General features: G+C 40.1%; 24 protein-coding genes and 1 long non-coding RNA gene across 32 annotated transcripts in view; 3 read left to right on the forward strand and 22 right to left on the reverse strand.

Annotated features, from left to right (window-relative positions):
* Positions 1-7,690: 7,690 nt before the first annotated feature.
* On the reverse strand, positions 7,691-9,439 carry LOC138203815 (uncharacterized). Its single transcript, XM_069158807.1, has 6 exons — positions 9,394-9,439; positions 8,880-9,224; positions 8,683-8,724; positions 8,337-8,447; positions 8,174-8,208; positions 7,691-7,837 (listed from the first exon to the last, which is right to left on the reverse strand). Exons 1-6 carry the CDS (start codon positions 9,437-9,439, stop codon positions 7,715-7,717), a joined length of 702 nt encoding a protein of 233 aa, XP_069014908.1. The 3' UTR covers positions 7,691-7,714.
* Positions 9,440-10,726: 1,287 nt separating this feature from the next.
* Positions 10,727-18,406, reverse strand: LOC138204056 (uncharacterized). Of its 2 annotated transcripts, none has more exons than XM_069159168.1 (7): positions 14,582-14,953; positions 13,087-13,225; positions 12,574-12,918; positions 12,377-12,418; positions 12,153-12,263; positions 12,014-12,048; positions 10,727-11,308 (listed from the first exon to the last, which is right to left on the reverse strand). In XM_069159168.1, the coding sequence occupies exons 2-7, from the start codon at positions 13,130-13,132 to the stop codon at positions 11,186-11,188; spliced, it is 702 nt and encodes a 233-aa protein (XP_069015269.1). In that variant the 5' UTR covers positions 13,133-13,225; positions 14,582-14,953; the 3' UTR covers positions 10,727-11,185. The 2 variants fall into 2 exon arrangements, 1 of the variants encoding a protein (XP_069015269.1); XR_011178768.1 differs by lacking the exons at positions 10,727-11,308; positions 12,014-12,048; positions 12,153-12,263; positions 12,377-12,418; positions 12,574-12,918 and adding exons at positions 15,792-15,826; positions 15,928-16,038; positions 16,302-16,646; positions 16,815-16,953; positions 18,222-18,406 and having other exon boundaries at positions 13,138-13,225; positions 14,582-15,087.
* On the reverse strand, positions 18,405-24,285 carry LOC138204057 (uncharacterized). The gene is made up of 6 exons (XM_069159169.1): positions 24,240-24,285; positions 23,727-24,071; positions 23,530-23,571; positions 23,307-23,417; positions 23,169-23,203; positions 18,405-18,727 (listed from the first exon to the last, which is right to left on the reverse strand). Exons 1-6 carry the CDS (start codon positions 24,283-24,285, stop codon positions 18,605-18,607), a joined length of 702 nt encoding a protein of 233 aa, XP_069015270.1. The 3' UTR covers positions 18,405-18,604.
* Positions 24,286-26,116: 1,831 nt separating this feature from the next.
* LOC138203816 (T-cell surface glycoprotein CD8 beta chain-like) lies at positions 26,117-28,070 on the reverse strand. The gene is made up of 6 exons (XM_069158808.1): positions 28,025-28,070; positions 27,512-27,856; positions 27,315-27,356; positions 27,091-27,201; positions 26,953-26,987; positions 26,117-26,239 (listed from the first exon to the last, which is right to left on the reverse strand). Exons 1-6 carry the CDS (start codon positions 28,068-28,070, stop codon positions 26,117-26,119), a joined length of 702 nt encoding a protein of 233 aa, XP_069014909.1.
* Positions 28,071-28,110: 40 nt separating this feature from the next.
* Positions 28,111-33,263, reverse strand: LOC138204059 (uncharacterized). Of its 2 annotated transcripts, none has more exons than XM_069159170.1 (8): positions 33,176-33,263; positions 31,745-31,838; positions 31,233-31,577; positions 31,036-31,077; positions 30,812-30,922; positions 30,677-30,711; positions 29,459-29,966; positions 28,111-28,163 (listed from the first exon to the last, which is right to left on the reverse strand). In XM_069159170.1, the coding sequence occupies exons 2-7, from the start codon at positions 31,800-31,802 to the stop codon at positions 29,742-29,744; spliced, it is 816 nt and encodes a 271-aa protein (XP_069015271.1). In that variant the 5' UTR covers positions 31,803-31,838; positions 33,176-33,263; the 3' UTR covers positions 28,111-28,163; positions 29,459-29,741. The 2 variants fall into 2 exon arrangements, with proteins under 2 accessions (XP_069015271.1, XP_069015272.1); XM_069159171.1 differs by having other exon boundaries at positions 31,745-31,884; positions 33,176-33,207.
* A 298-nt stretch (positions 33,264-33,561) lies between these two features.
* LOC138204060 (uncharacterized) lies at positions 33,562-40,802 on the reverse strand. 4 transcript variants are annotated; one of them, XM_069159174.1, is made up of 9 exons: positions 40,604-40,802; positions 39,179-39,272; positions 38,665-39,009; positions 38,468-38,509; positions 38,244-38,354; positions 38,107-38,141; positions 36,892-37,401; positions 35,462-35,555; positions 35,209-35,293 (listed from the first exon to the last, which is right to left on the reverse strand). In XM_069159174.1, the coding sequence occupies exons 2-7, from the start codon at positions 39,234-39,236 to the stop codon at positions 37,279-37,281; spliced, it is 714 nt and encodes a 237-aa protein (XP_069015275.1). In that variant the 5' UTR covers positions 39,237-39,272; positions 40,604-40,802; the 3' UTR covers positions 35,209-35,293; positions 35,462-35,555; positions 36,892-37,278. The 4 variants fall into 4 exon arrangements, with proteins under 4 accessions (XP_069015273.1, XP_069015275.1, XP_069015274.1 ...); XM_069159173.1 differs by having other exon boundaries at positions 39,179-39,317; XM_069159175.1 differs by lacking the exon at positions 38,468-38,509 and having other exon boundaries at positions 39,179-39,317.
* Positions 40,803-40,895: 93 nt separating this feature from the next.
* Positions 40,896-43,020, reverse strand: LOC138204062 (uncharacterized). The gene is made up of 6 exons (XM_069159176.1): positions 42,890-43,020; positions 42,377-42,721; positions 42,180-42,221; positions 41,956-42,066; positions 41,818-41,852; positions 40,896-41,113 (listed from the first exon to the last, which is right to left on the reverse strand). The coding sequence occupies exons 1-6, from the start codon at positions 42,945-42,947 to the stop codon at positions 40,991-40,993; spliced, it is 714 nt and encodes a 237-aa protein (XP_069015277.1). The 5' UTR covers positions 42,948-43,020; the 3' UTR covers positions 40,896-40,990.
* A 1,728-nt stretch (positions 43,021-44,748) lies between these two features.
* LOC138204063 (uncharacterized) lies at positions 44,749-48,495 on the reverse strand. The gene is made up of 7 exons (XM_069159177.1): positions 48,110-48,495; positions 46,680-46,773; positions 46,166-46,510; positions 45,969-46,010; positions 45,745-45,855; positions 45,608-45,642; positions 44,749-44,898 (listed from the first exon to the last, which is right to left on the reverse strand). Exons 2-7 carry the CDS (start codon positions 46,735-46,737, stop codon positions 44,776-44,778), a joined length of 714 nt encoding a protein of 237 aa, XP_069015278.1. The 5' UTR covers positions 46,738-46,773; positions 48,110-48,495; the 3' UTR covers positions 44,749-44,775.
* A 38-nt stretch (positions 48,496-48,533) lies between these two features.
* Positions 48,534-49,550, reverse strand: LOC138204065 (uncharacterized). Its single transcript, XR_011178770.1, has 3 exons — positions 49,471-49,550; positions 49,333-49,367; positions 48,534-48,619 (listed from the first exon to the last, which is right to left on the reverse strand). It is a non-coding gene; the product is annotated as an uncharacterized lncRNA (long non-coding RNA).
* A 2,539-nt stretch (positions 49,551-52,089) lies between these two features.
* LOC138204064 (uncharacterized) lies at positions 52,090-54,308 on the reverse strand. Its single transcript, XM_069159178.1, has 6 exons — positions 54,258-54,308; positions 53,741-54,085; positions 53,544-53,585; positions 53,320-53,430; positions 53,183-53,217; positions 52,090-52,347 (listed from the first exon to the last, which is right to left on the reverse strand). Exons 1-6 carry the CDS (start codon positions 54,301-54,303, stop codon positions 52,225-52,227), a joined length of 702 nt encoding a protein of 233 aa, XP_069015279.1. The 5' UTR covers positions 54,304-54,308; the 3' UTR covers positions 52,090-52,224.
* Positions 54,309-55,989: 1,681 nt separating this feature from the next.
* On the reverse strand, positions 55,990-58,161 carry LOC138204163 (uncharacterized). Its single transcript, XM_069159312.1, has 6 exons — positions 58,111-58,161; positions 57,594-57,938; positions 57,397-57,438; positions 57,173-57,283; positions 57,036-57,070; positions 55,990-56,200 (listed from the first exon to the last, which is right to left on the reverse strand). The coding sequence occupies exons 1-6, from the start codon at positions 58,154-58,156 to the stop codon at positions 56,078-56,080; spliced, it is 702 nt and encodes a 233-aa protein (XP_069015413.1). The 5' UTR covers positions 58,157-58,161; the 3' UTR covers positions 55,990-56,077.
* A 1,681-nt stretch (positions 58,162-59,842) lies between these two features.
* LOC138204164 (uncharacterized) lies at positions 59,843-61,886 on the reverse strand. Its single transcript, XM_069159313.1, has 6 exons — positions 61,841-61,886; positions 61,323-61,667; positions 61,126-61,167; positions 60,904-61,014; positions 60,767-60,801; positions 59,843-60,053 (listed from the first exon to the last, which is right to left on the reverse strand). Exons 1-6 carry the CDS (start codon positions 61,884-61,886, stop codon positions 59,931-59,933), a joined length of 702 nt encoding a protein of 233 aa, XP_069015414.1. The 3' UTR covers positions 59,843-59,930.
* Positions 61,887-63,114: 1,228 nt separating this feature from the next.
* Positions 63,115-64,770, forward strand: LOC138203818 (uncharacterized). The gene is made up of 3 exons (XM_069158809.1): positions 63,115-63,145; positions 63,228-63,593; positions 64,322-64,770. The coding sequence occupies exons 1-3, from the start codon at positions 63,115-63,117 to the stop codon at positions 64,768-64,770; spliced, it is 846 nt and encodes a 281-aa protein (XP_069014910.1).
* A 5,502-nt stretch (positions 64,771-70,272) lies between these two features.
* Positions 70,273-71,831, reverse strand: LOC138204166 (uncharacterized). Its single transcript, XM_069159315.1, has 5 exons — positions 71,777-71,831; positions 70,948-71,646; positions 70,725-70,850; positions 70,606-70,649; positions 70,273-70,518 (listed from the first exon to the last, which is right to left on the reverse strand). The coding sequence occupies exons 1-5, from the start codon at positions 71,829-71,831 to the stop codon at positions 70,429-70,431; spliced, it is 1,014 nt and encodes a 337-aa protein (XP_069015416.1). The 3' UTR covers positions 70,273-70,428.
* An 851-nt stretch (positions 71,832-72,682) lies between these two features.
* Positions 72,683-74,611, reverse strand: LOC138204165 (uncharacterized). Its single transcript, XM_069159314.1, has 5 exons — positions 74,557-74,611; positions 73,767-74,459; positions 73,533-73,658; positions 73,408-73,451; positions 72,683-73,310 (listed from the first exon to the last, which is right to left on the reverse strand). Exons 1-5 carry the CDS (start codon positions 74,609-74,611, stop codon positions 73,191-73,193), a joined length of 1,038 nt encoding a protein of 345 aa, XP_069015415.1. The 3' UTR covers positions 72,683-73,190.
* Positions 74,612-78,794: 4,183 nt separating this feature from the next.
* On the reverse strand, positions 78,795-82,388 carry LOC138203819 (uncharacterized). The gene is made up of 5 exons (XM_069158810.1): positions 82,238-82,388; positions 79,773-80,456; positions 79,568-79,690; positions 79,443-79,477; positions 78,795-79,320 (listed from the first exon to the last, which is right to left on the reverse strand). Exons 1-5 carry the CDS (start codon positions 82,386-82,388, stop codon positions 79,198-79,200), a joined length of 1,116 nt encoding a protein of 371 aa, XP_069014911.1. The 3' UTR covers positions 78,795-79,197.
* A 1,501-nt stretch (positions 82,389-83,889) lies between these two features.
* LOC138204167 (uncharacterized) lies at positions 83,890-85,378 on the reverse strand. The gene is made up of 5 exons (XM_069159316.1): positions 85,324-85,378; positions 84,500-85,195; positions 84,276-84,410; positions 84,150-84,193; positions 83,890-84,009 (listed from the first exon to the last, which is right to left on the reverse strand). The coding sequence occupies exons 1-5, from the start codon at positions 85,376-85,378 to the stop codon at positions 83,890-83,892; spliced, it is 1,050 nt and encodes a 349-aa protein (XP_069015417.1).
* A 2,770-nt stretch (positions 85,379-88,148) lies between these two features.
* On the reverse strand, positions 88,149-90,133 carry LOC138204168 (uncharacterized). The gene is made up of 5 exons (XM_069159317.1): positions 90,079-90,133; positions 89,255-89,947; positions 89,005-89,133; positions 88,880-88,923; positions 88,149-88,774 (listed from the first exon to the last, which is right to left on the reverse strand). The coding sequence occupies exons 1-5, from the start codon at positions 90,131-90,133 to the stop codon at positions 88,655-88,657; spliced, it is 1,041 nt and encodes a 346-aa protein (XP_069015418.1). The 3' UTR covers positions 88,149-88,654.
* A 2,989-nt stretch (positions 90,134-93,122) lies between these two features.
* LOC138204170 (uncharacterized) lies at positions 93,123-96,842 on the reverse strand. Of its 3 annotated transcripts, none has more exons than XM_069159319.1 (4): positions 96,173-96,842; positions 95,943-95,973; positions 95,465-95,508; positions 93,123-94,262 (listed from the first exon to the last, which is right to left on the reverse strand). In XM_069159319.1, the coding sequence occupies exons 1-4, from the start codon at positions 96,756-96,758 to the stop codon at positions 94,171-94,173; spliced, it is 753 nt and encodes a 250-aa protein (XP_069015420.1). In that variant the 5' UTR covers positions 96,759-96,842; the 3' UTR covers positions 93,123-94,170. The 3 variants fall into 3 exon arrangements, with proteins under 3 accessions (XP_069015420.1, XP_069015419.1, XP_069015421.1); XM_069159318.1 differs by having other exon boundaries at positions 95,943-96,068; XM_069159320.1 differs by lacking the exon at positions 95,943-95,973.
* A 1,775-nt stretch (positions 96,843-98,617) lies between these two features.
* LOC138204171 (uncharacterized) lies at positions 98,618-101,083 on the reverse strand. The gene is made up of 5 exons (XM_069159322.1): positions 101,029-101,083; positions 100,225-100,920; positions 99,990-100,115; positions 99,416-99,459; positions 98,618-98,822 (listed from the first exon to the last, which is right to left on the reverse strand). The coding sequence occupies exons 1-5, from the start codon at positions 101,081-101,083 to the stop codon at positions 98,703-98,705; spliced, it is 1,041 nt and encodes a 346-aa protein (XP_069015423.1). The 3' UTR covers positions 98,618-98,702.
* Positions 101,084-102,516: 1,433 nt separating this feature from the next.
* On the reverse strand, positions 102,517-104,329 carry LOC138204172 (uncharacterized). Its single transcript, XM_069159323.1, has 5 exons — positions 104,287-104,329; positions 103,222-103,920; positions 102,960-103,076; positions 102,829-102,872; positions 102,517-102,710 (listed from the first exon to the last, which is right to left on the reverse strand). Exons 1-5 carry the CDS (start codon positions 104,327-104,329, stop codon positions 102,585-102,587), a joined length of 1,029 nt encoding a protein of 342 aa, XP_069015424.1. The 3' UTR covers positions 102,517-102,584.
* Positions 104,330-110,210: 5,881 nt separating this feature from the next.
* Positions 110,211-111,891, reverse strand: LOC138203820 (uncharacterized). Its single transcript, XM_069158811.1, has 6 exons — positions 111,849-111,891; positions 111,370-111,693; positions 110,936-111,262; positions 110,718-110,837; positions 110,478-110,509; positions 110,211-110,392 (listed from the first exon to the last, which is right to left on the reverse strand). The coding sequence occupies exons 1-6, from the start codon at positions 111,889-111,891 to the stop codon at positions 110,270-110,272; spliced, it is 969 nt and encodes a 322-aa protein (XP_069014912.1). The 3' UTR covers positions 110,211-110,269.
* Positions 111,892-113,917: 2,026 nt separating this feature from the next.
* On the forward strand, positions 113,918-115,090 carry LOC138203821 (prostaglandin D2 receptor 2-like). Its single transcript, XM_069158812.1, has 2 exons — positions 113,918-114,920; positions 114,984-115,090. The coding sequence occupies exons 1-2, from the start codon at positions 113,918-113,920 to the stop codon at positions 115,088-115,090; spliced, it is 1,110 nt and encodes a 369-aa protein (XP_069014913.1).
* Positions 115,091-129,264: 14,174 nt separating this feature from the next.
* On the forward strand, positions 129,265-130,946 carry LOC138203822 (prostaglandin D2 receptor 2-like). Its single transcript, XM_069158813.1, has 2 exons — positions 129,265-129,310; positions 129,718-130,946. The coding sequence occupies exon 2, from the start codon at positions 129,789-129,791 to the stop codon at positions 130,944-130,946; it is 1,158 nt and encodes a 385-aa protein (XP_069014914.1). The 5' UTR covers positions 129,265-129,310; positions 129,718-129,788.
* A 987-nt stretch (positions 130,947-131,933) lies between these two features.
* LOC138204173 (probable G-protein coupled receptor 132) overlaps positions 131,934-133,750 on the reverse strand; it is a 2,295-nt gene continuing 478 nt past the window's right edge. The window contains exons 2-3 of the mRNA XM_069159324.1: positions 133,213-133,750; positions 131,934-132,767 (exon numbers count right to left, since the gene is read on the reverse strand). The exon at positions 133,213-133,750 is cut by the window's right edge and continues 315 nt beyond it. Coding sequence (XP_069015425.1) covers positions 132,380-132,767; positions 133,213-133,750 — 926 coding nt within the window. The 3' untranslated portion in view covers positions 131,934-132,379. The remainder of the gene's footprint in view (positions 132,768-133,212) is intronic.

Raw genomic sequence — 133,750 nt, forward strand, 5'->3', positions numbered from 1 at the left:
AACATTAAACTGCAGTTGTGGTTGTCAGGATGAACTAAATCTGAAATGAAGGAGAAACTAGATGGAGAGGTTGAATAGTCGAACAATAATTGAATTGTTCCCAGCGAATATCGAACAGTATTTTAGCTTGAAATGCCCATCGGTTGTTCAGACCACACTGTGTTGTCAATTCCTATCAAACAAGGGATGTGCACCTCACCCTCTCCTCCACTGCTGCAGACCTCCATCATCGCAAGACACTCCGGACAGTCACCGGTGGCCTTATTCGCTCGTCCCACAACAGAAAACAAACGGCAGAGAGAACGAGTTGAGTTGTTTTAAAGTGACATGAAGGTTGACGTTGGGCGAGTTTGCAGTGCAGATGATGGCGATTGATCGTATAATTCAATACCAGTACGTACTGAGGGAGCTGATGGCTAAAACTGCTGACAAGGTCAAGTTTACCATTGGATGTACAGTGAAGGAAATAATTATTTAATCCCTCGCTGATTTTGTAAGTTTGCCCACTGACAAAGAAATGAACGGTCTGTAATTGTAATGGTAGGTTTATTTTAACAGAGACAGAATATTAAAAACAAATCCAGAAAATCACATCATATAAAAGTTATAAATTGATTTGCATTTGATTGTGTGAAATAAGTATTTGATCCCCTCGCAAAACATGACTTGGTACTTGATGGAGAAACCGTTGTTGGCAAGCACAGAGGTCAGCCGTTTCTGGTAGTTGGTCACCAGGTTTGCGCACATCTCAGGAGAGATTTTGTTCCACTCCTCTTTGCACATTCTCTCCAAATCCTTCAGGTTTCCAGGCTGTCGCTTGACAACTCGAAGCTTCAGCTCCCTCCACAGATTTTCTATGGGATTATGGTCCGGAGACTGGCTAGGCCACTCCATGACCTTAATGTGCTTCTTCTTGAACCACTCCTTTGTTGCCTTGGCCGTATGTTTTGGGTCATTGTCGTACTGGAAGAACCATCCACGACCCATTTTCAGTGTCCTTTGGTTTCATCTGACCACATCACCTTCTCCCTAGCCTTCTCTGAGTCATTCAGGTGTTCATTGGCAAACTTCAGATGGGCCTGTATATGTTCCTTCTTGAGCAGGGGGACCTTGCTGGCGCTGCAGGATTTTAATCCATTATGGTGTAGTGTGTTACCAATGGTTTTCATGGTGACAGGGGTCCCAGCTTTCTTGAGATCATTAACAAGTTCCTCCCATGTAGTTCTGGGCTGATCCCTCACCTTTCTCATGATCATCGATACCCCACAAGGCGAGATCTTGCGTGGAGCCTCAGACCGAAGGCGATTGATGGTAATTTTGTGTTTCTTCCATTTCCGAACAAATAGTTCAATAACGGTTGTCTCCTTCTCACCGAGCTGCTTGCCGATGATCTTGGAGCCCATTCCAGCCTTGTGCAGGTCTACAATCTTGTCCCTGACGTCCTTAGAAAGCTCTTTGGTCTTGACCATGGTGCAGAGGTTGGAATGTGACAGGTGTCTTCATACAGGTAACGAGTTGAGATTCGGAGTACTTTCTTAAAGCGGGAGGACTAATCTAGCAGGTCTGTGGGAACCAGAATTCTGGCTGGGTGGTAGGGGATCAAATACTTATTTCACACAATCAAATGCAAATAAATGTATAACTTTTATATGGTGATTTTCTGGATTTTTTTTTAATATTCTGTCTCTGTTAAAATAAACCTACCATTACAATTATAGACCGTTCATTTCTTTGTCAGTGGGCAAACTTACAAAATCGGCAAGGGATCAAATAAGGTTTTCCTTCACTGTATATGGGAACAGCACCTGTTCTTCTTCTGTGATGTTATGTGTTAACGATGGGCAGTTAAGTTTAGTTTTTCTTTGGCAACACGAGGGACTTTGCGGTGAGTGGTTGTGATGCAGAGACCAGAAGGTCAGACTTCCTTTGGTTGACACCTCAGACATGTTGCAGATAGAAATATCTCCGATACACACAGAAGTGTTTGTTCCCCACACATGGCACGTATAGTTCAAATGTATGTGCATCTATATCTAGTAACAGACACTTTAATAATCAGTTTTAAAGTATATTGTGCTTTTGATCCATGTGTTTACACATATATACATCACATCACAGTTATATCCAGTTTCCACAGTGAAGGACTAAACTTTGAGTTAACGGGTCTCATGGTTTTCATCTTGTTTGGGTTCAGAACACCTGCTGTCTCTTCCTGTTAAAACGGTGTAACGCTATAAACGATCTGGACATTCATCAGTGTTCTTACCAGCTCCCCCTCCATGAAACAATAATCTGTGTTTGTGTTGCTACGTTATAACATGACTGAGAGAAAAGAAATGCTGTGCAAAAAACCCAACTTGACAGAGAATTAATAAGTGGTCTTTATTGCAAAGGTTTATTTCTTGTTACCAAAAAAGCCATACAGCGCCTCGGAGTATATCCACATGATACAGCATCAGCTCCAGTTGTCTCCAGACTCTATCTGGTAGCAGCATAAATAACATTTGCTGCCTTCTCTTAGCTCTTGGTTGAAATTGAACAGCAGCGTAGTTCAGGTCATCAGAGCCACGATTTTGTGAAAATAACATTTACAGTCTTAATATGGTAAATAATACACGCTATTAACAAGGGCTTATTACAAATCCCTATAAAATTATTAGTTTTTTACTGTTAAAATGTTTTTGCTCTCACTAATAGACAAACTGCATCTTTCCTTTTACTAGTTGTTCCACATATACACCATACAAATATATTTATAAATATCCATAAAATGAATAAATGTTGAAGTTGGATTCACCTTGTTTTGCTCTGCATTGTGTTCTCCTCTAAGAGCTGAGGGACAGAAACAATACATCCGCTCAGTTGATTGTCGTCTTCGGTGAAACAGTTTTGCTTTTTTAAAATTTGTATTAAGAATATTGACACAACTTCAAGAGAATGCTTAAAACAAAAACACTCGCACTGTGGCTCCTTTAAAGTACCTGTCTGAAGTTTCCTGTTTTGGACAATCAGACCAATGATGACCATTACAAGTAAAACGGTCAGAACTCCCAAGGTCACACTCGTCCATTTTGTTATTCTGCCAGACTTTTCTGCAAGACAAATCATTAAGTTAGCTTCTGTTTTTACTTTACAGACTTGAGACATGGCTGAATTTTGATCTACTGCACAATGAAAAATTTAAAAAAAAATCTTACCAGTACATTTGCTGTCTATTTCACCATGAATCTCGTCTCTGCCTTTTTACAAAAATAAAAATCATGTTAGCCTGGATTTTATTTTGGCTACATGATTTGAAAATAAAATTAAGTAATGGGAACCAAAAGAGGAAATCATCTTACCTCTAACTTTTACACAGATCGCACTGAAACGTAGGCGTCCACTTATGTAAAATCCACAGAAATACAGCCCAGAGTCAGATGAATCCATTCGGTTGCCTTTGAGAAACAAAGTAGAGATGTTGGAGGTCATTTCAAATAATCTGTTTTTAATTCCCTCACAGTATTCAGGCTTGCTGGTAGATGTGAACATCACTGAGATGCAGCTGGGTTCGGTCTTGTCGACCAGTCTGAACCAAAATGCCACAGAATAATTGTAAAGGTTGGAGCATGTCAGAGTGACTCCATCACCCGGCTGAACCTCCACAGTCCGAAGCTCAGAACCTGAGACTGAGATCCAGCCTGAAACAAACAGCAGAGACAAGAAGAGAGTAACTTTAAAGCAACATGAAGTTAAATAATACCTCGTCATCAAACTTGGCAAGTAATAAACAAATCTATTTCATTTATGATGGGTTAAACAGAGTAATTAAGAGTCAGTACTTAGAGGCTGCAGAGACTCAAAGCTGTTGTCAGGGTGAAGTTCCACATTGCGCTGAGGACTGAAGCTCTGCAGTGTCTGTAATTGATGTGAGCCACAAGAAGGGTGTTCTCAATGTCAGGAGGTGGAGTGTTTGTGTTGCTGAACCTGTTGCTCAGACTTGGCCACGCGTGTGCTTTCAGAAAAATAGGAACTGTTTAGGTTCTTTGAAGTGAAGCACCTGCATCAACACTTAGACAGTATTATTACATAAATGATATTCAAACCGAAGTATATACAATGAACAAAAAATATAAAATAGGTTTATTCTCAACACTGAACAGGTGAATAGTCCAGAGGTTTGTGCGTGAGGACGGAGGGAAGTCCAGGATGGCTGTAAGTCAACAACAGTCACTACCGACCCGGGATCCTACCGGGCCTCAGGTCCCTGAGACCTGTGCAGGCTGGTGAGAGTGTCCTCGTAATTCTCACCGGGGCTGAGGCAGAATAGAAGGAAAAACAGACGGGGATCCCGACACATTTTGATGTCAGTGAAGTTCTCGCTTCACCATTTCATCCTATCAGACATTCGTGTGAGATTTGTCATAATTTGTGAATGAATTCAAGTTACACCTACAAACTTTTTTTTTTTTTTTTTAAGTACCAGTGACCTTTGACCTTAGAATTCTAATCTGTTCATCCTTGAGTCCAAGTGAATGTTTGTGCTGAACTAGAAGAAATTCCCTCGAGGCGTTCTAGAGATATTGCGTTCACAATAATGAGATGGAGAAGAAGTCACAGTGACCTTGACCTCTGACCTTTGATCACCAAAATCTATTCAGTTCATCATTAAGTCAAAGTGAAAGATTGTGCCAAGTTTGAAGAAATTCTTCAGAGTGCGTTCACGAGAATGGGATGGACGGACAAACCAGAAACATGATACAACCAGCTACGGCCGTCGCTGGTGTAAAGGTAGAAAAAGTTTTGTGTTGAGAACAAAGTTATAATAACAACCATGAATGATGTAATTAAGATATGAAAAAGATGTGTGACTGGACTTCTTTGAGATGTGCAAACAAGCTTGTTTGGAAGCAGGCCCGGGTAGTTGATCATCAAATTTAGATAAAAGGAAAAAAGTGTTTCTAATTTTCTACAGTAAGACTGCGAGAGGTGAGGTGGTAGGAGGAGTCGTTAATTTGCTGCATGTCGGAGCGTTAATGTATCCTGTTTTTTTAGTTTTTTTAGTAGCATCGTTCTTGAACTCGAAAACTGCGAGGCCTTTGATGTGTGTGGTTACGGTTGGAAACCAGTCTTCCTGTGGTTGAGACTTTACTGTTGCTATTTGCTGCCTGCTGGTTAGTTTCTTGTTAGTTTCTATACTTGTTTTTACCAAAACATCGACACAAATATATCCACAAGTTGTATTTATTTTTCTTTAAAAAGAAAATGTATGACCAAAATAAGGCTGGTGTTTACTTCTGTTTAGATGTACTCATTTCTGACACACTGACATCTCTTCCTGTCAAGGGATGTGTACCTCTCTCAGAACTTCACTGTCAGTTTAGACAGTTTTGGATCAGTGTCCAAACGGTAAGTGAAGAAAAAAATAACATCATTAACTTACGTACAAGTACATTATTCCAAGACCCAGATTCTTCTGGTGACAAGAACATCTTGACAAAACATCTAAAATCACATTTGATCCAGGACTGGCAGGAAAAATATTATGTAGGGGAACATAACAACACAGTATCATGCAAACTAAAGAAAAAAGGTTTTTGCCATCTATAAAATACACCACCTGTTACCTGCTACTCAGCAGCGCCGTGCTTAATGCTGCCATTTGTGGCCTGAAGCTATATTTCAGTAATAGTGATTCAAATGCTTTTCTTAACATCACATTCAGACAGAAACTACTTGTGGTCATTGCATTTTGCCTGCTAAAAACTTAGTCTGGACTTTGTAACATGCTTGCTTGGAATTTGATAACGCATGTGGTGTGACGGTCTTGATCTGGACAGCATTTTAAGTTGCTTCATTTGCAGCATGAATACGATTGGAGTCTCCTCTTTCTTGTTTTTTGGATAGAAAATCCGGATTTTGCAGAGCCAGGAAATTTTCACATAAATAACCCTAACACAAACAATACAATGATGAATGAACAAATACTGACTTGCAGTGACGGAAGTAACTCGCACGTCATTATACACCACATCTTAGAAGTGGATTCACCTTCAGTGCATTTTTTTTTTTTTTTAAATGGTCATGGTATCGACAAGTTTAAAGAGAATGTACAATAGAAACATGTACAAGATAAAATGAAGCCCTGAAGCCGTATCTGTGTGAAGCCTCGTTTTGCTGCAGAGAACTGAAGCAGTTTTTATTGTAAAGCTCATCATTGTCCATTTGACATCTCTGAGATCCAGTGAAGAGGTTTTAAAAAAGAGGAACCGGTGTTGTCTTTGTGAATTGCATGTTATTCTGTGGTCAGAGAGTGACTAAGTAAACACTGTTCTTTAGACAACACAAAGATCAACAGCAACATGACAGTTTGGGCCTGAGGTGTCTTTTAACTTGCCTGTTTGGTATCGTGCATGCTGCAAATGTAGGATAGATATGAAAACACGTGACATTTAGTCACATAATGTGATGGTTTGAGGTGAGGTGGTTTTATCGCTGTTAGGATTCTAACTAATCTAACACTGTCGTATTTTTAAAAGATGGGAGGGAAGCTTTGGTGTGAGAATAATACAGCGTTTGTTGCATGTGGTTTTGTATTGCAGAGAGCTGAAGGCTAGTTTGTGGCTTCCGTTTTGACTGATAAATATAGTGCTGTCATCGCAGTGGAAAATAACAGGGGGAGAGGGCACATGTCTTCCTGCTTGTGCGCATGTGCATGCATACGCTACTTCTTTGAAATTTTTTATATACAGTCTTTGTGTTAGGATACTATAAGACACGATAAAAAAAAAGGTCACAAAATGCAATCAAATCGATAAAAATAGTTATTTCAAAACATGAATATATGTTTGATCGTAAATTCCAATAGAAAAGTAGATTAAACCACACTGTCCTGTTCCTGTCAACAACTTTGACAGTTATCAGTGTCCTTGGTAGCTCTTCCTCCAGCAAACCTCAAACATGTTTTTCGCCTCTTTTAGATGACGACAAGACCAACAAAGTAAAGATGGACTGAGAGCAGGAGAGAAAGATAACGGAGAATCAAAACTAAACTGCTTTAACCAGTTCCTATTGATCTCTTATGCTTCTTTAAACAATAATGTATGCACTTTCTGCTGCCTGCACCTGTTCACAAATAGAAAAAGAAGGCTGTATGTGTCTTAGAGTGAAAATGGTGAAATAAATAGTAACCTTATGCGGGATCTGTAACTTTTGTAGTATATGTAGGTAAGTCGTTTGATGTTTGTGGCCGGGGCTGCAGTCTTCCTGTAACGGAGAGTTTATTTTCAACTCATGCAGACAATGTTTGTCCTCACAGAGTGCTGCATTATACCACTGCTATTTATTTGTCTTAATTATGTTTCCAACAAATTTGCACAGATTCAAAGGCTGATTATTATTTAGTTAAAAAGCAAGTTGGTTAGTTTTTGCTGCTTGTTAGTTTGCTTTGAAGCTCGACAGACTGCAGAGGCCATGTGCTCAGACCACACTGTGCTGTCTCTTCCTGTGCAGCGATGCGCGTCTCATCCTCCCTTCCCCTGGCAGACCATCTCACTCTCCCTTTGACTAAGTTTGACAATCAGAAGTTTTCTTTGTGGCTCCTCCCTATCAAACATCAAATATGCCCTTGTTCCTTTCAGATGAAGATCGAAGGCAGACAAATTGAGATAGACAGACACAATAAATGACAACTTCGTGGATATAGGAACTTTATAAGACACACAGAAAAGCAAGTCTATCTGCTGGCAGCATAAATAACGTGAGTGTCCACCTCTCTGTCTCGTGCAGACCTTCTGCTTCTTATTTTCTTTGGGTGGAGCATCGGTGCCGCAGATTTCAGGTCATCACAGCCCAAACTCTGTAAATAAAGTATTTCGAATCACCATGAATCTACCTAGCACAGAGTCTGTTCTTGCTCTTGCTCTGTCCACGACTGTCACATACTAGGTGGGAGGCAGTCATGGGCTTTCAAAAAGCCCAGAAAAGAGCTGCAGAGCTGTACGCCTGGTCAACCTCCTTAATATCTGTTTGCACAGCAGCTTTCCCGGGTCAAACTTGACCCATGACTGTCTCCTATTCAACACGGTCACAAATGGGGCTATATTGGCCCGTTGCGGCAAAACCTTTTAGTTAATTCTGCTGAAACACAGCAGTTAAGATCATAGTTTGTGAATGTGAAAAAAAGAGAATTCACCTCGTTTCCTTGTGGACGCAGTTCTTCCTTCGCAGCTAAATGACAAGCCAAAAAGTCTGATTAGTTAAGTATCACTGAACAAATATTTTTCTGTGGATTTTTCCTGAAAAAAAATGTAATTTACTAACATTTTATTGTACACAAGGATGAATGACAGCTGTACCTGTGTGAAGTTTGCCGATTTTAACAACCAAACCGATGGCGGTCATCATGAAGAAAAAAGTCAGACTGCCCAAAGTCACAGTCATGAGGTTTATAGTTCCATCAGGCTTTTCTGAAAGAGCCGTGTACATTGTTAATATTCCAAGTTGGAGTTATTGTTAATTGTCAAACGTTCACAGTCAATTAAATCTCATCCAATTCGATAGTGCCATAAAAAATAGGAAAAAAAAATGTTTTATCAATATTAAAGAGAGCTAATATGTTTTTATCTCTTTTGCGTTGGCAATGTCCATGTGTGACTTTATGTAAATTCCACAGAAATACAGTCAGATAAAAACTAATCTTACCTTCAGTCTCAGAATCCAGTTCATAATTGGATTCATCATTACCTGTAAAGAAACCTGGTCAGTATCTGATCTAATGCTGTTGATTTCCTGTTTGTCTTGAAGCTGTTTTTAAACTGCTGTGATATTAAATTTGAGATATAGTGTATATTGTAGATAAAAACTAAACTAAAAGTATTAAGGCGTGACCACGTTCTTACCTGGAATTCTTAACTCTGTTGCGTTGGCAATGACTGTATGTGACTTTATGTAAAATCCACAGAAATACAGCCCGTAGTCCGATAAGTCCACCCGCTTGATTTTAAGGAAGACAGTGGTGACATTGGTACTCATTTCAAATTTTCCATTTTGAAATCCATCACAGTACGAAGCTGGACCGTTGGAACCGAACATAGAGGAGATACAGCTGACTTTAGTTCTGTTGACCACTCTGAACCAGTCAGTCGGAGTATCTAGACTGGAACCGTTGGGGCACATCAGCGTGACTTCCTCACCAGGCTGGACCTCCACAGTCTGAGTCTCAGAGACTGAGACTGAGATCCAGCCTGAAACAAACCACAGAGACAACATCAGATTTATCCCTGAGCGTGCAGTTTAACAGTTACTCTAACAGGACAACTTCATCAGTTAATTCTCTTTAATCTTTTTTTTTAGCAGTTTTAAATTGTGATGGGTTGCTCGTGGTGCTGAGAATAACAGAGTTGTGGTACTTACTGAGGCTGCTGAGAAACAAAGATGCCATCAAAATGAAGCTCCTCATCGTGTGTTTCACCGTACCACTGCAGGGATAGTTTGTGCCTCTCAGCTCCTATAAAGGCATTTAGAGGGGCGGGGTGTTGTGTTTCATCTTCACCTGCCAATGCAAGGAAATGCGACGTCTTTGCATACATTTTAGCTCCAGTAAATATTCAGTAACATTAATGTTACTTAAGTTTATTACTTGGAGACTCAACATTTTATGTTTCCATGTTACTTCTTTGTCAGATGTAATTTGAAACCATGTTTGGCACAAACAATTACAGAAGCACGAACAACACCTCTACATTCCCTGCAGTTTTATACAAGTATCCTCATCTTGTCCCTTTTATTGATTTCCATACGAGTCCACTGAGCAATAACACTGAGTCTTTCAGGATGTCGCAAGATGTTGAGTCTTGACATGCGTTTCCATCCACCTGGGTTCATGTACATTTTTGGGTATAACTAAATATGAGTGGAAACATCGTAAATTTGTGACAAGTTCCTTTCAGTTTTGGGAGAAATGGAAGAATTGCCGGACAAAATATGACCAAGTGCAGCGTAAAAATCACAAACTATACCGAGCATTGAAAAGATGTGAACAAATAACATCTTTTTTGTTTTCCCCATTGTTTGAGGATTGGTTGGTTGGTCCACCACTTTATTCCAGACCAAGATGTCTTTACAGCTGTTGAACTGATTGCCATGATTTTTTTTTTCTTTTTTTCTTTCCAACATTCATGATCAACAGGGGATGGAGCCTACTGACTTTGGTCACCCTGTGACTTGTCCTCTACACCAACATGCAGATGACTCTTGTAGTTCTGAGAAATCTCCGCAGCTATCGTGAAACACTGCAGTGATGTTGGTACTTAGCTGCAGCACTGCAGTGCCTCAGCACAAAGTCACTAAGTCACTAAGCAACAGTTTGTTCTCTTGATTACATGAATACCAGTTGTTTATTCCAGTTTACTTCCTGGTTATTGAGTGAAACTACTTCAGTAACATCTGTCAATGTTCAGGACCTGACAGCTGAGAATGGAACCTGAGATTATGGCTGAGTACGTTCAAAATGGAGAGCTGTGGTCTCTGGCAGAAATTATATTGATGTATTGTTAAGTAGTTTGTGTAAAATGATTGAGTGGAGTGATTTAACAGTGTCAAATAAGATAGACATTGTTTAGAGGAATATTTTTGTTCTTTGTGGTGGAGACTTTTTTTTTGACTCACGACATTTGTCACCTCAGGGAACTAGTTTGTTCAATTGTTATTTTCTTTTATTTACAAATGTGTAATTACAGCAGCCAGTGTGATTTAATCATAATCATGTTCCTTTGATACTTTCCTAAACAGCTTTGACTTTAGATGCCTCATGGTTTTTACCTCTGTTGCTCTCAGACCACATTGTGCTGTCTCTTCCTGTCAGAGAATCATGTGTATCTCACTCCTCCCACAGCAGACCATTTCACTCTCCTCATGAGAGAGTCTGACAGTCATCAGTGCCCTCTCTGACTCCTCCTCCATCACACTTCAAGCGTGGTCTTGTTTCCTCTTAAAGGGTGAGCAAATAAGAGACACTTTGACAGCAGTAGAGACAAAAAAAACTAAAGATGTTCAGAAAGAGTGAAAATGGGGACACAAACACAGCCTGAACACACAAACATGATTCAAATGTTATTATTTGTCAATGACACACAAATACATCAGCAGGTGGATATGATAAATCATCAGTTCCCCTCTGAGCTGCAGTTCCTGGTTCTTCCTGAGTCTATCTGGTGGCAGCATACACAACATGGGGCTCCAGCTCTCTCTCTGATGCAAGCCTGCGGCTTCTCTTTGGCTTTGCCTGGAAACTTAGAGCTGCGTAGTTCAGCTCATCTGGACTCATATTCTGAAAACCAGAACATTTACAGTCACTTATTGGAAAACGAGTTGAATATGATAAAAAATCTTATCAATTGTCCAATATTTGGGTTGCACCAAAAAAGAATCACGGAAACAATATTTTTTTGAAAAATAATCACACATCAGTTCATTCTAATTTAAATGATGAAACCAGATCTGCACAAATTGAATGAGTTCAACTACGAGCTGAATATTTAAATACGACAAAGATTTACGGGGGTCAAATTGCATTTTAAAATTATGACTTTGCTACTATTTGGTGTTTGCAGCCGTACTTCAGAGACTACATGCAGCTAGTTGTTAGTTATAACGACACAGCAGAAAGATATTTTTATTTCTTGATAGAATAACTGTGATGGAACATTCAACGTGGTTCAGAGGTGAAAAACACAACCAGTCTGGGGAAGAAGGCTACGACTCAGTTTGCTTAAATTAAAACTATCGGAACCACTAATACTGCAAAAAATATTGTGAAAAACGTTTTTCAAAAGTCAGCAACTGTTAGTTCAAAATTTAAAGATAACGGTTTCAATAGAGTTTAAAAAATGTTAGAGGATGAAAGCTTATGACTGCGTACTTGGCTGAACTTTTTTGATGCCACATGCAGCGGTTATTCACAAACTAATCACATGTTTAAATGCAACTTTTATACCTGAAAACGAAATGTAGACAAGTAAAAAAAAGTGTTTACCTTGCCCGTCTCTGGCTGTGGCTCTTCAATGTCGGCTAAATGTCAAGTACAAAAGTTTCATTACTTAATTATTACAGAACAAAAAAATTGTGCTTTGGATTTGTCCATCAGCTAACAAGAGGATGTGCAACAACTGTACCTGTCTGAAGTTTCCTGATTTTTACAGCCAGAACAATGACGACTAAAGTGAGGGAAACAGTCAGACCTCCCAGGATCATGATCAGTAGGTCTGTCATTCCTTTAGGCTTTTCTACAAAAAACAAGAGACATTTTAATCTTGTTGCTTTTGATATGGTTATTATTCAAATTACTAAAGCAATGTGCTCAGATAAAAAATATTTAGAGGGAAAAAAAGAACCTTACCTTCAGTCTCAGAGTCCAGTTCATAATTGGATTCATCATTACCTGTAAAGAAACCTGGTCAGTATCTTATCTAATGCTGTTGATTTCCTGTTTGTCTTGAGGCTGGTTTTAAGCTGCCGTGATAATAAATTTGAGATATATTGTATATTGTAGATAAAAATTAAACTAAAAGTATTAAGGCGTGACCACGTTCTTACCTGGAATTCTTAACTCTGTTGCGTTGGCAATGATTGTACGTGATACTATGTAAAATCCACAGAAATACAGCCCGTTGTCCGATAAGTCCACCCGCTTGATATTAAGGAAGACAGTGGTGACATTGGAACTCATTTCAAATTTTCCATTTTGAAATCCATCACAGTACGAAGCTGGACCGTTGAAACCGTACATAGAGGAGATACAGCTGACTTTAGTTCTGTTGACCACTCTGAACCAATCAGTCAGAGTTGCAATACTGGAACCATTGGAGCACATCAGCGTGACTTCCTCACCAGGCTGGACCTCCACAGTCTGAGTCTCAGAGACTGAGACTGAGATCCAGCCTGAAACAAACCACACAGATAATATCAGATTTATCCCTGAGCGTGCAGTTTAAAAGTTACTCTAATAGGACAACTTCGGTAGTTAATTCTCTTTAAACATTTTTTTAGAAGTTTTAAATTGTGATGGGTTGCTCGTGGTGCTGAGAATAACAGAGTTGTGGTACTTACTGAGGCTGCTGAGAAACAAAGATGCCATCAAAATGAAGCTCCTCATCGTGTGTTTCACCGTATCACTGCAGGGATAGTTTGTGCCTCTCAGCTCCTATAAAGGCATTTAGAGGGGCGGGGTGTTGTGTTTCATCTTCACCTGCCAATGCAAGGAAATGCGACGTCTTTGCATACATTTTATCTCCAGTAAATATTCTGTAACATTAATGTTACTTAAGTTTATTGCTTGGAGACTCAACATTTTATATTTCCATGTTACTTCTTTGTCAGATGTAATTTGAAACCAAGTTTGTCAAACACAATTGCAGAAAAAAAATTTCCCCTCGGGGATTAATAAAGTATATACCTACCTACCTACCTAGACGCACAAAGAACAACACCTCTACATTCCCTGCAGTTTTATACAAGTATCCTCATCTTGTCCCTTTTATTTATTTCCATGAGTCCACTGATCAATAACACTGAGACTTTCAGGATGTCGCAAGATGTTGAGTCTTTACATGCGTTTCCATCCACCTGGGTTCATGTACATTTTTGGGTATAACTAAATATGAGTGGAAACATCATAAATTTGTGACAAGTTCCTTTCAGTTTTGGGAGAAATGGAAGAATTGCCAGACAAAATATGACCAAGTGCAGCGTAAAAATCACGATCTATACCGAGCATTGAAAAGATGTGAACAAATAACATCTTTTTTGTTTTCCCCATTGTTTGAGGATTGGTTGGTTGGTCCACCACTTTATTCCAGACCAAAATGTCTTTACAACTTTTTAACTGATTGCCATGATTGATTTTTTTTTCTTTTTTTTTCTTTCCAACATTCATGATCCACAGGAGATGGAGCCTCCTGACTTTGGTCACCCTGTGACTTGTCCTCTACACCGACATGCAGATGACTCTTGTAGTTCTGAGAAATCTCCGCATCTATCGTAAAACACTGCAGTGATGTTGGTACTCAGCTGCAGCACTGCAGTGCCTCAGCACAAAGTCACAAAGCCACTAGCAGCGCTGTGCTCTCCGTCTTGTTTAACGTCTTGCAGTTTGTTCTCTTGATTATATGAATACCAGTTGTTTATTCCAGTTTACTTCCTGGTTATTGAGTGAAACTACTTCAGTAACATCTGTCAATGTTCGGGACCTGACAGCTGAGAATGGAACCTGAGATTATGGCTGAGTACGTTCAAAATGGAGAGCTGTGGTCTCTGGCTGAAATGATATTGATGTATTGTTAAATAGTTTGTGTAAAGTTATTGAGTGGAGTGATTGAATAGTGTCAGATAAGATAGACATTGTTCAGAGGAGTATTTTTGTACTCTGTGGTGGAGACTTTTTTTGACTCACTACATTTGTCACCTCAGAGAACTAGTTTGTTCAATTGTTATTTTCTTTTATTTACAAATGTGTAATTACAGCAGCCAGTGTGATTTAATCATAATCATGATCCTTTGATACTTTCCTAAACAGTTTTGACTTTAGATGCCTCATGGTTTTTACCTCTGTTGCTCTCAGACCACATTGTGCTGTCTCTTCCTGTCAGAGAATCATGTGTATCTCACTCCTCCCACAGCAGACCATTTCACTCTCCTCATGAGAGAGTCTGATCGTCATCAGTGCCCTCTCTGACTCCTCCTCCATCACACTTCAAGCACGGTCTTGTTTCCTCTCAAAGGGCGAGCAAATAAGAGACTTTGACAGCAGTAGAGACAAAAAAAACTAAAGATTTTCAGAAAGAGCAAAAATAGGTACACAAACACAGCCTGAACACACAAACATGATTCAAATGTTATTATTTGTCAATGACACACAAATACATCAGCAGGTGGATATGATAAATCATCAGTTCCCCTCTGAGCTGCAGTTCCTGGTTTTTCCTGAGTCTATCTGGTCGCAGCATACACAACATGCGGCTCCAGCTCTCTCTCTGATGCACGCCTGTGGCTTCTCTTTGGCTTTGCCTGGAAACTTAGAGCTGCGTAGTTCAGCTCATCTGGACTCATATTCTGAAAATCAGAACATTTACAGTCACTTTTTGTAAAACGAGTTGAATTTGCTAAAAATCATTTAAATTGTCCAATATTTGGGTTGCGCCAAAAAAGAATCATGCAAACAAGATTTTTTTTGAAATATTATCACACATCAGTTCATTCTAATTTAAATGATGAAACCAGATCTGCACTAATTGAATGAGTTCAACTACAAGCTGAATATTTAGATACGACAAAGATTTACGGGGACCACATTGAATTGTGAAATGATGACTTTACTACTATTTGGTGTTTGCAGCCGTACTTCAGAGACTATATGCAGCTAGTTGTTAGTTATAATGACACAGCAGAAAGACATTTTTATTTCTTGACAGAATAACTGATCGAATATTCAACGTGGTTCAGAGGTGAAAAACACAACCAGTCTGGGGAAGAAGGCTACGACTCAGTTTGCTTAAATTAAAACTAGCGGAACCACTAATACTGCAAAAGATTTTGTGGAAAACATTTTTCAAAAGTCAGCAACTGTTAGTTCAAAGTTTAAAGATAACGGTTTCAATAGAGTTTAAAAAATGTTAGAGGATGAAAGCTTATGACTGCGTACTTGGCTGAACTTTTTTAATGACACATGCAGCGGTTATTCACAAACTAATCACATGTTTAAATACAACTTTTATACCTGAACACGAAATGTAGACAAGTAAAAAAAAAGTGTTTACCTTGCCCATCTCTGGCTGTTGCTCTTCAAATTCGGCTAAATGTCAAGTACAAAAGTTTCATTACTTAATTATTACCTAAAAAAACTATGCTTTGGATTTATCCATCAGCTAACAAGAGGATGTGCAACAACTGTACCTGTCTGAAGTTTACAGATTTTTACAGCCAGAACAATGACGACTAAAGCGAGGGAAACAGTCAGACCTCCCAGTATCATGCTCAGTAGGTCGGTCATTCCTTTAGGCTTTTCTACAAAAAACAAGAGACATTTTAACCTTGTTGCTTTTGATATGGTTATTGTTAAAATTACTCAAGCAATGTGCTCAGAATCCACTTCAACATTGGATTCATCATTACATGTAAAGAAAACTGATCAGTATCTTATCTAATGCTGTTGATTTCCTGTTTGCCTTGAGGCTGTTTTTAAGCTGCTGTGATATTAAATTTGAGATATGGTGTATATTGTAGATAAAAACTAAACTAAAAGTATTAAGACGTGACCACGTTCTTACCTGGAATTCTTAATTCTGTTGCGTTGGCAATAACTGTTTGTGACTTTATGCAAAATCCACAGAAATACAGCCCGTAGTCCGATAAGTCCACCCGCTTGATTTTAAGGAAGACAGTGGTGACATTGGAACTCATTTCAAATTTTCCATTTTGAAATCCATCACAGTACGAAGCTGGACTGTTGAAACCGTACATAGAGGAGATACAGCTGACTTTAGTTCTGTTGACCTCTCTGAACCAGTCAGTCGGAGTATCTAGACTGGAACCGTTGGAGCACATCAGCGTGACTTCCTCACCAGGCTGGACCTCCACAGTCTGAGTCTCAGCGCCTGAGACTGAGATCCAGCCTGAAACAAACCACACAGATAATATCAGATTTATCCCTGAGCGTGCAGTTTAACAGTTACTCTAACAGGACAACTTCATCAGTTAATTCTCTTTCATCATTTTTTTAGCAGTTTTAAATTGTGATGGGTTGCTCATGGTGCTGAGAATAACAGAGTTGTGCTACTTACTGAGTCTGCTGAGAAACAAAGATGCCATCAAAATGAAGCTCCTCATCGTGTGTTTCATCGTACCACTGCAGGGATAGTTTGTGCCTCTCAGCTACTATAAAGGCATTTAGAGGGGCGGGGTGTTGTGTTTCATCTTCACCTGCGAATGCAGTTTGCAAATTGCATACATTTTAGATCCAGTAAATATTCAGTAACATTAATGTTACTTAAGTTTATTACTTGAAGACTCAACATTTTATGTTTCCATGTTACTTCTTTGTCAGATGTAATTTGAAACCAAGTGTGTCACAAACAATTGCAGAAACACGAAGAACACCAACTCTACATTCCCTACAGTTTTATACAAGTATCCTCATTTTGTCCCTTTTATTTATTTCCATGAGTCCACTGAGCAATAACTGAGACTTTCAGGATGTCGCAAGATGTTGAGTCTTGACATGCGTTTCCATCCACCTGGGTTCATGTACATTTTTGGGTATAACTAAATATGAGTGGAAACATCATGAATTTGTGACAAGTTCCTTTCAGTTTTGGGAGAAATGGAAGAATTGCCAGACAAAATATGACCAAGTGCAGCGTAAAAATCACGATCTATACCGAGCATTGAAAAGATGTGAACATATAACATCTTTTTTGTTTTCCCCATTGTTTGAGGATTGGTTGGTTGGTCCACCACTTTATTCCAGACCAAGATGTCTTTACAGCTTTTGAACTGATTGCGATGTTTGATTTTTTTTTTCTTTTTTTTTTTCTTTCCAACATTCATGATCCACAGGGGATGGAGCCTCCTGACTTTGGTCACCCTGTGACTTGTCCTCTACACCAACATGCAGATGACTCTTGTAGTTCTCAGAAATCTCCGCAGCTATCGTAAAACACTGCAGTGATGTTGGTACTCAGCTGCAGCACTGCAGTGTCTCAGCACAAAGTCACTAAGTCACTAAGCAACAGTTTGTTCTCTTGATTACATGAATACCAGTTGTTTATTCCAGTTTACTTCCTGGTTATTGAGTGAAACTACTTCAGTAACATCTGTCAATGTTCGGGACCTGACAGCTGAGAATGGAACCTGAGATTATGGCTGAGTACGTTCAAAATGGAGAGCTGTGGTCTCTGGCAGAAATGATATTGATGTATTGTTAAGTAGTTTGTGTAAAATGATTGAGTGGAGTGATTTAACAGTGTCAAATAAGATAGACATTGTTTAGAGGAATATTTTTGTTCTTTGTGGTGGAGACTTTTTTTTTGACTCACTACATTTGTCACCTCAGGGAACTAGTTTGTTCAATTGTTATTTTCTTTTATTTACAAATGTGTAATTACAGCAGCCAGTGTCATTTAATCATAATCATATTCCTTTGATACTTTCCTAAACAGCTTTGACTTTAGATGCCTCATGGTTTTTACCTCTGTTGCTCTCAGACCACATTGTGCTGTCTCTTCCTGTCAGAGAATCATGTGTATCTCACTCCTCCCACAGCAGACCATTTCACTCTCCTCATGAGAGAGTCTGACAGTCATCAGTGCCCTCTCTGACTCCTCCTCCATCACACTTCAAGCGTGGTCTTGTTTCCTCTTAAAGGGTGAGCAAATAAGAGACACTTTGACAGCAGTAGAGACAAAAAACTAAAGATGTTCAGAAAGAGTGAAAATGGGGACACAAACACAGCCTGAACACACAAACATGATTCAAATGTTATTATTTGTCAATGACACACAAATACATCAGTAGGTGGATATGATAAATCATCAGTTCCCCTCTGAGCTGCAGTTCCTGGTTCTTCCTGAGACTATCTGGTGGCAGCATACACAACATGGGGCTCCAGCTCTCTCTCTGATGCACGCCTGCGGCTTCTCTTTGGCTTTGCCTGGAAACTTAGAGCTGCGTAGTTCAGCTCATCTGGACTCATATTCTGAAAATCAGAACATTTACAGTCACTTATTGTAAAACGAGTTGAATTTGATAAAAAATCTTATCAATTGTCCAATATTTGGTTTGCACCCAAAAAGAATCACGCAAACAAGATTTTTTTGAAATATAATCATACTTCAGTTCATTCTAATTTAAGTGATGAAACCAGATCTGCACAAATTGAATGAGTTCAACTACAAGCTGAATATTTAAATACGACAACCATTTACGGGGGTCACATTGCATTTTGAAATTATGACTTTGCTACTATTTGGTGTTTGCAGCCGTACTTCCGAGACTACATGCAGCTAGTTGTTAGTTATAACGACACAGCAGAAAGACATTTTTATTTCTTGATAGAATAACTCTGATGGAACATTCAACGTGGTTCAGAGGTGAAAAACACAACCAGTCTGGGGAAGAAGGCTACGACTCAGTTTGCTTAAATTAAAACTAGCGGAACCACTAATACTGCAAAAAATATTGTGAAAAACATTTTTCAAAAGTCAGCAACTGTTAGTTCAAAATTTAAAGATAACGGTTTCAATAGAGTTTAAAAAATGTTAGAGGATGAAAGCTTATGACAGCGTACTTGGCTGAAGTTTTCTGATGCCACATGCAGCGGTTATTCACAAACTAATCACGTGTTTAAATACAACTTTTATATCTGAACACGAAATGTATACAAGTAAAAAAAACAAGTGTTTACCTTGCCCGTCTCTGGCTGTGGCTCTTCAATGTCGGCTAAATGTCACGTACAAAAGTTTCATTACTTAATTATTACAGAACAAAAAATTGTGCTTTGAATTTGTCCATCAGCTAACAAGAGGATGTGCAACAACTGTACCTGTCTGAAGTTTCCTGATTTTTACAGCCAGAACAATGACGACTAAAGTGAGGGAAACAGTCAGACCTCCCAGGATCATGATCAGTAGGTCTGTCATTCTTTTAGGCTTTTCTACAAAAAACAAGAGACATTTTAATCTTGTTGCTTTTGATATGGTTATTATTACAATTACTAAAGTAATGTGCTCAGTTAAAAAATATTTAGAGGGAAAAAAAGAACCTTACCTTCAGTCTCAGAGTCCAGTTCATAATTGGATTCATCATTACCTGTAAAGAAACCTGGTCAGTATCTTATCTAATGCTGTTGATTTCCTGTTTGTCTTGAGGCTGTTTTTAAGCTGCTGTGATAATAAATTTGAGATATAGTGTCTCTTGTAGATAAAAACTAAACTAAAAGTATTAAGGCGTGACCACGTTCTTACCTGGAATTCTTAACTCTGTTGCGTTGGCAATGACTGTTTGTAACTTTATGTAAAATCCACAGAAATACAGCCCGTAGTCCGATAAGTCCACCCGCTTGATTTTAAGGAAGACAGTGGTGACATTGGTACTCATTTCAAATGTTCCATTTTGAAATCCATCACAGTACGAAGCTGGACTGTTGAAACCGTACATAGAGGAGATACAGCTGACTTTAGTTCTGTTGACCACTCTGAACCATTCAGTCTGAATTGCATAATGGGAACCCTTAGAGCACATCAGCGTGACTTGCTCACCAGGCTGGACCTCCACAGTCTGAGTCTCAGAGACTGACACTGAGATCCAGCCTGAAATACAGCAGAGACAACATCAGATTTATCCCTGAGCGTGCAGTTTAACAGTTACTCTAACAGGACAACTTCACCAGTTAATTCTCTTTAATCATTTTTTTTTAGCAGTTTTAAATTATGATGGGTTGCTCGTGGTGCTGAGAATAACAGAGTTGTGGTACTTACTGAGGCTGCTGAGAAACAAAGATGCCATCAAAATGAAGCTCCTCATCGTGTGTTTCATCGTACCACTGCAGGGATAGTTTGTGCCTCTCAGCTCCTATAAAGGCATTTAGAGGGGAGGGGTGTTGTGTTTCATCTTCACCTGCCAATGCAATTTGCAAATTTCATACATTTTAGCTCCAGTAAATATTCAGTAACATTAATGTTACTTAAGTTTATTACTTGGAGACTCAACATTTTATGTTTCCAAGTTACTTCTTTGTCAGATGTAATTTGAAACCAAGTGTGTCACAAACAATTGCAGAAGCACGAAGAAAACCACCTCAACATTCTCTGCAGTTTTATACAAATATCCTGATTTTGTCCCTTTTATTTATTTCGATATGAGTCCACTGAGCAATAACACTGAGTCTTTCAGGATGTCGCAAGATGTTGAGTCTTGACATGCGTTTCCATCCACCTGGGTTCATGTACATTTTTGGGTATAACTAAATATGAGTGGAAACATCATAAATTTGTGACAAGTTCCTTTCAGTTTTGGGAGAAATGGAAGAATTGCCGGACAAAATATGACCAAGTGCAGCGTAAAAATCACAAACTATACCGAGCATTGAAAAGATGTGAACAAATAACATCTTTTTTGTTTTCCCCATTGTTTGAGGATTGGTTGGTTGGTCCACCACTTTATTCCAGACCAAGATGTCTTTACAGCTGTTGAACTGATTGCCATGATTTATTTTTTTCTCTTTTTTTTCTATCCAACATTCATGATCCACAGGAGATGGAGCCTCCTGACTTTGGTCACCCTGTGACTTGTCCTCTACACCAACATGCAGATGACTCTTGTAGTTCTGAGAAATCTCCACAACTATCGTAAAACACTGCAGTGATGTTGGTACTCAGCTGCAGCAATGCAGTGTCTCAGCACAAAGTCACAAAGTCATTAAGCAACTAGCAGCGCTGTGCTCTCCATCTTGTTTAACATCTTGCAGTTTGTTCTCTTGATTATATGAATACCAGTTGTTTATTCCAGTTTACTTCCTGGTGATCGAGTGAAACTACTTCAGTAACATCTGTCAATGTTCGGGACCTGACAGCTGAGAATGGAACCTGAGATTATGGCTGAGTACGTTCAAAATGGAGAGCTGTGGTCTCTGGCAGAAATTATATTGATGTATTGTTAAGTAGGTTGTGTAAAATGATTGAGTGGAGTGATTTAACAGTGTCAAATAAGATAGACATTGTTTAGAGGAATATTTTTGTTCTTTGTGGTGGAGACTTTTTTTTTTGACTCACTACATTTGTCACCTCAGGGAACTAGTTTGTTCAATTGTTATTTTCTTTTATTTACAAATGTGTAATTACAGCAGCCAGTGTGATTTAATCATAATCATATTCCTTTGATACTTTCCTAAACAGCTTTGACTTTAGATGCCTCATGGTTTTTACCTCTGTTGCTCTCTGACCACATTGTGCTGTCTCTTCCTGTCAGAGAATCATGTGCATCTCACTCCTCCCACAGCAGACCATTTCACTCTCCTCATGAGAGAGTCTGACAGTCATCATTGCCCTCTCTGACTCCTCCTCCATCACACTTCAAGCGTGGTCTTGTTTCCTCTTAAAGGGCGAGCAAATAAGAGACACTTTGACAACAGTAGAGACAAAAAAAAACTAAAGAAGTTCAGAAAGAGTGAAAATGGGGACACAAACACAGCTTGAACCCATGAACATCATTCAAATGTTATTATTTGTCAATGACACACACAAATACATCAACAGGTGGATATGATAAATCATCAGTTCCTCTCTGAGCTGCAGTTCCTGGTTCTTCCTGAGTCTATCTGGTGGCAGCACACACAACATGGGTCTCCAGTTCTCTCTCTGATGCACGCCTGCAGCTTCTCTTTGGCTTTGCCTGGAAACTTAGAGCTGAGTAGTTCAGCTCATCTGGACTCTTATTCTGAAAATCAGAACATTTACAGTCACTTATTGTAAAACGAGTTGAATTTGCTAAAAATCTTATCAATTGTCCAATATTTGGGTTGCACGAAAAAAGAATCATGCAAGCAAGATTTTTTTGAAATATAATCACACATCAGTTCATTCTAATTTAAATGATGAAACCAGATCTGCACAAATTGAATGAGTTCAACTACAAGCTCAATATTTAAATACGACAAACATTTACGGGGGTCACATTGCATTTTGAAATTATGACTTTGCTACTATTTGGTGTTTGCAGCCGTTCTTCCGAGACTATGTGCAGCTTGTTGTTAGGTATAACGACACAGCAGAAAGATATTTTTATTTCTTGATAGAATAACTGTGATGGAACATTCAACGTGGTTCAGAGGTGAAAAACACAACCAGTCTGGGGAAGAAGGCTACGACTCAGTTTCCTTAAATTAAAACTAGCGGAACCACTAATACTGCAAAAAATATTGTGAAAAACATTTTTCAAAAGTAAGCAACTGTTAGTTCAAAGTTTAAAGATAACGGTTTCAATAGAGTTTAAAAAATGTCAGAGGATGAAAGCTTATGACTGCGTACTAGGCTGAACTTTTTTGATGCCACATGCAGCGCTTATTCACAAACTAATCACATGTTTAAATACAACTTTTATACCTGAACACGAAATGTAGACAAGTAAAAAAAAGTGTTTACCTTTCCCGTCTCTGGCTGTGGCTCTTCAATGTCGGCTAAATGTCAAGTACAAAAGTTTCATTACTTAATTATTACAGAACAAAAAATTGTGCTTTGGATTTGTCCATCAGCTAACAAGAGGATGTGCAACAACTGTACCTGTCTGAAGTTTCCTGATTTTTACAGCCAGAACAATGACGACTAAAGTGAGGGAAACAGTCAGACCTCCCAGGATCATGCTCAGTAGGTCGGTCATTCCTTTTGGCTTTTCTACAAAAAACAAGAGACATTTCAATCTTGTTGCTTTTGACATGGTTGTTATTAAAATTACTAAAGCAATGTGCTCAGATAAAAAATATTTAGAGGAGAACAAGAACCTTACCTTCAGTCTCAGAATCCAGTTCATAATTGGATTCATCATTATCTGTAAAGAAACCTGGTCAGTATCTTATCTAATGCTGTTGATTTCCTGTTTGTCTTGAGGCTGGTTATAAGCTGCCGTGATAATAAATTTGAGATATATTGTATATCGTAGATAAAAATTAAACTAAAAGTATTAAGGCGTGACCACGTTCTTACCTGGAATTCTTAACTCTGTTGCGTTGGCAATGATTGTACGTGATGTTATGTAAAATCCACAGAAATACAACCCGTTGTCCGATAAGTCCACCCGCTTGATATTAAGGAAGACAGTGGTGACATTGGAACTCATTTCAAATTTTCCATTTTGAAATCCATCACAGTACGAAGCTGGACCGTTGAAGCCGTACATAGAGGAGATACAGCTGACTTTAGTTCTGTTGACCACTCTGAACCAGTCAGTCGGAGTATCTAGACTGGAACCGTTGGAGCACATCAGCGTGACTTCCTCACCAGGCTGGACCTCCACAGTCTGAGTCTCAGAGACTGAGACTGAGATCCAGCCTGAAACAAACCACAGAGATAACATCAGATTTATCCCTGAGCGTGCAGTTTAAAAGTTTCTCTAATAGGACAACTTCGATCGTTAATTCTCTTTAAACAGTTTTTTAGCAGTTTTAAATTGTGATGGGTTGCTCGTGGTGCTGAGAATAACAGAGTTGTGGTACTTACTGAGGCTGCTGAGAAACAAAGATGCCATCAAAATGAAGCTCCTCATCGTGTGTTTCATCGTACCACTGCAGGGATAGTTTGTGCCTCTCAGCTCCTATAAAGGCATTTAGAGGGGCAGGGTGTTGTGTTTCATCTTCACCTGCCAATGCAAGGAAATGCGACGTCTTTGCATACATTTTATCTCCAGTAAACATTCAGTAACATTAATGTTACTTAAGTTTATTGCTTGGAGACTCAACATTTTATATTTCCATGTTACTTCTTTGTCAGATGTAATTTGAAACCAAGTTTGTCAAACACAATTGCAGAAAAAAATTTCCCCTCGGGGATTAATAAAGTATATACCTACCTACCTACCTACCTAGAAGCACGAAGAACAACACCTCTACATTCCCTGCAGTTTCATACAAGTATCCTCATCTTGTCCCTTTTATTGATTTCCATACAAGTCCACTGAGCAATAACACTGAGACTTTCAGGATGTTGCAAGATGTTGAGTCTTGACATGCGTTTCCATCCACCTGGGTTCATGTACATTTTTGGGTATAACTAAATATGAGTGGAAACATCATAAATTTGTGACAAGTTCCTTTCAGTTTTGGGAGAAATGGAAGAATTGCCAGACAAAATATGACCAAGTGCAGCGTAAAAATCACGATCTATACCGAGCATTGAAAAGATGTGAACATATAACATCTTTTTTGTTTTCCCCATTGTTTGAGGATTGGTTGGTTGGTCCACCACTTTATTCCAGACCAAAATGTCTTTACAACTTTTGAACTGATTGCCATTATTGATTTTTTTTTTCTTTTTTTTTCTTTCCAACATTCATGATCCACAGGGGATGGAGCCTCCTGACTTTGGTCACCCTGTGACTTGTCCTCTACACCGACATGCAGATGACTCTTGTAGTTCTGAGAAATCTCCACAGCTATCGTAAAACACTGCAGTGATGTTGGTACTCAGCTGCAGCACTGCAGTGTCTCAGCACAAAGCCACGAGCAGCGCTGTGCTCTCCGTCTTGTTTAACATCTTGGAGTTTGTTCTCTTGATTACATGAATACCAGTTGTTTATTCCAGTTTACTTCCTGGTGATCGAGTGAAACTACTTCAGTAACATCTGTCAATGTTCAGGACCTGACAGCTGAGAATGGAACCTGAGATTATGGCTGAGTACGTTCAAAATGGAGAGCTGTGGTCTCTGGCAGAAATGATATTGATGTATTGTTAAGTAGTTTGTGTAAAGTTATTGAATGGAGTGATTTAACAGTGTCAGATAAGATAGACATTGTTTAAAGGAGTATTTTTGTACACTTTGGTGGAGACATTTTTTGACTGACTACATTTGTCATCTCAGGGAACTAGTTTGTTCAATTGTTATTTTCTTTTATTTACAAATGTGTAATTACAGCAGCACGTGTGATTTAATCATAATCATGGTCCTTTGATACTTTCCTAAACAGTTTTGACTTTAGATGCCTCATGGTTTTTACCTCTGTTGCTCTCAGACCACATTGTGCTGTCTCTTCCTGTCAGAGAATCATGTGTATCTCAATCCTCCCACAGCAGACCATTTCACTCTCCTCATGAGAGAGTCTGACAGTCATCAGTGCCCTCTCTGACTCCTCCTCCATCACACTTCAAGCGTGGTCTTGTTTCCTCTCAAAGTGCGAGCAAATAAGAGACTTTGACAGCAGTAGAGACAAACAAACTAAAGATGTTCAGAAAGAGTGAAAATGGGTACACAAACACAGCCTGAACACACAAACATGATTCAAATGTTATTATTTGTCAATGACACACACAAATACATCAGCAGGTGGATATGATAAATCATCAGTTCCCCTCTGAGCTGCAGTTCCTGGTTCTTCCTGAGACTATCTGGTCGCAGCATACACAACATGTGTCTCCAGCTCTCTCTCTGATGCACGCCTGCGGTTTCTCTTTGGCTTTGCCTGGAAACTTAGAGTTGAGTGGTTCAGCTCATCTGGACTCATATTCTGAAAATCAGAACATTTACAGTCACTTATTGTAAAACTTCAGTTTAGTTCAGCATGCTAAAAATCTTATACATTTTCCAATATTTGGGTTGCACCAAAAAATAATCATGCAAACTAGATTTTTTTTTGAAATATAATCATACTTCAGTTCATTCTAATTGAAATGTTGAAACCAGATCTGCACAAATTGAATGAGTTCAATTACAAACTGAATATTTAGATACTACAAAGATTTTCGGGGGTCACGTTGACTTGTGAAATTATGACTTTGCTACCATTTGGTGTTTGCAGCCGTACTTCAGAGACTATATGCAGCTAGTTGTTAGTTATAACGACACAGCAGAAAGACATTTTTATTTCTTGATAGAATAACTCTGATGGAACATTCAACGTGGTTCAGAGGTGAAAAACACAACCAGTCTGGGGAAGAAGGCTACGACTCAGTTTGCTTAAATTAAAACTAGCGGAACCACTAATACTGCAAAAAATATTATGGAAAGCATTTTTCAAAAGTCAGCAACAGTTAGTTCAAAGTTTAAAGATAACGGTTTCAATACAGTTTAAAAAATGTTAGAGGATGAAAGCTTATGACTGCGTACTTGGCTGAACTTTTTTGATGCCACATGCAGCGCTTATTCACAAAGTAATCACATGTTTTAATACAACTTTTATATCTGAACACGAAATGTAGACAAGTAAAAACAAGTGTTTACCTTTCCCGTCTCTGGCTGTGGCTCTTCAATGTCAGCTAAATGTCAAGTACAAAAGTTTCATTACTTAATTATTACAGAACAAAAAATTGTGCTTTGGATTTGTCCATCAGCTAACAAGAGGATGTGCAACAACTGTACCTGTCTGAAGTTTCCTGATTTTTACAGCCAGAACAGTGACGACTAAAGTGAGGGAAACAGTCAGACCTCCCAGGATCATGCTCAGTCGGTCGGTCAATCCTTTTGGCTTTTCTACAAAAAACAAGAGACATTTTAATCTTGTTGCTTTTGACATGGTTATTATTACAATTACTAAAGTAACATGCTCAGTTAAAACATATTTAGAGGGAAAAAAAGAACCTTACCTTCAGTCTCAGAGTCCAGTTCATAATTGTATTCATCATTATCTGTAAAGAAACATGGTCAGTATCTTATCTAATGCTGTTGATTTCCTGTTTGTCTTGAGGCTGTTTTTAAGCTGCTGTCATAATAAATTTGAGATATAGTATATATTGTAGATAAAATCTAAACTAAAAGTATTAAGGCATGACCACGTTCTTACCTGGAATTCTTAATTCTGTTGCGTTGGCAATGACTGTATGTGACTTTACGTAAAATCCACAGAAATACAGCCCGTAGTCCGATAAGTCCACCCGCTTGATTTTAAGGAAGACAGTGGTGACATTGGAACTCATTTCAAATTTTCCATTTTGAAATCCATCACAGTACGAAGCTGGACCGTTGAAATCGTACATAGAGGAGATACAGCTGACTTTAGTTCTGTTGACCACTCTGAACCAGTCAGTCTGAGTTGTAGTACTGGAACCGTTGGGGCACATCAGCGTGACTTGCTCACCAGGCTGGACCTCCACAGTCTGAGTCTCAGAGACTGACACTGAGATCCAGCCTGAAATACAGCAGAGACAACATCAGATTTATCCCTGAGCGTGCAGTTTAACAGTTACTCTAATAGGACAACTTCACCAGTTAATTCTCTATAATCATTTTTTGTTAGCAGTTTTAAATTGTGATGGGTTGCTCGTGGTGCTGAGAATAACAGAGTTGTGGTACTTACTGAGGCTGCTGAGAAACAAAGATGCCATCAAAATGAAGCTCCTCATCGTGTGTTTCATCGTACCACTGCACGGATAGTTTGTGCCTCTCAGCTCCTATAAAGGCATTTAGAGGGGCGGGGTGTTGTGTTTCATCTTCACCTGCCAATGCAAGGAAATGCGACGTCTTTGCATACATTTTAGCTCCAGTAAATATTCAGTAACATTAATGTTACTTAAGTTTATTGCTTAGAGACTCAACATTTTATGTTTCCATGTTACCTCTTTGTCAGTTGTAATTTGAAACCAAGTTTGTCAAACACAATTGGAGTACCCCGAAGAACACCACCTCACAGTCCCTGCAGTTTTATACAAATATCCTCATCTTGTCACTTTTATTTATTTCCATGAGTCCACTGAGCAATAACACTGATTATTTCAGGATGTCGCAAGATGTTGAGTCTTGACATGCGTTTTCATCCACCTGGGTTCAGGTACATTTTTGGGTATAACTAAATATGAGTGGAAACATCATAAATTTGTGACAAGTTCCTTTCAGTTTTGGGAGAAATGGAAGAATTGCAGGACAAAATATGACCAAGTGCAGTGTAAAAATCACAAACTATACCGAGCATTGAAAAGATGTGAACAAATAACATCTTTTTTGTTTCCCCCATTGTTTGAGTATTGGTTGGTTGGTCCACCACTTTATTCCAAACCAAGATGTCTTTACAGCTGTTGAACTGATTGCCATGATTGATTTTTTTTCTCTTTTTTTTCTTTCCAACATTCATGATCCACAGGGGATGGAGCCTCCTGACTTTGGTCACCCTGTGACTTGTCCTCTACGCCAACATGCAGATGACTCTTGTAGTTCTGAGAAATCTCCACATCTATCGTAAAACACTGCAGTGATGTTGGTACTCAGCTGCAGCACTGCAGTGTCTCAGCACAAAGCCACGAGCAGCGCTGTGCTCTCCGTCTTCTTCAACATCTTGCATTTTGTTCTCTTGATTATATGAATACCAGTTGTTTATTCCAGTTTACTTCCTGGTTATTGAGTGAAACTACTTCAGTAACATCTGTTAATGTTCAGGACCTGACAGCTGAGAATGGAACCTGAGATTATGGCTGAGTACGTTCAAAATGGAGAGCTGTGGACTCTGGCAGAAATGATATTGATGTATTGTTAAATAGTTTGTGTAAAGTTATTGAATGGAGTGATTTAATAGTGTCAGATAAGATAGACATTGTTTAGAGGAATATTTTTGTTCTTTCTGGTGGAGACTTTTTTTTTGACTCACTACATTTGTCACCTCAGGGAACTAGTTTGTTCAATTGTTATTTTCTTTTATTTACAAATGTGTAATTACAGCAGCCAGTGTGATTTAATCATAATCATGTTCCTTTGATACTTTCCTAAAAAGTTTTGACTTTAGATGCCTCATGGTTTTTACCTCTGTTGCTCTCAGACCACATTGTGCTGTCTCTTCCTGTCAGAGAATCATGTGTATCTCACTCCTCCCACAGCAGACCATTTCACCCTCCTCATGAGAGAGTCTGACAGTCATCAGTGCCCTCTCTGACTCCTCCTCCATCACACTTCAAGCGTGGTCTTGTTTCCTCTTAAAGGGTGAGCAAATAAGAGACTTTGACAACAGTAGAGAAAAAAAAAAACTAAAGAAGTTCAGAAAGAGTGAAAATGGGGACACAAACACAGCCTGAACACACAAACATGATTCAAATGTTATTATTTGTCAATGACACACACAAATACATCAACAGGTGGATATGATAAATCATCAGTTCCCCTCTGAGCTGCAGTTCCTGGTTCTTCCTGAGTCTATCTGGTGGCAGCATACACAACATGGGGCTCCAGCTCTCTCTCTGATGCACGCCTGCGCTTCTCTTTGGCTTTGCCTGGAAACTTAGAGCTGCGTAGTTCAGCTCATCTGGACTCATATTCTGAAAATCAGAACATTTACAGTCACTTATTGTAAAACGAGTTGAATATGATAAAAAATCTTATCAATTGTCCAATATTTGGGTTGCGCCAAAAAAGAATCATGCAAACAAGATTTTTTTTGAAATATAATCATACATCAGTTCATTCTAATTTAAATTATGAAACCAGATCTGCACAAATTGAATGAGTTCAACTAAAAGCTGAATATTTACATACGACAAAGATTAACGGGGGCCACATTGAATTGTGAAATGATGACTTTTCTACTATTTGGTGTTTGCAGCCGTACCTCAGAGACTATATGCAGCTGGTTGTTAGTTATAACGACACAGCAGAAAGACATTTTTATGTCTTGATAGAATAACTGATCGTTCATTCAACGTGGTTCAGAGGGGAAAAACACAACCAGTCTGGGGAAGAAGGCTACGACTCAGTTTGCTTAAATTAAAACTAGCGGAACCACTCATACTGCAAAAAATATTATGGAAAGCATTTTTCAAAAGTCAGCAACTGTTAGTTCAAAGTTTAAAGATAACGGTTTCAATAGAGTTTAAAAAATGTTAGAGGATGAAAGCTTATGACTGCGTATTTGGCTGAACTTTTTTGATGACACATGCAACGGTTATTCACAAACTAATCACATGTTTAAATACAACTTTTATATCTGAACACGAAATGTATACAAGTAAAAAACAAAAAAAGTGTTTACCTTGCCCGTCTCTGGCTGTGGCTCTTCAATGTCGGCTAAATGTCAAGTACAAAAGTTTCATTACTTAATTATTACCGAAAAAAATATGCTTTGGATTTGTCCATCAGCTAACAAGAGGATGTGCAACAACTGTACCTGTCTGAAGTTTCCTGATTTTTACAGCCAGAACAATGACGACTAAAGTGAGGGAAACAGTCAGACCTCCCAGGATCATGATCAGTAGGTCGGTCATTCTTTTAGGCTTTTCTACAAAAAACAAGAGACATTTCAATCGTGTTGCTTTTGATATGGTTATTATTAAAATTACTAAAGTAATGTGCTCAGTTAAAAAATATTTAGAGGGAAAAAAGGAACCTTACCTTCAGTCTCAGAATCCAGTTCATAATTGGATTCATCATTATCTGTAAAGAAACCTGGTCAGTATTTTATCTAATGCTGTTGATTTCCTGTTTGTCTTGATGCTGTTTTTAAGCTGCTGTGATAACAAATTTGAAATATAGTGTATATTGTAGATAAAAACTAAACTAAAAGTATTAAGGCGTGACCACGTTCTTACCTGGAATTTTTAACTCTGTTGCGTTGGCAATGACTGTATGTAACTTTATGTAAAATCCACAGAAATACAGCCCGTAGTCCGATAAGTCCACCCGCTTGATTTTCAGGAAGACAGTGGTGACATTGGAACTCATTTCAAATTTTCCATTTTTAAATCCATCACAGTACGAAGCTGGACCGTTGAAACCGAACATAGAGGAGATACAGCTGACTTTAGTTCTATTGACCACTCTGAACCAGTCAGTCTGAATTGCATGCCTGGAACGCTTGGAGCACATCAGCGTGACTTCCTCACCAGGCTGGACCTCCACAGTCTGAGTCTCAGAGCCTGAGACTGAGATCCAGCCTGAAATACAGCAGAGATAACATCAGATTTATCCCCGAGCGTGCAGTTTAACAGTTACTCTAACAGGACAACTTCATTAGTTAATTCCTTTAATCGTTTTTTGTTAGCAGTTTTAAATTATGATGGGTTGCTCGTGGTGCTGAGAATAACAGAGTTGTGGTACTTACTGAGGCTGCTGAGAAACAAAGATGCCATCAAAATGAAGCTCCTCATCGTGTGTTTCATCGTACCACTGCAGGGCTAGTTTGTGCCTCTCAGCTCCTATAAAAGGCATTTAGAGGGGCGGGGTGTTGTGTTTCATATTCACCTGCCAATGCAATTTGCAAATTGCATACATTTTAGCTCCAGTAAATATTCAGTAACATTAATGTTACTTACGTTTATTACTTGGAGACTCAACATTTTTTTTTCTATGGTACTTCTTTGTCAGATGTAATTTGAAACAAAGTTTGTCACACACAATTGCAGAAGCATGAAGAACAACACCTCTACATTCCCTGCAGTTTTATACAAGTATCCTCATCTTGTCGCTTTTATTTATTTCCATGAGTCCACTGAGCAATAACTGAGACTTTCAGGATGTCGCAAGATGTTGAGTCTTGACATGCGTTTCCATCCACCTGGGTTCATTTACATTTTTGGGTATAACTAAATATGAGTGGAAACATCATAAATTTGTGACAAGTTCCTTTCAGTTTTGGGAGAAATGGAAGAATTGCCAGACAAAATATGACCAAGTGCAGCGTAAAAATCACGATCTATACCGAGCATTGAAAAGATGTGAACATATAACATCTTTTTTGTTTTCCCCATTGTTTGAGTATTGGTTGGTTGGTCCACCACTTTATTCCAGACCAAAATGTCTTTACAGCTGTTGAACTGATTGCCATGATTGATTTTTTTTTTCTTTTTTTCTTTCCAACATTCATGATCCACAGGGGATGGAGCCTACTGACTTTGGTCACCATGTGACTTGTCCTCTACACCGACATGCAGATGACCCTTGTAGTTCTGAGAAATCTCCACAGCTATCGTAAAACACTGCAGTGATGTTGGTACTCAGCTGCAGCACTGCAGTGTCTCAGCACAAAGTCACAAAGCCACGAGCAGCGCTGTGCTCTCCGTCTTGTTTAACATCTTGCAGTTTGTTCTCTTGATTATATGAATACCAGTTGTTTATTCCAGTTTACTTCCTGGTGATCGAGTGAAACTACTTCAGTAACATCTGTCAATGTTCGGGACCTGACAGCTGAGAATGGAACCTGAGATTATGGCTGAGTACGTTCAAAATGGAGAGCTGTGGTCTCTGGCAGAAATGATATTGATGTATTGTTAAGTAGTTTGTGTAAAGTTATTGAATGGAGTGATTTAACAGTGTCAGATAAGATAGACATTGTTTAGAGGAGTATTTTTGTACACTTTGGTGGAGACATTTTTTGACTCACTACATTTGTCATCTCAGGGAACTAGTTTGTTCAATTGTTATTTTCTTTTATTTACAAATGTGTAATTACAGCAGCCAGTGTGATTTAATCATAATCATGGTCCTTTGATACTTTCCTAAACAGCTTTGACTTTAGATGCCTCATGGTTTTTACCTCTGTTGCTCTCAGACCACATTGTGCTGTCTCTTCCTGTCAGAGAATCATGTGTATCTCACTCCTCCCACAGCAGACCATTTCACTCTCCTCATGAGAGAGTCTGACAGTCATCATTGCCCTCTCTGACTCCTCCTCCATCACAGTTCAAGCGTGGTCTTGTTTCCTCTTAAAGGGCGAGCAAATAAGAGACACTTTGACAACAGTAGAGACAAAAAAAAACTAAAGAAGTTCAGAAAGAGTGAAAATGGGGACACAAACACAGCCTGAACACACAAACATGATTCAAATGTTATTATTTGTCAATGACACACACAAATACATCAGCAGGTGGATATGATAAATCATCAGTTCCCCTCTGAGCTGCAGTTCCTGGTTCTTCCTGAGTCTATCTGGTGGCAGCATACACAACATGCGTCTCCAGCTCTCTCTCTGATGCACGCCTGCGGCTTCTCTTTGGCTTTGCCTGGAAACTTAGAGCTGCGTAGTTCAGCTCATCTGGACTCATATTCTGAAAATCAGAACATTTACAGTCACTTATTGTAAAACGAGTTGAATTTGCTAAAAATCTTGTCAATTGTCCAATATTTGGGTTGCACCAAAAAAGAATCATCCAAACAATATTTTTTTGAAACATAATCATACTTCAGTTCATTCTAATTTAAATGATGAAACCAGATCGCCACTAATTGAATGAGTTCAACTACGAGCTGAATATTTAGATACGACAAAGATTTATGGGGGTCACATTGAATTGTGATATTATGACTTTGCTACCATTTGGTGTTTGCAGCCGTACTTCAGAGACTATATGCAGTGAGTTGTTAGTTATAACGACACAGCAGAAAGACATTTTTATTTCTTGATAGAATAACTCTGATGGAACATTCAATGTGGTTCAGAGGTGAAAAACACAACCAGTCTGGGGAAGAAGGCTACGACTCAGTTTGCTTAAATTAAAACTAGCGGAACCACTAATACTGCAAAAAATATTATGGAAAGCATTTTTCAAAAGTCAGCAACTGTTAGTTCAAAGTTTAAAGATAACGGTTTCAATACAGTTTAAAAAATGTTAGAGGATGAAAGCTTATGACTGCGTACTTGGCTGAACTTTTTTGATGCCACATGCAGCGCTTATTCACAAACTAATCACATGTTTAAATACAACTTTTATACCTGAACACGAAATGTAGACAAGTAAAAAAAAGTGTTTACCTTGCCCGTCTCTGGCTGTGGCTCTTGTATGTCGGCTAAATGTCAAGTACAAAAGTTTCATTACTTAATTATTACCTAAAAAAAAATTTTGCTTTGGATTTGTCCATCAGCTAACAAGAGGATGTGCAACAACTGTACCTGTCTGAAGTTTCCTGATTTTTACAGCCAGAACAATGACGACTAAAGTGAGGGAAACAGTCAGACCTCCCAGGATCATGCTCAGTAGGTCGGTCATTCCTTTTGGCTTTTCTACAAAAAACAAGAGACATTTTAATCTTGTTGCCTTTGATATGGTTATTATTAAAATTACTAAAGTAATGTGCTCAGATAAAAAATATTTAGAGGAGAACAAGAACCTTACCTTCAGTCTCAGAGTCCAGTTCATAATTGGATTCGTCATTATCTGTAAAGAAACCTGGTCAGTATTTTATCTAATGCTGTTGGTTTCCTGTTTGTCTTGAGGCTGTTTTTAAGCTGCTGTGATAATAAATTTGAGATATAGTGTATATTGTATATAAAAACTAAACTAAAAGTATTAAGGTGTGACCACGTTCTTACCTGGAATTCTTAACTCTGTTGCGTTGACAATGACTGTTTGTGACTTTATGTAAAATCCACAGAAATACAGCCCGTAGTCCGATAAGTCCACCCGCTTGATTTTAAGGAAGACAGAGGTGAAATTGGAACTCATTTCAAATGTACCATTTTGAAATCCATCACAGTACGAAGCTGGACCGTTGAAACCGTACATAGAGGAGATACAGCTGACTTTAGTTCTGTTGACCACTCTGAACCATTCAGTCTGAATTGCATGACGAGAACCATTGGAGCACATCAGCGTGACTTCCTCACCAGGCTGGACCTCCACAGTCTGAGTCTCAGAGCCTGAGACTGAGATCCAGCCTGAAATAAATCACAGAGATAACATCAGATTTATCCCTGAGCGTGCAGTTTAACAGTTACTCAAACAGGACAACTTCACCAGTTAATTCTCTTTAAACTGTTTTTTAGCAGTTTTAAATTATGATGGGCTGCTCGTGGTGCTGAGAATAACAGAGTTGTGGTACTTACTGAGGCTGCTGAGAAACAAAGATGCCATCAAAATGAAGCTCCTCATCGTGTGTTTCATCGTACCACTGCAGGGCTAGTTTGTGCCTCTCAGCTCCTATAAAGGCATTTAGAGGGGAGGGGTGTTGTGTTTCATATTCACCTGCCAATGCAATTTGCAAATTTCATACATTTTATCTCCAGTAAATATTCTGTAACATTAATGTTACTTAAGTTTATTGTTTGGAGACTCAACATTTTATGTTTCCATGTTACTTCTTTGTCAGATGTAATTTGAAACCAAGTTTGTCGCAAACAATTGCAGAAGCACGAACAACACCTCTACATTCCCTGCAGTTTTATACAAGTATCCTCATCTTGTCCCTTTTATTGATTTCCATGAGTCCACTGAGCAATAACTGAGACTTTCAGGATGTCGCAAGATGTTGAGTCTTGACATGCGTTTCCATCCACCTGGGATCATGTACATTTTTTGGTATAACTAAATATGAGTGGAAATATCATAAATTTGTGACACGTTCCTTTCAGTTTTAGGAGAAATGGAAGAATTGCCAGACAAAATATGACCAAGTGCAGCATAAAAATCCCGATCTATACCGAGCATTGAAAAGATGTGAACAAATAACATCTTTTTTGTTTTCCCCATTGTTTGAGTATTGGTTGGTTGGTCCACCACTTTATTCCAGACCAAGATGTCTTTACAGCTGTTGAACTGATTGCCATGATTTTTTTTTTCTTTTTTTTTTTTTCCAACTTTCATGATCCACAGGGGATGGAGCCTCCTGACTTTGGTCACCCTGTGATTTGTCCTCTACACCAACATGCAGATGACTCTTGTAGTTCTGAGAAATCTCCACAGCTATCGTAAAACACTGCAGTGATGTTGGTACTCAGCTGCAGCACTGCAGTGTCTCAGCACAAAGTCACAAAGCCACTAGCAGCATTGTGCTCTCCGTCTTGTTTAACAACTTGCAGTTTGTTCTCTTGATTATATGAATACCAGTTGTTTATTCCAGTTTACTTCCTGGTTATTGAGTGAAACTACTTCAGTAACATCTGTCAATGTTCGGGACCTGACAGCTGAGAATGGAACCTGAGATTATGGCTGAGTACATTCAAAATGGAGAGCTGTGGTCTCTGGCTGAAATGATATTGATGTATTGTTAAGTAGTTTGTGTAAAGTTATTGAGTGGAGTGATTTAATAGTGTCAGATAAGATAGACATTGTTTAAAGGAGTATTTTTGTTCTCTGCGGTGGAGACTTTTTATTTTTGACTCACTACATTTGTCACCTCAGGGAAGTAGTTTGTTCAAATGTTATTTTCTTTTATTTACAAATGTGTAATTACAGCAGCCAGTGTGACTTAATAGTAATCATGTTCCTTTGATACTTTCCTAAACAATTTTGACTTTAGATGCCTTGTGGTTTTTACCTCTGTTGCTCTCAGACCACATTGTGCTGTCTCTTCCTGTCAGAAAATCAAGTGTATGTCACTCCTCCCACAGCAGACCATTTCACTCTCCTCATGAGAGAGTTTGACCGTCATCAGTGCCCTCTCTGACTCCTCCTCCATCACACTTCAAGCGTGGTCTTGTTTCCTCTCAAAGTGCGAGCAAATAAGAGACACTTTGACAGCAGTAGAGACAAAAAAAACTAAAGATTTTCAGAAAGAGTGAAAATGGGTACACAAACACAGCCTGAACACACAAACATGATTCAAATGTTATTATTTGTCAATGACACACACAAATACATCAGCAGGTGGATATGATAAATCATCAGTTCCCCTCTGAGCTGCAGTTCCTGGTTCTTCCTGAGACTATCTGGTCGCAGCATACACAACATGGGGCTCCAGCTCTCTCTCTGATGCAGGCCTGCGGTTTCTCTTTGGCTTTGCCTGGAAACTTAGAGCTGCGTAGTTCAGCTCATCTGGACTCATATTCTGAAAATCAGAACATTTATAGTCACTTATTGTAAAACGTGTTTGAATTTGCTAAAAATCTTGTCAATTGTCCAATATTTGGGTTGCACCCAAAAAGAATCATGCAAACAATATTTTTTTGAAATATAATCATACTTCAGTTCATTCTAATTTAAATGATGAAACCAGATCTGTACTAATTGAATGACTTCAACTACAAGCTGAATATTTAGATACGACAAAGATTTATGGAGGTCACATTGAATTGTGATATTATGACTTTGCTACCATTTGGTGTTTGCAGCCGTACTTCAGAGACTATATGCAGCTAGTTGTTAGTTATAATGACACAGCAGAAAGACATTTTTATTTCTTGATAGAATAACTCTGATGGAACATTCAATGTGGTTCAAAGGTGAAAAACACAACCAGTCTGGGGAAGAAGGCTACGACTCAGTTTGTTTAAATTAAAACTAGCGGAACCACTAATACTGCAAAAGATATTGTTTAAAACATGTTTCAAAAGTCAGCAACTTTTAGTTCAAAGTTTAAAGATAACGGTTTCAATACAGTTTAAAAAATGTTAGAGGATGAAAGCTTATGACTGCGTACTTGGCTGAACTTTTTTGATACCACATGCAGCGCTTATTCACAAACTAATCACATGTTTAAATACAACTTTTATATCTGAACACGAAATGTAGACAAGTAAAAAAAAGTGTTTACCTTGCCCGTCTCTGGCTGTGGCTCTTCAATGTTGGCTAAATGTCAAGTACAAAAGTTTCATTACTTAACTATTACCTAACAAAAAATGTGCTTTGGATTTGTCCATCAGCTAACAAGAGGATGTGCAACAACTGTACCTGTCTGAAGTTTCCTGATTTTTACAGCCAGAACAATGACGACTAAAGTGAGGGAAACAGTCAGACCTCCCAGGATCATGATCAGTAGGTCTGTCATTCCTTTAGGCTTTTCTACAAAAAACAAGAGAAATTTCAATCTTGTTGCTTTTTATATGGTTATTATTAAAATTACTAAAGTAATGTGCTCAGTTAAAAAATATTTAGAGGGAAAAATAGAACCTTACCTTCAGTCTCAGAATTCAGTTCATAATTGTATTCATCATTATCTGTAAAGGAACCTGGTCAGTATCTTATCTAATGCTGTTGATTTCCTGTTTGTCTTGAGGCTGTTTTTAAGCTGCTGTGATAATAAATTTGAGATATAGTATATATTGTAGATAAAAACTAAACTAAAAGTATTAAGGCGTGACCACGTTCTTACCTGGAATTCTTAACTCTGTTGCGTTGGCAATAACTGTTTGTGACTTTACGTAAAATCCACAGAAATACAGCCCGTAGTCCGATAAGTCCACCCGCTTGATTTTAAGGAAGACAGTGGTGACATTGGAACTCATTTCAAATTTTCCATTTTGAAATCCATCACAGTACGAAGCTGGACCGTTGAAACCGAACATAGAGGAGATACAGCTGACTTTAGTTCTATTGACCACTCTGAACCAGTCAGTCTGAATTGCATGACGAGAACCCTTGGAGCACATCAGCGTGACTTCCTCACCAGGCTGGACCTCCACAGTCTGAGTCTCAGAGCCTGAGACTGAGATCCAGCCTGAAACAAACCACACAGATAATATCAGATTTATCCCTGAGCGTGCAGTTTAAAAGTTACTCTAACAGGACAACTTCATTAGTTAATTCCTTTAATCATTTTTTTTTAGCAGTTTTAAATTGTGATGGGTTGCTCGTGGTGCTGAGAATAACAGAGTTGTGGTACTTACTGAGGCTGCTGAGAAACAAAGATGCCATCAAAATGAAGCTCCTCATCGTGTGTTTCATCGTACCACTGCAGGGCTAGTTTGTGCCTCTCAGCTCCTATAAAGGCATTTAGAGGGGAGGGGTGTTGTGTTTCATCTTCACCTGCCAATGCAATTTGCAAATTGCATACATTTTATCTCCAGTAAATATTCTGTAACATTAATGTTAAGTTTATTGTTTGGAGACTCAACATTTTATATTTCCATGTTACTTCTTTGTCAGATGTAATTTGACACAAAGTTTGTCGCAAACAATTGCAGAAGCACGAACAACACCTCTACATTCCCTGCAGTTTTATACAAGTATCCTCATCTTGTCCCTTTTATTGATTTCCATGAGTCCACTGAGCAATAACTGAGACTTTCAGGATGTCGCAAGATGTTGAGTCTTGACATGCGTTTCCATCCACCCGGGTTCATGTACATTTTTGGGTATAACTAAATATGAGTGGAAATATCATAAATTTGTGACACGTTCCTTTCAGTTTTAGGAGAAATGGAAGAATTGCCATAAAAAATATGACCAAGTGCAGCATAAAAATCCCGATCTATACCGAGCATTGAAAAGATGTGAACAAATAACATCTTTTTTGTTTTCCCCATTGTTTGAGGATTGGTTGGTTGGTCCACCACTTTATTCCAGACCAAGATATCTTTACAGCTGTTGAACTGATTGCCATGATTTATTTTTTTCTCTTTTTCTTTCCAACATTCATGATCCACAGGGGATGGAGCTTCCTGACTTTGGTCACCCTGTGACTTGTCCTCTACACCAACATGCAGATGACTCTTGTAGTTCTGAGAAATCTCCACAGCTATCGTAAAACACTGCAGTGATGTTGGTACTCAGCTGCAGCACTGCAGTGCCTCAGCACAAAGCCACAAAGCCACGAGCAGCATTGTGCTCTCCGTCTTGTTTAACAACTTGCAGTTTGTTCTCTTGATTATATGAATACCAGTTGTTTCTTCCAGTTTACTTCCTGGTGATTGAGTGAAACTACTTCAGTAACATCTGTCAATGTTCAGGACCTGACAGCTGAGAATGGAACCTGAGATTATGGCTGAGTACGTTCAAAATGGAGAGCTGTGGTGTCTGGCAGAAATGATATTGATGTATTGTTAAATAGTTTGTGTAAAGTTATTGAATGGAGTGATTTAATAGTGTCAGATAAGATAGACATTGTTTAAAGGAGTATTTTTGTTCTCTGCGGTGGAGACTTTTTATTTTTGACTCATTACATTTGTCACCTCAGGGAAGTAGTTTGTTCAAATGTTATTTTCTTTTATTTACAAATGTGTAATTACAGCAGCCAGTGTGATTTAATCATAATCATGTTCCTTTGATACTTTCCTAAACAATTTTGACTTTAGATGCCTCGTGGTTTTTACCTCTGTTGCTCTCAGACCACATTGTGCTGTCTCTTCCTGTCAGAGAATCATGTGTATCTCACTCCTCCCACAGCAGACCATTTCACTCTCCTCATGAGAGAGTTTGACCGTCATCAGTGCCCTCTCTGACTCCTCCTCCATCACACTTCAAGCGTGGTCTTGTTTCCTCTCAAAGGGCGAGCAAATAAGAGACACTTTGACAGCAGTAGAGACAAAAAAAACTAAAGATTTACAGAAAGAGTGAAAATGGGGACACAAACACAGCCTGAACACACAAAGATGATTCAAATGTTATTATTTGTCAATGACACACACAAATACATCAGCAGGTGGATATGATAAATCATCAGTTCCCCTCTGAGCTGCAGTTCCTGGTTCTTCCTGAGTCTATCTGGTGGCAGCATACACAACATGGGGCTCCAGCTCTCTCTCTGATGCACGCCTGCGGTTTCTCTTTGGCTTTGCCTGGAAACTTAGAGCTGCGTAGTTCAGCTCATCTGGACTCATATTCTGAAAATCAGAACATTTACAGTCACTTATTGTAAAACGAGTTGAATTTGCTAAAAATCTTATCAATTGTCCAATATTTGGGTTGCACCAAAAAAGAATCATGCAAGCAAGATTTTTTTGAAACATAATCATACTTCAGTTCATTCTAATTTAAATGATGAAACCAGATCTGCACAAATTGAATGAGTTCAACTACAAGCTCAATATTTAAATACGACAAACATTTACGGGGGTCACATTGCATTTTGAAATTATGACTTTGCTACTATTTGGTGTTTGCAGCCGTACTTCAGAGACTATGTGCAGCTTGTTGTTAGGTATAACGACACAGCAGAAAGATATTTTTATTTCTTGATAGAATAACTGTGATGGAACATTCAACGTGGTTCAGAGGTGAAAAACACAACCAGTCTGGGGAAGAAAGCTACGACTCAGTTTGCTTAAATTAAAACTAGCGGAACCACTAATACTGCAAAAAATATTGTGAAAAACATTTTTCAAAAGTCAGCAACTGTTAGTTCAAAGTTTAAAGATAACGGTTTCAATAGAGTTTAAAAAATGTCAGAGGATGAAAGCTTATGACAGCGTACTTGGCTGAACTTTTTTGATGCCACATGCAGCGCTTATTCACAAACTAATCACATGTTTAAATACAACTTTTATACCTGAACACGAAATGTAGACAAGTAAAAAAAAGTGTTTACCTTTCCCGTCTCTGGCTGTGGCTCTTCAATGTCGGCTAAATGTCAAGTACAAAAGTTTCATTACTTAATTATTACAGAACAAAAAATTGTGCTTTGGATTTGTCCATCAGCTAACAAGAGGATGTGCAACAACTGTACCTGTCTGAAGTTTCCTGATTTTTACAGCCAGAACAATGACGACTAAAGTGAGGGAAACAGTCAGACCTCCCAGGATCATGCTCAGTAGGTCTGTCATTCCTTTAGGCTTTTCTACAAAAAACAAGAGACATTTTAATCTTGTTGCTTTTGATATGGTTATTATTAAAATTACTAAAGCAATGTGCTCAGATAAAAAATATTTAGAGGGAAAAATAGAACCTTACCTTCAGTCTCAGAGTCCAGTTCATAATTGGATTCGTCATTATCTGTAAAGAAACCTGGTCAGTATTTTATCTAATGCTGTTGGTTTCCTGTTTGTCTTGAGGCTGTTTTTAAGCTGCCGTGATAATAAATTTGAGATATATTGTATATTGTAGATAAAAATTAAACTAAAAGTATTAAGGCGTGACCACGTTCTTACCTGGAATTCTTAACTCTGTTGCGTTGGCAATGATTGTACGTGATATTATGTAAAATCCACAGAAATACAGCCCGTTGTCCGATAAGTCCACCCGCTTGATATTAAGGAAGACAGTGGTGACATTGGAACTCATTTCAAATTTTCCATTTTGAAATCCATCACAGTACGAAGCTGGACCGTTGAAACCGTACATAGAGGAGATACAGCTGACTTTAGTTCTGTTGACCACTCTGAACCAATTGGTCAGAGTTGCAATACTGGAACCATTGGAGCACATCAGCGTGACTTCCTCACCAGGCTGGACCTCCACAGTCTGAGTCTCAGAGACTGAGACTGAGATCCAGCCTGAAACAAACCACAGAGATAACATCAGATTTATCCCTGAGCGTGCAGTTTAAAAGTTACTCTAATAGGACAACTTCGGTCGTTAATTCTCTTTAAACAGTTTTTTAGCAGATTTAAATTGTGATGGGTTGCTCGTGGTCCTGAGAATAACAGAGTTGTGGTACTTACTGAGGCTGCTGAGAAACAAAGATGCCATCAAAATGAAGCTCCTCATCGTGTGTTTCATCGTACCACTGCAGGGATAGTTTGTGCCTCTCAGCTCCTATAAAGGCATTTAGAGGGGCGGGGTGTTGTGTTTCATCTTCACCTGCCAATGCAAGGAAATGCGACGTCTTTGCATACATTTTATCTCCAGTAAACATTCAGTAACATTAATGTTACTTAAGTTTATTGCTTGGAGACTCAACATTTTATATTTCCATGTTACTTCTTTGTCAGATGTAATTTGAAACCAAGTTTGTCAAACACAATAGCAGAAAAAAATTTCCCCTCGGGGATTAATAAAGTATATACCTACCTACCTACCGAGAAGCACGAAGAACAACACCTCTACATTCCCTGCAGTTTCATACAAGTATCCTCATCTTGTCCCTTTTATTGATTTCCATACGAGTCCACTGAGCAATAACACTGAGACTTTCAGGATGTTGCAAGATGTTGAGTCTTGACATGCGTTTCCATCCACCTGGGTTCATGTACATTTTTGGGTATAACTAAATATGAGTGGAAACATCATAAATTTGTGACAAGTTCCTTTCAGTTTTGGGAGAAATGGAAGAATTGCCAGACAAAATATGACCAAGTGCAGCATAAAAATCACGATCTATACCGAGCATTGAAAAGATGTGAACAAATAACATCTTTTTTGTTTTCCCCATTGTTTGAGGATTGGTTGGTTGGTCCACCACTTTATTCCAGACCAAAATGTCTTTACAACTTTTGAACTGATTGCCATGATTGATTTTTTTTTTTCTTTTTTTTTCTTTCCAACATTCATGATCCACAGGGGATGGAGCCTCCTGACTTTGGTCACCATGTGACTTGTCCTCTACACCGACATGCAGATGACCCTTGTAGTTCTGAGAAATCTCCACAGCTATCGTAAAACACTGCAGTGATGTTGGTACTCAGCTGCAGCACTGCAGTGTCTCAGCACAAAGTCACAAAGCCACGAGCAGCGCTGTGCTCTCCGTCTTGTTTAACATCTTGGAGTTTGTTCTCTTGATTATATGAATACCAGTTGTTTATTCCAGTTTACTTCCTGGTGATCGAGTGAAACTACTTCAGTAACATCTGTCAATGTTCGGGACCTGACAGCTGAGAATGGAACCTGAGATTATGGCTGAGTACGTTCAAAATGGAGAGCTGTGGTCTCTGGCTGAAATGATATTGATGTATTGTTAAGTAGTTTGTGTAAAGTTATTGAATGGAGTGATTTAACAGTGTCAGATAAGATAGACATTGTTTAGAGGAGTATTTTTGTACACTTTGGTGGAGACATTTTTTGACTCACTACATTTGTCATCTCAGGGAACTAGTTTGTTCAATTGTTATTTTCTTTTATTTACAAATGTGTAATTACAGCAGCCAGTGTGATTTAATCATAATCATGGTCCTTTGATACTTTCCTAAACAGCTTTGACTTTAGATGCCTCGTGGTTTTTACCTCTGTTGCTCTCAGACCACATTGTGCTGTCTCTTCCTGTCAGAGAATCATGTGTAACTCACTCCTCCCACAGCAGACCATTTCACTCTCCTCATGAGAGAGTCTGACAGTCATCATTGCCCTCTCTGACTCCTCCTCCATCACACTTCAAGCGTGGTCTTGTTTCCTCTTAAAGGGTGAGCAAATAAGAGACACTTTGACAACAGTAGAGACAAAAAAAAACTAAAGAAGTTCAGAAAGAGTGAAAATGGGGACACAAACACAGCTTGAACCCATGAAAATGATTCAAATGTTATTATTTGTCAATGACACACACAAATACATCAACAGGTGGATATAATAAATCATCAGTTCCCCTCTGAGCTGCAGCTCCTGGTTCTTCCTGAGTCTATCTGGTGGCAGCATACACAACATGCGTCTCCAGTTCTCTCTCTGATGCACGCCTGCGGCTTCTCTTTGGCTTTGCCTGGAAACTTAGAGCTGAGTAGTTCAGCTCATCTGGACTCATATTCTGAAAACCAGAACATTTACAGTCACTTATTGTAAAACTCTGAGTTCAGTTTGCTAAAAATCTTATGAATTGTCCAATATTTGGGTTGCACCCAAAAAGAATCATGCAAACTAGATTTTTTTTTGAAACATAATCATACTTCAGTTCATTCTAATTTAAATGATGAAACCAGATCTGCACAAATTGAATGAGTTCAACTACAAACTGAATATTTAGATACGACGAACATTTACGGGGGTCACGTTGACTTGTGAAATTATGACTTTGCTACCATTTGGTGTTTGCAGCCGTACTTCAGAGACTATATGCAGTGAGTTGTTAGTTATAATGACACAGCAGAAAGACATTTTTATTTCTTGATAGAATAACTCTGATGGAACATTCAATGTGGTTCAAAGGTGAAAAACACAACCAGTCTGGGGAAGAAGGCTACTACTCAGTTTGTTTAAATTAAAACTAGCGGAACCACTAATACTGCAAAAGATATTGTTTAAAACATGTTTCAAAAGTCAGCAACTTTTAGTTCAAAGTTTAAAGATAACGGTTTCAATACAGTTTAAAAAATGTTAGAGGATGAAAGCTTATGACTGCGTACTTGGCTGAACTTTTTTGATGCCACATGCAGCGCTTATTCACAAACTAATCACATGTTTAAATACAACTTTTATATCTGAACACGAAATGTAGACAAGTAAAAAAAAGTGTTTACCTTGCCCGTCTCTGGCTGTGGCTCTTCAATGTTGGCTAAATGTCAAGTACAAAAGTTTCATTACTTAACTATTACCTAACAAAAAATGTGCTTTGGATTTGTCCATCAGCTAACAAGAGGATGTGCAACAACTGTACCTGTCTGAAGTTTCCTGATTTTTACAGCCAGAACAATGACGACTAAAGTGAGGGAAACAGTCAGACCTCCCAGGATCATGATCAGTAGGTCTGTCATTCTTTTAGGATTTTCTACAAAAAGCGAGAGACATTTTAATCGTGTTGCTTTTGATATGGTTATTATTCAAATTACTAAAGTAATGTGCTCAGTTAAAAAATATTTAGAGGGAAAAATAGAACCTTACCTTCAGTCTCAGAATTCAGTTCATAATTGGATTCATCATTATCTGTAAAGAAACCTGGTCAGTATCTTATCTAATGCTGTTGATTTCCTGTTTGTCTTAAGGCTGTTTTTAAGCTGCTGTGATAATAAATTTGCGATATAGTGTATATTGTAGATAAAATCTAAACTAAAAGTATTAAGGCGTGACCACGTTCTTACCTGGAATTCTTAACTCTGTTGCGTTGGCAATAACTGTTTGTAACTTTACGTAAAATCCACAGAAATACAGCCCGTAGTCCGATAAGTCCACCCGCTTGATTTTAAGGAAGACAGTGGTGACATTGGAACTCATTTCAAATTTTCCATTTTTAAATCCATCACAGTACGAAGCTGGACCGTTGAAACCGTACATAGAGGAGATACAGCTGACTTTAGTTCTGTTGACCACTCTGAACCAGTCAGTCTGAATTGCATGACGAGAACCCTTGGAGCACATCAGCGTGACTTCCTCACCAGGCTGGACCTCCACAGTCTGTGTCTCAGAGCCTGAGACTGAGATCCAGCCTAAAACAAACCACACAGATAATATCAGATTTATCCCTGAGCGTGCAGTTTAAAAGTTACTCTAACAGGACAACTTCATTAGTTAATTCCTTTAATCATTTTTTTTTGGTAGTTTTAAATTATGATGGGCTGCTCGTGGTGCTGAGAATAACAGAGTTGTGGTACTTACTGAGGCTGCTGAGAAACAAAGATGCCATCAAAATGAAGCTCCTCATCGTGTGTTTCATCGTACCACTGCAGGGCTAGTTTGTGCCTCTCAGCTCCTATAAAGGCATTTAGAGGGGAGGGGTGTTGTGTTTCATATTCACCTGCCAATGCAATTTGCAAATTGCATACATTTTATCTCCAGTAAATATTCTGTAACATTAATGTTACTTAAGTTTATTGTTTGGAGACTCAACATTTTATGTTTCCATGTTACTTCTTTGTCAGATGTAATTTGAAACAAAGTTTGTCGCAAACAATTGCAGAAGCACGAACAACACCTCTACATTCCCTGCAGTTTTATACAAGTATCCTCATCTTGTCCCTTTTATTGATTTCCATGAGTCCACTGAGCAATAACTGAGACTTTCAGGATGTCGCAAGATGTTGAGTCTTGACATGCGTTTCCATCCACCTGGGATCATGTACATTTTTGGGTATAACTAAATATGAGTGGAAATATCATAAATTTGTGACAAGTTCCTTTCAGTTTTAGGAGAAATGGAAGAATTGCCAGACAAAATATGACCAAGTGCAGCGTAAAAATCACAAACTATACCGAGCATTGAAAAGATGTGAACAAATAACATCTTTTTTGTTTTCCCCATTGTTTGAGTATTGGTTGGTTGGTCCACCACTTTATTCCAGACCAAGATGTCTTTACAGCTGTTGAACTGATTGCCATGATTTTTTTTTTCTTTTTTTTTTTTTCCAACTTTCATGATCCACAGGGGATGGAGCCTCCTGACTTTGGTCACCCTGTGATTTGTCCTCTACACCAACATGCAGATGACTCTTGTAGTTCTGAGAAATCTCCACAGCTATCGTAAAACACTGCAGTGATGTTGGTACTCAGCTGCAGCACTGCAGTGCCTCAGCACAAAGTCACAAAGCCACTAGCAGCATTGTGCTCTCCGTCTTGTTTAACAACTTGCAGTTTGTTCTCTTGATTATATGAATACCAGTTGTTTATTCCAGTTTACTTCCTGGTTATTGAGTGAAACTACTTCAGTAACATCTGTCAATGTTCCGGACCTGACAGCTGAGAATGGAACCTGAGATTATGGCTGAGTACATTCAAAATGGAGAGCTGTGGTGTCTGGCAGAAATGATATTGATGTATTGTTAAATAGTTTGTGTAAAGTTATTGAGTGGAGTGATTTAATAGTGTCAGATAAGATAGACATTGTTTAAAGGAGTATTTTTGTTCTCTGCGGTGGAGACTTTTTATTTTTGACTCATTACATTTGTCACCTCAGGGAAGTAGTTTGTTCAAATGTTATTTTCTTTTATTTACAAATGTGTAATTACAGCAGCCAGTGTGACTTAATAGTAATCATGTTCCTTTGATACTTTCCTAAACAATTTTGACTTTAGATGCCTTGTGGTTTTTACCTCTGTTGCTCTCAGACCACATTGTGCTGTCTCTTCCTGTCAGAAAATCAAGTGTATGTCACTCCTCCCACAGCAGACCATTTCACTCTCCTCATGAGAGAGTTTGACCGTCATCAGTGCCCTCTCTGACTCCTCCTCCATCACACTTCAAGCGTGGTCTTGTTTCCTCTCAAAGTGCGAGCAAATAAGAGACACTTTGACAGCAGTAGAGACAAAAAAAACTAAAGATTTTCAGAAAGAGTGAAAATGGGTACACAAACACAGCCTGAACACACAAACATGATTCAAATGTTATTATTTGTCAATGACACACACAAATACATCAGCAGGTGGATATGATAAATCATCAGTTCCCCTCTGAGCTGCAGTTCCTGGTTCTTCCTGAGACTATCTGGTCGCAGCATACACAACATGGGGCTCCAGCTCTCTCTCTGATGCAGGCCTGCGGTTTCTCTTTGGCTTTGCCTGGAAACTTAGAGCTGCGTAGTTCAGCTCATCTGGACTCATATTCTGAAAATCAGAACATTTACAGTCACTTATTGTAAAACTTCAGTTTAGTTCAGCATGCTAAAAATCTTATACATTTTCCAATATTTGGGTTGCACCAAAAAATAATCATGCAAACTAGATTTTTTTTTGAAATATAAACATACTTCAGTTCATTCTAATTGAAATGTTGAAACCAGATCTGCACAAATTGAATGAGTTCAATAACAAACTGAATATTTAGATACTACAAAGATTTTCGGGGGTCACGTTGACTTGTGAAATTATGACTTTGCTACCATTTGGTGTTTGCAGCCGTACTTCAGAGACTATATGCAGCTAGTTGTTAGTTATAACGACACAGCAGAAAGACATTTTTATTTCTTGATAGAATAACTCTGATGGAACATTCAACGTGGTTCAGAGGTGAAAAACACAACCAGTCTGGGGAAGAAGGCTACGACTCAGTTTGCTTAAATTAAAACTAGCGGAACCACTAATACTGCAAAAAATATTATGGAAAGCATTTTTCAAAAGTCAGCAACAGTTAGTTCAAAGTTTAAAGATAACGGTTTCAATACAGTTTAAAAAATGTTAGAGGATGAAAGCTTATGACTGCGTACTTGGCTGAACTTTTTTGATGCCACATGCAGCGCTTATTCACAAAGTAATCACATGTTTTAATACAACTTTTATATCTGAACACGAAATGTAGACAAGTAAAAACAAGTGTTTACCTTTCCCGTCTCTGGCTGTGGCTCTTCAATGTCAGCTAAATGTCAAGTACAAAAGTTTCATTACTTAATTATTACAGAACAAAAAATTGTGCTTTGGATTTGTCCATCAGCTAACAAGAGGATGTGCAACAACTGTACCTGTCTGAAGTTTTCTGATTTTTACAGCCAGAACAATGACGACTAAAGTGAGGGAAACAGTCAGACCTCCCAGGATCATGATCAGTCGGTCGGTCATTCCTTTTGGCTTTTCTACAAAAAACAATAGACATTTTAATCTTGTTGCTTTTGATATGGTTATTATTAAAATTACTAAAGTAATGTGCTCAGTTAAAAAATATTTAGAGGAGAACAAGAACCTTACCTTCCGTCTCAGAATCCAGTTCATAATTGTATTCATCATTATCTGTAAAGAAACCTGGTCAGTATCTTATCTAATGCTGTTGATTTCCTGTTTGTCTTGAGGCTGTTTTTAAGCTGCTGTCATAATAAATTTGAGATTTAGTATATATTGTAGATAAAATCTAAACTAAAAGTATTAAGGCGTGACCACGTTCTTACCTGGAACTCTTAATTCTGTTGCGTTGGCAATGACTGTATGTGACTTTACGTAAAATCCACAGAAATACAGCCCGTAGTCTGATAAGTCCACCCACTTGATTTTAAGGAAGACAGTGGTGACATTGGAACTCATTTCAAATTTTCCATTTTGAAATCCATCACAGTACGAAGCTGGACCGTTGAAACCGTACATAGAGGAGATACAGCTGACTTTAGTTCTGTTGACCTCTCTGAACCAGTCAGTCTGAGTTGTAGTACTGGAACCGTTGGGGCACATCAGCGTGACTTCCTTACCAGGCTGGACCTCCACAGTCTGAGTCTCAGAGACTGACACTGAGATCCAGCCTGAAATACAGCAGAGACAACATCAGATTTATCCCTGAGCGTGCAGTTTAACAGTTACTCTAATAGGACAACTTCACCAATTAATTCTCTATAATCATTTTTTGTTAGCAGTTTTAAATTGTGATGGGTTGCTCGTGGTGCTGAGAATAACAGAGTTGTGGTACTTACTGAGGCTGCTGAGAAACAAAGATGCCATCAAAATGAAGCTCCTCATCGTGTGTTTCATCGTACCACTGCAGGGATAGTTTGTGCCTCTCAGCTCCTATAAAGGCATTTAGAGGGGCGGGGTGTTGTGTTTCATCTTCACCTGCCAATACAAGGAAATGCGACGTCTTTGCATACATTTTAGCTCCAGTAAATATTCAGTAACATTAATGTTACTTAAGTTTATTGCTTAGAGACTCAACATTTTATGTTTCCATGTTACCTCTTTGTCAGTTGTAATTTGAAACCAAGTTTGTCAAACACAATTGCAGTACCACGAAGAACACCACCTCAACAGTCCCTGCAGTTTTATACAAGTGTCCTCATCTTGTCACTTTTATTTATTTCCATGAGTCCACTGAGCAATAACACTGATTATTTCAGGATGTCGCAAGATATTGAGTCTTGACATGCGTTTTCATCCACCTGGGTTCAGGTACATTTTTGGGTATAACTAAATATGAGTGGAAACATCATAAATTTGTGACAAGTTCCTTTCAGTTTTGGGAGAAATAGAAGAATTGCAGGACAAAATATGACCAAGTGCAGTGTAAAAATCACAAACTATACCGAGCATTGAAAAGATGTGAACAAATAACATCTTTTTTGTTTTCCCCATTGTTTGAGGATTGGTTGGTTGGTCCACCACTTTATTCCAAACCAAGATGTCTTTACAGCTGTTGAACTGATTGCCATGATTTATTTTTTTTCTCTTTTTTTTCTATCCAACATTCATGATCCACAGGGGATGGAGCCTCCTGACTTTGGTCACCCTGTGATTTGTCCTCTACGCCAACATGCAGATGACTCTTGTAGTTCTGAGAAATCTCCACAGCTATCGTAAAACACTGCAGTGATGTTGGTACTCAGCTGCAGCACTGCAGTGTCTCAGCACAAAGCCACGAGCAGCGCTGTGCTCTCCGTCTTCTTCAACATCTTGCATTTTGTTCTCTTGATTACATGAATACCAGTTGTTTATTCCAGTTTACTTCCTGGTGATCGAGTGAAACTACTTCAGTAACATCTGTCAATGTTCGGGACCTGACAGCTGAGAATGGAACCTGAGATTATGGCTGAGTACGTTCAAAATGGAGAGCTGTGGTCTCTGGCAGAAATGATATAGATATATTGTTAAGTAGTTTGTGTAAAGTTATTGAATGGAGTGATTTAATAGTGTCAGATAAGATAGACATTGTTTAGAGGAATATTTTTGTTCTTTCTGGTGGAGACTTTTTTTTTGACTCACTACATTTGTCACCTCTGGGAACTAGTTTGTTCAATTGTTATTTTCTTTTATTTACAAATGTGTAATTACAGCAGCCAGTGTGATTTAATCATAATCATGTTCCTTTGAATCTTTCCTAAACAGCTTTGACTTTAGATGCCTCATGGTTTTTACCTCTGTTGCTCTCTGACCACATTGTGCTGTCTCTTCCTGTCAGAGAATCATGTGTATCTCACTCCTCCCACAGCAGACCATTTCACTCTCCTCATGAGAGAGTCTGACAGTCATCATTGCCCTCTCTGACTCCTCCTCCATCACAGTTCAAGCGTGGTCTTGTTTCCTCTTAAAGGGCGAGCAAATAAGAGACACTTTGACAGCAGTAGAGACAAACAAACTAAAGATGTTCAGAAAGAGTGAAAATGGGTACACAAACACAGCCTGAACACACAAACATGATTCAAATGTTATTATTTGTCAATGACACACACAAATACATCAGCAGGTGGATATGATAAATCATCAGTTCCCCTCTGAGCTGCAGTTCCTGGTTCTTCCTGAGTCTATCTGGTGGCAGCATACACAACATGGGGCTCCAGCTCTCTCTCTGATGCACGCCTGCGGTTTCTCTTTGGCTTTGCCTGGAAACTTAGAGCTGCGTAGTTCAGCTCATCTGGACTCTTATTCTGAAAATCAGAACATTTACAGTCACTTATTGTAAAACGAGTTGAATTTGCTAAAAATCTTGTCAATTGTCCAATATTTGGGTTGCACCAAAAAAGAATCATGCAAACAATATTTTTTTGAAACATAATCACACATCAGTTCATTCTAATTTAAATGATGAAACCAGATCGCCACTAATTGAATGAGTTCAACTACGAGCTGAATATTTAGATACGACAAAGATTTATGGGGGTCACATTGAATTTTGATATTATGACTTTGCTACCATTTGGTGTTTGCAGCCGTACTTCAGAGACTATATGCAGTGAGTTGTTAGTTATAATGACACAGCAGAAAGACATTTTTATTTCTTGATAGAATAACTCTGATGGAACATTCAACGTGGTTCAGAGGTGAAAAACACAACCAGTCTGGGGAAGAAGGCTGCAAATCAGTTTGCTTAAATTAAAACTAGCGGAACCACTAATACTGCAAACAATATTATGGAAAGCATTTTTCAAAACTCAACATAAACAAATAGCAAACAAAATCACAGGTCAACCATCATAATGTCCAACATGAAAAGACAGGTAGACAATTGAACTATTAAGTGTTGGAATTGTTTTTTCCACATTTAAAAAAAGGTGACATTTTTCAAAAGTCAGTTAGTTCAAAGTTTAAAGATAACGGTTTCAATACAGTTTAAAAAATGTTAGAGGATGAAAGCTTATGACTGCGTACTTGGCTGAACTTTTTTGATGCCACATGCAGCGCTTATTCACAAACTAATCACATGTTTAAATACAACTTTTATACATGAACACGAAATGTAGACAAGTAAAAACAAGTGTTTACCTTGCCCGTCTCTGGCTGTGGCTCTTGTATGTCGGCTAAATGTCAAGTACAAAAGTTTCATTACTTAATTATTACCTAAAAAAAATTGTGCTTTGGATTTGTCCATCAGCTAACAAGAGGATGTGCAACAACTGTACCTGTCTGAAGTTTCCTGATTTTTACAGCCAGAACAATGACGACTAAAGTGAGGGAAACAGTCAGACCTCCCAGGATCATGATCAGTAGGTCTGTCATTCCTTTAGGCTTTTCTACAAAAAACAAGAGACATTTTAATCTTGTTGCTTTTGATATGGTTATTATTCAAATTACTAAAGTAACGTGCTCAGTTAAAAAATATTTAGAGGGAAAAAAAGAACCTTACCTTCAGTCTCAGAGTCCAGTTCACAATTGGATTCGTCATTATCTGTAAAGAAACCTGGTCAGTATCTTATCTAATGCTGTTGATTTCCTGTTTGTCTTGAGTCTGTTTTTAAGCTGCTGTGATAACAAATTTGAGATATAGTGTATATTGTAGATAAAAACTAAACTAAAAGTATTAAGGCGTGACCACGTTCTTACCTGGAATTCTTAATTCTGTTGCGTTGGCAATGACTGTATGTGACTTTATGTAAAATCCACAGAAATACAGCCCGTAGTCCGATAAGTCCACCCGCTTGATTTTAAGGAAGACAGTGGTGACATTGGAACTCATTTCAAATGTTCCATTTTGAAATCCATCACAGTACGAAGCTGGACCGTTGAAACCGTACATAGAGGAGATACAGCTGACTTTAGTTCTGTTGACCACTCTGAACCAGTCAGTCGGAGTATCTAGACTGGAACCGTTGGGGCACATCAGCGTGACTTCCTCACCAGGCTGGACCTCCACAGTCTGAGTCTCAGAGACTGAGACTGAGATCCAGCCTGAAACAAACCACAGAGACAACATCAGATTTATCCCTGAGCGTGCAGTTTAACAGTTACTCTAACAGGACAACTTCATCAGTTAATTCTCTTTAATCATTTTTTTTTTTAGCAGTTTTAAATTGTGATGGGTTGCTCGTGGTGCTGAGAATAACAGAGTTGTGGTACTTACTGAGGCTGCTGAGAAACAAAGATGCCATCAAAATGATGCTCGTCATCGTGTGTTTCACCGTATCACTGCAGGGATAGTTTGTGCCTCTCAGCTCCTATAAAGGCATTCAGAGGGGCGGGGTGTTGTGTTTCATCTTCACCTGCTAATACAAGGAAATGCAATGTCTTCGCATACATTTTAGCTGCAGTAAATATTCAGTAACATTAATGTTACTTACGTTTATTACTTGGAGACTCAACATTTTATGTTTCCATGTTACCTCTTTGTCAGATGTAATTTGAAACCATGTTGGGCACAAACAATTGCAGAAGCACGAACAACACCTCTACATTCCCTGCAGTTTTATACAAATATCCTCATCTTGTCCCTTTTATTTATTTCCATGAGTCCACAGAGCAAGAACAGAGTCTTTCAGGATGTCGCAAGATGTTGAGTCTTTACATGCGTTTCCATCCACCTGGGTTCATGTACATTTTTGGGTATAACTAAATATGAGTGGAAACATCATGAATTTGTGACAAGTTCCTTTCAGTTTTGGGAGACATGGAAGAATTGCCGGACAAAATATGACCAAGTGCAGCGTAAAAATCACAATCTATACCGAGAATTGAAAAGATGTGAACAAATAACATATTTTTTGTTTTCCCCATTGTTTGAGGATTGGTTGGTTGGTCCACCACTTTATTCCAGACCAAGATGTTTTTACAGTTGTTGAACTGATTGCCATGATTTATTTTTTTCTCTTTTTTTTCTTTACAACATTCATGATCCACAGGGGATGGAGCCTCCTGACTTTGGTCACCCTGTGACTTGTCCTCTACACCAACATGCAGATGACTCTTGTAGTTCTCAGAAATCTCCACAGCTATCGTAAAACACTGCAGTGATGTTGGTACTCAGCTGCAGCACTGCAGTGCCTCAGCACAAAGTCACAAAGCCACTAGCAGCATTGTGCTCTCCGTCTTGTTTAACATCTTGCAGTTTGTTCTCTTGATTATATGAATACCAGTTGTTTATTCCAGTTTACTTCCTGGTGATCGAGTGAAACTACTTCAGTAACATCTGTCAATGTTCAGGACCTGACAGCTGAGAATGGAACCTGAGATTATGGCTGAGTACGTTCAAAATGGAGAGCTGTGGTCTCTGGCAGAAATGATATTGATGTATTGTTAAATAGTTTGTGTAAAGTTATTGAGTGGAGTGATTTAATAGTGTCAGATAAGATAGACATTGTTTAAAGGAGTATTTTTGTTCTCTGCGGTGGAGACTTTTTTTGACTCACTACATTTGTCACCTCAGAGAACTAGTTTGTTCAATTGTTATTTTCTTTTATTTACAAATGTGTAATTACAGCAGCCAGTGTGATTTAATCATAATCATGTTCCTTTGATACTTTCCTAAACAGTTTTGACTTTAGATGCCTCGTGGCTTTTACCTCTGTTGCTCTCAGACCACATTGTGCTTTCTCTTCCTGTCAGAGAATCATGTGTATCTCACTCCTCCCACAGCAGACCATTTCACTCTCCTCATGAGAGAGTTTGACCGTCATCAGTGCCCTCTCTGACTCCTCCTCCATCACACTTCAAGCATGGTCTTGTTTCCTCTTAAAGGGCGAGCAAACAAGAGACTTTGACAGCAGTAGAGACAAAAAAAACTGAATATTTTCAGAAAGAGCGAAAATAGGGACACAAACACAGCCTGAACACACAAACATGATTGAAATGTTATTATTTGTCAATGACACACACAAATACATCAGCAGGTGGATATGATAAATCATCAGTTCCCCTCTGAGCTGCAGTTCCTGGTTCTTCCTGAGTCTATCTGGTGGCAGCATACACAACATGCGTCTCCAGCTCTCTCTCTGATGCACGCCTGCGCCTTCTCTTTGGCTTTGCCTGGAAACTTAGAGCTGCGTAGTTCAGCTCATCTGGACTCTTATTCTGAAAATCAGAACATTTACAGTCACTTATTGTAAAACGAGTTGAATTTGCTAAAAATCTTGTCAATTGTCCAATATTTGGGTTGCACCAAAAAAGAATCATGCAAACAATATTTTTTTGAAACATAATCACACATCAGTTCATTCTAATTTAAATGATGAAACCAGATCGCCACTAATTGAATGAGTTCAACTACGAGCTGAATATTTAGATACGACAAAGATTTATGGGGGTCACATTGAATTTTGATATTATGACTTTGCTACCATTTGGTGTTTGCAGCCGTACTTCAGAGACTATATGCAGTGAGTTGTTAGTTATAATGACACAGCAGAAAGACATTTTTATTTCTTGATAGAATAACTCTGATGGAACATTCAACGTGGTTCAGAGGTGAAAAACACAACCAGTCTGGGGAAGAAGGCTGCAAATCAGTTTGCTTAAATTAAAACTAGCGGAACCACTAATACTGCAAACAATATTATGGAAAGCATTTTTCAAAACTCAACATAAACAAATAGCAAACAAAATCACAGGTCAACCATCATAATGTCCAACATGAAAAGACAGGTAGACAATTGAACTATTAAGTGTTGGAATTGTTTTTTCCACATTTAAAAAAAGGTGACATTTTTCAAAAGTCAGTTAGTTCAAAGTTTAAAGATAACGGTTTCAATACAGTTTAAAAAATGTTAGAGGATGAAAGCTTATGACTGCGTACTTGGCTGAACTTTTTTGATGCCACATGCAGCGCTTATTCACAAACTAATCACATGTTTAAATACAACTTTTATACATGAACACGAAATGTAGACAAGTAAAAACAAGTGTTTACCTTGCCCGTCTCTGGCTGTGGCTCTTGTATGTCGGCTAAATGTCAAGTACAAAAGTTTCATTACTTAATTATTACCTAAAAAAAATTGTGCTTTGGATTTGTCCATCAGCTAACAAGAGGATGTGCAACAACTGTACCTGTCTGAAGTTTCCTGATTTTTACAGCCAGAACAATGACGACTAAAGTGAGGGAAACAGTCAGACCTCCCAGGATCATGATCAGTAGGTCTGTCATTCCTTTAGGCTTTTCTACAAAAAACAAGAGACATTTTAATCTTGTTGCTTTTGATATGGTTATTATTCAAATTACTAAAGTAACGTGCTCAGTTAAAAAATATTTAGAGGGAAAAAAAGAACCTTACCTTCAGTCTCAGAGTCCAGTTCACAATTGGATTCGTCATTATCTGTAAAGAAACCTGGTCAGTATCTTATCTAATGCTGTTGATTTCCTGTTTGTCTTGAGTCTGTTTTTAAGCTGCTGTGATAACAAATTTGAGATATAGTGTATATTGTAGATAAAAACTAAACTAAAAGTATTAAGGCGTGACCACGTTCTTACCTGGAATTCTTAATTCTGTTGCGTTGGCAATGACTGTATGTGACTTTATGTAAAATCCACAGAAATACAGCCCGTAGTCCGATAAGTCCACCCGCTTGATTTTAAGGAAGACAGTGGTGACATTGGAACTCATTTCAAATGTTCCATTTTGAAATCCATCACAGTACGAAGCTGGACCGTTGAAACCGTACATAGAGGAGATACAGCTGACTTTAGTTCTGTTGACCACTCTGAACCAGTCAGTCGGAGTATCTAGACTGGAACCGTTGGGGCACATCAGCGTGACTTCCTCACCAGGCTGGACCTCCACAGTCTGAGTCTCAGAGACTGAGACTGAGATCCAGCCTGAAACAAACCACAGAGACAACATCAGATTTATCCCTGAGCGTGCAGTTTAACAGTTACTCTAACAGGACAACTTCATCAGTTAATTCTCTTTAATCATTTTTTTTTTTAGCAGTTTTAAATTGTGATGGGTTGCTCGTGGTGCTGAGAATAACAGAGTTGTGGTACTTACTGAGGCTGCTGAGAAACAAAGATGCCATCAAAATGATGCTCGTCATCGTGTGTTTCACCGTATCACTGCAGGGATAGTTTGTGCCTCTCAGCTCCTATAAAGGCATTCAGAGGGGCGGGGTGTTGTGTTTCATCTTCACCTGCTAATACAAGGAAATGCAATGTCTTCGCATACATTTTAGCTGCAGTAAATATTCAGTAACATTAATGTTACTTACGTTTATTACTTGGAGACTCAACATTTTATGTTTCCATGTTACCTCTTTGTCAGATGTAATTTGAAACCATGTTGGGCACAAACAATTGCAGAAGCACGAACAACACCTCTACATTCCCTGCAGTTTTATACAAATATCCTCATCTTGTCCCTTTTATTTATTTCCATGAGTCCACAGAGCAAGAACAGAGTCTTTCAGGATGTCGCAAGATGTTGAGTCTTTACATGCGTTTCCATCCACCTGGGTTCATGTACATTTTTGGGTATAACTAAATATGAGTGGAAACATCATGAATTTGTGACAAGTTCCTTTCAGTTTTGGGAGACATGGAAGAATTGCCGGACAAAATATGACCAAGTGCAGCGTAAAAATCACAATCTATACCGAGAATTGAAAAGATGTGAACAAATAACATATTTTTTGTTTTCCCCATTGTTTGAGGATTGGTTGGTTGGTCCACCACTTTATTCCAGACCAAGATGTTTTTACAGTTGTTGAACTGATTGCCATGATTTATTTTTTTCTCTTTTTTTTCTTTACAACATTCATGATCCACAGGGGATGGAGCCTCCTGACTTTGGTCACCCTGTGACTTGTCCTCTACACCAACATGCAGATGACTCTTGTAGTTCTCAGAAATCTCCACAGCTATCGTAAAACACTGCAGTGATGTTGGTACTCAGCTGCAGCACTGCAGTGCCTCAGCACAAAGTCACAAAGCCACTAGCAGCATTGTGCTCTCCGTCTTGTTTAACATCTTGCAGTTTGTTCTCTTGATTATATGAATACCAGTTGTTTATTCCAGTTTACTTCCTGGTGATCGAGTGAAACTACTTCAGTAACATCTGTCAATGTTCAGGACCTGACAGCTGAGAATGGAACCTGAGATTATGGCTGAGTACGTTCAAAATGGAGAGCTGTGGTCTCTGGCAGAAATGATATTGATGTATTGTTAAATAGTTTGTGTAAAGTTATTGAGTGGAGTGATTTAATAGTGTCAGATAAGATAGACATTGTTTAAAGGAGTATTTTTGTTCTCTGCGGTGGAGACTTTTTTTGACTCACTACATTTGTCACCTCAGAGAACTAGTTTGTTCAATTGTTATTTTCTTTTATTTACAAATGTGTAATTACAGCAGCCAGTGTGATTTAATCATAATCATGTTCCTTTGATACTTTCCTAAACAGTTTTGACTTTAGATGCCTCGTGGCTTTTACCTCTGTTGCTCTCAGACCACATTGTGCTTTCTCTTCCTGTCAGAGAATCATGTGTATCTCACTCCTCCCACAGCAGACCATTTCACTCTCCTCATGAGAGAGTTTGACCGTCATCAGTGCCCTCTCTGACTCCTCCTCCATCACACTTCAAGCATGGTCTTGTTTCCTCTTAAAGGGCGAGCAAACAAGAGACTTTGACAGCAGTAGAGACAAAAAAAACTGAATATTTTCAGAAAGAGCGAAAATAGGGACACAAACACAGCCTGAACACACAAACATGATTGAAATGTTATTATTTGTCAATGACACACACAAATACATCAGCAGGTGGATATGATAAATCATCAGTTCCCCTCTGAGCTGCAGTTCCTGGTTCTTCCTGAGTCTATCTGGTGGCAGCATACACAACATGCGTCTCCAGCTCTCTCTCTGATGCACGCCTGCGCCTTCTCTTTGGCTTTGCCTGGAAACTTAGAGCTGCGTAGTTCAGCTCATCTGGACTCTTATTCTGAAAATCAGAACATTTACAGTCACTTTTTGTAAAACGAGTTGAATTTGCTAAAAAATCTTATAAATTGTCCAATATTTGGTTTGCGCCAAAAAGGAATCAAGCAAACAAGATTTTTTTTGAAATATTATCATTCTTCAGTTCATTCTAATTTAAATTATGAAACCAGATCTGCCCAAATTGAATGAGTTCAACTACAAGCTGAATATTTACATACGACAAAGATTAACGGGGGCCACATTGAATTGTGAAATGATGACTTTGCTACTATTTGGTGTTTGCAGCCGTACTTCAGAGACTATTTGCAGCTAGTTGTTAGTTATTATGACACAGCAGAAAGACATTTTTATTTCTTGATAGAATAACTCTGATCGAACAATCAACATGGTTCAGAGGTGAAAAACACAACTCAGTCTGGGGAAGAAGGCTACGACTCAGTTTGCTTAAATTAAAACTAGCGGAACCACTCATACTGCAAAAAATATTATTTAAAACATTTTTCAAAAGTCAGCAACAGTTCGTTCAAAGTTTAAAGATAACGGTTTCAATAGAGTTTAAAAAATGTTAGAGGATGAAAGCTTATGACTGCGTACTTTGCTGAACTTTTTTGATGCCACATGCAGCGGTTATTCACAGACTAATCACATGATTAAATACAACTTTTATATCTGAACACGAAATGTATACAAGTAAAAAACAAAAAAAGTGTTTACCTTGCCCGTCTCTGGCTGTGGCTCTTCAATGTCGGCTGAATGTCAAGTACAAAATTCTGATTACTTAATTATTACAGAACAAAAAATATGCTTTAGATTTGTCCATCAGCTAACAAGAGGATGTGCAACAACTGTACCTGTCTGAAGTTTCCTGATTTTTACAGCCAGAACAATGACGACTAAAGTGAGGGAAACAGTCAGACCTCCCAGTATCATGCTCAGTAGGTCTGTCATTCCTTTAGGCTTTTCTACAAAAAACAAGAGACATTTTAATCGTGTTGCTTTTGATATGGTTATTATTACAATTACTAAAGTAATGTGCTCAGGTAAAAAATATTTAGAGGGAAAAAGAAACTTACCTTCAGTCTCAGAATCCAGTTCATATTTGGATTTATCATTACCTGTAAAGAAACATGGTCAGTATCTTATCTAATGCTGTTGATTTCCTGTTTGTCTTGAGGCTGTTTTTAAGCTGCTGTGATAATAAATTTGAGATATAGTATATATTGTAGATAAAAACTAAACTAAAAGTATTAAGGCGTGACCACGTTCTTACCTGGAATTCTTAACTCTGTTGCGTTGGCAATGACTGTTTGTGACTTTACGTAAAATCCACAGAAATACAGCCCGTAGTCTGATAAGTCCACCCGCTTGATTTTAAGGAAGACAGTGGTGACATTGGAACTCATTTCAAATTTTCCATTTTGAAATCCATCACAGTACGAAGCTGGACCGTTGAAATCGTACATAGAGGAGATACAGCTGACTTTAGTTCTGTTGACCACTCTGAACCAATTGGTCAGAGTTGCAATACTGGAACCGTTGGGGCACATCAGCGTGACTTCCTTACCAGGCTGGACCTCCACAGTCTGAGTCTCAGAGCCTGAGACTGAGATCCAGCCTGAAATACAGCAGAGACAACAGATTTACAACATCTGATTACAATAGTAAATTAAAATGAGTTAAACAAAAACTCATTTAAAAGTTAACATTAAAGGTGGGTTTCTGGACTACTGGAAGAGACGGATTACACTTTTTTTTTCCCATTTGAAAATAATTGAATACGGCACTTACTTTGGCTGCAGAACAGTAAAACTCTGATCAAGGTGAAGCTCCTCATCCTGCGTATAACCCTGTCACAGCCAGAGCACTTTATATTCTGCAGGGGGTTTCATTAAAAGGGGCGTGGTATTGACTAGTTCATGCTCGAAGGCTCAAATCTTCCACAACCTACTATCTTTAACAGATGCAACTCCAGACTAATAACAATAACTAAAAATATTTCGGAAAGAATGACAGACAATTTGTTACAGACTTCATACAGGCATCATGAAAGGAACCTCGCCTGATTTGTAAATCTGCTACAGCAGCGCTCTCTTGGCGAGGGAGGCAATGTTGGAGCTACTTACATGTAAAGTCGTCATATATGTACATCCCAAAACACCAGGTGCTTCTTACCGTCTCCACAGCAGAGACTACGTCCAGCAGCTAGTCGTCAACTGGTGCTGCTTCTTACTGCCGTCCAACACCATCTCTCTGGTCAAAACTGAAAGCCAGATTGTTTCTGTAACATCCACGCAGTCCCTTTGCTTTTTTTCCCTCCTCATTTTAAGGACATTATGATGCCCTATGGTGGTAAGGATTGGTTGTGATTTTTCCAATAGTCATTTAATCATAAAAATGGAACAGGTAATGCAACTATCACCTTGTTTTTTTTTTTATAAGGGGACATGGTAGTAATGCATTAGTACCACCAGAAGGTGGTGTTAATGCACCTCAAAGCTGTAGCAAACCACTTCCAAGCAACAAAAGACAACACGCCACCACCAGGTGCTCGTGAAATGTAGGTCGCATTTTCAGATTAGCTGCTGCTGTAGAAAGCAGAGAAACATGCAAAGACTACAATAGCTGTTAAAAAGTTCTGTGTAGACCTTCTTGGAAAAGAAAAACATCAATGCAGTGCAGTGCAAACTCTGGCAGGTAAAGCTGGCGTATCATAAATTTGCCACAGCAATGCACAAACATGGGAGAGCAAAGCACCAAGCAGACGGTCCACCCACAGATCAACTATCAATGACTGTCTGTCGCCAGACGAAGTGAGTTTGATATCGGACATAAAGACATGTTTCCCATCAACCTTGTTGTATGTGTGAATGGTCTTTCCATCTTTGTTTGTCTTGCCTTGAAAGAATCCTTAATTTCTTAAAATGACTATCTCTAACCAACAACAGTTGTATTAGCAAGTATGCTCCTCCTCCTAGCAACCAATCAAATGTAACCCCATTTTTAAGCTGTTTGCACTTTTGCTAAAAAAAAAAACCCATTCAGTTCCTAAGACCTCTGAGACGATGCACCTGTATACGACCCTCTGTGGAATATGTAAGTCTCAAGATAAAAGATAAGATCAATTTATTGTCAGATTACATTTCTATAACATTAAATATATTTTGTTTTGACCCAGTTCATCTGTCAGCTGTGATCCAGTCAGGAACAGTCAAACAGGACACTGGACTGAGATCTGCCACTGTTGGGGAAAATGTGACTTTACACTGCTTCTACGACAGCCAAGTGGCGATGCACTTCTCCTGGTACCAGCAACCCTTGGGAAGCAAACCGGAGCTTCTGTCTATTATTTACAAATATGATGAACGATCTGAAGTCTTCTACGGGCTAAAGAACAACCCTCGTTTCTCCGTGCAAAACAAGGAAGGAATGAATCATTTACACATCTCTGACATCCACCTCTCAGATTCTGCTATGTACTACTGTGGAAGCTCACACTCCAACATGATGGAGTTTGGAGAAGGAGTCTTTCTCAGTGTTGAAGGTATTGTGCTTCTGTGTTTTCATTGTCGTTAACTTTAGATGTCCTTTTAGTATTACTTTGCTTTGAGTGCAAGATTAAAAAAATAAAAAATAAAAAAAAAATGCTAGGGTTTAAACAAGTGATTACGCATCAGGGATTTTGGAACACTTGATAGTTTTAGTCAGATGAACTGTCAACACCCGTCAATTTAAAGGTCCCATATTTTAGAATTTTTATTTGTCTTATTTGCAGTCTTGATATCCATAAGAACCTATTTTTGTGGTTTTGAGGACCATAAATCATTTCAATGTAGTCTAGCCAAGAACAAGCTATTTTGTTTGTGTCTTTAAGGCGCATTAATACCAACCACCCTCTCTTCTAATTATCTGAATCTTTCCTGAGTGACACACACTTATCACAAACTTACACAAGTCCAAACAGCACAGTTACTCAGTACGAGCTGTCTGCATTTCTCCAGCGAATATTTTCACAGTATTGGACTACCACCTACAATCAAAGAAATGGAAATTTGAATTTATGCAGTATGGGACCTTTTAAAGTGTGCTGTTCATAATACTTATTGTTCGGTTGTTATACATTATCACATACAAATGATTAATACACATGAAATGCAAATAAACTCCAAGATAAAAAATAAATAAATAAATTGTTATAGGTTGTAAATACACTTTATTTTCAAAAATCAAATATAATAAAAGCCCTTTTCTCTGAATGTTAATTCTCTTTAGGATCCAAACACCAGGAAATTGTCCAGGAACCGGCGTCCGAGGGCATCCATCCTGGTGGCTCTGTGACTTTCAATTGTACAGTACACACCGTGACCTGTGATGGAGAACGCAGTGTTTACTGGTTCAGACGTGGATCTCGCCAAGGAATTCTCCACACACACAGCGATCAGTGTGAACCCGTCTCTGCATCAGTTGTTCCCTCACAGAGCTGCGTCTACCACTTGCAGAAGATGAACCTGAGCTCCTCTGATGCTGGGACCTACTATTGTGCTGTGGCCTCCTGTGGGAAGTTGCTCTTCGGTAGTGGAAGCAAGCTGCTCATCAGCGGTGATGTTGAAGACCAAGTGGCCAACATAAGAATCTTTGTCTGGCTCTCTGTCATTAGATTTGGGATCATCTTGTTCTTTCTAACTATTTGTCTCTTAGTTTTTGCCTGTAAAACCTTTTGAACTCCATTATGCAGAAAAGAACTCTGTGTAAATCTCTGCCACAGATTGAAAATCTCAAACTCAAATCCCATCAGTGAAATGCTGAATGTACACACAGTTTTGTAAAATAAAATTTTGCTTAATTAAACTGCAAATTTGACAGTGCTATTGAGGTGTGCTGTTTGTTTTACACAATGTCATTTGGTTAGAGGATAAATACTGTGGTTTAGATAAAGTACCTCTTCAAAGTATTCACCTCTATGAAAAAGGTTAAGTTTTATTGTTTGAAGCATTGAATCAAAGTGGATTTAATGTGGCTTTTTGATCCAACACATAAAAAAGTGTAACGGTGCCCAGTAGCCCAACTTAAAACCCCTTCAGACTCAAATTTTGAATGTATGAATGAATACCTTGACACCTTGGTTTTTCTTAACCAGAGTACAGTATAACATCGGATTTTTACTAGCATAGTGAGTGATCAGCGACACATAAAAAGAGTTGTAAAACACCAATAAATGTTTAAACACATTTTTGATTGCAAAAATAGTTTACTGTTTACTGCAGTTTTTAGCAGTTACAAAATCAGAACATCCTGTTTGAAACCACACAAAAATAAATAGAGCAAAAGGTTTTAAAGAGGTGCACGTACAGGAAGTTTGTCTTCTATCACTGCTGACCACAGGAGTGCTACAAAAAGAGTTGAAGGTGAGATCTGTTTCTGTGATTGGAAACCTGATGATACTACGATCCGCCCACCGATGGTCGTAACCTGACTGCAGCACAGAGCTACCAATCAAACAGACACGCCCCCAAAAACAGTTTGTTTTTTTTAAGCTTATTTTCTAATTAATGACGGGAAATTTCCAGATGGACCGCCAGAAAACGAATAAGTGACTTTAGCTAACAACACCGAAATAACCGTTATGATCCCTCTTCTTTTCATTTCCTTTAGTTCCTCTTTAAGTGGTGCCATCGTGGCAACTGGCACTCTGCATTTTGCCAGTTTCACTGGTGGCACTCTGTTGTCTGTTTTCAATGCTATATTCAGCCTCCAAACATCCTGAACACCTCTTCAAACTCGGTTTTGATTTTCTCCATGTGTGACAGACTTCCCTAATTTGTCACAGGACACAGTTCATTTCTCAGTATGCTGTCAATGGCCAGGATATTGTAGTACTGCACTTTAATCAACTTCATGGCTTCACTCGTCTTCCTGCCCAGTAAAGGGATCCTGTAACTCTGGTCCACCACTTGAAACTTCGGTCTCTACAGGGTTTTTAATAGGGATCGACCGATTATCGGAGCCGAAATTTAGCATTTTTCCGAATATCCGATTTTTTTTTTTAATTCAGTCTGCAATTAAAAAAAAAAAAAAAAAAAAAAAAACAGAATTAAATATGCAGTGCTTTAGCTCTGATACAGTGTCTCTCTCGGTCTGTAGTCACAACTCTGTGGTGTTGAGCAATGTCCCGCCCACAGCTTTCTCTGATTGGTTACATCTCATGAGTAACAAACAATCAACGCTGAGAACTTCTCTGCCACAGAAGAAGCTGTCTTCGCTTCAGTCTCAGAGAAGTTCTCGGCAGCTCAGAGGACTGTTTCAAAGTTAAGACGGTAGACACGGCAGAAGTTTAAAAACACCACAGTCCTCTACGCTTAAGTTGCAAAAACACCACAATCACAATTCTTCTTTTTAAGAGTTTAACGACCCCGCCAGAAAAAAAGAAGTTATGGTATTTACTTAGTCCCTGTGCTGCCGCTTCATTCCAGCGCAGTCTGAGAGTCGCTCACGCATTTTTCTGTCACTGAAAGTTGCGCTACTTTAAAATAGCCCAAATTGCAATATACCTTCATTATAAGATTACGCAGTGGCAGTATTTATTTATTTCAAGTCATTTGAATTAAGTTTTGTGTTAGAATTTGTTCCTAATTTTGACATGAAGATTTTTATTTTTTACTGCAAATGTATATCGGTTTCACATATCGGTTTATCGTTGTTCTTGATTACCAATAATCGGTATTGGCCCTGAAAAAGCAATATGGGTTGATCCCTAGATTCTAACCTTGACCTTACATTTACCCAGTGGGCATAATCTGTTTTTTTTAGGCCGTTTCAGAGATGTAAGGAGATGATGTTTGCATGTGGCTCCACAGTCTATCTGGAAGATAACCAGTTTTTGTTGATTATCATTCCTGCAAAGAGTTGCTGGTTCTGACTGTGGCCCTCTTTTACTTGGTTCACTGTCTCCTTGATACCATTTACTTCTGTTATGGTCATAATGTCCTCATATCTATCACTGTCTGTTTTTCTGAGTGGTCTGGTTAAGAGCATGCACTTCCCCCACTGTCTGTCCTTGCGGTGTTTTGCTGTTCTACCTTGAAAGCTCAGTCACTATACATATTTGCAGAGATTTGGTATGGGTATGGGTATGGTGACTGCTGGACCAGAGCTTTAATATTCAAACCTGAACCGTTTACACTTACAGTAATGGCTCATAACACAGTAGTACGTAGCGGAGTCTGAAAGCCTCAAATCTGAGATCTTTGTGATTTTTCTGGTTTCCTGTATCCAGTGAGAAACGTGGATTGTTGAATTCATCTCAAAAGGTGCCTTTAAGATCATGCTTTTATAATGTAGACACCTGCTTTGGTCTGTTTCCCAGAACTTGCTTTTACCAGTAAAACATCACAACTGTATCATCTTGACAGAGGCATGGCAAAGTCACACTTTGCTGATTTAAAATGTAAAGATGAGTCTTTCAAAGTTGTCATATGAGCTGAGGAGAAATCAAAGAGACAAAGCAAATACACAAGGAATTTAATGCATAAAGTATGTTGTGAGGCTCTGGATGGCACTTAATGCATATTACAAACAAGCATTATGGTTGGAAGTTCAAGTAAAGAGTTAAACAACACAACTTGCCAATATTTGAAATACAGAGCAAAGGTTGGGGGCATCATCATGCTGAGATAAATTAATTGAATCTCAAAGTTTTCTCCACTGTTCACTTTACTCTTTACAGAGGAGACTGTTTGATTGACCAATCAGACTGAATAACCTATTTTGGAAACAGTGAGCTCATGTTGCTTTTAGCATTCACCTGTCATATTAGAATAGCCATTCAGCAGTGGAAATAATCTCTGTTCGATCAATATTTAGGGACACAAATCTCTCTTTTCCAAACTACTAGTATATAGCTCCTAGAAAGTCCTCTGTGGTGTTTCACCTGACATATTTTGGTAGTAAGTGTTACAACTAAAAATAGACAACTGAATACACAAAAATAAGTGTGTTATAACTCACAACTGTTGATAAAAGCATGTGACTTTAATCCCTTTCAGTGGCTGCTTTGGTCATTGGAAAACCTCTGCTGATTGGTCGACAGATTACAGATGACGTGTGTGCAACATTTGGGTTGTTTGTGTGCGTGTGAGCTTAGTTTTATTTTGCTGCTTCCTTAATCTTGAAACAGTGCGACATTGTGTTGTCCTGTATATTCTTCTCCACATTTGTAAATGTGAATTAAGGAAAGCTTCAGTTTGTGGAAAGGTACTGGTTAACATAAAATGGTACTCCACTTCTTCACTAAGTTCCCACTGCATTGTTTAAACATGAACCTGCTGCTTCATTCGGGCATTTTCCTGAATATTGCTTCATATTTTTATCTGATGGTCATTTCACCCAGCTGCATTTGTAAGATGGCTTTTGTTTGTTCTCTCTTGGTTTCTGTCTCAGCTGCAGTCTGCTGTGGCCCGGAAGCCACAGGCCGTTCTTCCTGCATTCAAGTTAGGACTTAAGTTTCCACCAGCGGAAACCTGCTTACAGAAGTTCTCACCTAACAGGACTCAAACCAAAAGTCAAATGCTGATAGATGTCTACTTTAAAGGTTACACCCGAAGCTTATGTTTCTGAGTAAAAGGGGGTAATAATAGATCAGAGGGGATTTTTAAGCACAGTCTGCCTCTGTCTGTTTGTGCTGACATTGACATTGCAATGTTTTAGCTTAGTGGCTTTTAGAACACGCAGATTTGACCTCACGGGCTGATCACTCATGTCACACCAAAGTTGTCAACTTTACAGCTTCCAGTAGAAGTGGATGAATGTTTTCTTTTGACTACTACCATTCACTGTATATCCCGGTACATTAAAGATTCAGTTCACTCAAATTACACCAACTCTTTACATTACTTACACTGGTGCAGCCAACATTTTTCACTGCACCTATCATACATTTTATATGAAATAGTAGTAAATCTCACTTACTAAAAGTGTCATTGTTTTAATGCTGTTATCAGCAGGTTTTAAGTCGATCACATCAATTATTATGTTTTACTCTATCAGAAGATTCTGCTCACAAAAGGCGCGAGCTTACAGCTATTAGCCTGCACACTGCAGGGAAAACGCAGTGTTAAGACTCCACATCTGCAAACCAGTGCAGTTTAAAAGACTGAACAGTTGTTTCTCAGTTTAATGCTTTTACACAGCACATTGTTTGAAAATATCACCATCTTAGCTTCATTCCATAACGGATGTCAGTATTTATAGTTTGAACCATCCTCTGCTGTTTTCTCACGTTGTTCTTATTACAAAAGCAGATAAGCTTCGTGGTTAGTGTGCACCGACACTTATTTAAGTCCTGCAGTTGACCTGAATACATTTCTAGCATGTGTATGCATATGTGCTGACTGCTGAGGTAGCTAACTCTACACAAGATAATTTCATTTGAATTTTTTTTTTTATCATATCACGCACACAGCATCATCGAATTTTAGCTAACTATTAATTTGATCTTGAGGTAACAGAAACCTTTTTTTTTTTTTATGGATAAAATCAGGTGCTTGTAACAGCAAATAAATATACTCGGACTCAAACGTGACAGACTATATATTAAGATTGTTTTGAGAGCAAATTTCTCGTACATTTGTACATTTGTAAATGCAAATGTACGAACTGAGAATATAGTTATTTGAATCGGAAATAAATGATCCTTTGCAGTTTTGTTAGTTTCAGTCACAGACTTGATATTTTGCTCATGAAGCTTCATTTTTGTGTTGTAAAAAGTTTTGATTGCAAATCATGCCTTTGGTTGCAATTCAAAAAAATTGGGTTGCAAACTGAGTTGGACGTAATGGGAGGGACCTACATTTTTAGATAAGAAAGGAGTTTCTATTGGTGGGTTTGACTTGAATCCACAGCATGGCTATACGCATGCAACTCCCTTCTCCCACTGTAAACACAGGGCTGGAGAGGACAGAGTGTTGAGCTACATGAAGGTTGACATATTGCTCTTTTCTATTGAAATGCTTTTAAATGTAGCAGCATGACTTTCACATTGTTTATATTTTTTGTTGTCAATGTCATCGCCACGTCGATCCCCTCTGCGGGATACACCTAGTGGAGTGTGACCTCCTTTAACAATGGCCATTTGTCACGTTCTACAAGTCTTCACTAACACCAGAAACACTACTGGCAAAATAGTTAAAATCATAGCACTTCATGTCATGTCTTTGGAAAAGCTTGTTTAATGAGATAATTGTATGGTCAGGCTTTACATACATGTCACACTGAGGCAAAATCGAATTAAAACACTGAAGTTGTTTTAGCCATTTTAGATTTTAAAGAGAAACTAACAAGGTCAAATCTGATTTCAAAGTTTCATCGGTAAACCCTGTCCATGGTTATTGCTTAACACTGAAGTACACACATTCACTCCAGGTGTCGTCCCTCCGTCCTCTCGATCTGTTGAGGTTGTCTCTATCTCTGAAACCCTGGACACAAAAAACAGTACATTTGAATGTACTTCAAGTATTATCCCAAAAAGTATGTTTGAAAGCAAACACAGTAGTAAAAAGTACCTTTGCATTAGCTTTGGATGAAGCTGAAAGTTTTGCTTTTGAATCTGAAAAACAGAATAACTTCTTAATATGATGTTATGTTCAGTGATAAACATAAAAAAAAAAAAAAAAACTCTCACCTCTACAAGAGCAGCTGTCTCTCTTGCTCAACATGCACAGTAAGGAAGCCAGCACAACACTCAGGACGGTGGCGAATGCTGAAGCCGCACTCCAGAAATACACCAAGAAACGAGGGTTCACGTCATCTGCAGAGAGTCAGACAGTAGAAGACAATGTAGGAGTTTGATAAAGGAGTGAAAATCTACACTTATCATAAGACACCTTTCCCGTAAAGTGACTTACCCCCGAATTCCAGCTTGGTGCTGTTTCCAAACAGTATGTGTCCACACGAGGCAACAGCGCAGTAGTAGATCCCAGCATGAGACGGATTCAGGCTCTTCATCGGCAGGTTGTACACACAGGTGTGTGTCTGTGTGTTGGGTTTCCTCTCACACTGATCATTGCTGCCTCCGTCGGTGTAAATTAGTCCTGGATGAGATTCTTCAGAGTCTTTGAACCAGTAAACCCTGTGTTCTCCGTCACAGGTCCCAGTGTGTACTGTACAGTTCAGAGTCACAGAGCCTCCTGGCTGGATGCTCTCAGACTGATGGACCGAAGCTTTAATGTTCAAACCTGAACCCCCCACATTTACAATTACGCCTTCTGCAAAATTCAAAATATATAAGAAGTTACTTGCGCAGTAGTAAGTAGCTGAGTCAGAAATGCGCAAATCTTTGATCATCAAGTGATTTTGACTGTTTTCAGTGTGCAGTGTAAAGCGCGTGTTGTTCTTGAATTCATTATAAAAGGTGCCGTTTTTGTCGTACTTGTAGAAGGTAGAGACGACCCTCGGTCGCTGACCCAGAGGCTGTTTGTACCAGTAAAGCTTTGTATCCTGACCTTCATCAAAACATTTCAAAGTCACCTCATCACCAACATCAGCTGATACAAAACTTCTCTCTTGATGCAACAATGGGGACACTTTTAGTTCAGTCATCTGAGCTGCAGTTAAACAAAAGACAAACCAAATTACAACATTTTCACATTATGTAAATTACATTGTGTTTAAAAATGTGGAGCAGTACCATAAACTCAAAGACAAACAAATTTGAACCATACAAAAACAACTCACCTATTTCCCCAAAGAACAGACACATCAGACAGAACACAAACTTTAGAGATGTCATCGTGTCAAACTGTCCTGATGAATGGAAACCACCTCAACGCTCTCGTTCACAATTAAGAGATAAGACTTGTTTTGATTGGTCAGATAGGAGACATGGTCACATGTTCACTGTTCATCATGTTCATTCGTATGGTAAGAGATATGTGAAAAAACTTAACACCTTATTGCTGACAATACCTTTAAAAAAGCGGCAACAAATAAATCACTATTTACAGCCTGTAATGCAGTGAAATACAAGTGTAATATATGCTGTCGAGAAGAGAGAAACTTTGGCAATAAATATAAGTAATCTTAAACTCAAACAGATACGTTTTGTTGCTTTGATCTCCATCAACACAACTGCACTCACTTTTGATGTGCTCTGAGTGTTAGAAGTAAGACCAATGTGGTTTGCATGAATACATAGCACCATAGCTTTATGCCTTTTGCATCACAGTGATGAGAGGAAACAATTGCATTTAATGGGTTTGTTTTTATCACATTTGATTTTGTTATTCAAAAATATAGTGCTTTTTTTCCATGTAATTTTATGTTTTTTAGGTTGACATTTTTTTTATGTTGTGTTTTTCGCAGTATTTAAAGCATTTCAAATAAGTAGCATGATTGCAGTGTCATTACATGTTTCTGGAAAAAACTGCGCTGTTTTGTTTCCCCGTCAAACCTGCTGGAATAATGGAATAATCTGAGGTTGAACCAGTGTGATCAGTTGAGTCTGACAGTTCAAGTTTGTAATTTCCAACTTGAGTGTTGAGACATTTACAATTTTGAAGTACATCAAAAATATAAAATTGATGGCGTATTAAAAGGAGGCTAGGTTGTCTCATTTTGGTAAAAACCTCACCACCATCTTGTCAATTTATGTTCTCCCACAACACTTCAAAGCTTAATTACATTACATTTTATTTAGCTGACGCTTTTATCCAAAGCGACTTACAATGAGTGCATTTCAACCATGAGGGTACAAAACCCAGAATATGTCACAATCAATAAATCAAAAAAACAATTAATTTGTCACAATCGGTAATCGCACAGTGACACTAAATTTTACAAATTCACAAATTCACAAAGAATTTATTGTGAGCTACAGAAAACCCAACACACACAAAAAACACTTGTTTGACTCAGTCTGAACAACCTGATTGAAGCCATACACATAGATGGTAGGCAACAAAATAAACGGAACAAAACCTTAAAAAAAACAAATACTTATTTGATCATAACACAGAAACCACATTGGAAATACAAATTTAAAAAAAAGTCAAGCCCTGTTGCAGTTCTACAACGTGAACGCTGAATTTGGTCATAATATCAAAAAGCCAATACTATTGAACTCGGAGAAAAAGTTGAAACATGTCCACTTTTATGGCTTTATGCTGGAGTACAGGCATTTCTCCTCTGTGTCTTCCCTTGGTCTTGCTGATCTGTTGGCCCTTTTTACCTTTAAAGCAGCGTAATGGAGGTTTTCTTCAGCTTTGCAGTTCTATTAATGAAATATAAATCACATTAATCTATCTATTAATGAAATCACATTAAAGAAACATTTTCAACAGAAATAATATTGACTGTTGCTACGGTACCTCTGTGTTCGTTCTGGAAGAAGCTGAAACTCTTGAAAGAGATTCTGAAATAACAATGAAAGCTGTGTTTTCTACAATGTTGTGTTCAGTAATTAGACACTACATATACAAACAGTACCATTTACCTGTACGTTGGGAGTTCTTTCCTTTACTTATTGTGTACAGTATAGAAGCCGTTAAAAGTGTCAGGATGGTGGTGAATGTCAAAGCTCCACTCAGGATATACACCAAAACAAGAGAGTCTTCCTCATCTGTAGAGATGGCGATATTAGCAACTTTTTTTTTTTTAAATTTCTGTTTATCTTTAAGTTATGTATTAATTATAACTTTTTATCAAGAGAGAAAACTTTTCCACTCACGTTCGGAGTTCAGCTTGGTCCCCCTTCCAAACAGTATGCGTCCACACGAGGCAACAGCGCAGTAGTAGATCCCAGCATGAGACGGATTCAGGCTCTTCATTGGCAGGTTGTACATGCAGGTGCGTATCTGTGTGTTGGGTTTCCTCTCACACTGATCATTGCTGCCTCCGTTGTTGTAAATGAGTCCTGGATGAGATTCTTCAGATTCTTTGAACCAGTAAATACTGTGTTCTCCGTCACAGGTCCCAGTGTGTACTGTACAGTTCAGAGTCACAGAGCCTCCTGGCTGGATGCTCTCAGACTGATGCACCAAAGCTTTAATGTTCAAACCTGAACCCTTTGCAATGACAGTAATGCCTTCTGCAAATTCAAACTCATTTGAAATGCTACTTGCGCAGTAGTAAGTAGCTGAGTCTGAAAAGCGTAAATCTGAAATAATCAAGTGATTGTTACCGATTTCGGTATCCAGTCTGAAGCGTGGATTATTCATGAATTCATCCTGAAAAGCAACCTTTGTTTCATATTTGTAGAAGTTAGAAATGAGCTTTGGTTTCTGTCCTAAAATTTGCTTATACCAGTAAATCCGTGCTATCACATGACCTTGATAGAAACATCGCAAAGTCACACTCTCACCAACATTAGCTGATATAAAACCACTCTCTTGATATAGAGATGACGGATCAGTCTTCTTAGCTGAAGTGAGGGGAGAGACGAAGCAAAGACACATTTAGTTGAATCTGTGAGTAAGTAAATTATACTCAAGAAACTAAAAAGGATAAGATGAACTCACCCATTCTCCCCAAGAACAGACACATCAGGTAGAAGACAAACTTTGGAGATGTCATGTTCGTTGGTTCGAGTGGAAAAAAAGTCTGTCCTCTTCAGTCTCTTCAAAGACAAAATTGTTTGAATTGCCAGCATGAAGTGACGCCTCATATACTGTTAAGGAAACACGACCACATGTTCACAGCCACCAATAGTATCAGGTCTGTTTTTTGACTGAAGAGACGTGGTGATAGGTGCATGAAGAACATAACGATTCTTCAACTTGCCATTCAAATTTAGATTACAAAAATTAAACCGACTTCTCATCGTCTCTCTTGTAACATCATACACAACTTACTGATGGGTCAAAAAAGGTTAACAAGAGGATAACAAGTGTTGGTCATTCAGGATGGCTTGGTAACTGAGGCAACTAATTGTGGGTATATATTAATTTCTTTTATTATACCAGAAAGTTATTGACTTAATGCTTTTTTGTGAACTGTAATGAAGTGGTCAATGCTTCTGCAGCATTGCAATTGGCGTAGTGTTTTTTTATCCATGAAAACCTTAAGCGATCATTCCCAGAAAACATTAGTTAGTTGAAGTCTACCCTCTTCAAGCAGCGATGTGATAATGGCCACTATTACCAGCCAGGAAGCCAGTACAGCATTTTTTTTTACCATAACTAGATCTTTTTGCAAACAGAAAACTTGTCCCCTTAATTAGTTTATTTGTTTTCTTCTGTCCAACCCCATCTCCAAAAAGGTTGAGACTGTAACTAATGTAAATAAATAAAGAATGTGATGATTTGCAAATAATGTAAACCCACATTTATTTTCAAACAGACTTAAGACAACATATCAAATGGTGAAATTGAGTTATTTGATTGTTTTCGGAAAGAAAAAAATGCTTGTTTTGAATTCGATGGCAGCAACACGTATCAAACAATTTTGGATGGATGCATGTTTACCTGGTCATTGCATTTTCTTTGTATTTACATTTTACACAGACTTCCAACTTTTTGGGAAAAGGGGTTGAAAAATTGCTAAAGTCATAAGCAGATATTAAATTAAATTAATTAAAATTTTATATATATATATATGTATATATATATATATATATAGCGCCAAATCACAACCCGGGTTATCTCAAGGCACTTAACGCAGTAAAGTCCTTACGACAAACTTCACAACATTATACAGAGGAACCCAACAATTTAACAATTCCCATGTAAGCGTAACCCACATTAGTTTTTACCAGCAACTAAAGGGTTAACTCACACATGCAGTACCGACGTCCACCAGAGGGGCGCTCTCGTAGAGCACGTCGGGACATCAAGCCGTCTCCGGGGAGACGACCCTTCATGTCTCAGATGAAACAGCAGCCTCATGAGCGACACCACTGAAGAATCTCATTTGGTTGATTTTTGCTCACTGCTGTTGAGGATCTTTATTTATTTGATCGTTAACCAGACCGACTCCGAAGGAAGAAGTTTGTTTTAAGTCTGAGAAGAATCTCCGGTGAGTGACGGATGCACGTTGCTCACAGTTAGCCGTTTGCTGCGCAGCTACGAAGGAGGACAGTTGTAACAGTTGTTTAGTTGGGTTAAAGATATCTATCAGGAGAGACGGGAGAAATAACCAGTCGGAGATAAATATTAATTTGTTGTTGAATATTATTTTACGGGGTTGATATCTGTGATTGTGGAGCTACATGTACGCGACGGGGCTAGTTAAGCGCTAGCTAAGCGCTGAAGGGTTAATGCGTCGGGACCTGTTGAAGCCGAGCGGGAACGATGACGTCATGTTCTTGGCTCAGCGCCAGAAGTTAACGGTCAGATTGAGAACAGCTGTTGAGTGTGTTGCTTAGTAACGGTGGACGTTTAAATAATGTCTGTTAGGTATAAGTGACGGATGTCACTGAGACATGAGCACATGTGTGTGTGTGAAATGTGTTAATATTGACCATAGTGAATAGTATTGTATATATATGTGTGTAATACTATATTATTGGTCATTTACTGTTACACCAACAATAGAGTTTATAAATTATAGTACTGAAATCGTATTAAATTCTGCTGCATGCAGATTTTTTTTTTTTTTTTTTTTGTATGGATCTGTGATGGAGACAGCGATCCCCAGAAACCTCCACAGAGCACTGGAGCTGAGTGACCCTGTGACCCCTGATCATCTTCTCCGTGGGTGAAGCTGCATTTGGTCTTCTTGGATTCTCCTGTCGGAGCACCGACGAGCAAAATATTCAGGTAAGAGTTAGTCTGAGAGCCTCCAGACGTACACTACCTCGTAGTAGACTGAAAGACAAGAGACTGAAACTGACTGACTGGGAGAGAAAAAAACAGTATTGGGGTTAGTATTTGAATTTATTTTTATTTTATTTTGTTCCCTTGATTTTCTGTGTGTGTTAATAACTAATAAATTGCAGTTCAGTTCCATGTTTTAAACTGCAAACATTTGCTGTGTTTCATTCACTCCCAGAGAGACAGTCCTAAATTTAACACAGGAAATCTAGTAATCTAGAAATATAAGCTTGGAGGAAAAAGTTTTTATCAAAAATATATGATTAAATAAACAATACATATGATGCTAAGAAATGTTCATCTTACCCATAAAGTACAAATAAAACATTCAACCTCCAGCTCTATTGTTTTACACACATTTATTCTTCGTACTGCTCCTCTGTCTTCTTGATCTCTTGGTCTTAATCTCCCTTAAAGTAACATAATGGAGGCTGTCCTCTTCTCGGCAGCCCTGGTGAGCAAACAAAATCACAATAGTAGACAGACAGAAATTAAATGTCATAAACACAAGTTTCAACGTTGTGTCAAACTCACCTCTTGAATTTACAGAAAATTGTGTTTGAGGCTCTGCTGAGAAAAAAACAGGAAAATAAGGGATTTCAATTCAAAAGCCATGCTTTCCAAATAAGAAGTGTGAGATACAACCAGCACTACTTACCTGTAGATCTGTAAGAGTTTCTCTTGACCATCTTGGACATCAAGAAAGTTGATAAAACACTGAAGATGCTGGTGAATGATGAAGCTGAGAAAGTGCACATCAAATTTTCTGTCAAACATTTTGGGAAACAGAGAGAAGTCTAAGGAAGACAAGTCTGGCAAGCCGGGTGGGTGGGAAGAGAAACACAGGCATACTGTCTTGTTGAGACTCTGTGTTCCGAATCACATACTATTTATTTTTACTTTTCGTACAAACTGCAGCTACCCTTAAAAAAAGTATGTACTGTTGCATGTCGTATGTATACAATTGGGACATACTACTTCATCATAAAAATGGGCCTTGAACTTTGACCCTCTTGGTCATGTCCGCCGAGATCTGCAACGTGGCATTTATAGTGAAAAGAAAAAAGATGTGTTTTGGAAGGAGTACGCTTCATTTTAGTGTCTCTTCTTCTTCTTCTTCTTTTTCTCCACCTCCTTCTTTTTGTGGGGGCGGAGCATTAGCGCCACCAACTCTCTCTCTGGCGCAGGCCATGTGACTTATGTTTCACCACGCAGAGGATTGTGGGTCAGAACAGCTCCAGTAGCATGCTGGCCTTCATACTGCTAAATACAACTGGATGTAGGACATCCTGGTACTTTTGGCATCCTACGCTTAGCATACTATGTATTGGGACATAAAATAGCACTTATTTCTGTTTTAAGAAAGCTTGTACAGCTACACTACAGAATATTCGGAACTTGTCAAAACATCTTTAGTGTATCATTTAAATAAAAAAACAAAAGCAAGAAAGGCATGTGGGGTCCTAAATCGGCATGTAATTCAACATTGCCAGAGCTCTCCCTCTAAATATACATTACAGGGGGCAGATGTTGACAGATGGCACAGAATGCATCTCTGTACCAGGGAACTAGACTTTTTCTGCCCTGAGATTATTTCCTCGACAGCAGGAGGAGGTGTGGGGATGGACTTTCATTTTCACTGCAATCTAAGTTGAACTGGATGATAAATCAGTTACACACAGCAGATTCAAGTAGAACCTGAGTGCAGCACGTCAAACTTCAGTGTCAGATACTGACACATTGAAAACAGCTCACACAGTCCCATTAAAAAAAATTAAATGTGTAAAAAGTACTCTTTCTGCTCATAAGTCCGTTTAAGTCCATCCAGAATTTGGAAACAGAAGGACAGAGGACAACAACTACACATGTCAGTTTCATGATTACTAGACAGGTAAACGCGGATGTGATGAGCAACATGATACATTTTTATTGTGATGTTCCCAGAAACAAAAGAGATATCAAATAAGAAAAGACAAATGGATTTGTGCATCATTACCAGGATCACGTTTGTGACACAGTATGAAAAGTATAACTTTGTTACCAGATTGTCAGGAAGTGTTGCTGAATACAGAACAGTAAAAATCTGAAACTGAATAAACTTTAAAAATAATTTCTGAAATGAAAAAACAAAACAATATGCAAAAAAAACTAGAATTTCACTTTTACTTTGTTTACAGCACTATGTGGTATGCTATTGTGTGGCTCATTGTATTGACATGGTTGAATTATACAGTGTTGTACGTCAAAAACACAGCGACTGTGATAACTTCATCATGTCGAGAATATGTGAAGTCATCTTCAATCTATTCATCGTATTAATCTTACAGACAACAGAGGATTGTAACAGACTCAGTATTGCTGCTTGATGCTGGAGTAAACACATTCACTGTTGGTGCTCCTCTGTCTTCTTGATCTGTTGGGCAGGTCAACACTTAAAGCAGCATAGTGAAGGTCGTCTGCATTTTGGTTGCCCTGGTGACAACAAACGTAGACATGTAGATCAAAATGTCGATCCCGGCAGAAATGTTAAGTGCTGTGCAATAACAATACGTTTGAATGTAAATTCAACAGTTATTTGAACCATATAAATTTACCTCTATGGAGGGAGCTGAGGATCGTGCTTGAGACTCTGATTGGAAAACAGAAATAGCTATTTTATTAAAAAGCCAAAGTTAGTAATTAGAAGCTGTCAGATATGCGGAGTGCCTGTTGCCCGTACCTGATCGGAAACCGTTTCTTTTGCTCATATTATACAGTAAGAAAGCCAAAAAAACAGCGAGACTGGTGGTGAATGTCAAAGCTCCACTCAAGAAATACACCAGGACAGGAGATTTCACCTCATCTGTAGAGAGCCAGACATCAGGAAGAGAGATTTCAGTCTGTTTTCATATTAAGTCTGAAGTTTCTGCTTGCTTGTTACTCACCCTCAGTGTCCAGCTTGGTCCCGTTTCCAAACAGTATGCGTCCACACGAGGCAACAGCGCAGTAGTAGATCCCATCATGAGACAGATTCAGGCTCTTCATCGGCAGGTTGTACATGCAGGTGTGTGTCTGTGTGTCGGGTTTCCCCTCACACTGATCATTGCTGCCTCCGTCGGTGTAAATTAGTCCTGGATGAGATTCTTCAGAGTTTTTGAACCAGTAAACCCTGTGTTCTCCGTCACAGGTCCCAGTGTGTACTGTACAGTTCAGAGTCACAGAGCCTCCTGGCTGGATGCTCTCAGACTGATGGACCGAAGCTTTAATGTTCAAACCTGAACCCTTTACACTGACAACAGTGCCCTCTGCAAATATAACAGTGAACGAAACCCTCTTTGCGCAGTAGTAAGTAGCTGAATCTGAAATGCGCAAATCTGTTATCTGCAAGTGATTGTTACTGATTTCAGCATCCATTGTGAAGCGTGGATTGTTCTTAAATTCCCCACTGAAAGTGCCATTTTTGTTATACAAATATAGGGAAGAGATGAGCCTTGGCTGCTGTCCCAGACTTTGCTTGTACCAGTAAAACCCTGTTGTATCCTGTTGTTGATAGAAGCATCCTAAAGTCAAGCTTTCACCGACACTGGCTGATACAAATCGTCTCCTCTGATGATGATTTGTCCCCTGAGCTGAGAGCAAATGAGATAAAGCAAAAACATTATTTCAGATGAAACAATCAGTTCATGAAAAGATATTTGAAATATTTACACAAAGGAGTGATCATAATCCATGCATGTTGGAATTGTAAAAACATAACTCACCTATACTATCCAAGAATAGACATGTGAGATACAAAGCAAACTTGGGAGGTGTCATCGTGTTCAAAGAGCTGTGTTGAATGAGCAGACTCTTTACTTTCCTCCACTCTTCACAGACGAGGCTGCTTTTGATTGGCCAATCAGATGCCACCCAGAAGTAGATTATTGGATTAAGAACATGCGTGGCAGTGTGCTGCGTTCGTTTGCAACAGGAACCGTCTTGGACTTTTTGATCTGCCCTCGTATACCAGCCTTTCACTGGTCGTTTGTCAGATGGTTGCATTATTCATATTCTGCATGTTGTTGTATTCATACCATATCGTAATCTGTGTTGTTCCTTTACCTATTAGACAAAACTTTTTTTTTTTTTTTTTTAAATGAATCTACACATACATTTTATGTATGTAACCCCCAGTATGCATCAGCTGTGCTGGGAGAGCAGCAGCATCTACATATACTGAAGTTTAGGAGAAGCTTTCTTGTGACACTTTACTTCATTGCTCCAGACACTGGGTTTCACCACTCCCCCCCTCTTACTTTGGTCAGTCAAATGTTTCTGTGACACATTGTTCCACCAGTCACTCAAGAATGACAAAGGACTGAAGGTGTTTGCAGCTTCTTCAGTTCAGACTGTTGCACCCTCAGTGTAGGAAAAAGCGCTACCGCAGGTCGTTGGTTCCGACAGTTGTCGGACTTTTCAACCCCACCCTATAATATCGTCGCGCTGTTCATCTCATTTCATTTCATAGCACCGGACACTTTTTCCATTCATCCTAAACTGTATTTATTTATTTTAATTTAATTGTATTTGTTTTTCTTTGTGTATATAGTGTGTGTGTGTGTGTGTGTGTGTGTGTGTGTGTGTGTGTGTGTGTCTGTATTTATTCATTGCTTTTCTTTTTTGTACTTTTTCTAAAAAAAATGATTTATCCTGTATTTAAGATGTCTCACGGTGTTACGAACATAGATGTGTTTATTTGATCTTTAATGACATGAAGTACATCTTCAAAAGCACATACAGAGACGAGTTAGAAAAACATACTGGATCCTCAAAGTCCATGTGTCATTTGTCAATTCATTAGTAAATACAAGCTGTCCTGGTTTGAACGTAAAGAGAATTTATCTTAAAGTTGCTGTGAAGCAAAGAAAACTTTGTCGCATTGAAATGTGGAGTCAGACCGTTAAACAGTTTCTCACCCGTTTTCAGCTCAGGTTTTTTTTAGGCGGAGCTAAAACCTTACCTATCTACCTCACAACTACCTATCTACGTCAGATCACAGCCGGTTTATATAACCTTCTGCATGGCTCCTCCTCTCACACGGTGAAACGCTATAAAAGCCTGCAGCTCATTTGCATAAGAGGTCATCCCACTCGACTTCAGTTGCTACTCCTGCCGTAGTCAGATTATTATCATACATCAGCTAGCTGCTACAGGACGTCTCCCTCCACCCGCACGTGTATCTTTCCTGGATGCAAGAACCTCCAAACTAGCGCTGCAACGCTGTTTAAATTTCCTACTGAGGAAGAAAGGAAAAAGAGGTGGATTGATCGAGAGCCACGCTGATGGAGAGCTTCGCATCAACAACAACAGCTGCCTGTGCAGGGACCATTTCACGGCTCCTCCTGTAGCGCGGAGACGAACCGAGCTTCACCCTCACGGCCGTTCATCTCTCGGTCGCGCCGGCACCGTCCGCTGCCGCTGCCAGCGGGGTCCGCCGCCGCCGAACGTGTCCGCCGCCGTGTTTGTGTTTTCCCAAAGCAGGCTGCTCCATCCACCAGAGAGACAGAGTGCCGGTGTGACATCATGCATAAAGTCACCGAGAGGTTGGATGTCAGACGGACCGCTTAGTGGGGAAAAGAACTGCAGCCACAGGACTGTCATAGTCATACGCAACACTGAACACCTTCCAGTGAGGGGGCGGAGCTTCAGCTCCTTCAGGCGACACGCCCCCCCCTCCCCCCCCCTAGTCTCAGAGCAAAGACTGATGATTTTCTCACTATTTCAAACCCTAATTTAACAAACTTGTCTGTTTTTTTTCCCATTCAAATTTGGATGGGTAGTTAACAACACATACTCCTGTGGTTGATGAACTTAAAACTCATTTTCATTTCTACTTTACAGCATCTTTAATAGTAAAAAACAACAACAACAAAAAAAAACGTATGACTATAAAAGCTTACAATTTTAGATAAGTGGTTTCTTGGTAATAAAACAAACTAGCACGTAAATATTGGGCTGCATCCTGCTTGCAACGACGACGATTATCACGACAAAAAAGTATAGGGCTTTTTATGTGTGTATTACTAAAAACCTAATGTAACCCTGAAGAGATTCCATCTTTTGACTACAGACTAAAAGAAAACAACACACAGATCTATATTGTATTTAACATAATATCTCCAAATAGATTCTAACAAATGAAACAGGCCCTCTTCTACTGCCTTGCACTGAAATATTTACATTCATTCTTCTGTGTTCTTGTTAACATTCATAGCAGCATAATGGATGTTGTCTTGGTTGATAACCTGGTAACATAATACATAAAAAGCAGAATATGGACTCTGACTAACATTAAAATGTTTGCATGTCTAAACAAGACCAGGTCAAACCCAAGTGGTCTGTATGAAATGACAGAGCACTTTTATTTTGAAATGAGTTTGGAACCAATACTGGAAGACACCCAGTTCGGCCGACCAATGGCGTAAACAAGTTCATGGTCATCAGCTCTGACTTAAGGTGATGCATGCTGGTTAGAAGTTATATATTCGACTTTTACCGGTGCCGCAACATGTCAGCATATCACGTGACATTAAAACCTCATGGGAGCAAGGTGGCGGTAGTTTTTTTTAGAGTCAGGATCTCCTTTTTCTACTTGCTAATTTTTTTTATACATACACGTACACAATATACATAGACTTTACCTCAAGCAGGAAAGCTGGAGAAACAGTTTAGTCCAGAAGTTTGTTGTTGTAAAGGACGTAGTTCTTTTGTTGGATTTTTCTTTTATTAATCGATTATCAGAAGTTGGAAATGAATTGTCTGTCAGTGAACCTGTCTGTCAGGAACCACCCCGACCCTTCTTTATTCCTCGCTACATTTTCTTGCACTGACATCGAATGTTGGCATTTGTTTTGAATTATGAGCTGCACAATCCTTTAATCGATCGTTCTATCGGCTGCATCTTTTTGACTTTTGACCACAAAAAAAAGGACATAAAAAAAAAAAAAAATCTTCACTTAAATCCATATTAGGCTTGAAATGCACCAAAATAATTTTTTTTCCACAAAGTACAGGTGTTCATTTCTACCGCTTTACACTGGAGTAAACACATTCAGATGTGGCGGTGTTCCTCTGTGTTCTTGATCTGCTGGGTACCTTCACACTGAAAGCAGCATAATGGACGCTGTCTGCATCCTGAAAGTCCTGATAACAAAATATGAAGAACTGGATTAGCATATCGGTCCTGACAAGAATTTAAAAAAGAAATCCACTGACCATTCGATTTTGTTTTTGTTTCCAAATGTGTTTTAATGGCAGTTTATAGATTATAAAGATACACTTACCTCTGTATTTCTTGTAGAGGGAGCTGATAATCCGGTTTGAGGTGCTGGGGGAGAACACAGAAATAAATTGTTTGAGAAGTTATATTTAGTAAATACAAGCTACCAGATACAAGCAGTATCACTTACCTGTCCACTGGCAGTTGTTTCTCATGATTGCTTTGCACACAGAGAAAGCCAGTAAAACACCGAGGATGGTAGTGAATGTCAACGCTCCACTCAAGAAATACACCAACACATGAGAGTGTTCCTCATCTTCTTCATCTGCACAAATACAGAGACAGAATTCACCTTTTATCTCTTACAATTTTTTATGGATATATTTGTATAAATGAAACTATGTTGTTACTCACGTTTAATATTCAGCTTGGTCCCGTTTCCAAACAGTATGCGTCCACACGAGGCAACGGCGCAGTAGTAGATCCCAGCATGAGACAGATTCAGGCTCTTCATCGGCAGGTTGTACACACAGGTGCGTATGTGTGTGTTGGGTTTCCTCTCACACTGATCAGTCTTGCGTCCTTTGGTGTAAATGAATCCTGGGTGAGATTCTTCAGAGTTTTTGAACCAGTAAACCCTGTGTTCTCCATCACAGGTCTCAGTGTGTACTGTACAGTTCAGAGTCACAGAGCCTCCTGGCTGGATGCTCTCAGACTGATGGACCGAAGCTTTAATCCTAACACCTGCACCTCTTACATTGACTGTAGCGCCCTCTGCAAAATTCAAGTTAAATGTATAGCTAGATGCACAGTAATATGTAGCTGAATCTGATATTTGCAAATCCTGGATCGTTAAGTCATGTTGATTGTGCTCCGTATCCAGTTTGAAGCGTGGGTTGTCCTTGAATTCATCATGAAAAGTTATTTTTGTGTCAAACACATAGAAGGAAGAGACGAGCCTTGGTTTCTGTCCCAGAGATTGTGTGTACCAGAAGAGCCATGCTGAATCTTCACCTTCATAGGAACATCGCAAAGTCACACTCTCACCAACATTAGCCGGTATAAAACCACTCTCTTGATGTACAGATGAGGACCGATCAGTCTTCTGAGCTGAAGGGACATCAGAATAAAAGAAAACACCATTAATTAAGAATTAAGTTAAAGTTCAGCATAAACTTTACATAAATGACTATTTGAAATATGTGTATGGAAACTGGAGCCACAGAAGAACAACTCACCCATTTTCCCTAACAACAAACATGTGAGATAAAAGATGAGCTTTGAAGATGCCATCATGTTTGAATTCTTGTGTGGACTGAAAAGAGCTTCGATACTTTTTCCACTCTTCAGAGGTGAGACTGTCTGATTGGCCAATCTGAAGTGACTCTACATGACCTTCTTAGGAAATATATCATAATCACATGTTCACGGCCACCTATAAGAGCAGTTTTTCTTCATCACATGGGGAGAGCTGTTTGAAGAACCTAAAAACCCCTCACGGCACTAAATACTGACATCTAAATGAGTTGAGTTTAGTTTTTCTCGGCTGGTAGTGAAGTGATCATTGCTATGTTGTGCAGAACACGTATATTGAATAATTATTAACCACTTGCCGAGAGCACTTATACAAAATAGCAACACTTTTTAAATACCACAACCGATACTGCTTACCGGTACCGATACTTATTGATACTCTTAGCGATACTTCTCTCCATAATTTGGTACAAAAAATAAAGACGTAATGTGACAAAAGTCATTGATTTTTTTTTTATCATTATTTTTTGGCTGAAATAATTCAAATTGCTTCTTGAGTTACCTGTTCCAACAGTAAGTGAGGAACGGAGATGGATATTTTTAAGATTTTAATGATACTGCTGTTGTTCCTTGCACTGCTTATTGATTCAATACTCTAATGACACTCTAATTGGTTCTTTTGGATTTTTTTAACAGAGAGAAAAACACCACATAATGAAGGCTACAATATATAAATTAACAGTCTTGATTAGCAGACTGAATCATTGTAATTTTAAACAGGACTTTTTAATTGGCAGTATTTTTTTTCCATGCACTAGTTTTTACCTGCAGCCCCCACATCACTAATGATCTGCCCCTTTCTGTGTGATCTGAAACTGAAACTGGGAGTTTCTGAACCACAGCTGAGATGACGCTTTGATTATTTCAGATTTAATTAATAAACGCACACATAACTATCAGTTAGTTAATGGTTACTTTTAATTATTAACCCATGTTTATATAATTTAGTTGACTGTGAGTCCAGCTACAGGCTGCTTTCATACTGGAGCACCGACATTCAAGCTTGGAGGAAACTTTGTGTCTCTCGGCTTCTATGTGACAGACTTTCAGGTGCTTCAGCCCTGACATGCATTTATTCTCTCTACCGCAGTCTGTTGGAGCAGACAGCTGTTCCCCTCCACTTGCTCAGAGGTTCCAACACATATCTGGCGTCGAGAGCATCGTCCTCTCAGACAGATTCAAAATAAATCTGAAATGCTAAAATGGGTAGCCAAATATACTTGGCCGGCCTCCAATTTACCTGGGTGGCCCGCCCAAGTAATGTATACGTATGGGAACACTGCTCTTGTTTGCTGTTATTCACAGTTAGAAGAGAGGACTGATTAGTTTTAAATATCTTTCTGTTGAGGTCAGGGCTATTACAATGTAGCTCAGCACAAAGCCTGGAAGACGGAGACTGACCTCACATAAAGAGCACGAAGCCTTCCAGCCGGCCTTCCCAAAACTGTCTTTTCTTTACATGTTCTGACCTGTTATAACCACAGTCTTTTTTTTTTTTCTCTCTCTCTCTTTTGGCAAAGCCATTTAGTTTTGTTGTCATGATTTGTCTGTATACAGAGAAAGACAAGTTTACCCTGACTACTGTCAGACCAGGATGTGTTGGGTTCCATGTTTAATTGTGTTATATAAAAGGTAGAAAGGATGAATTAATGAGAAACTTTGGCGGCCACTTTTTTTCTTTTCATTATGAAGAGTTTTCATCACGTGTCTCCTGTGTTATACACAGAATCACCAGCACTTCTTCTGGCCCGTTCATCCAGGAGATAGTTGTCATGGAAGCACACAGCTAACCTGCAGCAAGTGCTCCCAGAGATTTTATTCAGTCTCTACAGTTCAGCGTTGCCTGACTGCAACTGGATGGTGCTTATTGTGTTGTTTGTAGTCGAGGAAGAAAATGTGGTGATGTCTTCAAAGTCAGTCCCATGGTAAGCATCATATTACCACAATAGAGACTGCTCTTCTATGTTGACAGCATCTGACATGACATTTAAATTTCAAGGGGTGATCAAAAACGTTCCGAGACTGATCGTGTTGTGTGAACGAAGTGCTGCACAGAGATTTGCATAGAGCTTACTTTTGTAAGTATTACATGTGGTTTTGTGACCACTGGGAGGTGCACATTTGTGAGTGAGTTGACAAGTTGGAGAACCAAAGTGCCATAGTGCCACAGTTCAAGTTGTTTGTGCCAAATATTTTCTCTCAGACTCCTGAGAACGTCACGGTAGAACTTGGTGTTGACAGTCTGACCCTGGGGGAAGAATTCACGGTGCACAATGTAAAAGAAAACTCACCTGATTGCTCCTGACCTGATGCACCTTCCTCAGTCTTAGACAGTGACGTTCTCCTCTCTTGAAACATGAATGTCATTCAAAATACCTCTCAAAGCTCATTGCTTCATTGCCATAGTCTTTCTGAAGTATTTCAAGGGTGTCCGTTGCTGATTTCCCAAGTTTGACCCAGAATTCGATGTGCACACTCAGCTCACGTGCACGTACTAGTGTGCTTAGAATACTTACCCACCAAAGTTACTGTGCTGACAACAGGCTTGGGAACTTTTGGATTTACCCTCATACATCTATAGTTCATATGCTAAACACCCACCCATCTCTGTATTAAAGTGTAACATGTATGCATCAAAATTATTACATCATTAAAGATACACATACACACTACAGCATTTGGCTGCAAACAATATGAAAATAATAGATTGAAACACAGTTAAAATTTATTTTCATGTACACTCTTTAACTTTTGCATAACATCAGGAAGCCTTTTATTTGAAATATACCGAGTTCATAAAGTAAAAGAATTTAGTATCGAAGAATCAAAGGATTATAAAGAGATCGTTTCTGTGAAGACTTCCTGCTTGAAACCACACAGAGACAAAAAGAAAGTGAGCAGAGGTTTGGGGTGAAGCAAGAGAAAGATTTTCACATTGCTGGGTTTATCAACATGTTAGAAAACACATAACAGATCCCATTGCAGAGGATTGTGCTATATTTGAATGTACTGTACTCATTGTGTTTCTTGTGTAAAGGTTTTTCTTGATGAAATAAAATGGTACATATCTATTTTTAGCAGTGCAGTGGTGAGAGGCACAAAAGTGAAAATGGTAACGCAATTATGGAAGCTTGTTGAAGTAGTTTACTGCAACCCGAGGCTTTGTTTTGGTCATCATCATTCACATCAGATTTTTAAACATGTTCACAAAATCCAACTCATCCGTAAAGACAAAGTAGAGATGAATGTCGTCTTCTAGTGCCTTACACTGGAATACACACATTGATTCAACGCATCGTCCCTCTGCCTTCTTGATCGGTTCAACGTTTGTTTGCTCAAAGCAGAATAGTGAAGGTCGTCTGCCTCTTGGTAAACCTGATACAAAAATATATCAGAAAATCACAATATAAGCACAATGAAATTGATCTGAATGGTACTTTAATAGTTCCTTTAACATATATATTTCAGAATAATAATCACCTGTGCATTAGCTGTAGAGTGATCTGAACATCTTGTTCGGGACTCTGGTGTGAAACAAAAAAAATATTTGATTTTAAAGCCGCCATCAGTGAAAACAAGCTGTTTGACTCAACAGTATTGGTTACCTGTACATTGGCAGCCGTTTTTCTTCTTCATCTTGTGCAGTAGGACAGCCATGAAAACACTCAGGATGGTGGTGAACGCCAAAGCGCCACTTAAGAAATGCACAAGAACGGAAGGAGAGTTCACCTCACCTGCAGAGAACCAGACGGCACAAGACATCAGAGATCTTTGAGCGATTATGTCTATGTTTAAATGTAAATTTTGATAAAAGGGGTCATAATTACTTCTCTGCTATAGTATTACACTATTTACCGGCTATTTTAAGCTTGGTCCCATTTCCAAACAGTATGCGTCCACACGAGGCAACAGCGCAGTAGTAGATCCCAGCATGAGACGGATTCAGGCTCTTCATCGGCAGGTTGTACACACAGGTGTGTGTCTGTGTGTTGGGTTTCCTCTCACACTGATCATTGCTGCCTCCGTTGGTGTAAATGAGTCCTGGGTGAGATTCTTCAGAGTCTTTGAACCAGTAAACCCTGTGTTCTCCGTCACAGGTCTCAGTGTGTACTGTACAGTTCAGAGTCACAGAGCCTCCTGGCTGGATGCTCTCAGACTGATGGACCGAAGCTTTAATGTTCACACCTGAACCCTTTACACTGACAGTAATGCCCTCTGCAAATTCAAACTTGTATGCATAGCAGGTCATACAGTGATAAGTAGCTGAGTCTGAAAGATGTAAGTCCGTGATTGTTAAGTGGTTCTTACCGTTTTTAGTTTCTAGTGAGAACCTTGGATTATCCTTGAATTCTTCATAAAAAGTAGCGTTTTCATCATGTTTATAGAAAGTAGAGATAAGCTGTGGTTTCTGTCCGAAAGATTGTTTATACCAGTAAAACATAGCTGCCACATCACCTTCGTAGAAACATCGCAAAGTCACGTCGCCACCAACTTCAGCTGATACAAAACCACTCTCCTGACGAACATTTGAAGACAACTGAAGATTAGCTGCCACGTCCGAAGAGAAAAGAGACCAAGAAAGTTTGAAATTATAACCATGATACACTGTATTCAAGTTTGTCATAATGATGGCAAGAAAATATTTAAATAATCAAAATGTAAAGGCTTCCACAGCTTACCTATTCTCCACAAGGACAAAAAAGTCAGACACAAAGCAAAAATCAGAGACACCATCGTGATCAAAATGTCTTGATGAATGCAGAACCTCTTCGTGTTCTCTACTTTTAGAAAGAGGGCTGTGTTTGATTGGCTAACAACAAGTGACACCGGATGTCCTTTTTTGGAAACAGTGAACACATGTCCAGTCCCTTTGTCAGTTTTGGTTCATGAGACAACAGATGGGGAGACAGGAACCAGAGCCCGAAGACTGCTCGTAATTCTGATTGTAAAGCCACTAATCATAGCAATAACCTTGTTATTATCAGGGGAGTCCAGTATTGTTCAACTAGAGTCCTGTTATCTAAATAGCTCTCCCTCAGTGGTTGACATCAGCACTAGAAAAAGATCAAACAGGTTGCAACAGGTATTTAGATATGGCTTTGAAATCTTCTTAGATTATTGAAAAAAAACTGAAAAGTTGTGGATAAAAAGCCTAAAGGTAAGTAACTCTTAACACTAGTGCAAACCCTGAACCCCAAATTTGATTCTATGGGTGGTGAAATTTCTTTTATCCACTAAAACATGAATTTTTGATGATGTAAAATGCTGATTACCTTCCTAAAATGAAAAAGTTTGACTAATCTTTGGGCAAAAGAAACTTGTCCCAAACTGTATAAATGTATATTTCCATTTCAATTTTGATTATAAACCAGGTCTATATGCTCCATCCATCTGATAAATATACTCATTCAGCAAGTGTGCCATTTGAACTTTGGGATGTCACAAACCCATGCTGAGCACTGTCCACTGTTCAACCTTTTATAGGGTTATTTTGTCACGGAGCTACAGACAAAAAAAACCCCCTCTGTGGTTGGCATTGATGTGCATGACTCAAAAGAGTCAGCCAATCAGAAGAGAGTATCATTGATATTAATGTGCCTTAAAGGTACAGACACAAACCGGCCAGAGTAACCAAAAAGATCTCCGGCCTAAGGTGTTCTGGTACCAGGTACAATTATGAGCCACCTTATGCTCGAACATGGTGTTCGTTATGGCCAAACTGTGACTAGCACAGAAGTCCAATAACAAAACACCACTCGGGTTCAGATCGGGCAGACCGTCCCTCCCAATCACCCCCCCCCCCCCACCCGCCAGGTTTCTCCGTCGTTGCCCACATGAGCGTTGAAGTCACCCGGGAGAACTATAGAGTCGGCAGGCGGCGCCCTTTCCAGGACTCCTCCCACCAACTCCAAGAAGGGCGGATTCTCCAGACTGCTGTTCGGTGCATAAGCACAAACGACAGTCAGAGCCTTCTTCCCCACAACCTGCAGGCGCATGGAGGCGACCCTCTCGTTTTACGGGGAGAACTCCCAACACGGCAGCGCCCAGCCGGGGGCTCATCAGTATCCCCACTCCCTGGCGCCTCTCACCCGCCCCGCCCGCCGCCTGGTCTGCTTTGCTCCCCGAGCCCGATGCTTGTCCCTGCAGGCGGTGGGTCCACAGGGTGGCAGATCCATGATGTTTTTTCCATGAAGGCCCGGCGACCTGACAAACACGAGCTCCCCTCCCAGGTCTGGCTGCGGGAGGGTGCCTCGGTTTCCCTGATCCGGATGAGGTGTCGACATTCTGTGTGCTGCTGTTCATCGGGGGACTGTTGAACCGCTCTTAGTCTGGGTTCTTCCCTGACACCAATTTGCCTTGGGAGACCCTACCAGGGGTTGATGCCCCGGACAACATAGACAGGATCACTGAGCCACTCAAACCCTTCCACCACGTGACGGTAGCGATTCTTGGAGGGGAAATATAGTATCTCTTAAGTGACAATTAAACATGCCTAAGGTTAGGATAAGCTTCTGGTTAGGGTGAACTGGCTTCAGTATAAAAATGAACCAGAATTTTCTCCTTTTTTTGCCCCCACCAATCCCCTGTTCTGAGTAGAAACATTTCACACACCTTGTTCAACAAGTTGTTTGCAAACATATTTCATATTTCAGGCAAGAAATCAATCTTCCTGTGTTCAAGCTCTGCAAGTGCACCATGCAAGTTTCCTCCAGTGGAAAACCACAGGACGGACAGAGGATGAGAAAGTTAATTAAACTGAAAGATGCAACCAACACTAATGTTGTAATCAGAAGAAAAATATAAGTGGATTTTTGTAAAGAATTCACTATCTGTAAAACCTGGCTATAATGTGCTATTAAAGGAAAATATTGCTGATTTTCAATCCTCCATGTATCAGTCATAGGCATGGCATGTTCATAGTATCCATCAGGCTCTTCATAATTATCTGCTGTGGCGACTGTGTCTGAGTCGTGTTGTCAGTGGCAGCACAAACACCATCTGTGTGTGGATCAGAAGACAAATTTGGGCCCAAACTAAAGAGAAGCCAAATTCAGATCTTAGAGTGAAGTAACACAAATTTGATGGTGTTGTGGAGGAGGATGGTGGAGGAGTTGCTTAGGTCGGGCTGGCTGAGGTAGCAGGGGAGAAAACAAGGAGGTGTGGAGCTGTGGTAGCTGAGTGGAGGAGTGCAGGTGAAGCTGGGTGAGGCGGACTAGAGGTCTTAGACACAAAGAAAAGAGAGTTAGCTTGCTGGACGAATTAACTCAGCATATCTGAATGTCCTGCACTGCTCATCGGAGTGGTTGAACTGAAGATCTGGCTTTTGAGCCGGGGTATAAATGCTGGAGTTGATGGGTATAGATGAGAAGCCGGCGTGTGTCATTAGCATCCAGGGGCTCAGGGACGGGCAGCCACGCCCACACGGTGCACTGACAAGGACCTGACAGAACCAAAAGCTAAAAACAGTGTAATGATTGAGTGAATTCTTTTTACAGGGTTATTATACACTATATAGATTTGAACACATCCTGTTTGAGCCTACTTAGGCTGATTTCTTGACGTAATCTTCTGAAGGAGGCCGGACATCAGTTATACTGTAGGCCTGCAGTGCATGAAAACACTGAAGAGACTTCCTGTTTGAAACCGCAAAGAGAGCAAAGGTTTCCAGAGAACTGTATTACCGGTGTAAACCACACAGAGACTCAAGAACAAGATTCTCACGTCTTTAATTTAAGGTGTACAGTCTTCACAATGTGTAACAATAAAAAACAACCTGCAAAGGCATCTTGGAAATGTATTGATCAGTGCACTTAAGGCAAACACTGACAGACTGATCAACATCGTGGTATAACCTGAAATTACATGTTGCCACATCTTGCTGCCAAATATGAGAAGGTTATCTGTTGTTTCTGAGCATGTAGTCATGTTCGGATGTAGTGACACAATTATGCTTGATGTTTGCAAAGGCTTGCTGATAATGTCCATTTTACATTTCAGAATCTATAGTAAATGTAATGTGAGCATGATAGATATCTTACTATTGCTGAGGTGTATTTGCTCGCTCACATTCTCTTGTGCACTCCCTCTAGCTCTTTCTTTGACCCTCTTTCTCTTACTTATAGTCTTTTTTAAAAAAAAATCTCATCCAGTTACAAAATGGCTCAATTCTTATGTTTGTCTGTTGTAGAGGGAGACATGGGGACACCTGAAACCAAATGTGCTCTCAGGGCTGTTCCAGTGTCAAGGTTTAAATCCTGTCACAAAAAAGATTCTGACCCCATCAGATCTGGAGTTCTGTGTGGATGTTTCTGAACTAAACTACACTACAAATATACAGAGAGTAGAAATCTGGCATCTCTAATGATGACCCAAGTCTCTCGGAGGATAAATTCTCTGGGGACCATCATTGTATGTCCAAAATTTCAAGTCAACGCATCCAGTAGTTGTAGAGATATTTTAGTCTGGACGAGACTGACAGACCAACAGTGCCATCCCTGCTGTGCTGCTGGTATGACAGAAACAACACTTTGGACATCACAGTCAACGTCACATATAAGAAATTTGACTGCTGAAAGCACTTGTTTTATTGTTTTTTTGTGTGTTCTACAAGGCCACACATTACATTCAGTATATGTAGGTAAAATCGGACATGTTTCAGAAAAAAAAATGCAGTGATGGACACATTAAGAAAGTCCCTTTTTCTCATGCAAAAAAACGAAGTGAAACTGAAATGCGTCCAACTCTACTGCATTACACTGGCGTACACACAGTCACTGTGTGTGTGGTCTCTGTGTCTTGTAGATCTGTGGAGCGTGTGTTCCCTCAGCGCAGCATAATGGAGATCTTCTGAGTCTTGGTAATCCTGGTAATAACACATCATGTTAACATTAATCAGTGTTGATATGTGCAGTATATCACGCCCAACACACACAGTCACTAAAAACACTTCAAACAAAAAAGTAGCTTTCTGCTTTACAAATGGGCTGATGCTACTCCAGGAAATACAACTAAACATGTGGTTCATGTTTGCATACTCTGTTTCAATGACATACTCCATGTGCCAAACATATTTGCTAGAATTTGCACGAGGTTCCACGAGGCAGGTGTCTGTCACATTGTGTGCGTGATGCCCTCCTCTCTTCCCAATTTTGTTGACTTTTCGATTTCTTCTTCTGCGATTTTTCTGCGTTCAGCAGGTAAACATTGTTCAATGGTTTCTTTTCTCTCCATTTTGTATTTATTGTTGTTATTTTCTGCTTTGTTGTTCTGAAACTTACAAACATAGTGAATACATTTTGCTGTGTTGTTGTTGTGAAAACATTCAACCCCATAATTATCTTGTAGTTTTCGCGTACAGCCTGTTTGCAGGAAAAGCACCAATTTCTTCCCCTGCTTGAAAGACCGTGGAGGTAGACGTTGATGTAGTGATGTGATATATGATGGGGAGTCTGCACAAGATGTTTTAGGCTGAAAACTGACTAGACTCCAGTCAAATTCTGTCTGGTTTCCTGCCCAGCTGATCTGCTTTGCACAACTTGATTCAGCTTCTGTCAAAAATAGACCACATGCATGCTTTAGGGAAGCGGAGTGGAGGGCTGCTGAAACGTGCTGCAGTTCAAGCATTGGCTAGAATAGCAGTGATTAGTGGTTTCTGTTGGAGCCAGTTCTGGTAGAAACAAGCTTTTAGGCGACCAAAGCATGCGTCTCAAGTCAGTGTGGACTTTTTAGGTATTTTTCTGTCCTCTATGATTTCACTAATTGTAACCATGTCCTGTGAGTGCCTAAGCACAACCATAAAAAAGATTAAAAAAATGAAAGAAAAAAAATAAAAAAAATGCTGTAGTCAGTGGATATTGTACTACATGAGTGGATATTTTGGTAGAACATGATCTCAATAAACATGAATGATATGCTCAGACTGAACAGCTGCTGCATGCAGAATGCATTTCAGAGGTTTTAGATTGGATTACATTCATGTATGCCGGTGATTTTTTTTTTTGTGTTTGTCACCTATACTTTCTCCTATATATTGTGACAGTGGTGCAGTTGGTTATAAGTACTCACTTCTGCGTTTGGAGTCGAGGCAGCTGCAGATCTTGCCTGAGAGCCTGGTTATGAAATAAGATCAGAGAGACAGATTCTTTTAATGTCTTCTTACTTATGACACTATATAACACCTAAACATGATAAAACATGAACACAGCATAATGTAACATATCAGCATAACTAAATCGATATTGACCCAGCACCATTTACCGGCATACAGCTTCCATCAAACTTGGACCATTTTAGTTCGTATTTGTATTAATTGGTTAAATTTTTCACAAATTGTTGACAGTTTATTGATGATAGTTTATTCCTGACAAATTCTGCAACAGATAAACCAAAACATTTAAATGCATTGCTATTGTGGAAGTAATTCAGCATGATGGAATATGTTGTTTACTGGCACTTGATTTGGCTTACATTGTTCATAAAAACGTCAGATGGATTTAGACTCCAATATTAAATACACAAATACACACATTTACAGTTCACCTACCTGTCCACTGGCAGTTGTTTCTCTTGATTATCTTGTACAATGAGAAAGCCAGAAAAACAACCAGGATGGTAGTGAATGTCAAAGCTCCACTCAAGAAATACACCAAAACATTAGAGTGTCCCTCATCTGCAAACCCAGAAAGATAAGGATATTCCAGTGCTGCAGAGTACTCAGTATTTAAAAAATCATTACTACAGTCCATATGAAACATCTGCTATAATGTTACTTACCCTCTAAGTGGAACTTTTTCCCGTTTCCAAACAGTATGCGTCCACACGAGGCAACAGCGCAGTAGTCGGTCCCATCATGAGACGGATTCAGGCTCTTCATCGGCAGGTTGTACACACAGGTGTGTGTCTGTGTGTTGGGTTTCCTCTCACACTGTTCATTGCTGCCTCCGTTGGTGTAAATGAGTCCTGGGTGAGATTCTTCAGATTCTTTGAACCAGTAAATACTGTGTTCTCCGTCACAGGTCCCAGTGTGTACTGTACAGTTCAGAGTCACAGAGCCTCCTGGCAGGATGCTCTCAGACTGATGGACCGAAGTGTTAATGTTCACACCTGAACCCTTTACACTGACAGTAATGCCCTCTACAAATTCAAAATCATATTCATAGACACTTATGCAATAGTAAGTAGCAGAGTCTGAGATGCGTAAATCGGAGATTGTCAAGTGATTTATAGTGTTTCCTATGTCGAGCGTGAAACGAGAATTGTCCTTGAATTCATCATGAAAGGTGCCACTTTTTTTGTAACTGTAGGAGTTAGTCATGATCTCTGGTTTCTGTCCCAGAGTTTGCTTGTACCAGTAAAGCATCACTGAATAATCATTATAGAAACACTGCAAAGTCACGTTATCACCAACATTAGCTGAATAAAAACCACTGGCTGGATGCACATTCACGGGTGATTTCAGATCAGTCTTCTGAGCTGAAAAGAGATTTAATTCAAAGTTTAAAGTTTATAATCATGACAAATTGTAGTTATATTAAATATGTTAAGTTATTGTAAACAAATGCTTACCTAGACTCCCAAAGAACAGACAAGTCAGACACCAAGCAAACCTCAGAGGTGGCATCGTGTTGAATGAACTGAATCTCAGTCCGTACTCTATCTTTAGAGAGAGAACTCGGTTTGATTGGCTAACAAGAAGTAACACGACAGCATTACAACTTATTTGATGTTCCGCTCAACTGATTTCTGTTTAAAGATACGTGCAGTGAAGTTTTTACATTGTTTTGTTAACAATGTTGAGAAAACTTTCAATTACATTAAATGGCAGATTAAGGTTATACAATTGAAACGTTTCCCTTAATGACGTCTCCAATGTTCAAAATAATGTGACACAAATCAGTTTCGGCCTTCAATGTAACATTTTACTGATTTTCAAACTTACATGCGTCAGTAATAGGTTTTCATGTCTATAATACCTAATCCCTGGCAACATTTATTACCTGTTACTCTGGACTGTAAGATTGTGCGAGATGTTCATGTCAGTGCTAGCACAGACATCATTATGGGCTTCACTTCCCAAAAAATAACCAACAGCAATAGGAACAAGATGTCTGGATTACATCAGAAAATAGAAAATACTACTTCTCTTTGATTATTTTTGGTTATTATTCTTTTTTAGCAACTGAAAGTAACTGGTTATACAGGGATGCTCACCCCTTTTCCCTGCAAGCGCACATAAAACGGCCTCTGATTGGTTGATGCAGCAGGTAGTGTGGTGCCTTTGTGTTATTTGTCCTGCAGAAATACATCACTCCTGTTAGCAGGACATGAAAACAGGTTAATCAGTTTCTGTCAATGTTTATTTGTATTCCGATTTGTGCATATGCACAAATGTTAGAATAACTAGTTATTGTTTTACCTGTTCAGGACAACCCCACATTCAGGATTCATAACAAGACTAACGTAAATGATAAAATAATGGATTTCTTGTCCACTTAAAATAGTCTGGCCGTCAGTTCTGTGACTGCCGTGCATGGAAACACTGCAGAGACTTCCTGTTTGAGACCACAACGAGTGCAAAGAGTCTTAGAGAAAGGTGTGAATGACTGAAGTGTACTGAGAGATAATCTTTCTGCCTGTCACACAGAAGCTAAAAAAAAAGACCCTCACATGTCTGGGTTTGTGGTGTGCAGTCAACACATTTACAGTAAACAAGAGGCAAACACGTGTGCATTTTATGCTTCGAAAAAGGTTGGCAGGTTTTGTAGACGCTCTGCTTTGAGAAGGCCAGCTCTGGGTCTGAGTCATTTCCGTAAGCTCTATGGTTGCACTGCCATGCTGATTGTGTCCCTCTGACTCCTAGATTGTGTTGTTGAGAGCTTTTGATTTACTAAATTATCACAAAAAAGAACCAAATAATATGTGTTGTGGTAAATATTTAGCTTGGTCACATAAAGTGGTGTTAATAATTTTAGCACTGCAACGCTGGGAGATGGATAGAGTCAGAAGAGCACTGACTTTGTATGAATACTTGTTCTCCAAACATTTGTAGTCGCTCTTGAACACCACAAGCACCAGAGATCAGTTATATGTGGAGGAGTTTGTGCATTGTGAATGACTGGTATCGTGAGAATGGAAATACAGCACCTTAAACTTTGGTCACATCAAACATCAACATTTTACTGCAGCTGAAGGAATGTGTTTATTTTTTTTATGCAAGGCAAAACTTTACATTTGGTATGTGGAAGAGAAACCTAACAAAAGGTCATCTCTACTGAAAGAGAAACAAACAGAAACAAGTCCAGCTCTACTGTCTGATGCCGGAGTACACACATTCATTGAAGGTTTCATCCGTCTGCCTTCTTGAACCGGTGAACTTGTTTTCCCTCAAAGCAGCATAATGGAGGTTGGCTTCATCTGGGTAATCCTGGTTATAAAATATAAGAGTGAAATTTAGTGTATGTCTTGTAACTATTATGCTCATGCACTATAGTACGAGTCAGTATGGCCTTGCAAAAAGAACCTTTTTGAAGCTTATGATGTCACATTAGAGATAAATAATGTAACCTGCTGTACAACAACAGTGCTGGCGGACCATTTGACACAGCTTAAGCCAGAATTGGACCTTGTGATCTTGACAAGGTTTGTAACACTAATTGAATGCATATTAGAGCCCGACTGTTACTGGATTTTTGGGGGCTGATATTGGGGAGTAAAAAAATATATTTATTGACATGAATGCACTGAAACACTGTACTTCAATGGGAATGTAATAATTGAAAATAAGTTAGAAAAGTCACAGAATAATTTATAATGTACCTGAAGTATCATTTTCTGCATCATCTCCTGGAAAACATACAATATTTACACTGATTCGATGTTTCTGTAACCAATATTGGTCTGGCTTTATTGCATGTATTGCTCTGTGTGGCTCTTTGCGTGTTCACTCCCTGTACTACAGTCCTTTGCCTGTGCTGTAAGCTAAGTTACAGTGATGTGCAGCACTTTGAAAATACTGACCTCTTCATTTGGAGCCGAGGGAGCTGGAGATCTCTGTTGAGGGTCTGGTCATGAAAAGAACAACAACAAAATTTTGAAATGCTTTATGATAGTAGGATCATTTGAACCAAAAGTAATGAACCAGTTAACCAGTTGTGTATTATTAAAATGTGACACACGCACAGAACTGCAGGTAGTGCTTAACAAAGACCAGCACTAAAGCTACTTTATAGCACAAGTAAATCAGGTACGAGTACAAATAGTACACTTACACCAACATATTGAGCTCAGTGATTTCCCTCCTGTTACACAATATCTTAACTAGCTCATATTCCATGAATTTATGATGAGAAATGTGCAGCCACAATTCAACACTGATGATTATTGTAGCTCATAAAAAAGGAGATGTTATATTCCCTCAGTATGTATTTCAAGTTAGTTGAGTTCTGTGTTGAAGCATACATCTACGTAATTAGCATATGGACTCAAAACAAAATGATGAAGTGAAGTGACCTCATTTAGTTCTTTGCTGTCGTTCACTATCACATAAGCTCAACATGCACCGTGAAATATAAAAAATGACAGTTTGGCTTACCTAAGCATTTGAAGCTCTTTGTCTTGTACATTTTATATGCTGTGTAAGACAGGAAAACCACCAGGAGGGTGTTGAATGCCAAAGCTCCACTCAAAACACGCAGCAAGACAAGCGAGTCCACCCCATCTGCAGAGAGACACACACACCGGGAGACATCCGACAGATCAGCTTCAACTTTAAAAAGTAACCAACACCATTTTACAAAGAAGGGAATCTTTGCTGGAACTGTAGCTACCCTCAAAGTTCAGCTTGGTCCCGTTTCCAAACAGTATGCGTCCACACGAGGCAACAGCGCAGTAGTAGATCCCAGCATGAGACAGATTCAGGCTCTTCAACTGCAGGTTGTACACACAGATGTGTGTCTGTGTGTCGGGTTTCCTCTCACACTGATCATTGCTGCCTCCGTCGGTGTAAATTAGTCCTGGGTGAGATTCTTCAGAGTCTTTGAACCAGTAAACGCTGTGTTCTCCATCACAGTTCCCAGTGTGTACTGTACAGTTCAGAGTCACAGAGCCTCCTGGCTGGATGCTCCGAGATGCTGACTGATGGGCGGAAAGTTTGATGTTCAAACCAGAATCCTCTACTTGAATAATAATGCCCTCCAAAAATTCAAACACAAATGAATAGCCACTAACACAGTAGTAAGTAGCTGAGTCTGACATTTGGACGTTTGAGATCTTCAAGTGATTTTCATCAGTGCTGGTTTCCAGTTTAAAACGTGGATCCTTCTCAAATTCATCCTTCAAAGTGCCCTTTCTCTCATGCTTATAGAATTCAGACACCTGCTGCGGTTTCTGTGACAAAGTTTGCTTGTACCAGTAAAACATCACTGCAACACTGTCCTGACTGAAACATTCCAAAGTCACCGCTTCACCAACATGAACTGATTCAAAGCGTAAAGACGATGATGGTGTCAGAGCCGTCAAATGAGCTGAAAATAAAATAAATGCAAAATCAGCTTAACACAAAGACTGGGAGCATGATGAAGCATACAAAATATATTATAAATTTATAAAAAAAATCTGAAAATACAACTCACCGAATGTTTCCAAGAGCAGAAATATTACACAGACAGAAAACACTGGAGGTGTCATTTTGTTGAAAATGCTGTGGGTAATTGTGAAATTTCAGAGACAAGGCTCTGTTTGATCAGCAAATCGGAAACGACTAAATGATCACATGTTTAGGGCCCCCGACACTGTTGATCAATGAGAAGCGACCTTTCACTCAAAGCAGTCCTGCCCCTAATTGTGGATACGTTTAAACCTTAATGAAAAAACAGTTGTCATTAATGGTAAAACTAACAATAGCAGCCTGTTAGTATGTTTATTTCTGCTGTAAAGTTGGGCATTTTAACATGAGGGTCTACAGTGATTGACTCGCTTTTGGAACTAGCCTTAGGTGTCCACTGGGGGAACTTTTTTGCACTTCACATTGGTTTAATTTTTTGTTTTCTACCCATCATGTAGAATTTGAGAAGTTACACACGTGTTTGCAAAAACAGTGAGGTTCAACATTTACCTCTGACCTTTTATTAGTTACATTTTTATAATGGTCTGTATTCCAGACATGTTCAGTGCTGATACGGATGAAAGAAAACAGAAGATACTTAGTGGCGTGTTTGGTTATAGCAACATGCCTGACAGAGCCTGTGTGATTATGCAAACAATAAGAGACTGAAAGATGTATTTAAATCACAGTGGAGGTAATATTATACTTTGCACAGTTCTCATGCTTCATCATAACGCTTATTAGTCATTGATCTTTACACATAATGCTCTTTATGCATGGAGTAGCAAAAAACCTTTCATTTACTATTTTTCAAGAGGAGATTTCCTTGTTTCTAATAAAGATGATGCAGCGCAAACTGAGCATATCGTTATGATGGGTTTCCTGAAAAGCTTTGGGTCAAGTTGATGCAGATTTAGGGAAGTGAAACTCAAACGGTTATGGATGAATACATTTCTTTTTTAAACCAAGCAGACTGAAAGCTTCACGCAGAGGCACCTTCTCGTGAGCTGAGAAATAAACCCACACTTGTGAAGCTCAAGGTGTGTACATTGTTTCATGTTTTCACTTTCTCTTGAAATCCATAATATATTTCTCGATTTAAAAAAAAAAAAAAAAAAAAAAAAAAAAAATCTTATTGTGTGCACAGCGCACGTCCTGTTACACCAGGCTTGTCTATTGTCGGTGTAAAATGCTGTGGCCTGGATGCTACAGGCCGGTCTTCCTGTGCTGCGAGAACTTGTGTTTCCACTAATGGAAACTTCTACTCTGTAGAAGTGTCTTCACCACACCAGTGTCTTCACCACACCAGTGAAAGGTAAACGGTGAGAGGTGTGATTGAGAGGCTCAACCTGCGTTTACAGAGATATTAATAGATCATTGGGGGTTTTCATGAGCCTGCTTTGTCTATGTGTATATAGTATTACACTGTTTGTACGGAGAGGCTGGAACTTGTGACTGCAGTGAACTCTCTGAATTTATTTTACATACAAATGCTGCAGACAATTTTTGTTTCCAATTTTATTTCACACTCAGACATATCAATCATCCATTTCTTGCATCAGTGTGAGACAGTAAAGTGGCCCTTCACTCATGTCTGCTCCTTACTCGAGAGTATACACAAACATTTTCCATGTTGTCCTCCTGATGATGTTGCTCACTGTTTCTCTTTAGACTCAGAGCAGCGTAATGGAGACTGTCTGCCTCCTGGCTCTGTTAAGAACAAATGAACAAAGGAAAATAATGTGAAAAATGACAACTGGAAACATAACAGAGGAAGTAGACTTTATAGGTGTATATTTGGCTTTTACTATAATCTAATTTCACCTACCACAGCGTCTGAGGCTGCAGGACATGCAACATGAGAAACAGTCCCTGCAAAGCAAATTATATGAACCAGCATGTGAGTCAGCTTAATACAGCAAGATTATATTGATTGACAGAAATTGACAGAAATCTCACCTTTGCACACAGAGCACAGCTTTTTTTGCACCTTGTACATGATGAAAGCCAAGACAAGAAGCACAGTAATGGAAACTGCCAGGGCCACACTCAGGCAAGATACCAGGAGAGGGGGGGCTTTGGTAGAACCAAACATGCAAGAAAAAAAGATCTCTCATATCTTTTATATATTTATGTTCATGTAAATATAGACAGTATAATTTAATGGCTGTTTTACAGGTATATGTAACAGTGATATGTAATATCTGCCATGATTACCTACCTACAATCTCCACCTTTGTACCATCTCCAAACACAATCTCCCCACAGGAGTCCAGAGCACAGTAGTAGGTCCCAGCGTCAGAAGAGCTCACAGACTTGATTGCAAGGTTTAAAGTGCAGTATGCAGTATGAGGCTTTTCACTGGAGAGGCTGGTACACCGTCCCTCTCCGGGATACACGACTGCAGGCTGAGAAGCACCGTGTCTGAACCAGTACAGGCTCTGACCTCCCACACATGCTTCAGCGTTCACTATACAGCTCAAATTCACAGACTCTCCCAGTCGAAGTGGCTCCATCGCCGGCTGATGGACAGTAGATCGGATGTTTGACAGTCTTGTTTCGACTTGAAGGAAAACTCCTTGTCCAAATTCAATGTTGTTGAAGACTAAAACCCCACAGTAATATGTCGCTGAATCCGACAGACGAAGGTTTGTGATTATGAGGTGGTTGATACATTTTTCCCTTAGTGCAGAGACTTGAAACCTTTCTTTAAACGTGGTGTAGATATTTGCTTCTCTGCTCTCCTTCATACGAGTTGATATGAGGTTTGGATTTCCATCCAGGGTTTGCTGGTACCATGAAAGGAAAGTTACAGCATCGTCTCGACAAACACAGTGTAAAGTCACATTCTCACCAACTTTAGCTGTCTTCACCCCGATATCCTGTATCACACTCGAGGTCTGAATAACTTGCACCTGATCTGCACAGAAAACCACAACAATGTTATATATAGTTTTAAAATATTTGTACTTTCTATCAAAATGATACCCATTTTTAGTTATAGTTATAATTAATACAATATAAATACACCGTGCAATACAACAATTATTCTGTCCGTATATATCTTCTTTTTTTTGTCTTTAGTTAGTTATATTTTAGTTATTGTGGATTGTACTTTTTCTTAGTCAATATTCTTTACTGTATTACTTATTTATGATACTTCTTGATATATTGTTTTTTTTACTGTCTCTTGTAAGCACTATCCACGGGACTAATAAAGGATTATCTTATTTAATCTTATCTTAGCCATGCACAGAAACAGTGGAAAAATGTATAAAATACTTACAGATTTTACAGAGAAGCACAAGAAAAATGCAAAGTGGCTTCATCTCTGAAGCGCTCCGGTCTATAGTCTGTGTTGACGGATGCACTCGACTCTTATATGAGACGGAGGCTGTTTGTGATTGGCTAAGCTGAGTGGTTTGGTTTAAAGTTAGATTTAAGATATGTTCTTGTCCTAAAGATCAGCCTGATCAGGTGACTAGAGGTGTAATAGGGGTCCATTGAGTCCTTTTGGTTCCCTCACTGGTGGTGAACACTGAAGGACAGTAGATGTAACATGTACACCATAAAGATGACATTTTGCTGGTGCATGTCAGTATTCTCCATAATATGCAGTGGATAAAAAAGGGAATTTTGTATTTGTGGGAAAAAAAAAAAAACGTGCTGTATTTTTATGTCATGACACAAGTTTGTTTTTCTGGTTGTTGTATGTTTTTTTTTTTTTTTTTGTTTGTTTTTTTTATAAATGTGCGTGGATTGATGTGTTTAAATGCTTCAGTGAGTTAAAATAGAGTGTGTAGGAGACACAAAGTAAAAGAGAAATCAAGTTTGATGATTTCAACCATTTTAAGTTAAAGGTGATAATGGCTGTGGTTCATATTTTCAAGGGGACATTGTGGGTCCCACTCATTGACTGTAAATCGAAATGGATGTAGTTTCCAGGGATGACAAGTGAAGCCAATGTGGAAGCGCCACCATTGAAGGCCACTAGGGGCTGCATCCAAAAAACCTCTGGCTCCAACAGACTCCCATTCAAGAAGCTGATCCACCCCTCGCTCCTCCTCAGCTTGTCCCAATATCGTCACTTCTGGCTCCAAAAAAATAAGATGGCAGCAGCCCAAAATCCAGAGTCAAGGCTTCAAAATGGCACAAAGCGATGGGGGACATCATGGTAGGTTGCTAGTTGGTCTTATCATGCCAGTTATAGATAAATGTTTGATATAGCATTTATTCCAGTACTTCTCTTTGATGGTAACACTCCATGTACACATCAAAATCGTACGTTTTGCGCATTGTTACTCATTGTTACAACTTAATGCCAAGTTGAATACACTCTTTGTAGGTAGAAGAAACAAGAGGGTTGTAAATGAAGAGAACAAATGGAAGAGACCTAATAGTCCACATTGTGAGATGACCTTGCTTCCATTATCAAATCAAGTCTGTGGGCACATGGCGAGAGCTTAACCTTATTATCGTAACGTTAAACAGAAAATGTAATTCTCATAATTTTTTGTGTAAAGAAATGGAAACTGAAGTGATGCTCTGGCTGACGTGACTGGATTTGTTATTGCAGAAATGTGGGGCCAATGATGGAAAATCCTTGAATATGTTGAGTTAAAAACGCCTCCAGTAAAAAAACAAAATCAAGTTTTTAACCCTGTCAACATGTCCATGTGGCATTTTTACATGCTACAAAGCATATCATGAGCAAAAAAAAACAAAAAAAACAGTCAGTGGTCTGGATGAGCAGTTCTGTTTTGGACTGCTGACAGTCTCTTTTCTTGGAGAAAAACTTGTAGATATGTCGTTTTAATGTACAGGGAGGATTCTTAGAGGTTCAATCAATGCCAGTCGAGGGAGTTTAAGGTTGGATTGTCGGGCCCGTATGTACAGCTGCATCTCGTGCATACAAGTAAAAGGGATTGCCATCTTTGCAGATGACTTAACTATGCGTGTCAAATTACAAAATAAAAGACCAGTTTATGTTTACTTTGAGTTGGTTATGTACTATCACACAGTCCCTAGTCGGGAGGTGTAGCACGACAGGCTCATCAGCAGAGTTATCAAAAGACGTTCAAAAATATGCTCTTGGGTGATAATGTGAGTGAAATGCATGCTGTTACTGCCTGTGTGGACAGCTGTGTTAGCAGATGTGCATAAACTGGGCGACTGACACGTCGTACGCGATTTAGGTTACTTTTGAAGTGGAAGCTAGGGTCTAGCGTTGTCCTGTCATTATTTCAGAAAATGACAAATGCTCAAAATGCCTCAGGCAACTTTTCTTTTTATGTTTTTTATGCCCTATAATGATTTTAATCAACAGAAATATAACTTGTATGACATGTATTTTGCTTGCTAGTCTAAGGTGGCTGTTTTAACTACTTATAACATGAAATGAACTAAAATTTACGACCCTCGTTGTTTTTTTACTGTTTTATCACACGTACTACCAATCCATATAACCTTTGTTACCATTTTTAAAGCATACTGTAGTGATTTAGTCTGACGGATGCTTCTGTGCTTTTTGCTGACAGTGGTTGGTTTCACTTCCTTCTCGTGTGGTAAAATTAACTTTGAATTCTGTGGTATTTGATTGCAAAAGTTGATTACAAAACGCAATATAAAGTATTGTAGTGCATTGTGGTAAATGTTTAGACATTTAGTCAGCATGGTGGGAGACTCGACCCATCCCTCACAGCCTCTTCAGCCTGCTGCCTTCTGGGAGGAGGTACCGCAGCCTCCGTGCAGCTCCTCCAGACTGAGAAACAGCTTCGCCCATGAGGCTGTCAGAATGCTGAACTCTCTCCCCCTTGCCCCATAAACTCTGAACTTTTGACACTATGGAACCGTATTTATGCTTGCAGTCAAGCATCAGGTTGTTGTCTGTTTTTATCATTTTTATTGTTACATATTTATACTTTTCTTGTTTTATCTTTTTATTTTGCACGCTGTGGAACTGTGAGAAACAATATTTTGATCTCGCTGTATGTCTTGCACATATGGTGAATTAACAATGATGTTGACTTTGACTTTGATTGTGAAGGAGCTTGTTTCTATCGGTCATTTTCACCTATTTCCATGCCTGAAAGTGAATGCAGCCTCACCTCTTTCGCATGTACAATACTGTAATTTCCGTAGAGCTTTACTGATCAGAGACAGACGACTGCCTGTGACTCACTCGTGTCTTTTGATCGTTGTGGTCTGAAGGGTTCATGCTTTTACAGAGCTGCAGTAAAACCTCCCCAACTGTTGACTCAGTGGAGACGAGGCTTCACTGGCCAACAGTCTTCTCACTTAAATCCAGAAATCCTGAGTCTCGTTCAGTGACTGCAGGATGGCCTAATGTTTCTGTTTCTCAAACGAGCCAAAGCTTAAATGGAAAATGTGCCCTGCCATTCTTGCTTTAAATGAATGTGAGGTAGTGAAGAGAGGAAACAGTGCTGTACATTTAAAGCTTTAACTTGTATGTGCAACAAAAGAAAACGATAAAGGGCAACTTGTTAGAGCAATTGTTTACTGTGTTTTTGGCATGTTGAGCGTCTGGCTGCTCGCTTGACTCTGCAGCGTCATTTCAATGTCAATTGGAGCCAAGTCCTCAGTACTGTCATGTTTTTGTGCTGCTGACAAAGTTTGAGTTAGACTTTAGATTAGAAGATGCTCTTTTACTAGACACTTCACTGAATCCTGAGATTTTCTTTTTCATTCAACTCAAATTAAACCATAAGTGCACACATTTTAGGATGCATTTAAGCCAGGTTTTCCAAATGTTTTTAAGTGATGAAAGTGGGTTGTCTTTTTATTTCCTTGTAGATTGTCTTTTCTCAGCACAGCCACACAGAGGTGCTGCAAAGCAGGGTTGGAACAAAAACAGCTGCTGTTCGAGAGTGATTTGGTGAAAGTGACAGTTTAATTGACCAGTACAGAGCATTTAGATATAAAGATAACAAAATATAATGTGACAAATGGTAGAATTTTTTTCTAATGTACTTTAGATGGGTCATAAGATAATTTTTTTTAACTTTTCATACTTGTTGAACACCATGCTGAGTTTCAGTAGAGACAGACAAATCCAACTGCTGCTGTGCATTTCAATTGGAGAAGTTCAAATTTTCTCATATTGAAATTTTCTCAAAAAGTATCTTGATAGTAGTTATGTTCTAAAATCTTTACAACGTTTTGAAGAGATTCAGTGATTTTTTTTTAATTTGTATTTATTTGTCTCCATTTATCATTTATTTCTCATGTTGAAAACAGGTCAGAAACACTGTGAGCTGCTATTAGAGCATGTTTTTGGGCAGCAGACATCTTGCGGTAACACTGGATTTTTTTTTTTTTTCCTCTGTGCTTTTGGTTTGTAGAAGATTCAGGTCATTGCATAAATAGACTTCCTGTGTACTTCTGCGCAGACAACAAATCTCTCCTTTGTGGCTCACACTGGAAACGTTTCACTATTTACAACTAAAATGTGTTTCTCTCTATATTTACCCAAATGTATTAATTAAAAACAGTATCATGTAGACCTTCGGCTAGAATAAAAAAAAACCGCTGCTACAGAGTGGAGATAGTAAAGCCAGATCCACTCTAACCTCGTCATGATGCGTCTCCTCCTCCTCTTCCTCCTCCTCCTCCTCCTCCTCCTCTTTCCTCTATATATTCTGTGACAGCTTCAGGTCAGCTGTATCACTAAGTCACATGATATTTTTCTTATAGTCCTTTTATTCTTCTACATGATGGTAAAAGTGTGATTTTGTATATTGGTTTTCAACCTGTAAACACATATGGAAGTATAAAAGTATGCGTGGGTGTTAGAAGTGAAAAGAACACGGGCGTTAACGTGAAGCGACTTGAACATACAAACAAACAACATCGAAAATACAACCACATAGACATCCTGTCAGCAGGAGGGAAACATGGGTGTGAGGGTAAAGGTGACAAAACCACCGCGGCTGACACCGCGGCTGAACTCGATGTGAACGAGATGGACCAGAGCGGGAACTCAGAGACAAGGGGTGTTTTTGTTTGTTACCAGTCAGCCGACTTCAGCACTTAAAAAAAACGTCATGTCTTTATTTTTCAAATTTTTTTTTTTTCTTTAGTTTTCTTCGGATGAAGATATTGATGTCACATTTGGTCAGATTTGATTATAATATTTGGCTAACCTACTGACTGGTAAAATTCTAGTTAATAAACGTGTGTGCTTTGATTGCAAAGTCTTCTGCTGAAAAAAACCCCATAAATAGAAGTCTTTGTGCAATGACAGAAAACATTGCTGTTGTGGTGCTTAGGGGGGCAGAGAGAAGCTTTTTATGTCAGTCAACCACAGCAGTACATCTAATCACTTATCTGTGGGTGGATAGGTTTTATGAACAGACGGGACACGCTTCACCAATATCGGTCTTTGAAATGTTCATTGAACCCTGCGGTGTGCTGAATTTAAATAACGCGTATATCGAAACGTATCTATCTGGTGGTCGCGACCACATCAAATTATTTTTGTCATAACTCAAGCAAAATGTGTTGATTATTTTAAAGTTCAGCATCATGATGGAGCGCTTACGTGAAATCTTTCGGTGGAATGCTGCTCCCTGTCGACTATCAGCTTAACTGCACGCAACTACTGAACAGAAAGATCTGACATGATTTAAAGGAGCCCCACAAAGTTTACACGTGAAGTTGAGATGACTTGTCGTGAAGTGAGCTAAACTGTCTGTGAAATGCTTGATCTTTTGAAACTTTGCACAATCTCAAAAGAATAAATAACTGGCTTGTATTATGGGAAATGGTGGATGCAGAGTATTTTAAGCTTAATCCACAGTAGGTACTATAAAAGCTGCTTCTCTCACTTTTTACCATTTTGTTTGTCATCCACCTCTTGTGAGTTCCCTAACTCAAGTCGTTGTAACCCAGTATCACGGCAAAATGTGAAATAGACACGCCGGTCCGCTACAGCAAAACCTGAAATAGTCACGCTTTACACGGCATGATGAAGTTAGAATACAGGAGGTGGCAACGAGTTGTTTTTTGTTTCCTAACCCCAGTCATGTTTTGTTTTGTTTTTTTCCTAACCCCAGCCATGTGCTTATTTAGTAACCCCAATAATATGATTATACTTTTACCATTGCAGTTAATCAGAAACAGGGTTAAAGATGATCAAACGCATTTAAAACACAAAGTTAATTGATTTCATTACATATATTGACAAAAATTAAAAACACAGCAGTCAGAACGACGGTTGCAGCAGTGGAGGGGGGTTGGTTTGATTAAACTCACTCCAGGCCCGACCGGTTAACTACAGAGTAAACCACCTCTGTGTTTCTCTGTCTATTGCTCGTGTCTTGCCTCTTTTTGAAGTGGGGAGCTGCGTACTGCACACCAGAAACATCTTCATTCTGCTGGGAATGAGAAAGATGCATTTTGGATTTGTCTTCATACAAACGTGTAACTCATGTTTGGAAGATTTTATTTTTAAATTACCTGACTGTCAGCAGTGTGATCTGGATGTGACCCTTTAAAAAAAAAATTTAAAAAAAATTGTAGTCATTAACTTAAATAGTCATCTGTCATTGGTAAGCAGATACCTCAAAATAAAGCCCAAACAATCTGCATGGCTGAATACAAGTGTGTGTACGGAAATAAATGAATTTAAGTACAATCAGCCTATTTTCTTATTCTTTCCAAGACATCACTTTTGCGATAGATAATCATTAGTTGTACCTTCAGAATGAAGATAATTCCTCCTGTTCATCTGGCAGAGAAAACCACATAGGACGATGTTCAAGACGACAGACGCAACCAGAGCTGCGACCACACAAGGCACTAAGACAGACTGCTTCTCTGTAAAACGTAGAAACCAAAGTAAACCAAGATTAAAAAATTTAAAAAAAAAAATACGAGCCTGAAGAGAAAAGAAGTAGCTTCCGTATTTTTCTCACCTTCAACACTGAGTCTCGCTCCATTCCCAAACAGTATCTCCCCACATGACGCCACGGCACAGTAGTACGTCCCGGCATCAGACTGGCTCAGGTTCCTCATTGATAAACTGCACTCACAGCCTGGAGACGTGGAGTTCTTCACACACTGACGGCTGCTCTGTGTGTTGACGTACATGATTCCAAAGTTTTCTGAATCCTTTTTGAACCAGTAAACATTGTATTCTCCATCTCTGGCTCCAGCGGGCACCGTGCAGTTCAGAGTTGCAGAGCCTCCTGGTTGCACAGAGTTGGACTCCGGCTGCTGGGGGAAAGACCTGCGACCGGACTCTTAAAAAAACAGACATTTTAGGAAATGATATGAAACCAAAGAGCAAATGGAAAAATGTAATGAATAGCTTTTAAATTGTTGAATGTTTAAAATCTAAAAGAATTACCATTCAAAAGTAAAAATATTCCTTTCTTAAAATTAGTGACGGTAATGCTGATTTCTCCACAGAAGTACATGGCTGAATCCAATTCCTGGACGTTGGAAATGCTCAGATGGTAGAACCCTTCTCCACTATCAATTGTAAATCGTTTGTTGTCTTTAAACTGGTTGTGGAAGATGTTGGAGTCTGGTGAATGTTTGTAGAAAGAGGATAGTATCTGAGGTTGCTGCCCTGCTACCTGCTTGTACCAGCATAAGTGTTTAGCACGGAAGACATAGTAACAAGGTAAAGTCACATTATCTCCAGGGTTAGCGTAGAGCAGTGCACCATCTGAAACACAGATAAAGATGACCGCTGAATGCAAACATAATGATACACATTAAAAAAAAAAAAATTTTTAAATCACAATTGCATAATCACAGGCGTTTCAAGTAAGATTTAAGATACCCAGAAACCATTTTCAGTGTGAATAAAGAGTGACTTACAGGCTCTAAAGACAAGAACAAAGAGCACGTAAAACCTGAGCATCCTTTCCTCTTCGGTGTTCAGACTCTTCAGTGTGATGGCGGTTAAAGTAAAGGAGTCGAAGGCAGGCGTTGCACCTTCAGTGGAAAATGGTCTGTACGTAACCCAGGTGCATACGATATGTGGGTTTCGAAAGGAAGTGCGAAGCACCGATTTGACAGATATTAAGTTTGACCCATTTCTCTGATTTTGACACCACCTATAGTACAAACAGCATGTTTCTGTGTGTTTTACTCCACAAAGCTGCCTGATTTCACTATAAAATTTGATTCAAATTGATCTTTCAAAAACATCCTGCATTCGTTTGAACTTCGATACACTCTCTGTGGTGTAGATGTGTTTCAGATGTATAAAGTGCAACAGGCTTGTGCACCTCAATTTTGCATCCTTTTGTGGATGAAAATTCTGCCACACATAACTCATCAACGCTGCTTCGTCTTGACTAGAGGAGATGCCTCGTGCACAGCAGTCAAGCAGCAGAGGGGTGGATGGGTCATAATGTATTTGGGCTTTAAACCATTCCGTTCTTATTGAGACGACAGTAGTTCTTGAAAGTCCATTTTTTTTTTAACACGAGGATTCGATGTGGTGTACTTTTCTAAACTTGCAATGATTCTAATGTTCTGAATGAGTTTCAGCTATATGTAATGACAGAACTACAATAATTAAGTCTGCTAAAGATAAACATATCATGCTGAGATGTAGAGTAAGTCAAGTAATTTTTGATATATTCTTAAAATGAAAAAAGGTCCAATTTAGTCATTGTGACTGTCAAAATTGTATTTGAGTCATTAACTACACCAAAATCTCTGGCTTGATTTGTGATCTTTAACATTAGTAATTGGCATGGACATTTTGATTTGTTCAATTATCTTACTGGGTGATATGTATATGATATGAGTGCGTCATGACAGTGATATTACATGCACTTAGATTTTTGTTGTTCCATATTCTGAGTCAGTGTGAACATGTAGATATTGAACAGAAGAGGTCTGAGAGCGGAGCCTTGGGGATCTCCACGTGTCATTTTTGTTCATGCAGATGTGCAATTATTACCAATCCAGGCAAAGTAGTTTCCATACTTCTTGATGTTTCAAAGAAGTGTTTTGTATTAGTATGTGTTTGTTTTAGTGTTTGTACATACTGTGAGTGCACATGCATGGCAAGCAGATAAATCAGGGGATTTGAAAGCAGAGGCAAATCATTCTCGACAAAACTTCATCCAGCTTGGATTTTAAGCTAATTCTACTGACTCACTGTTCAATAGTTAAATTACATCATTCTTTGATACAGTTACAAATTCTTGCTGTCTTACAACAATGTTACATAATACAATACATTTTGGTATCAAGGGTAAATAGTTGACTCTGAGAGTAATGTCGTCCAGAGACAATAAATAGACCCAGAGGCGCTCCGCAAAGAGTTTTACCTGTGAGCTAACTGTCCTGTACTGTAACTCTCTGGTGATTTAATGGATAACACCGACTCATCTTTTCTCATATCCACAGTGTACGAGTACAGCCCCGCAGTTTCCCTCAACTTTCTGATAAGGTACAATAAATATTCACAAGTTGTCACTGATTGACATTGATTGATACTTTATGGCCAAGTAATAATCCTGCATTGTCAGACAAATATTATGAGTTGCCAGGTTGTGAAAACTCTTTGTCGTGATATTTAAATACTTATTATTGCTCTGTAAAACAGAAATAATGGATGTATTAACAACTAATAAAACATTACTTAAACTTAAAAAACAGCTTTAAAATATTTCGGTTTCAGTCAGATTTTAGTGCATTGTAACTTGAGACTAAATGAGCTCACTATCTCATGAGCTCTGTACCACTATTGGAAGAAACTGTGAGCTAAAACAGTTCTCTTTCCATATCCTTTCATTATTTATTTTCTTCATACAATTTTTTAATGCTCAGCTTTGCATGTTCGAATCTCTGTTGCAGATCTCAGCCGTGTGAAGCAACAGTCTGAATTGAATCTGCTCCGTGCGACATCAAGACCTTTTCCTTTCAAGATGCTGTACTGTCCTTCCAGCCAGGGGGCAAACATCACCTTCACCCCCTCAAACCAAACAACCAAGTTAAGTCCCTTGGTTATTTTTACCATTTCCCTCCACGGCCTGGTCTCTACCTTTGGCATCGTGGAAAACCTCATCATCCTCGTAGTGGTGGGCCTCCATGTCCGCCGCTCTGTCATCAGCATCTGGATCCTGAACCTCGCTGCCTCTGACCTGCTGACCACCTCTTTCCTGCCCTTCTTCACCGTCTACATGGCCAAAGGCAACTCCTGGACGTTGGGCCCGACCCTCTGCCGCATCCAATCCTCCGTCTTCTTCCTCAACATGTTCGTCAGCGGCTTCCTGCTGGCGGCCATTTCTATGGACCGCTGCTTGGTGGTGCTGAGACCCGTCTGGGCTCAAAACTACAGGAACATCCAACTCGTGGGCATCATATGTGGGGTAATCTGGGCCTTGGCCGTGGTCTGCACTATTCCCTTCTACATGTTCCGTGATACCATCACCTTACCCACCGGGAGGGTTATCTGTTACTACAACTACGCTCTGTTCCGCCCTAGTGGACCACATGACCTGCAGTCTTTATGTAAGCATCGCAAGCAAGGCCTGGCGATATTTAGGCTCCTTCTAGCCTTCCTGATCCCTCTCATAATCATCATCTTCAGCTATGCTGCCGTGAACACCGCCTTGGCCCGCAGAGGCTGCCGGCGGCCTTTCCGTTTTGTTCGACTCGTAATGGCCGTGGTGGTGAGCTTCATTCTCTGCTGGACTCCCTACCACTTGTTCATTATCATCCAGGTGATGGTTCCCAGTGAGCATCCTGTGCAGTCATTTACCAGCAAGGCCCTCCCGATTTCAGCAACAATTGGCTTCCTTAACAGTGTCCTCAACCCCATTCTGTATGTGTTCAGCTGCCCTGACCTGTGCAGTAAGATCAGGCATTCTCTCGGCACAGTGTTGGAGAGTGTTCTGGTTGAGGATCTGGCAGAGATGGCCCGGCGCTATAGCACCGCCCGGGGCTCACTCAGCACCGCCCGGGGCTCACTCAGCCCCGCCCAGGGCTCACTCAGCACCGGGCGGGGCTCACTCAGCACCTCTGAGTTTGGGATGAAGCAGAAGAATTCCACTCAATCTTTTGTTCCGAAAACAGAGGCGGAATCTAACTCGGCTTAGACCTGGAAAGGTACCATCAATTCTGTAAATATGGCTTTTACTCACTTCAACTGCACAGAGGAACAGCCTTTATATGAAAAAAAAGGCTTTTATTTCTGTATGATATTTCAGTAAGAAGAGCCCTTGTTTTCTGATCTGCTCCAGTTACAATATATTGCAGCTTCAGTCCCTTTTTCTGTCCCTAATTCCCTTTGTTTCATATTTCCTTTCTTTTGTGTCACTTCCAAACTGTCACTGATGAAACATTTCTGTATTTCATTTCAAATTGAAAGTGGTCAGGCAACTCATTTTACATATGTTCGTTGCAAGGTTTTAGTTTAAAACATTTCTGATCTATTACATTTCACTGATGGAAACTTCATTATTTTCAGAGTCAAATCCACTGGACTTTGTCTTCCTGATGGAAGTTCTTGTGTGAAAATGTCCATTATGCCAAATCATTTTAAGTTTTAAGATTGTCGGGCCCTGCGTTCTTCATTAGTATTTTAACCCGGTCCTTTAGCGTCATTGCTTTGTTTGTGATGGCTACGTCTTCAGCTGATGACCTACTTTTTATTTTATTCAAGTTTACGGTACTTGTAATGTCATTTGTGCGCTCGCTTTGCACATTTTACTGATGTGACAGCAGGAACTGCAGACGCATGAAGTGTTGAGATGGTATCGGTCGCTCAAAGTGCTGAAACAAGTATATTTTTGGAGCTTCTGTATTTTCTTTCCTTATTGGTTCATTCACTCCGGGTGCTTGAAACAGATGTCTTAAAATATGCACTGTACCTCTGGTTTGTTAACCAGTCATTTCAATGGAGTGAAATGAAGATGAATAAAGAGATAAAAAAAAAAAAAAACATTATGTTTTGATGTGGTTTATAACGATTAAACCACAGTCATGACTGTTTTGTCTGTGGTGATTCACATTCATTCTATTTTCAAAATAACTGATAGGAAACAAGTGATTAAACAGGATTTTTTTTTTTAATTATTATTATTGTTGTAAACATATTAGCAAAAAATAGGTTGTGCATTTTGCACTTTTCACACTCGAAACACAGTCTCAAAGCAGAAACAAATACATCTTTTCAATATGCGATCAGATCGCTTCCAGATTTTTAATTTATTCATCTTTATATCTCTTCTTGAGGCAACAGTGAGAACCAGGGGCTGAAAAGAGCATTTTAACATGAGGGTCTACGGTGATTGACTCGCTTTTGGAACTAGCCTTAGGTGTCCACTGGAGGAACTTTTTTGCACTTCACATTGGTTTAATTTTTAGTTTTCTCTTAGGATTCCTGTCTGTTCCCAGTGTGTTTTCCCGTTTAACCCCCGAATACCTCTCCTCCTGTGTCCTGTCATTTCCCTGTCTGTTTTTTCCCTCAGCAGTACCTTCCTCCAAGCACCGCCCACTGCCGCACCTCTCTCCGGCAGCACAGCTGAGCGGCATTCCGAGTGATTACGCCGGCCGCTATTAATACCCTGGTCTCCTGCCCGTCCGGTTGTCAGTTCGTCCGTTGTCTTCCCGCAACCCGTCCAGTAAGTCCGTCCGTCTCCCGGTGTTAAGATTCCGATTCTGACTCCAACCTGTTTCCTGTTTCCTGCCTTTCAGTGTCGAGCCACGGGCACCCGCCTGAACGAAGAAGATTCCAGATTGTTCCACGGAGATCATCTGCGGTAATCTTGGCAATCCTGTGTCGAGCTACAAGTGTCACACAGTCAACCCTGCCTATTCCGTCCAGTGTCGAGCCACGGGCATCACCTGCACGAAGAGACCTTCCAGTGTGTTCCTCGGAGATCCGCTGTCGAGGGTTTGGGCGATCCTGTGTCGAGTCGCGGACGTCACACAGTCGATCCAGCCAATCAGCCCGCTGAGGAGAAGTCTGGGGATTCCCCCCAGCGGAGCTACGTCACCCGGTCACGTGCCGAGGAGATCCCCGGGATTCCCTCGGGTGGCAAGGCCCCGCGCCGGCAGCCAGCCGCAATCGCGGAGGAGCGCATAGCCGCACATTTGGACTCAGACATTTTGTGTGCCTCCTGTTGGTTATCTATACCTAGGAGAAATAAAGGACTTGGTTCACCTGACATTCCGCTGCTGTGTCTGCATTTGGGTTCACTTGAAGCACACTTCACAACAGAACAAACTGACCAGACGTGGACCCAGCGACTGCAGCAGAATCCACCTCTGCGGACCACCTGCAGAGGGCGCTTGCGAACCAGGGGATTCTCATCGGACAGCACCATCAGCTGTTCCAGGGACTGACTGTGACGCTCAACAGGCTCTCGGCTCCCAGGTGGCAGAGTTCGGGACTATGATGCGGGATCTCTCTCTCTCTCCAGGCCGTCTCTGGACCGTCCATCGCTGGACCGCCCGTCGCGGCTTCACCTCCTCCCCGTGAGTCATTTGTTCCGCCCCCGGAGCCTTTTCACGGGGCTACAACGGGTTGCAGAGGATTTTTATTACAAATGATGTTAGTGTTCCGGCAGCAGCCTATCACCTATGCCTCGGACAGTTCGAAGATCTCTTATATGATAGGGTTGCTGCGAGGACGAGCCTTGATCTGGGCTGAGGCCTGGCAGACTCGGAACTCAGTAGACTCTACCTCGTTCGCACGGCTGAGGGAGGAGTTTAAGAAGGTGTTCGATCACCCGGAGTACTCCAGTGATGCGGTACAGCGGCTGCTTCACCTACGCCAGGGCGCTATGAGCGCGGCTGAATTTTCAGTGGAGTTCCGGATCCTAGCTGCCGAGTCCGGTTGGGACGAGAGGGCCCTGCGGGGTGTGTACCAGAACAGTCTATCCGAGGTACTTAAGGATGAGCTCGCCGTTCGGGAGGAGGCCGACTCCTTAGATGAACTCATCTCTCTCTCCATTCGGCTGGATAACCGGATGCGGGAGAGACGGTGCGAGAGGACCCGCCGGACTGCCCCGCCGGGCCGCCAGTCTAACCCCTTTTCCAGTTTCTCGTTCCAGGCACCTACACGTCGACCCACTCCTGATCAGTTGGACCACACCGCTACGACGACGCCAGCGGACGAGGAGCCCATGCAGCTTGGGAGGTCGCGTCTCACTCGGCAACAGAGGGAGCAGCGCCTCAGGTCGGGAGATTGCCTCTACTGTGGGGAGCCGGGGCATCGCGTCGCTTCCTGTCCGGTTCGGCCAAAAGAGGGAGCTCGCCAGTAGTGGTTGGGACACTGGCGAGTGAATCCAAGCGTTTTCCCCATCCCAAGTCTCGCCTGACGTTGCCAGCGAGCCTGGGCTTGCCATCAGGTCCTCTTCCCATCTCGGCCATTATTGACTCTGGAGCCGAACAGAACTTTTTAGACTCCACGTTCGTCTCCACGCACGGGATTCCGGTGGAGGCTCTGGAGCGGCCGCTGTCGGTGAGCGCCCTGGATGGCAGCCCGCTGGTGACCATCACACACCGAACTCTGCCTATTCCTCTGCTCGTGTCAGGCAATCACCGCCATAAGATTCGGTTGTATGTGTTCCCGACTCCTCAGACGCCCCTGGTTTTGGGCCATCCTTGGCTCCGGGACCACAACCCCCGGATCGATTGGATAGGAGAGAGAGTCCTGGGTTGGAGCCCGGCCTGTCATTCGCGCTGCCTCAGATCCGCCGTTCCCCTGCCTGAAAACATCCCCTGCAGTTCTACGGCTGGACCCGACCTATCCTCTGTTCCCCGGGAGTACGTGGATCTGGGGGAGACTTTTAGTAAGGAACAAGCCCTCTCCCTACCACCTCATCGGCCGTACGACTGCGCCATCGAGTTGCTCTCTGGCGCATTGTTTCCCACCAGCCGCCTCTACAATCTGTCCCGACCCGAACAAGAGGCAATGGAGCGATATATTACAGACTCTCTAGCCGCAGGAATTATCCGTCCCTCATCCTCCTCACCGGGAGAGGGTTGGTTTTTTTTGTAACAAAGAAAGACAAGACCCTGCATCCCTGCATTGACTACCGTGGTCTCAACCAGATTACCACCAAAAATAAATACCCTCTACCAGTGCTAGACCCCGTCTTCGAGTCTCTCGCTGGGGCCACCATGTTCACTAAATTGGACCTCCATAACGCCTACCACCTGGTCCGAATCCGAGAGGGAGATGAGTGGAAGACGGCGTTTAACAGCCCCCTTGGTCATTTCGAATATTTGGTCATGCCCTTCGGCCTGACCAATGCCCCTGCTGTCTTCCAGGCCCTGGTTAACGACGTTCTTCGGGACTTCCTAAACCGGTTGGTGTTCGTCTATTTGGACGACATATTAAACTATTCGGCTACCCCCGAGGAACACTACCATCATGTCCGTCAGGTCCTTCAAAGGCTCCTGGAGAACCGGCTCTTCGTTAAGGCAGAGAAGTACGAGTTCCATGTCCCTTCCGTCCAGTTTTTGGGCTTCATCATAGAGGAGGGGCAGCTCCGAAAGGACCCGGAGAAGGTCAAAGCTGTGACCGAATGGCCTGTGCCCTCCTCCCGGAAGAGACTTCAGCAGTTCTTAGGTTCGCCAATTTTTACCGGCGGTTCATCCGGGGTTACAGCCAGACGGCTCTTCCCCTAACTCGACTCACATCCACCAAGGTGGATTTTAGCTGGACACCCGAGGCCAACAAGGCCTTTTTGGCCCTCAAGGAACAGTTTGCCTCGGCCCCTATCCTCGCACATCCGGATGAGAGGCGCCAGTTCATAGTCGAGGTGGACGCTTCGGATACTGGGGTCGGGGCACTGCTGTGCCAACGTTCAGCCGCTGATTCCAGGCTTCGACCTTGTGCGTTCTTCTCCCGAAGACTCTCCCCTGCCCAGCGGAATTACGACGTAGGTAACCGAGAACTGCTGGCTGTGAAATTAGCTCTGGAGGAGCGGAGGCACTGGCTGGAGGGATCAGCGCAGCCTTTTGTCGTCCTCACAGATCACAAGAACCTGGAGTATATACACTCAGCCAGAAGACTAAACCCCCGTCAGGCCCGCTGGGCATTATTTTTTTTCCCGTTTCAATTTCACCATCACCTTTCGTCCAGGGCACAAGAACACTTAAGCCCGACACCCTGTCCCGTCAGTTTTCCCCGGATGAGGAAGAGCCAACCCCGGACACCATTGTGCCTCCCTCCTGCGTGCTAGGGGCGCTGACTTGGGAGGTCGAGACAGCGGTGCATGAGGCTCAGCGGACCCAGCCGGACCCCGGAGGAGGTCCCCCTGACCGGCTGTTCGTTCCTCCGTCCGTCCGTTCCCAGGTCCTGCGGTGGGCCCATGACTCTCGGCTCTCCGGCCACCCAGGTATCCGCCGAACCATAAACTGGCTTTGCCGCACCTTCCGGTGGCCGTCCCTCGAGGAGGACTCGCGAGCCTACGTCTTGGCCTGCACTACGTGTGCCCACAATAAGGCTTCACACCGACCCCCTGTGGGACTACTACGACCACTCCCCACCCCCCCAGCGCCCATGGTCTCATATTGCCCTAGACTTTGTCACGGGGTTCACTCCATCTGACAAGAACACGGTCATCCTGACCATAGTGGACTGGTTCTCAAAGGCGGCCCACTTCGTTCCACTCCCCAAGCTTTCGTCTGCCCAGGAGACCGCTGACCTGCTGACCCTACATGTCGTCCGACTCCATGGCATCCCTGCGGATATTGTGTCTGATCGGGGCCCGCAGTTCGCCTCTCAGGTCTGGAAGGCGTTTTGCCGGACCATCGGGGCCACGGCCAGCCTCTCCTCGGGGTTCCACCCCCAAACAAATGGACAGACCGAGAGGCTGAATCAGGAGTTGGAGGCCGTTCTTCGGTGTGTGACCACCGCCAATCCCGCATCCCGGAGCCGTCACCTTCCATGGGTAGAATACGCCCACAATTCCCACACCTCCGCTGCCACTGGACTGTTCCCCTTCGAGGCCTCCCTGGGCTATCAACATCCCCTGTTCCCTAGCCAGGAGGTCGAGGTAGCAGTCCCATCGGTCCAGGTCCATGCCCGTCGCTGTAGGCGGGTGTGGAGGGAGACTCGGGCCGCCCTACTCCGCACGGCGGAACAAAATAAGAGGGTGGCAGATCGTCGCCGGGTTCCCGCTCCCGTGTACCAGCTCGGACAGCAAGTCTGGCTCTCAACAAAGGATATTCCCCTTCGCACAGAGTCAAGAAAGCTGTCCCCGAGATTCATTGGACCTTTCCCTATCACCGCTATAATCAACCCCGTCACAGTCAAGTTACAGTTACCGACCTCCATGAGAATTCACCCTGTCTTCCATGTCTCTCTCCTGAAACCCGTGGTCACCAGCCCATTAAATCCTCCGGCCACACCCCCTCCACAACCCCGAATCATCGATGGCGGGCCCGTCTATACGGTAAATCGCCTCCCAGATGTCCGCCGAAGAGGTAGGGGGTTCTAGTATCTGGTGGATTGGGAGGGTTATGGGCCTGAGGAGCGGTGCTGGGTACCACGCTCCCGGATCTTGGATCCAGAGATGGTTCGCACTTACCACCGACAGAACCCTGACAAGCCTGGCGGTTCGCCAGGAGGCTCCCGTTGAGAGGGGGGTACTGTTAGGATTCCTGTCTGTTCCCAGTGTGTTTTCCCGTTTAACCCCCGAATACCTCTCCTCCTGTGTCCTGTCATTTCCCTGTCTGTTTTTTCCCTCAGCAGTACCCTCCTCCAAGCACCGCCCACTGCCGCACCTCTCTCCGGCAGCACAGCTGAGCGGCAACATCGAAAATACAACCACATAGACATCCTGAGGTTGTCTCCAGGGTTAGCGTAGAGCAGTGCACCATCTGAAACAAACATCATGATACACATTAAAAAAAAAAAAAAATCACAATTGCATAATCACAGGCGTTTCAAGTAAGATTTAAGATACCCAGAAACCATTTTCAGTGTGAATAAAGAGTGACTTACAGGCTCTAAAGACAAGAACAAAGAGCACGTAAAACCTGAGCATCCTTTCCTCTTCGGTGTTCAGACTCTTCAGTGTGATGACGGTTAAAGTAAAGGAGTCGAAGGCAGGCGTTGCACCTTCAGTGGAAAATGTTCTGTACGTAACCCAGGTGCATACGATATGTGGGTTTCGAAAGGAAGTGCGAAGCACCGATTTGACAGATATTAAGTTTGACCCATTTCTCTGATTTTGACACCACCTATAGTACAAACAGCATGTTTCTGTGTGTTTTACTCCACAAAGCTGCCTGATTTCACTATAAAATTTGATCCAAATTGATCTTTCAAAAACATCCTGCATTCGTTTGAACTTCGATACACTCTCTGTGGTGTAGATGTGTTTCAGATGTATAAAGTGCAACAGGCTTGTGCACCTCAATTTTGCATCCTTTTGTGGATGAAAATTCTGCCACACATAACTCATCAACGCTGCTTCGTCTTGACTAGAGGAGATGCCTCGTGCACAGCAGTCAAGTAGCAGGGGGGTGGATGGGTCATAATGTATTTGGGCTTTAAACCATTCCGTTCTTATTGAGACGACAGTAGTTCTTGAAAGTCCGTTTTTTTAACACGAGGATTCGATGTGGTGTACTTTTCTAAACTTGCAATGATTCTAATGTTCTGAATGAGTTTCAGCTATATGTAATGACAGAACTACAATAATTAAGTCTGCTAAAGATAAACATATCATGCTGAGATGTAGAGTAAGTCAAGTAATTTTTGATATATTCTTAAAATGAAAAAAGGTCCAATTTAGTCATTGTGACTGTCAAAATTGTATTTGAGTCATTAACTACACCAAAATCTCTGGCTTGATTTGTGATCTTTAACATTAGTAATTGGCATGAACATTTTGATTTGTTCAATTATCTTACTGGGTGATATGTATATGATATGAGTGCGTCATGACAGTGATATTACATGCACTTAGATTTTTGTTGTTCCATATTCTGAGTCAGTGTGAACATGTAGATATTGAACAGAAGAGGTCTGAGAGCGGAGCCTTGGGGATCTCCACGTGTCATTTTTGTTCATGCAGATGTGCAATTATTACCAATCCAGGCAAAGTAGTTTCCATACTTCTTGATGTTTCAAAGAAGTGTTTTGTATTAGTATGTGTTTGTTTTAGTGTTTGTACATACTGTGAGTGCACATGCATGGCAAGCAGATAAATCAGGGGATTTGAAAGCAGAGGCAAATCATTCTCGACAAAACTTCATCCAGCTTGGATTTTAAGCTAATTCTACTGACTCACTGTTCAATAGTTAAATTACATCATTCTTTGATACAGTTACAAATTCTTGCTGTCTTACAACAATGTTACATAATACAATACATTTTGGTATCAAGGGTAAATAGTTGGTAGCTGTGGGTGTGTAGTGTCATAAATAAGTAACAATGATTGCAGACCTCATCTTCCAAAGCAGTCTTGAATGACCCCTAAACTTTTTGGATTGGTTGATATCCATTATATGTCTTATAGCCATCATTTTATCTTTCCATTACCTATACCTGCTTTACCCTGGACAGGATAACAGCAGGGGTTGGAGCTGATCCCAGCTGACTTTGGACAAAGGCAGGATAAAACCCTGGGCAGGTTGCCAGTCCGTCACAAGGGCCAACACAGAAAGACAGACACTCACATTCAAAGCCAGAGTGTCCGGAGAAAACTCATGCAGGCGCAGATAGAAGACGCAGACTCCACACAGAAAGTGCTCCAGGCGAGGTTCAACCCTTCTTGCTATGAGGCGACAGCGCTAACCACTGCAGCCTCTTGTGTGGAAGCCATGTTGTTCAATCCACCACACGAAGTGGAAGTGTGTAGATTTGAACTGGCATCGAGAGGGAGGGGGAGACACAGTATTCTTTAAATACAGGGACAGTGGTGCACATTTGCAGACAGTCTTACCAGTAGGACGTTCATAGTGTTGCACTCGGTTGTTGGCACAAAAAGTGCCTAAAATAGTGGCATGACGAATGGCAGCAGAGAGCTTAAGACAGGGGTGTCAAACATACGGCCCGCGGGCCGGATCAGGCCCGCGAATAGGTTTAATCCGGCCCGCGAGATGATTTTGCAAAGCATAAAATTGAGCTGCAATTTTTCAATGAATGGAACTGCTGTTCTAAATGTGTCCGGTGGGTGTCGCAATAGCAATTCTGTTAAGCAAGCAAAGTGTTTCTACTGGGGCTGAACAAGTCGGCTACAGCCAGTCCAGAGCGAGCTTGTCATTCTGCCTGACCAATTTGAACATTACGTGATTTGGCACCCTCATTGCCCCAAAATGTCTCTGTCAAAAAAGAGACAAGTGGACGCAGAGTGCAGAGTTTTCCAAGAAAAATGGACATCCTCCTATTTATTCACGGAAGTGAATAAGAAAGCTGTGTGTTTGGTGTGTTCACAACATGTTTCAGTGCTGAAAGAATATAACCTTCGTCGCCACTATGAGACTCTTCATGCCAACAAATACAACAACTTTCAAGGACAACAGAGAAGAGAGAAGGAGGATGAATTATTGGCGGGTCTGAAGAAACAGCAGTCTGTGTTTACTCGTAGGCGAGAAATCAGTGATGCTGCAGTGAAAGCCAGCTACATTACAGCTCATGAAATTGCAGTGGCTTCAAAGCCATTTATTGAGGGGGAAGTTGTAAAAACATGCGTGCTGAAGGCTGCGGAGATTGTGTGCCCTGAAAAGCGCCAGGCTTTTGCAAATATCAGCCTGACAAGAAATACAGTTGCAGACAGGATTTCTGATCTTTCGGCGGATTCGGACAGCCAATTGAAGCGCGGAGTAAAGTCATTTATTGCTTTTTCAGTTGCAATTGACGAAGGCACGGACATTACTGATGTTGCGCAACTGGCAATATTCATCCGCGGAGTTGATGACACTTTGACTGTCACCGAGGAGTTTGTGGATGCCAGGTTTCAGGAATGAAATAATGGGCTTAAAATGCTGCATGAGATACTGCACCCTGATATAGTTCTGTGAAAATGATTGTCTTCTCTGGAAATTTAAAGAAAATGAACAGTGTGTGATTTACTGTAATAAGGTTAGAAATTTCAGTTCATAAGTTTGGTTTGTTGAAATTATTTATGCATTGCACAGCTTTTATTTTTCTATCAATAAATAGTTTAATTTACATGGCAGAGAGTAACTCAACCGTCTTGAATAGTTTCTACCTCAGTTTTTATGGTTTGTTGAGTTAGCACAGGATTAATATGTGGAAATGACAAATGAGGTATTTAATACCTAGAAGAGTTGTTTTATTTATTTATTTCGTATTTTGTTCAATCCCAGGTAGACTGTGACTTAAAGTTTAATGACTTTGTAGACACACTGAGACGAAGTTTAAATTCCAATCATTGAAGCATTGTGTTCTTGAAATTGCACCTATTTTTTCCTCAGAATTTTCAACTAACTTGAAGTGTTTTGTCAAGAGGATTTTGTTTTTGTGTGTTGTGTACATTTTCAGAATGTGCTTGTACTATTTTGGACCTAAGTAAAACAAAGAAAACAATCTGAAGTTGTCGTTATTTTGAAGGTATTATGCCATGATTTTATCGGTCCGGCCCACTTGAGAATAGATTTTTCTCCACGTGGCCCCTGAGCTAAAATGAGTTTGACACCCCTGGCTTAAGAGAAAAGTCTGTCCTCACTTTCACACAACTGGCCAATCACAGTGCGAGTTGTTAGTTTCAAAAAGTTAGCGTATGAAGAATGATCGGACAGAGACCTCCTTTAGCCACCATCAGAAAAGGAAGCACTTTTTTTTTTAAGCTAATTAATTAAGTACAAAGCCTGCTTTACTCTTCATTAGTTTACTCTTTATTGTAGAGGAAGAAAAGTTTTGAGCTTTTGACATGGGAGAGAAAATGACTCGCAGGTTTCAACAGTACAAAAACAAGACAGAGGTGTTATTTCTTTGCCTTGTCATTGTTTAAGTAGCACACACAGCTCACCCTGTAACACACTACACAAACCGCAGTGAGACAAAAAGCAGAAGTGCTTCAGACTGTTCAGTCACCGATTACACAGGTCTGTCTTGGATTTCAAAAGTATTTTGTGATGAAAGTAGTGATCATCATGGTAAGACAGATAACAGATAAAGAGATGTGCACTGTAATAGGCACATGCGATACTACTTAGATTCTTTGACGGGCTGAAGAGGAAGGGGAAATGTTTAATAGTAAACAACGTCGGCTCCAAAATGTACCAGCAGGTGTCAGTGTAAACCTAGAGCACAACACAAAGTCAAACCAGAGAGTTGTGTTTGCAGACATTTAAGCCCTCACCAGACCTGCAGCAGTCATCGTTTCTGTTTAACTATGTCACAGCCTTGCTTATTTTATTTTACACTTGGTAACTTCTGCTTTGCTGGCTTTCTCTATTCCTGAGGTCTTCAACACTGTGACACTCACAAGTGCGCACGCTGCGGTTTGTTGGACAACAGAGCAGTGAAGCACCTTTTCCTCGATCGAACTGCATGTTGGTTTCAGGGGGCCGTATTCACAAACCTCTAAAAATCGTCTCGGAGAGCTCCGAAGCTTACGTGTGATTTCCGAAACTTCATGTCGAGACAGAAACTTGTATCTCGGCGAAGTTGTGTGGGCTGGACCCATTGCTTGGTTTTGACATGTCCTTTTTAAAAGGTGTGATTGATTGGTTTTTCACCTTCGGCTCCGTTGAGGCCCAGGATGCCTTTAACTTTTATCTTTAGGTAGGTAGGTATATACTTTATTAATCCCCGAGGGGAAACTTTTTCGCCACAGCAGCATACATACAGAAGCAATAATAGAAACAATAGAATAAAATAATAGAATAGAATATATAATAGAGAAGCAATAAAATAAAATAGCAGTAAATAGCAGTAAAAAATAGAAATATAAAATATAAAATGCACAGTATATACAGTATATATACAGTACATTAAATATCTATATATATTATATACAACAAACCAATAAACACAGTCAACATATATATATATATATACATACAGTACAGTATATATCTATATATATAATATACATATAAAAAAAGGGGAAATTCTTAAGGAACATCACAGTTCTAAGAATTTTAGATTTTCTTCAGTGGAAGTAACTCTTTGCACCAGGAAGCTTTATTACCTCACATGATAGTTAGAGTAATGAGTTAGATGACACTCTGGTATGCAGCTTTCAGTAGTTGAGCAGCATGAGTAGAGACTACTGTATGGATTCTATAAGCAAGCTCTGTTTCTGTAGAAGAGTTTTAACTTTCTGAATACGGTGTTTAACAGAAGTTTAACCAACCTTCCAATTGTTTACAGAGCTGAACTGTATCTGTTAGATTTCTCGTAGCAATTTGTATCATCGCCTCTTTTTATTTTGACTTTCGATTTAAATCATAAAATCTATTGGAGCGCAACACTTTCCGATGATCATGTTTCCCTTACCGTCTGTGTTATTTACAAATGGCGCTGTTGACAATGGGATTGTCGCTGGATTTTTGTGGACTGCAGTGCTCCCTCTAACAATATAGGCAGGGCCAGAAAACACAATCTGTTTGCTTATTTTTCTCAAAAAGAGATCCATATAATGGAGTGGTTTTATAAATAAACCATAGGGAGAGTCATTGAGAAAGTGGTGCTAACTCAACCTGGTAGTGGATATAGTCCTTATAAAGGAAGGCATTTTCTAGTATTTTTATTGCTGATATAGTGAATTAAATTCTTAATTATTTAAACTATAGATAGGTAAAACCCATTTTTTCAATATACTCTCGGTTGCTGTCGTTTTATAAATAACCCTGACTGAAATAAAATGTGTTGTTTATCTTGATTGTGAAGATTAGTAGCTCGGTCGTCAGATAACTTTCTGATGCCAAATGTTAAAGATGATTTATATTAGGGGGGGGGGGGGAATCATCAAATCATAAGACAACTTGAATTATAGACTCTATAAATAACAGCCTTCAAACAGCAAACCTAGCAGACATTATTTTTGAATAACAGCTTGACACTTTTAAAAGCGATATCATTTGGCACTTAGCTATACTTCAAATTCTAAGAAACATCTTTTGCGGTTGAAGACTTCCTCTTTCTATAAGTACACGCCTACAAAGCCACTGCTTTGTATGGTGTCTGCAGTAACATAACAGGACAGAGACCTTATCAGAGTTGCCACGGACAACGGGGACAGGTAAGGTAACGGGGCCTGTGTGGTTGTATTAAAGGTTAGCACAAAGGGTTAAGTGAGAGGCTATTCATCCTTTTCCGTTTCAGCGTCAGTATCTTGCAACACGGCAGATAATTCCCTGATCCGCATTATGTTTTTTTCATAAAGAAATTAATCAAATCTTGTCATTTTATTATTTATTCTTTTAGCCGGTTGTAAAGAAATTCTCAAAATGACTTTGATATCTCGTATACAGACAGGCTGCAATTGTTTCATTCTTCGGTGCATTAAAATGTTCCATCTGTGTGATTTCTAATTTCAGTTCGTTGTTGAGAAATTATGTGAGCCATTAAGTTTATTTGTGTAACACTTTGCGAAACATACAGAGGTGTTTTATGGTGGCGGCGCATTACGTGACATTATCACATCGAACTGTGAGAGTAGTTACACAAGTGCCTTTAAAAAGATGTGTTCAGTGGATGTGGTAAATGGTGAAATATAAGATTGCCAAAACAGACTGGCAGCACAAGGGCTGTGAAAATATTGACAGTTTGCTCTTTGACTTGTAGAGCTGCTTTTAAATCGACAGAAATGAAGATGTTCACAAGTATCGCGTAAACTGGAGTTTCGGAGGGAAACGCCTTCATATTCTCGTCTTTAAATTTGAAAAGCTGGACAGCTGTTGGCCAAGTTTCAGCTGCTCTACAGAAAGGGTGAAATCATGGTGGGAAACGAGCAGGCATCGCGGAGCTCCGAGCGCCTTAGGTTCAGAGCACCCGTGGGTAACTGCGAGAACCAACGGGAAACCCTGCTGTGTTGGTGACCATGTCATAACCGACCACTATCATGGCAGGCATTTTGACTTGTGATGACCCCAGTTCCATCAGGTGTCCCAGTAAGCCGCAACAGTGAACCGGCATGTGCGAATGGGGTCTCACCTAAGTGGAATGCAGCCATCGTGAATGCACAGGAGGACTCTGAGAGTAATGTCGTCCAGAGACAATAAATAGACCCGGAGGCGCTCCGCAAAGAGTTTTACCTGTGAGCTAACTGTCCTGTACTGTAACTCTCTGGCGATTTAATGGATGACACCGACTCATCTTTTCTCATATCCACAGTGTACGAGTACAGCCCCGCAGTTTCCCTCAACTTTCTGATAAGGTACAATAAATATTCACAAGTTGTCACTGATTGACATTGATTGATACTTTATGGCCAAGTAATAATCCTGCATTGTCAGACAAATATTATGAGTTGCCAGGTTGTGAAAACTCTTTGTCGTGATATTTAAATACTTATTATTGCTCTGTAAAACAGAAATAATGGATGTATTAACAACTAATAAAACATTACTTAAACTTAAAAAACAGCTTTAAAATATTTCGGTTTCAGTCAGATTTTAGTGCATTGTAACTTGAGACTAAATGAGCTCACTATCTCATGAGCTCTGTACCACTATTGGAAGAAACTGTGAGCTAAAACAGTTCTCTTTCCATATCCTTTCATTATTTATTTTCTTCATACAATTTTTTAATGCTCAGCTTTGCATGTTCGAATCTCTGTTGCAGATCTCAGCCGTGTGAAGCAACAGTCTGAATTGAATCTGCTCCGTGCGACATCAAGACCTTTTCCTTTCAAGATGCTGTACTGTCCTTCCAGCCAGGGGGCAAACATCACCTTCACCCCCTCAAACCAAACAACCAAGTTAAGTCCCTTGAGTATTTTTACCATTTCCCTCCACGGCCTGGTCTCTACCATTGGCATCGTGGAAAACCTCATCATCCTCGTAGTGGTGGGCCTCCATGTCCGCCGCTCTGTCATCAGCATCTGGATCCTGAACCTCGCTGCCTCCGACCTGCTGACCACCTCTTTCCTGCCCTTCTTCACCGTCTACATGGCCAAAGGCAACACCTGGACGTTGGGCCCGACCCTCTGCCGCATCCAATCCTCCGTCTTCTTCCTCAACATGTTCGTCAGCGGCTTCCTGCTGGCGGCCATTTCTATGGACCGCTGCTTGATGGTGCTGAGACCCGTCTGGGCTCAAAACTACAGGAACACCCAACTCGTGGGCATCATATGTGGGGTAATCTGGGCCTTGGCCGTGGTCTGCACTATTCCCTTCTACATGTTCCGTGATACCATCACCTTACCCACCGGTAAGATTCTCTGTTACTACAACTACGCTCTGTTCCGCCCTAGTGGACCACATGACCTGCAGTCTTTATGTAAGCATCGCAAGCAAGGCCTGGCGATATTTAGGCTCCTTCTAGCCTTCCTGATCCCTCTCATAATCATCATCTTCAGCTATGCTGCCGTGAACACCGCCTTGGCCCGCAGAGGCTGCCGGCGGCCTTTCCGTTTTGTTCGACTCGTAATGGCCGTGGTGGTGAGCTTCATTCTCTGCTGGACTCCCTACCACTTGTTCATTATCATCGAGGTGATGGTTCCCAGTGAGCATCCTGTGCTGTTATTTGTCAGCAAGGCCCTCCCGATTTCAGCAACAATTGGCTTCCTTAACAGTGTCCTCAACCCCATTCTGTATGTGTTCAGCTGCCCTGACCTGTGCAGTAAGATCAGGCATTCTCTCGGCACAGTGTTGGAGAGTGTTCTGGTTGAGGATCTGGCAGAGATGGCCCGGCGCTGCAGCACCGCCCGGGGCTCACTCAGCACCGCCCGGGGCTCACTCAGCACCGGGCGGGGCTCACTCAGCACCTCTGAGTTTGGGATGAAGCAGAAGAATTTCACTCAATCTTTTGTTCCGAAAACAGAGGCGGAATCGCTGCATGAAGGTCTCTAACTCGGCTTAGACCTGGAAAGGTACCATCAATTCTGTAAATATGGCTTTTACTCACTTCAACTGCACAGAGGAACAGCCTTTATATGAAAAAAAGGCTTTTATTTCTGTATGATATTTCAGTAAGAAGAGCCCTTGTTTTCTGATCTGCTCCAGTTACAATATATTGTAGCTTCAGTCCCTTTTTCTGTCCCTAATTCCCTTTGTTTCATATTTCCTTTCTTTTGTGTCACTTCCAAACTGTCACTGATGAAACATTTCTGTATTTCATTTCAAATTGAAAGTGGTCAGGCAACTCATTTTACATATGTTCGTTGCAAGGTTTTAGTTTAAAACATTTCTGATCTATTACATTTCACTGATGGAAACTTCATTATTTTCAGAGTCAAATCCACTGGACTTTGTCTTCCTGATGGAAGTTCTTGTGTGAAAATGTCCATTATGCCAAATCATTTTAAGTTTTAAGATTGTCGGGCCCTGCGTTCTTCATTAGTATTTTAACCCGGTCCTTTAGCGTTGCTGCTTTGTTTGTGATGGCTACGTCTTCAGCTGATGACCTACTTTTTATTTTATTCAAGTTTACGGTACTTGTAATGTCATTTGTGCGCTCGCTTTGCACATTTTACTGATGTGACAGCAGGAACTGCAGACGCATGAAGTGTTGAGATGGTATCGGTCGCTCAAAGTGCTGAAACAAGTATATTTTTGGAGCTTCTGTATTTTCTTTCCTTATTGGTTCATTCACTCCGGGTGCTTGAAACAGATGTCTTAAAATGTGCACTGTACCTCTGGTTTGTTAACCAGTCATTTTATTTTTATGCATTTCAATGGAGTGAAATGAAGATGAATAAAGAGATTAAAAAAACAAAAACATTATGTTTTGATGTGGTTTATAACGATTAAACCACAGTCATGACTGTTTTGTCTGTGGTGATTCACATTCATTCTATTTTCAAAATAACTGATAGGAAACAAGTGATTAAACAGGATTTTTTTTTTAATTATTATTGTTGTAAACAAATCAGTAAAAAATAGGTTGTGAATTTTGCACTTCTCACACTCGAAACACAGTCTCAAAGCAGAAACAAATACATCTTTTCAATATGCGATCAGATCGCTTCCAGATTTTTAATTTATTCATCTTTATATCTCTTCTTGAGGCAACAGTGAGTATGAATGTACAGTTTAGGCAAATATGAAACAATAGAGTCCTTTAGTGCTGACCAAACAAAAGTTCAATTCTTTGAGCACCGAGATCTGTGCATTATCTTTGTTTGTGTCCTGGAAATACTCCGAGTCACGTTAAAGGTGTTCACTGCGAGTCAACACGGGCCTTTCCACTGGGTGGCACAATTGCTTTGGTTAAATACCAGGTGCCAGATGTGTAGTTAAATCCAAGTTACATTGCCAGAAGGTCGCTAATGCCCAGTTCCCCTCTACTGCTGGGTGTAAGAGTGAGCTCTGGTGCTGAGGCTCATGTTTTTGTGGGTGTCTCGCCCTCGTCTCAAACAGGACAGGGACCTTTGCAGCTCCAGGCGGGCGTCGTGGCACAGGAAGATGTAGAAGAGGGGATCCAGTAACGTGTTGAGGCTGGTCAGACCGTAGCACAGGCGATAGATGAGGAAAATGGAACGCTCCAGTCCGCACGGCTCATCCGTCAGCAGCAGGGAGACAAACCTGTATCCGCCCACGAGGTGGTAGGGTCCAAAGACGGCGATGAAGTTGACGGTGATCACGACTAGGATTCCTACGATCTTGTGCCGCTCGTGGTCAGAGAGGGAGGGAGACCGTCGGAGCGTCACCCCGATGTGGGCTGAGGTGTAGCTGAGGGCAGAAGCAGAGTTGCAGATGAGGAATCGGCCTTTTCATGTGAATAAACTGAAGGTGTCATGTCCCCCGTAAGCGAGGGAAAGTCTTTGGATTCTTTTGGTAAACTGCAGGAAAAGAAAACTCGGTAGTTTCAGTGTCGAGCAACACCTCAATATTTGGTGCGTCAAGTTTTAACCCTAATTTTGGTTTATGTTCTAATTGCTCAAACAAGTTCCAAATTTTCTTTCCATAAGTTTTATTGAATTATTTGTGAAATTGGTAAAAAAAAAATTTTTTTTAAAATGCCAGCTTTGCGTTTGTTGTCACAACAATTAAAATGACTTAGATGACTTGGTGTAGACTGGAAAAGAGCGACTCAAAAACCACATAACCATTGCTGGAACACGTAGGGGTCTTGGATCTTGGGGTGAGGGGGGGGGGGGGGGGGGGGTTAACTCACCCTAGAATGGCACATGGCAGCAGGAAGCCAAGGCCCACCGTGATGATCTTGAAGTGAGCGTATCTGGGGCTGACGGGGTACTGCTCCAGACACAGCAGCCTGTCGGAGTCGAACACCGACGGCAGCAGCCCGCTCAGGCAGAACAGGAAGGTGAGAGTCCACACCGCCACACCTGACACGGCCGCCACCCTGACTGTCCGCACCCCGCGGCTGCTCAGCGGGTACACGATGGCCAGGCAGCGGTCCATCGCTATCAGGCACAGGAACATGACGCTGGCGTAGACGTTCACGTAGAACACGTAGCCGACCAGCTCGCAGGTGAGCTGGCCGTAGGGCCAGCGGTGTGCGCCTTGCAGGTAGAGAATCCACAGCGGCAGGGTGAGCAGCTGGAGGAGGTCCGACAGCAGCAGGTTGAGGATGTAGACCAGCTGACAGCCCCCCCCGCCCGAGCGACCCAGGTGGTACAGTCCCCAGAGAGACAGTAGGTTGCTGGGGAGACCCAGAGAGAAGATGACGCCATAGATACAGGTCAGGCCGA

This window comes from Embiotoca jacksoni, unplaced genomic scaffold (assembly GCF_022577435.1).
Source record: "Embiotoca jacksoni isolate LCO1_2020_lvr unplaced genomic scaffold, fEmbJac1.0.p SCAF_24, whole genome shotgun sequence".
Lineage (NCBI taxonomy): Eukaryota > Metazoa > Chordata > Actinopteri > Embiotocidae > Embiotoca > Embiotoca jacksoni.

Excerpts from the sequence above, each read along its gene's own strand:
- LOC138204060 (XM_069159172.1), bottom strand. The coding sequence starts at position 35,519 with ATGAAACACACGATGAGGAGCTTCATTTTGATGGCATCTTTGTTTCTC. Across the intron at positions 34,794-34,948 it reads AACAGAGTTAAGAATTCCAG|ATAATGACGAATCCAATTAT; the intron begins GTAAGAACGTGG and ends GTTTCTTTACAG. Across the intron at positions 34,640-34,751 it reads ACTGGACTCTGAGACTGAAG|AAAAGCCAAAAGGAATGACC; the intron begins GTAAGGTTCTTG and ends TGTTTTTTGTAG.
- LOC138203820 (XM_069158811.1), bottom strand. The coding sequence starts at position 111,891 with ATGCTCAGGTTTTACGTGCTCTTTGTTCTTGTCTTTAGAGCCT. Across the intron at positions 111,263-111,369 it reads AATATTTTTACTTTTGAATG|AGTCCGGTCGCAGGTCTTTC; the intron begins GTAATTCTTTTA and ends TGTTTTTTTAAG. Across the intron at positions 110,510-110,717 it reads GAATTATCTTCATTCTGAAG|GGTCACATCCAGATCACACT; the intron begins GTACAACTAATG and ends TTTTTTTTAAAG.
- LOC138204170 (XM_069159318.1), bottom strand. The coding sequence starts at position 96,758 with ATGCTTTACTGGTACAAGCAAACTCTGGGACAGAAACCAGAGATCATG. Across the intron at positions 96,069-96,172 it reads GAAAAAGTTCCACTTAGAGG|ATGAGGGACACTCTAATGTT; the intron begins GTAAGTAACATT and ends CTGGGTTTGCAG. Across the intron at positions 94,263-95,464 it reads CCTCGACTCCAAACGCAGAA|GATTACCAAGACTCAGAAGA; the intron begins GTGAGTACTTAT and ends TGTTATTACCAG.
- LOC138203816 (XM_069158808.1), bottom strand. The coding sequence starts at position 28,070 with ATGAGGAGCTTCATTTTGATGGCATCTTTGTTTCTCAGCAGCCTCA. Across the intron at positions 27,857-28,024 it reads TTTGTTTCTCAGCAGCCTCA|GCTGGATCTCAGTGTCAGTC; the intron begins GTAAGTACCACA and ends GCTGTATTTCAG. Across the intron at positions 27,202-27,314 it reads ACTGGACTCTGAGACTGAAG|AAAAGCCAAAAGGATTGACC; the intron begins GTAAGGTTCTTT and ends TGTTTTTTGTAG.
- LOC138204064 (XM_069159178.1), bottom strand. The coding sequence starts at position 54,303 with ATGACGAGCATCATTTTGATGGCATCTTTGTTTCTCAGCAGCCTCA. Across the intron at positions 54,086-54,257 it reads TTTGTTTCTCAGCAGCCTCA|GCTGGATCTCAGTCTCAGTC; the intron begins GTAAGTACCACA and ends GGTTTGTTTCAG. Across the intron at positions 53,586-53,740 it reads AACAGAATTAAGAATTCCAG|ATAATGACGAATCCAATTGT; the intron begins GTAAGAACGTGG and ends GTTTCTTTACAG.
- LOC138204171 (XM_069159322.1), bottom strand. The coding sequence starts at position 101,083 with ATGACACCTCCAGTGTTTTCTGTCTGTGTAATATTTCTGCTCTTGGAA. Across the intron at positions 99,460-99,989 it reads AAAGAGCTTCAAATGCTTAG|ACCCTCAACAGAGATCTCCA; the intron begins GTAAGCCAAACT and ends TTTCATGACCAG. Across the intron at positions 98,823-99,415 it reads CCTCGGCTCCAAATGAAGAG|GATTACCCAGATGAAGCCAA; the intron begins GTCAGTATTTTC and ends TTTTATAACCAG.
- LOC138203819 (XM_069158810.1), bottom strand. The coding sequence starts at position 82,388 with ATGTCACACCGGCACTCTGTCTCTCTGGTGGATGGAGCAGCCTGCTTT. Across the intron at positions 80,457-82,237 it reads AGAGATGAACGGCCGTGAGG|CTCAGGGGACAAATCATCAT; the intron begins GTGAAGCTCGGT and ends ATTTGCTCTCAG. Across the intron at positions 79,691-79,772 it reads GACCAAGCTGGACACTGAGG|ATGAGGTGAAATCTCCTGTC; the intron begins GTGAGTAACAAG and ends GGCTCTCTACAG.
- LOC138204057 (XM_069159169.1), bottom strand. The coding sequence starts at position 24,285 with ATGAGGAGCTTCATTTTGATGGCATCTTTGTTTCTCAGCAGCCTCA. Across the intron at positions 23,418-23,529 it reads ACTGGATTCTGAGACTGAAG|AAAAGCCAAAAGGAATGACC; the intron begins GTAAGGTTCTTG and ends TGTTTTTTGTAG. Across the intron at positions 18,728-23,168 it reads CACAGCCAGAGACGGGAAAG|AATATGAGTCCAGATGAGCT; the intron begins GTAAACACTTTT and ends TCTGATTTTCAG.
- LOC138204059 (XM_069159170.1), bottom strand. The coding sequence starts at position 31,802 with ATGAAACACACGATGAGGAGCTTCATTTTGATGGCATCTTTGTTTCTC. Across the intron at positions 30,923-31,035 it reads ACTGGATTCTGAGACTGAAG|AAAAGCCTAAAAGAATGACC; the intron begins GTAAGGTTCCTT and ends TGTTTTTTGTAG. Across the intron at positions 29,967-30,676 it reads CACAGCCAGAGACGGGCAAG|AATATGAGTCCAGATGAGCT; the intron begins GTAAACACTTTT and ends TCTGATTTTCAG.
- LOC138203822 (XM_069158813.1), top strand. The coding sequence starts at position 129,789 with ATGCTGTACTGTCCTTCCAGCCAGGGGGCAAACATCACCTTCACCCCC.
- LOC138204163 (XM_069159312.1), bottom strand. The coding sequence starts at position 58,156 with ATGACGAGCATCATTTTGATGGCATCTTTGTTTCTCAGCAGCCTCA. Across the intron at positions 57,939-58,110 it reads TTTGTTTCTCAGCAGCCTCA|GCTGGATCTCAGTCTCAGTC; the intron begins GTAAGTACCACA and ends GGTTTGTTTCAG. Across the intron at positions 56,201-57,035 it reads CACAGCCAGAGACGGGCAAG|AATAAGAGTCCAGATGAGCT; the intron begins GTAAACACTTGT and ends TCTGATTTTCAG.
- LOC138203815 (XM_069158807.1), bottom strand. The coding sequence starts at position 9,439 with ATGAGGAGCTTCATTTTGATGGCATCTTTGTTTCTCAGCAGCCTCA. Across the intron at positions 8,448-8,682 it reads ACTGGATTCTGAGACTGAAG|AAAAGCCTGATGGAACTATA; the intron begins GTAAGATTAGTT and ends CGGCTCTTTCAG. Across the intron at positions 7,838-8,173 it reads TGCGTCCACAAGGAAACGAG|AGTTTGGGCTGTGATGACCT; the intron begins GTGAATTCTCTT and ends CTTTATTTACAG.
- LOC138204056 (XM_069159168.1), bottom strand. The coding sequence starts at position 13,132 with ATGAGGAGCTTCATTTTGATGGCATCTTTGTTTCTCAGCAGCCTCA. Across the intron at positions 12,419-12,573 it reads AACAGAGTTAAGAATTCCAG|GTAATGATGAATCCAATTAT; the intron begins GTAAGAACGTGG and ends GTTTCTTTACAG. Across the intron at positions 11,309-12,013 it reads CACAGCCAGAGACGGGCAAG|AATATGAGTCCAGATGAGCT; the intron begins GTAAACACTTTT and ends TCTGGTTTTCAG.
- LOC138204164 (XM_069159313.1), bottom strand. The coding sequence starts at position 61,886 with ATGAGGAGCTTCACCTTGATCAGAGTTTTACTGTTCTGCAGCCAAA. Across the intron at positions 61,015-61,125 it reads ACTGGATTCTGAGACTGAAG|AAAAGCCTAAAGGAATGACA; the intron begins GTAAGTTTCTTT and ends TGTTTTTTGTAG. Across the intron at positions 60,802-60,903 it reads AATCAGGAAACTTCAGACAG|CCGACATTGAAGAGCCACAG; the intron begins GTACAGTTGTTG and ends CTTGACATTCAG.
- LOC138204167 (XM_069159316.1), bottom strand. The coding sequence starts at position 85,378 with ATGGCATCTTCAAAGCTCATCTTTTATCTCACATGTTTGTTGTTAGGG. Across the intron at positions 85,196-85,323 it reads TTTGTTGTTAGGGAAAATGG|CTCAGAAGACTGATCGGTCC; the intron begins GTGAGTTGTTCT and ends ATGTCCCTTCAG. Across the intron at positions 84,010-84,149 it reads CCTCTACAAGAAATACAGAG|GACTTTCAGGATGCAGACAG; the intron begins GTAAGTGTATCT and ends TTTTGTTATCAG.
- LOC138203818 (XM_069158809.1), top strand. The coding sequence starts at position 63,115 with ATGCACCTGTATACGACCCTCTGTGGAATAT. Across the intron at positions 63,146-63,227 it reads TACGACCCTCTGTGGAATAT|TTCATCTGTCAGCTGTGATC; the intron begins GTAAGTCTCAAG and ends GTTTTGACCCAG. Across the intron at positions 63,594-64,321 it reads AGTCTTTCTCAGTGTTGAAG|GATCCAAACACCAGGAAATT; the intron begins GTATTGTGCTTC and ends AATTCTCTTTAG.
- LOC138203821 (XM_069158812.1), top strand. The coding sequence starts at position 113,918 with ATGCTGTACTGTCCTTCCAGCCAGGGGGCAAACATCACCTTCACCCCC. Across the intron at positions 114,921-114,983 it reads GGCAGAGATGGCCCGGCGCT|TCAGCACCGGGCGGGGCTCA; the intron begins ATAGCACCGCCC and ends CCCAGGGCTCAC.
- LOC138204063 (XM_069159177.1), bottom strand. The coding sequence starts at position 46,737 with ATGAAACACACGATGAGGAGCTTCATTTTGATGGCATCTTTGTTTCTC. Across the intron at positions 45,856-45,968 it reads ACTGAATTCTGAGACTGAAG|AAAATCCTAAAAGAATGACA; the intron begins GTAAGGTTCTAT and ends CGCTTTTTGTAG. Across the intron at positions 45,643-45,744 it reads AATCAGGAAACTTCAGACAG|CCAACATTGAAGAGCCACAG; the intron begins GTACAGTTGTTG and ends CTTGACATTTAG.
- LOC138204166 (XM_069159315.1), bottom strand. The coding sequence starts at position 71,831 with ATGACATCTCTAAAGTTTGTGTTCTGTCTGATGTGTCTGTTCTTTGGG. Across the intron at positions 70,851-70,947 it reads CACCAAGCTGGAATTCGGGG|ATGACGTGAACCCTCGTTTC; the intron begins GTAAGTCACTTT and ends GACTCTCTGCAG. Across the intron at positions 70,650-70,724 it reads AGACAGCTGCTCTTGTAGAG|ATTCAAAAGCAAAACTTTCA; the intron begins GTGAGAGTTTTT and ends TCTGTTTTTCAG.
- LOC138204168 (XM_069159317.1), bottom strand. The coding sequence starts at position 90,133 with ATGGTGTCTCTGATTTTTGCTTTGTGTCTGACTTTTTTGTCCTTGTGG. Across the intron at positions 88,924-89,004 it reads AAACGGCTGCCAATGTACAG|AGTCCCGAACAAGATGTTCA; the intron begins GTAACCAATACT and ends GTTTCACACCAG. Across the intron at positions 88,775-88,879 it reads ACTCTACAGCTAATGCACAG|GTTTACCAAGAGGCAGACGA; the intron begins GTGATTATTATT and ends TTTTTGTATCAG.
- LOC138204165 (XM_069159314.1), bottom strand. The coding sequence starts at position 74,611 with ATGACATCTCCAAAGTTTGTCTTCTACCTGATGTGTCTGTTCTTGGGG. Across the intron at positions 74,460-74,556 it reads TCTGTTCTTGGGGAGAATGG|CTAAGAAGACTGATCCGTCA; the intron begins GTGAGTTCATCT and ends CCCTCACTTCAG. Across the intron at positions 73,452-73,532 it reads AAAGAACTCCCAACGTACAG|AATCTCTTTCAAGAGTTTCA; the intron begins GTAAATGGTACT and ends TTGTTATTTCAG.
- LOC138204172 (XM_069159323.1), bottom strand. The coding sequence starts at position 104,329 with ATGAAGCCACTTTGCATTTTTCTTGTGCTTCTCTGTAAAATCT. Across the intron at positions 103,921-104,286 it reads TGTGCTTCTCTGTAAAATCT|ATCAGGTGCAAGTTATTCAG; the intron begins GTAAGTATTTTA and ends TTTTCTGTGCAG. Across the intron at positions 102,711-102,828 it reads CTGCAGCCTCAGACGCTGTG|AGCCAGGAGGCAGACAGTCT; the intron begins GTAGGTGAAATT and ends TGTTCTTAACAG.
- LOC138204062 (XM_069159176.1), bottom strand. The coding sequence starts at position 42,947 with ATGAAACACACGATGAGGAGCTTCATTTTGATGGCATCTTTGTTTCTC. Across the intron at positions 42,722-42,889 it reads TTTGTTTCTCAGCAGCCTCA|GCTGGATCTCAGTCTCAGTC; the intron begins GTAAGTACCACA and ends GGTTTGTTTCAG. Across the intron at positions 41,114-41,817 it reads CACAGCCAGAGACGGGAAAG|AATATGAGTCCAGATGAGCT; the intron begins GTAAACACTTTT and ends TCTGATTTTCAG.